Genomic DNA, 138,560 nt, shown 5'->3' on the forward strand with positions numbered 1-138,560 from the left:
ACTGGTATTATTTCTGTTTTGGTATTGCCACATGAAAATGAGCTTCTCTGGTGGCTTAGAGGGTAAAGAGTCTGCAGTGAACAACAAGCAAAGCATTTCTCCAGCTTTGAGATCAATTTGACACGTTTTCATTCTATATCTCACATTGGAAGGAGAGGAAAATTTGATACCTGGGACATGGGGTTACATAAACGTTTAGCATATTTAACTGCTTCCGTTTCAGAGGATCTCAGAGATAAATGGCATGTCTACAATTATCCCTCCACCATCAGTAAGCTTCAAATTACTAGGCGCTCTCAAAGGTAGAGAAAATTTTTAAGTATTTTAAATGAAATTTTAGAAGTTGCATATTCAGTAATTTGGTATCTCATGGAGTTATAGGCAAGGAGATGTCTTAGAGATTCTACTTACCTGAAGGGAGATTTTTCAATCAACCTATCTGACTGGGATATAAGAAGACGACCAAGAAAAGCCTGACCACCAAGTACATGCAAGTCTTTGAGGTCCACAAAAGCATTCCACCAAATGTGTTTAGTTGAACTGTCTGGGTTTTGTAGGCATTTAAACTCTGATTCTTGGCCTTAAAACTGATGGGTTACTTTCCCCAAAGTCAGGAGGATCATAAAAGGAGGAGACACATTCATAAAGCCGTGAAGAACCACCAACTTTTGAAAAACGCGGCATCACTGAGGAAATATAGATCTGGAAGGGGCCTCAGAAATTAGGCAACTGGCTTCGTTATTGCAGGTGAGAGGCAGAGGCCCAGCTGGTCACACTCTAAACAGACCAGAGCTGCATCTCCCGATGCCCAGTGTGGGTCTTACGCCATCCACAGAGTGGTGCACGAACACGTGTTTGCAACAAACATTGCCTCTGGTCAGTGTCACGGCCATTCAGTGACTCTCCCATCCCTAATGTTTTGAAAGCCTTTTTAAAAAAATCTAAATATTAAGAAAATCCAGACTTTCTGGGCTTCCCTGGTGGCTCAGACAATAAAGTATCTGCCTGCAATGCAGGAGACCTGAGTTTGATCCCTGGATTGGGACGATCCCCTGGAGAAGGGAATGGTTACACACTCTAGTATTATTGCCTGGAGAATTCCATGGATAGAGCAGCCTAGTGGGCTACATTCCTTGGGGTCACAAAGAGTCGGACACGACTGAGCGACTAACACTTACTTATGTGCTTTATAGCCTTCCTAACCATTTAAAAGCAACTGAAAAATAAATAAAATAAAACTGTCATGTGGCCAGGACAAGATTTGGAGAACTAAGCTGGTCTAAATCAATGGTGAGGAAAAGACCAGATAGTAAGTATTTTAAGCTTCATGAACCACAGGTTCTTTACAGCAGCAGCTCCCCTCTGCTATTGTATCAGGATCTCAGGTCAGAGGGGATATGTAAATAAATGGGCATTACTGTGTTTCCAATAATACAGGCATTACTATGGACACTGTAAGTCGAATTTCATATAATTTTCATGTGTCATGAAACAACATCTTTCTTTTATTTTTTGGGGGGGAACCACTTAAAATTGCAAAAAGCCTTCTTAGCTCACAGGCCATACAAAATGACAGTCAAGATTTGGCCCATGGGCCAGGATTTGCAGTTCTCTGGTCCTGATGGTGAGAGGAGATGCAAAGAGCAGCTAAACTTCCTTGTTCCGGGATCCCAGGGTGGCTTTCAGATTGAATACGAGAGCTCTGCTCCTAAGTGGGCCAGCCTGGCTTTTTAATGAGTATTCCAATTATCGCTTGTTTGTGTTTCTTTCAGACATTCGTTTTCCCTAGTTTGTTTTTTATATAAATTTATTTAACTATGTATTATTTTTGGCTGTGCTGGGTTTTCCTCGCTGCATAGGGTTTTCTCTAGCTGCAGCGAGTGGGGGCTATTCTCTAGCTGGATCAGCAGGATTCTCTTTGCAGTGGCGTCTCTCGTTGCAGAGCACACGCTCTAGCTCACAGCAGCTTTCAGTGGCTATGGTACGTGGGCTCACTAGTTGCTGTCCCCGGGCTCTGGAACACAGGCTCAATAACTGTGACTCATGGGTTTAGCTGCTCCGAGGCCTGTGGGATCTTCCTGAATCAGGGCTCACATGTGAGTCTCTTGTATTGGCAGGCAAATTCTTTACCACTGAGCCACCAGAGAAGCCTTGAATTTTCTTAACAGTTTATCCAGTTTATTCATATTGTCTTGTTTGATCTTCGCCATGTTCGATGAGTTACACAGAGCAGGTGTGTGTGTGTGTGTGTGTGTGTGTGTGTGTATGTGTATTACATTTCAAATTTGTTCACTTTTCATAGAAGTTATAATCACCCTGGTAGCTCAGATGGAATAATCCATCCTCAGTGTGGGAGACCTGTGTTTGATCCCTGGGTTGGGAAGATCCCCTGGAGAAGGGCATGGCAACACACTCCAGTATTCTTGCTCGGAGAATCCCCATTGACAGAGGAGCCTGGCAGGCTACAGTCCATGGGGTCGCAAAGAGTTGGACAGGACTGAGTGACTAAGCACAGCGCGTGCGTGCTCGCGCGAACACACACACACACACACACACACACACACGATCACCATAACTGAAGAAAATTCACCCAAGAAATCTCGAACCCAGGAAAAAATATTTGGTATTTTTCTTTATATCGCTCTACTCTTTTTTCCTATGTAAAATTTTACTGAATTGGCATCATTATGTTAATAACATAGTAAATTCCAGTTTTTCACATAATGAGTCCAAGCATTACGCCAAATTACTAAGTAGGCTTCATGGTGACTATTTAAGATTCTTTTGTACTCTGGCATTATTTACTTAATCTTTTCTCACTGTCGGACATTGGGGGATTTTCCAGTGATTTACCATGATAAATAATGCTGCAGTGAATGTCATTCTCCTCTTTACCTTTATAGGAGTATTTTCTTATGATATCCCCAGAAGGAGGATTACCAGATCAAAGGATACTAACACTCTTTAATCATTAATATACTTTGGAAATTTCCTTCAGAAAATTATACTGAAGCAGAATTTTTATTAGCATAGGGTTAAAACACTGGGCCATGCAGCAGCCTGGGGCCATCATTGACTCCCGTGTGACCTTGGGAAAGCCCCTTCCACTTTACGCTTCAGTTTCCCCATCTGTCAAAAGAGGAAAATAATCTATGCTTTCAGGGAGGATTAAAACAGATAATGTATGTAAGAGTGACCCATAATAAGCAACTTCCTAATACTAGTGAATATGCTGTGATGATGATGAAGGCAACGATGAAGAGATGGTGATGATGAAGGTGATGGTGGTATGATGAGCTTCAGTTTATTTATAAAGAACTAAAGTTCAAACTTCAGACTAAGATCACGGCATCTGGCCTCATCACTTCATGGCAAACAGATGGCGAAACAGTGGAAACAGTGAGAGACTACCTTTGGGGGCTCCAAAATCACTGCAGATAGTGACGCAGCCATGAAATTAAAAGATGCTTGCTCCTTGGAAGAAAAATTATGACCAACCTAGACAGCATATTAAAAAGCAGAGACATGACTTTGCCAACAAAGGTCCGTCTAGTCAAGGCTATGGTTTTTCCAGTAGTCATGTATGGATGTGGGAGTTGGACTATAAAGAAAGCTGAGTGCCAAAGAATTGATGCTTTTGAACTGAGGTGTTAGAGAAGACTCTTAAGAGTCCCCTAGACTGCAAGGAGATCCAACCAGTCCATCCTAAAGGAAATTAGTCCTGAATATTCATTGGAAGGACTGATGCTGAAGCTGAAGTTCCAATACTTTGGCCACCTGATGCGAAGAACTGACTCATTTGAAAAGACCCTGATGTTGGGAAAGATTGAAGGCAGGAGGAGAATGGGATGACGGAGGATGAGATTGTTGGATGGCATCACTGACTCGATGAGCATGAGTTTGAGTAAGCTCCGGGAGTTGGTGATGGACAGGGAGGCCTGGCGTGCCGCAGTCCATGGGGTCACAAAGAGTCAGGGGAGACTGAACTGAACTGAAAGTTTAGACTTAAGTGTCTCACCGAATGTCACAAAATTAGGGAATAACACCTCAAACTCTAACTCATGCCTTTGGCTGTTTCTTTTTGATGGCACCCAAGGATCTCCTGTGATTTTGAATATATAAATGGTTTTGATTTCTTGTTTGTTCTTTTCATTTGCAGACTGGCTTCTAAGTACCAGGCATCAGCTAATCTCTTCCTTCTGCATCTGAGGACCCTGTGGGTCCATCTCTAACCTGTTACACAAATCCAGAAATGAGGCTTTTTTCCTTTTTATTTTTTAAGTTAAACAAGTAACAAATGAGCATTATGTGGCATAACATTTGTGCCTTCAAGCCCTCACATCAGCCTAGTCACCAAACTTGCCGCACAGCCCTCCCCTCCTGACAGCACTTAGATGGCTATTTAAAGCAGATGTCAACAAGTCCTAAGTCGGAGTTCATTTATATTCATAACCCTTTATCTACATGCTGATATTTCAAGGTTAATGACATCAGTACTTATGAAGATAATATCCAAGAAGAGTTCATATATGAAACATTTATTACTTCATCCTCTTTTCTTCTCCTTTTACATAAATAATATCCTGAAGAAAGGACAAAATTGTAGAGTCAATGAAAACACGAGAATTGTGACAAAACCTATAATCTTTGTCTACATAATATTCTGAATAGGACACAAAAATGGAGCCTAGAAGCTTTCTTGACAGCTTTTCCGTGCTTAATCAGTCCCCGTGAGACGTTTCCTGTAAGTTTACTCACTGACGCAGTTGCGTTTCTCAGTGTTGCTTGCACTTGGTAGCAACTTTGATTTAAAATATTTGAGACAGATCTGGTTCTAGGAATTAATGGCACTTTTGGTTACAGATTGGGGAAAATTAGGAGTTCAGTGAATAAGTGGCCCCTTCTTGGGTCTCCTGGGTGTGCTAAAAATTCTCTCTATTATCATGCTAAGTGAATAAGTCAGAGAAAGACTGATATCACTTACATCTTTTAAAAATTCTTTAAAAATGATCAACATGAACTTATTTACAAAACAGAATAGATTCACAGACACAGAAGACAAATTTATGGTTACCAAAGGAGAATGGGAAGAGTTTGGGTTTAACATAAACATACTACTATATATAAGGCTTCCCTGGCGGCTCAGACGGTAAAGCATCTGTCTACTATGTGGGAGACCCGGGTTCAATCCCTGGGTCAGAAAGATCCCCTGGAGAAGGCAATGGCACTCCACTCCAGTACTCTTGCCTGGAAAATCCCATGGACAGAGGAGGCGGGTAGGCTACAGTCCACGGGGTCGCAAAGAGTCGGACACGACTAAGGACTTCACTTTCACTATATATAAACTAGATAAACAACAAGCACCTGTAGAACAGCACAGGGAACTCTACTCAATAGCCTATATGAGAAAAGAATCTGAAAAAGAGTGGATATACACGTGTGTGCAACTGGATCACTTTGCTGACCACCTGAAACTAACACAACATTGTAAATCAAATATACTCTAATATAAATAAATTTAATTTAAAAAATAATTTAAAAATTTAAACAGTAATTACAGCAAATAAAGTCAAAATTATATCTCTGATATTTACAAATTTCTACACTCCATGCTTTTTATGCAATAAAAACTGGCTATTTAACTTGTGAAAAGTGAAGACTTTGGCCAACAGTTGGTTCCAGCTATCATTAATTCTTATTTGCAATCATTATGACAGCAAATATTAATTTAGTATCTGCTGTGTATAGGGTGGGCTTCCTTGGTAGCTCAGCAGCAAACAGTCCACCTATAATGCAGGAGACGTGGGTATGATCCCTGGTTTGGGAAGATCTCCTAGAGCAGAGAATGGCAACCCACTCCAGTATTCTTGCCTGGGAAATCCTATGGACAGAAGAGCCTGGCAGGCCACAGTCCTTGGAGTCGCAAGAGTCGGACACGACGGAGGAATGAATCCACCACCGCCACGGATAGCATGCAGAACTCCCTCTACATAATCATCTCGAAAGTTGCGCTGAAGTATCTGGATTCAGCCTTATAAACATCTTCCAGTCCCATGGAGAAATTGTTACATTCCCTAAGAAATGGGAATGTTATTATATACAGATTCTACTGGTCTCATTCTTAAATTTAAAAAATATAGAATTGTATCCCTCTTTTGCACAATTCAGACAATGTATTCCTTGTGGGTTAGAAAACTCCAATTTTACGAGTATAAAATCACAAGCACTAAGGCGGGTCTGCCTGTTGACTTAAGAAACTGACTAGAATATAACACATTACTTTGAAAATACAAAAAGAATTACTTATGCTTCATAAATTTGTTTTTCAAAGTAAAATAACAAAGCCACAGTGGCACATTTCTATAGGAGAAGGAATTTGGAAGCCGGTCTGAAAAGCCATACTAACTACCAAGGTTTTGGCACCATCATGTGGCCAGTTAGATTTATCCACTAAAAACTAAAGTAAGTACTGCCCTTACCTACATGGCAACTCCACGCAAATCATAACCGATATCTGGAGATAGAGAAGAGACTCTGCAAAACAATGTTTCAATCCACCCTGTTCTCTGTCTGACAGGAGACAAAAGACTATCATAATTAAATTACTGTCTGATGTATGAAGGTAGCTTGCCAATTTCGAATCCAGTTACTGTCAGGTCCCGTGGACTTTACTGACCGGATGTCACCTGCCTCTTCTCTCTTCCATCCCCGCTGCCACCCACCTTCCCCCAAGGGCAGACCCTTCAGCGGGTCTCTCTGGATCTGTTTCCTGGGCTCCTAAAGCATCACCCCTCTCGAGTCCCTCCCGCCCTTCTCCTCTGCTGCCGCGGGGACGTGTGTTAAAACAAAACCGATCCTGCCACTCCTAAGGCCCACCTAAAACCCTCCGATAAAGTCCCACTTCTCCCAGGAAACATGTCCAGTTCTAACTCAGCCTGCAGGCCACCAGCGCTGTCCAACACGGGAGCCTTCAGACACACAGGGGCCGGGAAGTGACAGGACACCACCCTGAGGGGGACAGGACAGGGGTTGGGAAGTGATGGAACACCCCCCTGAGGGGACAGGACAGGGGTTGGGAAGTGATGGGACACCCCCCTGAGGGGACAGGACAGGGGTTGGGAAGTGATGGGACACCCCCCTGAGGGGACAGGACAGGGGTTGGGAACAGGGGTTGGGAAGTGATGGAACACCCCCCTGAGGGGACAGGACAGGGGTTGGGAAGTGATGGGACACCCCCCTGAGGGGACAGGACAGGGGCCGGGAAGTGACGGGACACCTCCCTGAGGCTCCTAGAGGAGGGAAGAAGGACTTTAGCTGAGGAGGACAGGAAACTCCCAGAGACCTCACACACCACACACAGGCTCTCTGAGGAAGCTGTTTCCAGCTCCAACTCTTTCCCCGACTCCAACCCATATGCTGAAGCGCTCCACTCTGCTTTTCATCTCAAAGCTCTTTCTGATGTGACCAATTCCTGATGTGCCACGCCAAGGACGGCTCCTCACCCAGGAACCCTTGTCCTAACCATACCTACATGCTCCTGCTACTGTTAAGTCGCTTCAGTCATGTCCGCCTCTGTGCGACCCCATAGACGGCAGCCCACCAGGCTCCCCCGTCCCTGGGATGCTCCTACATAGCACTTATATAAAAGGCATTTGCAGTAAAAAGTCTTCTGTCATCAGCTCCAACATGTAAAAAGGTTAGAAGGCATCGCTCTTTTCTTACAAAAAGAAAAACGCAAACAAACTGAAAAATCAACAACTTCTCTTATACCTGTCAGAGAACTGAGGGGACAAAGAGCACCCTGAGGTCTGGAGAGACAGGTGAACCCAGAGGGTCACAGTCAAGGCCAGCGGAAGCCACTGAAGGCAGAAATCGGCAGCCGCAGTCGCCACATGGTAGCTACTATTAGATCGAGAATTTGACTGCCAGGTGCCTGGCAGGTGTCAGTGGCTCTGAAATGAAAACCAAAAGTGAAACAACTACACGAAACTTAAAAATAGGTTTTGATTGTGTATGCAAAAATGAAGAACCTCTATACAACAAAGAGGAAGAAAAGTTTAAAAATGACTAGGACACTGGAGGGTTTATTTGCAGTGTAGGTAACAAAAGATCAATGCCCATAAGACATAAACAGCACCTAAGTATGAGCACGTTCTTGAAGCTTCCCAGGTGGTTCATTGGTAAAGAATCCACCTGCCAGTGCAGGAGATGCAGGCGATGCGGGTTCGATCCCTGGGCTGGGAAGATGCCCTGGAGGAGGAAATGGCAACTCACTCCAGTATTCCTGCCTGGAAGATTCCATGGACAGAGGAGCCTGGAGGGCTACAGTCCATGGGGTGGCAAGGAGTCAGACATGACTGAGCGACTGAGCATGCATGCACACACACACACGCACACACACGCACACACACGCACGCACACACGCACGCGCGCACACACACACACAAGTTCTGGAAACATTGTTTCCAGTACGGAAAACCTGGACTATATTCACCCTAGGCAGGGTCAGTTCAGTTCAGTCACTCAGTCATGTCCGACTCTTTGCGACCCCATGAATCGCAGCACGCCAGGCCTCCCTGTCCATCACCAACTCCCGGAATTCATTCAGACTCACGTCCATCAAGTCTGTGATGCCATCCAGCCATCTCATCCTCGGTCGTCCCCTTCTCCTCCTGCCCCCAATCCCTCCCAGCATCAGAGTCTTTTCCAATGAGTCAACTCTTCACATGAGGTGGCCAAAGTACTAGAGTTTCAGCTTTAGCATCATTCCCTCCAAAGAAATCCCAGGGCTGATCTCCTTCAGAATGGACTGGTTGGATCTGCTTGCAGTCCAAAGGACTCTCAAGAGTCTTCTCCAACACCACAGTTCAAAAGCATCAATTCTTCAGCGCTCAGCCTTCTTCACAGTCCAACTCTCACATCCGTACACGACCACAGGAAAAACCATAGCCTTGACTAGACGGACCTTAGTCAGCAAAGTAATGTCTCTGCTTTTGAATATGCTATCTAGGTTGGTCATAACTTTTCTTCCAAGGAGTAAGTGTTTTTTAATTTCATGGCTGCAGTCACCATCTGCAGTGATTTTGTGTATAGCCAGTCAACAAGGTTCTATGCAACTGATAAAAAATAGACTGTTACCTTCTGTCTTAGCAAAATTTCCATGATTTGTATTTAAATAAGCATGATAAATATTGAAAGTCTTATCTCAAAACAAAATATGTAATTTATTCAAGACATTCTTTTATGGTCCCACAATGGAGTTTTCTTCCAAAAGGTCCTTTGCACTTTTCATTAGGTTTATTTTCTGGATACTTTTTGTTTCATGATGCCCAAATGAATGGAATATATTCTCCCATAAGATTTGCTATACACATTTCTATACAGCTCATATAAAACTTGCTCATGTTTTTATATGAGAAATCTCCTAAATTTCAGATATTAATTTATAATTGGACTCCTGAGTGAATTTTCTTATTGTTTCTAGTGATTTAAGAACTGTGCCTACCCATTCTGTTTCTTACATTTCCTTCTCTATACCCCAAGTGTGTGTGTGTGTTAGTCACTCAGTCGTGTCCGACTCTTTGTGACCCCATGGACTGGAGCCCACCAGGATTCTCCAGGCAATAATACTGCAGTGGGTTGCCATTTCCTTCTCCAAAAAGGCTGATGAAAGTGTGTAAAACCAAGAATGATAACCATACTTAGCAGCACAGTCTCAATAAAGCATCACTGCGATCTGAGGAAGTATTATCTTCTTAGGAGTTCCTACTTTGGACTGAGTTAGCTTGAGACACTGACTCACCCCAGTGTCCTAAGAGGAACTGTTAAATATGACTGCAGTTCAGGGGAATTTCACTGCTGAACACCTGAGAACCATAAAGTTGCTCATATTTGAAAACAGAACAGTTTTGCAATATCGAGTAAGTATGTGGCCCCTAAACTAAGGTTCCTAAAGTCTTTCTCAGTCCGGGCAGTGGTGATCACAGTCTTCAGGCAAGCAGCTCAACCTCCAAATGAAACCTCGAGCAGGAAGGAGCCCAAACCCCAAAACTGAACTTGTGCGATTGACATTGGGCTGCAGCTTTCTAGGTGAAAGGGGAAGCGCGTCTGAACCCTTGCGAGACTTCCCAGAATAATGCCCTGAGCACTGAAAACCCCTACGCGCTCACTTCCTCTTCATCCCTGAGGACTGCGCTCCAAATTCTTTTCTTCCCTAGTCCCCTTCTCTCGAATTTATATTTCTCTTCTGCCATAAAACTTACTCTTTTTCAATGCATGGGGGCCCCAAGATAACTTCTGGACACAAATATAGGGCATTTTCTTACAGCACCATTGAAATGTTCCACGATCGCCCAGAACATTCTGGAATTTGACTTGGCTTCAAGGAACCAGAAGACAAAATACTATGCACGATGACTCTTTGCTTTGAAATGCATGTAACTGTTTCCTGAGAATTCCTGCCTGTTGACCTTAAAAACATGCCAAGTGAGTGATTAAAATTCCATTGTTTAAAAAAAACTCCATTGTTTCTGCTGATTTTATGTTTTTATGATGGTTATTAATTTAATAAAGGTCTGCATGCCCACAGCTGCTTTAAGAGGGAAAACTTCTCCACAAATCAGGAGAATCAAACAAATCAAAACAAAACTGAAAAGGAAGCCAAAAAAAAAAAACCTTTAAAAATATTCTAGACCCCAGATAGGGCTTTGAACAGCAGGGCTTTCACCCAAAACTGTGCCTGGTACAAATCATTCTTCACGTTCCATTTACCTGACTGCCAGACTGAGAGGTCTGCAGTCCAGCAAGCTCTCACGAGCACCCACTGGGGAGTCTGGTTCCTCCAGCCCCGGCTCCAAGGCGCTGACCGCTGTGCTTGGAAGCTCCTCGCCACATCCTGGATGTGCATCCTCGCCTGCATCTGTGTGCATTGGCATAAAATTCCGTCTGTGCTGTAGGGTGATTTTAATGACCCGGCAAGTAGATGAGAGAAGGAAACGAAAGTTCTCCGCATGATGAAACTGCTTCTTCTGGCATTTTACTCTTTGATTAGCTGATGAGGTCAAACTACATTGTTTTTGAGCAAAAGCCTTTCTGCTGAAATCATGTCTTATGGGAGAAGGAGCTGTCAAGAGCTGAGCCATAGCACTGACCGGAAGGCTCTCCCTGAAGTAAACTGCTAGAGGCGCTATAGGAAGGGATTAAATGAAGAGCTCTGATATCTACTCCACCACACGTGATACAAAGAGAACAAACACACAGCTGAGGGAAATCACAGGCAGCCAGACTCAGAGTATTTAATTAGCTTGGCCACAGCTGAGCCACCTATTCCCACTTCTCTTTCTTACAAGTTTCCTGTGTTCATCCCCAGGCTTAGGCTGGATGCTTAGGTTTCTGTCTCAGTTAAAGTCTGGATGTGTAAGCTGCAGGAGACCACACTCTTCTCACGATGTATAAGTGAGTTCTGCTGCTGCTGCTAAGTCACTTCAGTCGTGTCCGACTCTGTGCGACCCCATAGATGGCAGCCCAAAAGGCTCCCTGTCCCTGGGATTCTCCAGGCAAGAACACTGGAGTGGGTTGCCATTTCCTTCTCCAATGCATGAGAGTGAAAAGTGAAAGTGAAGTCGCTCAGTCATGTCCGACCCTCAGAGATCCCATGGACTACAGCCCACCAGGCTCCTCCGTCCATGGGATTCTCCAGGCAAGAGCACTGAAGTGGGTTGCCATTTCCTTCTCCAATGCGTGAAAGTGAAGTCGCTCAGTCGTGTCCGACCCTCAGCGATCCTGTGGACTGCAGCCCCCCAGGCTCCTCCGTCCATGGGATTCTCCAGGCAAGAGCACTGGAGTGGGTGCCATCGCCTTCTGGTGCCCATCTCTTTCTCTCTTTCATTCTCAGTCCACTGCACATTGGTTTTATGCATCAAGTATTGCTGATAAAAAGCCCAATATCATTCTGATTTTCTTTCCTCTGTAGGTAATTTGGTTTTTATCCTTCAGGATTTTCTTATCATCTCAAGTGTTTTGAAGTTTCATGCCAAGGTATTAATTTTTGTGAATGGTGTAAGATCTGTGTCTAAGTTCACTTGTTTTAAAAGAAAAAGACTTAGTTGAATAAATATGACATATAACATTGTATAAATTTAAGGTGTTCACTGTGTTACTCTGATACATTTCAATATTATAATATGCCCATCATTGTAGTGATGCTTATCAGCATGATTTAATTATAGTACAATATTATTGACTATGTTCATTGTACTGTGTATTAGATCTCCAGAGCTTATTCAGTACTGGTTACAAGTTTGTGCCCCTAAACACCATCAGTCTTATCCCCTCAGCCCTCAGCCCCTGATAACCACCCTTTTGCATTCTGGTTTTCACAAGCTTGACTCTTCTCAATTCCACATGTAAGTGATAGAGTAGAATAGGTTCGTTTTGTGCTTCTGGCCTTCCAGTTATTCCAGTGCCATTTGTTGAAAAGGTTATTCTTTCACTATTAAAGTGCCTTGGCTCATTTGTCAAAGACCTGTTAGGGTTTATTTCTTAGCTCCTTAATCTGTGTCATTGATCTGTATCAATCTACATGTCTGTCATCAATATCCCGCTATCAGCCTGCCCTGCAAGAAAGGTTTACCAATATGCCCTCCCAATAACAATGTTACATTTTCTCCTTATACCCATCAATAACAAAGGCAATAGCACCCCACTCCAGTACTCTTGCCTGGAAAATCACATGGATGGAGGAGCCTGGTGGGCTATAGTCCATGGGGTTGCTAGGAGTCGGACATGACTGAGCGACTTCTTTCACTTTTCACTCTTGTGCATTGGAGAAGGAAATGGCAACCCACTCCAGTGTTCTTGCCTTGAGAAACCCAGGGATGGGGGAGCCTGGTAGGTTGCCGTCTATGGGGTCGCACAGAGTCGGACATGACTGAAGTCACTTAGCAATGAATGTTATCTGTCTATTAAAATACCAAAAGAGGTTATCTTTAATTACTATTATCATGGATAATTTTAATTGTCATCTTTAAATTTTTATCTTTTTCTAAAATTTTGATAGCTACTGTGTTCTGTGTTACTGTTACGATCAGGAAAAATAATAAACATTATTAAAATGTGTGAAAAAAATAAGATAAAAAATAAAATATTTTTCCAATCCACTGAACTTCTGCCCCAAATCTTTACTTTTTCAAAATGCCTAATAAATGGTTTTTGTTTAATGATTTGTCGATACTGTTTACATATTATAGATATTGAACTTGTGATATCAATATTGCAAACAGTTCCCTCCAGTTTCCTAATTTTCTTTCAACTTTGTTTCCTTTTACCACACAGAAGTTCTGCATGTCTGTGTAGTCAAACCAGCCGTTTAAGTTTCATGGCTTGGGTAAATGTTTCACTTCTGGGTTTCATTTCTTACTTAGAAAAGCTTTTGACACCTGTCAGGTCCCTAGGAGTCAAATTCTCAATCTAATTGTAGCAATCATATGGTACCCATCATTTACATATTTTCATTCAAAATTTTTGCTTTCTCATATCATCATTCTAATTTTCTTAAAGTTGCCTAACATTCAATGGAGCTAACACATCTAATATTACCTCAAAAAATGTGTGTATCTTACATGAAATACAAATAAAGAGGATAACAATAAAAGTATATTTCACTCTTAGGTATATACCTAGAAAATTGAAACCATGTGTTCAAAGAGAAGCCTGTGCACAGCTGTTCATACAGCACTATTTACAAGAACCAAAAGGAGGAAACAAGCCAAATGTCCATCAGATGATGAACAGACACTAGATGCTATCATGTTAAGTGAAGTAACCCAGACAGAGAAACTCAAATATCATATATCACTCATACGTGGAATCTACAATATGACAGAAATGAACTTACAAAACAGAAACAGGCTCACAGACTGAGAAAACAAGCTGATGGCTACCAAAGGGGAAAGTGGGGGCCGGAAGGGATAAGTTAGGAGGCTGGTATTAACATATACACGCTGCTGCTGCTGCTGCTGCTGCTGCTGTTGCCAAGTCGCGTCAGTCGTGTCCGACTCTGTGCGACCCCATAGACAGAAGCCCACCAGGCTCCTCTGTCCCTGGGATTCTCCAGGCAAGAACACTGGAGTGGGTTGCCATTTCCTTCTCCAGTGCATGAAAGTGAAAAGTGAAAGAAGTCGCTCAGTTGTGTCTGACTCTTAGCGACCCCATGGACTGCAGCCCACCAGGCTCCTCCGCCCACAGGATTCTCCAGGCAAGAGTATACATGCCACTATATATAAAGTAGATAATCAACAAGGACCTACTGTACAGCACAGAGAACTCGACTCAATATTCTATAATAACCTACATGGGGAAAGAATCTAAAAAAGAATGGATATATGGTAACTGAATCACTTCGCTGTACCCTTGAAACTGACACAGCATTACAAATCAACAGTTAGCGTGCGTGCACGCTAAGTTGCTTCAGTCGTGTCCAGCTCTTTGTTAACCTATGGACTGTAGCCCACCAGGCTCTTCTCTCCGTGGGATTCTCCAGGCAAGACTACTGGAGGAGATCGCCATGCCCTCCTCCAGGGGATCTTCCCGACCCAGAGATCTAACACTTGGCTCTTCTGTCTCTTCTGCCTCCTATACTTCAGTATAAAATTAAATTTTAAAAAATGATGACAAAACGTGGTATACCATACACGGGAATAGCCCTAGGAGTGAAACACTGATTCATAATGAGCCTGGAAAACCGTATACTATGGAAAGATGAGTCAGACACAAAAGTTCTCATATTATGTGACTCAATTTACATGAAATATCAAGAATAAGTAAATCCAAACAGACAGAAAACATATTAGTGGTTGCCAGGGACTGGGGAGAAGCAGCAGGGTTAATAGAAATCGACTGTGTAATGAGTGTGGGGTTTCCTTACGGGAAAAGGAAAATGTTTTGAAACTAGAGAGAGGCAATGGTTGTACAGCATTTGTGAATATACTAAATTCCGTTGAGTTGTATGCTTTAAATAGTTACGTCAATATCATGGAGAAGGAAATGGCAACCCACTCTAGTGTTCTGGCCTGGAAACTCCCATGGACAGAGGAGCCTGGTGGGTAGCTACAGTCCATGGGGTCACAAAGAGTCAGACACGGCTTAGTGGCTAAACAAGGCAACAGTATCTTGTATTTTTTACCTCAGTGTTTTGTTAAGGTACAAATATGTCAATAAATGTTTCTTTCTGATGTGAGGATCTTATCTCTACCCACTGCAAATGACTGCTATAATTCTGAGATGAAGGAACTTTTTAGTCACCCCAATATTAGCATAGAACTACATCATGACCAAATATTGGGGTGACTAAAAAGCTCCCTCAGTTTTTAAGTAAAAATAAAAGACACATTTTCCTTTTCACCAAGAACTTTATTGAGCAACATATTCACCATCTTGTTCTACTAGTTTCTACCATGCTCCAGGCAACTACATAATTCCATCTTCCCAAAACCTTCTATCTTTTTGAGCAAAAAACTATTCCAGATGCCTTTTACAGTCTTCCAGGGAATTGGCTTTTTTTTTTTTTTTTCATTAAGAGAATTTTGTAGAGACCAAAATAAATTGACATCTGAAGTTGTAGTGTCTGGTGGATACAGCAGATGAATCAGAGCTTCCCAGCCAAGCTGTAACATTTTTGCCTGGTCATCAAAAAAACATGTGGGCTTGCATTATCCTGATGGAAGATTATGCATTTTCCATTGACTAATTCTGGACACTTTCCATCAAGTGCTGCTTTCAGTTGGTCTAATTGGCAGCAGGACTTGGAATTAATCATTTGGTTTTCTGGAAGAAGCTCGTAATAGAGGACTCCCTTCAATCCCACAGCATTACCTTTTTCAGATGAAGATCTGCCTTTTCTGTAGTGGTGGTGGTTCATTGCACTTGCCCTAGATTGAGGGGTTGTGCCCATCAACCTGGCTGCATCTTCCCTGCCTGGTTTTCCTGTCCTTTGCAATGTAATCTTTTGGCTCTCTCCCATGGTGGGCAGAGTGTGATGTCACCTCTGATCTCCGATGGCTGGCTTTGGCCAGGGGATGTTAAAAATGGGATACAGAAAGGGTCTAGGAAAATGATTGTGCAACTGAGCATGGGCCATTCCTAGCTAGCCTGCTGGTTCCAGAAGGGCAATGAAAACAGAATTGCCCCAGTTAAATTGATTCAATAAAGCTCTGAATAAATCAGTCAGCCATCTGAACCCCAGCGTGGCACAAGCCACCATATCCACTCTTAATTTATCCAAGGAAATGTTTTAACAAGATAAAAATAAAATTATGCACAAGAATGTTCAGCAACATATTGATTACAATATGGGAAAACTAGAAACCTAAATATCCATGAATGGGGGTCTTACAGGGGACAAAGTAGCGGCTACCAGTGGGGAGAGGGGAGGTGAGGAGGGGCAAGATAAGGGTAGGTATGAGCAGGCACAAACTACTGTGCATAAAAGAAGCTACAAGGGTAGATTGTAGAACACAGGGATGCAGCCAGTGACTTATAGTAACTAAATGTAGCTTAACCGTTAAAACTTGGGAATCATCATGTTGTATACCTAAAACCTATATAATGCTGTACACAAGCTACACTTCTAAATTTTAAAAAAAGAGATTAAATATAGGAGAAAATAGACCTTTGTTCTTAACTCCTGATTCATTGTCAAGATTCATACTGGAAGTCCCAGGTTTTTTGCACACACACACAAAAAGAGCAACTACTCATTTTATAACAAGTTTAATTGTTTTATTAAAATTGGGTAGGAGGTACAAAGGCATTTGTTATGTTATGCTCTGTGCTTTTTTGTATGTCTTATTTCATCAATATTTTTGGAGCCATGTAAAACCTGTTTCATTGCTCAATGTATTTTATTAAAAAGCAATTTTTTAAATTCTGAGCCTCTTAATATTCAGATTTAAGACTTTTTAATAATTTGCTCAAAGCCTCTAAGAAATAAGCATCATTTAATAAAGCTATTATTCACTGAGCTCCTATCATATACAGTGCACTGTATCAAGGCCATGGAAGGTTTTTTTCAGTACATGACAAAAAGTCAACTTATAAGAGGCAAAAATTTTATGTTTTGAAGAATATTCTGCTAGTAGGATATGATACAAAGAATTTCTGCCTCTTAAATTATCTGAATGTCAAAGCTAGATTTCACAGAGAAGATGAATCTCACGCACGAGACTCTCAGAATAGAGATCATAGGTGTCCTAGGCCCATGCTTCCACTGGCTTAAAACCTGGCTCCAAAAACTGGACAGTCAATAGCCAACTTTAATTACACCCCATTTACAAGCATCCTGGCCATAGGGTACCAAAAGGAATACATTTTAAAGAAAAAGAAACAAAACAGTGATATTAAACAGCAAGCTTAGATCAGCAACACCAAATTGGCCAGTGTCCCAAGGTGACTGTTCTCCGAGATTACTTGAAGTTGCTGAAGAATGGTTGGTTGTCAAAAAAAGACTCTAGGGCATAGACCTCAGTCTTGGCTTTGTATGGACACACAAATTCAGCTGTGACATTTTCAACTCATCTCCTCTACTTTCTACCAAAAAGGAGGACTCAGCTACTTGTCAGAGCTTTGCATCATTGCCAAGGGACATACTGCAGCCAGACTTCTCAGCAGAGGACTGAATCGGGGATATACTTGTTTTAGTTCTTACACACCAAATACCTGCTAGAGGTAATATTTGTTTCTTTAAGCCCTTGCAGTTGATTCTCCAGTATAATAGCACTTAATGCTGATTTGCTTTTATCACATTTTCTCTTGGGTCCTGCCTTCCTTCACTGTCTGTATATCCCTTAAAGTCAAGAAGAGCACATACTTACCGCTGAAACCCCAGGACACCTACGATCTGTCTAGTAAAGACTGGTCCCTCAGTCACCCAGTCAGTTCAGTCGCTCAGTCGAGTCCGATTCTTTGTGACCCCATGGACTGCAGCACGCCAGGCTTCTCTGTCCATCACCAACTCCTGGAGCTTGCTCAAACTCATGTCCATCAAGTCGGTGATGCCATCCAACCATCTCATCCTCTGTCGCCCCCTTCTCCTCCTGCCTTCGATCTTTCCCAGAATCAGGGTCTTTTCCAATGGGTCAGTTCTTCACATCAGGTGGCCAAAGTATTGGAACTTCAGTTTTAGCATCAGTCCTTCCAATGAACATTCAGGACTGATTTCCTTCAGGATTGACTGATTCGATATCCTTGCATTCCAAGGGACTCTCAAGAGTCTTTTCCAACACGACAGTTCAAAAGCATCAATTCTTTGGCGCTCAGCTTTCTTTATAGTCCAACTCTCACATCCATACATGACTACTGGAAAAAACGATGGCTTTGACTAGACAGACCTTTGTTGGCAAAGTAATGTCTCTGCTTTTTAATATGCTGTCTAGGTTGGTCATAGCTTTTCTTCCAAGGAACAAGTGTCTTTTAATTTCGTGGCTGCAGTCACCATCTGCAGTGATTTTGGAGCCCCCCAAAATAAAGTCTGTAACTGTTTCCATGGTGTCCCTGTCAATTTGCCATGAAGTGATGGGACCATTTGTCATGATCTTAGTTTTCTGAGGACTTCGCTGGTGGCTCAGACAGAAAAGTGTCTTGCTTACAATGCGGGAGAATGTTGAGTTTTAAGCCAACTTTTTCACTCTCCTCTTTCACTTTCATCAAGAGGCTCTTTAGTTCTTCTTTTCTTTCTATCATAAGGGTGGTGTCATGTGCATATCTGAGGTTATTGATATTTCTCCCAGCAATCAGTCCTTCAATAAGCAGTTGTTTTTAAAAACTTTTTTGATAATATTTCTTGGTTTATTTTTGGCTGTGCTGGGTCATCGTTGCTGTGTGTGAGCTCTTTCTAGTTGCAGTAAGCTGGGGCTTCTCTCCAGTTTCGCTACAGGCTTCTCTTTGCTGTGGCTTCTTGCTGCAGAGAGCAGGCTACAGGGCACATAGCTTCAGTAGCTGCAGCTTGTGGGCTCGACAGTTGAGGGTCTCGGGCTCAAGAGCACGGGCTAAATAGCTGTGGTGTCTTGGCCTAACTCCTCTGTGGCATATGGGTGATCTTCTTGGACCAGGGATTGAATCCATGTCTCCTGCATTGGCAAGTGGATTCTTTACCATTGAGCCACCAGGGAAGGCCAAAGATTTTGTTGCTGTTACAATATTGTTTCTGTTTTATGTTTTTGGGTTTCTGGCCATAGGCGGGGGCAAATAGGGGGTGGGGGTGGGGGTCTTAGCTCCCCAACCAGGGGTCAAACCTGCACTCCCTAACTGGAAAGTAAAATGTCTGAACCACTGGACAGCAAGGGAAGTCCCAAACAATGGTTTCTTAATTAACACATTCTAAGCCTGTTTCTAATTCTGACCAATAAAACTCAATCTGATGAGATACACTAAAAAGGACACTGGATCTTAAGTACAGAGATGTAGTAGATACTATTGGTTATCATCTCCACATTCACTTTACAATACTGTCACCCCCTGTGGCAAAATCCGCTTCCCATGACGGAGACTAAAAATACCAGATATTCATTTTCACTGTCCTTTTTGTAATTAGCTATAATAAATGTAACCAAACTCTAGCGATACTGATACATCAGGAAATCTTAGGAGAACTACTTCTTGGAAAGATGTGAAAGTGAAAGCTGCTCAGTCGTGTCCGACTCTTTGTGACCCCCATGGACTATACAGTCCATGGAGTTCTCCAGTCCAGAATACTGGAGTGGGCAGCCTTTCCCTTCTCCAGGGGATCTTCCCAACCCAGGGATGGAACCCAGGTCTCCTGCAATGCAGGCGGATTCTTCACCAGCTGAGCTATCAGGGAAGATGCATCTCCTAATTAAAACAGGGGAAGAAGGAAAGAACGTGAGAGAGAGAAGGCATAAGAGATGGAAAAGGAGAAAGGGAGGGAGAAGTGGATGAAGTCAGGCAAGAAGGAGGGAGGGGCCAAAATGGGCAGGAAAGGAAGGAGAAAGGAAGAGGGAGGAGGAAAGAGAGAGTGGGGGGGATTCCTGTCTGTCTCTTCTGCTTTGGATTGATTCTATAACGTGCAGATGTGACGGCTGGAGCTGTTGCAGTCTTCTTGTGGCCTTAAGGGGCAGGTCAAGAGAATCAAAGAGACACAAGCCCGGCTCCTTGAACTAACCTAGAACAATTTGCTTGCAGTCTTCCGTTTACGTGAGATTGCTAATGGTCTTTTGTGATTAAGCCACGATGACCCAGGTACCTGGTCACATGTAGCCAAAAGCATCCTTATCTGATATAGAAAACATAAGTTTAAGACCCAGCTCTGTCACTTACTATCTGTATGACCTTAGAAAAACTTCTTAATAACTCTGATTCTCTGTTTCTCTATCTATCATGGCCTTCCTCACAAGAATGGTATCATGAATGGTTATGAAAACTATTTTAATTACAGGTTGAAGCTAATGATATCCTCACAATTTGTCAATGATTGTTGACAGACCATGTCCTCAAATCTCAAAATCAACAGGTAAAGAAAAACAAAGCATAGAAACAAGACCACAGTCTGCTGATGAGCAGAAGCAATTAAATTTCTCACATCTCCAGATTATCTTCTTTTCAAAGAGAATTCCCAAGGTTCATTTGAAGCACCCCAAGAATTAGTTGGGTTTTTTTTTAATGCAACACTATACCATGATTTTAAATAATGCAGATTTTAGTCTTCTTAAAATATGTTGAAAGTGGATGGAGAAACAATTTTCTGGAATGTAGTTATTACAAACATGGACTAATTACAGAACCAACCCAAGGGCTGTTTTCCTGTACAGTTTGCATACACTCCCTCGCTGTGGGTGATGGCTCAGGCACTCAGAGCAGCAGATAATTGCTCAACACTTACAGTTGTCTCTTCTAGACTCTTACTAAGTGAAACCATACAAATACTACAAGACTTGGAGGCAAACAAACGGTTCAGGGAAAGCGTAAGTGTTCTCCATGCAGGTCACTTAGTCTCCAATTCAGGATGGTTTGTGCTCTTAGAGGCACACGTTCCTCTGGGTAAACTCCAGCCTGCTGACGCTCGATCAAGCAGAAGTACAACCTGCCCTTGAAATAAAAGGCTTGGGTCTGAAGACTTCTTGCTGATGATAGTAGACCGTAGAACTACTCTTCTGTCCGCCTCACACATACACACTTCTCTCTCCCCCTCCTTCTAGTAACAGACTCTCCCCACCAGTCACAGGCTTCAGCATGTGACCCAATCAAAGTGGGGGTCATCCTCACACTAGGACGACATCCTCCTGTGTGACCCCAGGGATTGGTTCAGGGATGCGCAGGTAGAGCCAGTCTGAATCCTTCCCTGGGTTCCCTATATGGATGCTAGGAAAACCCCATCTCCAATAAGAGGCTCTGCTGGGACCCGGAAAGGACTAGTTTCCTCATTTGAGTCAGGCTTTCAGCTTCTGCATGCTGGCAGGCTGCCAATCCACGGGACTTCTGGCAAAAATTCTCTGATTAATTCAAAGACGTGACTCAACTGCTCCTAGAAATAGTAGCAATTAAAAAGTGGGTGGCAAAGTCAGCCATCATCTGAGCTCCGAAAAGACCGAGCTGTACCACTGGACACAGTGATTAACAGGACGAGCAGAAACAGAGAGTAACTAACAGTAAAGATTAACTGATCCAGAGAAGGACCGTGAGCAGCACCATGCAGCAGAATCATCAAGTGAGCCACCCATGTAATTTTAAATCCTCTAGCAGTATATTAGGAGAAGGCAATGGCACCCACTCCAGTACTCTTGCCTGGAAAATCCCACGGACGGAGGAGCCTGGTAGGCTGCAGTCCATGGGGTCACTAAGAATCGGACACGACTGAGCAACTTCACTTTCACTTTTCACTTTCATGCATTGGAGAAGGAAATGGCAACCCACTCTAGTGTCCTTGCCTGGAGAATCCCAGGGACGGGGGAGCCCGGCGGGCTGCTGTCTCTGGGGTCGCACAGAGTCGGACACGACTGAGGCAACTTACCAGCAGCAGCAGCTATATTTCGGAAAGTAAAATGAAAGCTGAAAATAATTTAAACAATTGGTTTAATCTAATGTAACATAGCCAAATCTTATTATTATTTCAACATGGAATGGATATTTTATAATTATTATAAGACATTCTGCTTTCTTTTAGTTGTAAGTCTTGAAATCCTGTGTGCATTTCTTTTTAATTCACTTCTTTCTTTCTTGGCCGTGCTGGGTCTTCCTTGCTGCGTGTGGGCTTCCTGTGAACTGCGGCGAGTGGGGGCTGCGCTCTAGTTGCGGTGCGCGGGCTTCTCGCTGCAGCAGCTTCCCTCGCTGCTGAGCACGGGCTGCGAGAGCATGGGCTTCCGCGGCTGTGGCTCACAGGCTTCGTTGCCCGGCGGCGTGTGGGATCTTCCCAGACCAGAGATCAAACCTGCGCTGTGCCCTGCATCAGTAGGTGAATTCGTAACCACTGGGCCACTCGGGAAATCCTGTGTGTGTTTCATACTTATAGCTGCCCTCAGCTCAGACTAGCAGTACTCTATGTGCTCGATAACCTCATGTGGCTGGTGGTTACCCTATTAGATGGTGAAGCTCAAAAGAATAAGATAACCTGGTTTTTAACTTTTGCTGACAGTTCCCTAATATCTGTTTGAGCTGGGAATCAGTGATTCCCCTAGGTCCAAAGCCTCATTTACCAGCAAAATACATAGAAACTCCATGTTGGGTATTGTAAACGGCAAATTCAAGATTTCGTGTGGGTGTGGGTACACCCAAGTGTGCGTGTCAAGAATCTGAAACGCCTTGTGTGGACTATGACACCAGCTCAGTGAAAAGACAGCCGTGGATCATCCCTCCTGCACGCACACCCAGGCTGTCGAGCAGCTCTCTTGGAGAAAAGTCATGTCACTTGGAGCACTGGTACCATTACAAATTCAAGGCTTTAAACCTCAACTGGAAACTCAGTTCTGCCTAGAAATTCTGTCCCTGGTCCATCCCGTTCCCCACTGGCCTCAACAGCTCTTTCACACTTTCACGATTTTCCTTAAGCCTGTTACCTCGGCATACCACCTTCCTCTGTCAGCGTCCCATGGACAACTCTAACCTTCCTTCACAGAGAAACGGAAGCTTCATGTAAGAATCCCATTTCCCTAAACCTGTTTCAGATTGCAGATTTCAGACTTCAGCTTTTATCCATCCTCTTCTGCCTCTTGTCTGACTCCTGTCAACTCCCACCTTCTTCAGAGCTTGTTCCAATCTACTGCCCTACTTCTTGCCTTTCTTTGGCCTTTCTTCTCTGCTTCCTGTTTCTTTTTTTAATGTATTTTTATTTTATTTTGAAGTATAGTTTATTAGGGGCTTCCCAGGTGGCTCAGAGGTAAAGAATATGCCTGCCAATACAGGAGACATGGGTTTGATCAATCCCTGGGTCTGGAAGATACCCCTGAGGAGGAAATGGCAACCCAGTCCAGTATTCTTGCCGGGGAAATCCCATAGACAGAGGAGCCTGATGGGCTAACTTAGCAACTAAACAACAACAACCAACAGTTGATTAACAATATTCTCTTAGTTTCAGGTGTATAGCAAAGTGATTCAGTAATACATGTACATGTATCCTTTTTCAAATTCTTTTCCCATTTAGGTTGTTAGGCATAATATATCTGCTTCTTCTTTCTCTTCAGTATATAAACATATTCAAATTTCTACTGTATTGAAAATTATATGCATCCAACAATTGCTATTGCTTCCTTTCTCTTCATCCTTTCAAAGAAATCTGTCCTCCTTACTCCATGAAAATGGCCCTAAGATCACCAGAGATACCTCTTCCTGCAGAATCCGAAAGAGCCTGCTCTTGGTTACTATCTCTCAGCAGTCTTTGAGTTGAACACGCTCTCTGTCTTGAAAATCTCCCCACCATTCGCTCCATGACACTTCCTGATTTCTTCCATTTCTAGCAGCTTTTCACAATCTCTTTGCAGCTTGCTCTCCCTTTACCTATTATTAAAATATCATTGCTCCTTAAGTTTCAATCATCTATGCCCTTGTTTTTCCAAGTGTGGTCTATGAAACAAGAGCATCACCATCCTCTGGACCATGATGGAAATTCAGAATCGTGGGCCTTGTCCCAGGCCTTCTGAATCAGAATCAGCATTTGAACAAGATTCCCAGGGGATTTATGTGCACATTCCAGGCTGAGAAGTGCTGCTTTCCCTGGCCTCTTCTCATCCTACGCATTTCTCCCAAGAGATCTCATCTGCCCTTACAGCTTTCATCAGTACCCATATGCCGGTGATGCAAACGCACATCTCCAGCCCAGCTCTCTCTCCTGAGCTCCTGGCATGTTTATGGGTTCTGTTTGTTTTTTGTTTGGGCAAAGCCATGAGGCATATGGAATCTTAATGCCCTGACCGGGTGTCAAACCACCGGCCACCTGCAGTAGAAGCGCGGCATCTTGACCACAGGACCACCTGAGAAGTCCCCCTTGCACGTTTATAAAATTGCTCTCAGGATATCTGCCCAATTTAAGTAACAGGGATATTAAATGTGTACGATTCCATGGGCAGATCTGATCCCACATGTTCAGATAAGGGAGAGATCATGAGAGAGGAGTAATCAAGGACCTCACCCTGGAGCTGGCATTAAACTTGACCCAAAGCCAGGAAAACGGGGCGGGCAGGGATTCAGATCAAGAGCGAGGGAAAGGAAACCTAAAGCATGCCTGTCTTTATAACTGACGTGTAACACTTTCCCAAGGCAGTCCCCTCTTGCCGGGAAGTCTAAGGAAGAGGCAGCGGTTCAAGACTTCTTCAGCTGGGGTGAGAATTCGCCTAGATCTCCTGGTCTCTCTCCTCTTCCAATTTCTTTTTATTCATTGAACAGATGTCTACTGAGTTCCTATTATGTGTCAGGACTTTTCTAGGTGCTAAAGTAGTGAGCAAAATGCAAACATTATTGCCCTCACATTCTTCATAGAAATATTTCTTTTCTCCTGTTAATGAGTCACTTAAAAAAGAGATGATCGTACAAGTTGAGCTCTTCAGTGACCAAGCTCCAGGACTCAAGAAGAAATCCAAAACATCACCTGACATCTTTAAGGGAAAGGCTTTCCGTTTGTGAAACCTGCCAGTAAGAGTGAATACGCAAAAATGGCCTGAATCCTTCATGTTCCCATTGGCCCTACAAAGAGGCTTGATGGAAGCTGAGCCCCTAGTAAGCCAAAATGACTGATGCATTTATTCAGTGCTTATCTATGCTAGACTCTGAGACCACAAAGAAAAATAACAACTCTGCCCTCCAGGAGGGATCAGAGGTGAACTGTGAATGGAACAGTACAAGTCCACCACATCTGAGAAAACTTTTCCAAGTAGATTAATAGATTTATCAGTGTAAATTGAAACAGTGTGAGACATCCTGCTGTATCTCTTGCTTAGCATAGATTTCACTTGCGACGCAGTCCCCATTCTTTGGACAGGCTAATTAAAACCAGCCTCTAATCCAATAACAATAGTATACCAAAAAATTAACTAATGAAACACACCCACAAAAGTGAAGGGTAGTCTAGTAGCATTCAGCTATGAGCAGAAAAACATTGATAACAAAACACTAAACCACAGAAAATCCACAGTGGAATTGTAGGTTAACTGCAAAGATGGAAAGTTCCCCTGATAGCTTCATAGACTGATAATTTCCTCAAATCCCAAAGATCATGGCCTTAATTATGTTTGATAACTGCAAAAGTCTGCCACACTCACATCTTCACGTTTTTCTCTTTCTATTGTATTTCAGGGCTTGTCAACTACAAATTGGCACTTGCCATCTCCCTCTGATTTGCAAGGATTTACAAGGATTAAATCATGAGCCGCTGCAGTCATGCAGTCAAAGCCACTGACCTTCAACACCCTCTGAAAGGAGCTCAAGGTGGAGAGCAGAAATGAGGCGATCGGTGCTCTGGGGAAAATGGGCGGAACAGGCCTTCAGAGAGTTAGATATTTTCAGAAGATTTTGGGAGCCCAATTCTTGCATCTCCTCTCATCTAGAAAAGCACCAAAGTCCTTCATGGTGACGTCTGCTTCTGAGGGCTAGCAGAGACCTTCCGCAAAAAAAGTATGTGTTTCATTGCATGTACCCCCGCTTCCCCAAACTCACACGTGTACTGCTCTTCCCCCCTGCCTCTGTGGAGCAGTTTCTCAGGCTATCTGAGCTGCTCTCTCCTGGGCCATAGTCTTCTTTTTGCCCCCAGTGAAACTCAACTCACAACTCTTACGTTGTGCATTTCCTTTAAGTCGACATGCTGATATAAAATAGGGAAGAGAAAAGTAGAGCTTTGCTATCAGGCCCCTTACCTATTTGACCTCAATCCCAGTATCGCATATTTCTAGAAATACACAAATAGTGCATAACAGGCTTCTCTGTCTTGGATTGGTGTCGCTGTATGTTAGCTATCGTGGCAAAATTATTGTATCTCCTATATGGAGACTAAAATTCCAGACAACGGTTACTGACAAACTCCTCTACAGTTCACTGATTCCATAAAGAGAATGGATTTTCTACCCAGCTACAATTAATTATCATTGTTACAGAAATCAGAATCCATCGGACAGCTTGAACAGAAAACACTGTAAGCTTTCCTTTCCATTGTATTGTATCAGTAACCACATTCTCCAAAACCTATTTTTATCCTAGAATCTTTCTAAAGAAATAGCTACCCACTATATAAGCTGCTGCTGCTGCTGCTGCTGCTGCTAAGTCGCTTCAGTCGTGTCCGACTCTGTGCGGCCCCAGAGACGGCAGCCCACCAGGCTCCCCCGTCCCTGGGACTCTCCAGACAAGAACACTGGAGTGGGTTGCCATTTCCTTCTCCAATGCATGAAAGTGAAAAGTGAAAGAGAAGTTGCTCAGTCCTGTCCAACTCCTAGCGACCCCATGGAGTGCAGCCTACCAGGCTCCTCTGTCCATGGGATTTTCCAGGCAAAATTACTGGAGTGGTTGCCATTGCCTTCTCCACTATATAAGCTAACTGTGTAAATGTCAGGCACGAAAAAATCTCGTGAACTGTGGGGGTGCAGTTTTGGGCAATGAGAAAAGGCACCAACAAAACAGCAAATGTTTTATCATCTCCTATTCGTCCCAAGAATGTGGAGGACCTGGGAAAGTGATGGTGTGGTATCAGGTAGTCCAAGATGAGACGATCCAGGGTGTTTAAGTTAGTCTTCTGCCTAACATGCCACCCAAAACTTGATGCCCAAAACTTAAAACAGCAGCCGTAACAACAAAGTCCTATTGTAGAGCACAGAGAACTATATTCAGTATCCTATGATAAACCATCATGGAAAAGACGACCCCCCAAAAAAAGAATATATATAGTTTTATATATATATATAACTATATATATAAAGAATATATGTATATCTGAATCACTTTGCTGTACAGCAGAAACTAACACATTGTAAACAACAATTAAAAACCTTCAATTAAAAACCAGCATCCATGTATCATTCCCCCCCGGGTACGGGGCAGTTGCGCAGTCTGTGGATCTGAGCACACTCCTGTCTGCCGCCAGCTGGCAGGCCGGCTGTGCCCTGGCTGACCAGTGTTGGCTTCAGCAGAGACTCTGCTCCCCCTGGTCTCCTCATCTTTCAGCCCGCTAGCCTGGGCTCGTTCTCGTGCTGGTGGCAAGGTGAGAACAGAAGCATGCCAAGCCCATGATGACTGGGATTGGCCGAAGCAAGCCACCAGCCAACCCAGATTCCAGAGACAGGGAAACGGACCCTACCTTCAGAAGAGAAGATCCTCAGAGTCACTGGCAAAGGGCTACAATACAGGGATAGAAAATTATGGAAGTGTCTTGGCCGTAAGTCTAACATCCCTGGGAAACCCCAGCTAGCCTCCTTAGGTATTACATTTTGACCTGGCACATCCTTGGGCGGCTGTCCTTCCTGAGACTTTATCTTACTGTGACCCTGCCTTGCAGTTGCTCAGTTGCTGTTAACGCTCTAAAGGCAAGTCAGAAGAGTTAGGGCAAGAGGGGACGAGGAAGACACTGCCTGTCTGCAGGGCTTTACCACCTCTCCACTCGCACCAGTAACACATCCAAACCCATGCTCTGGCCCCCTGATGGACAGAGCAAGCTTCCCTGCCCCTAAGCTTTGGGATGGCAGGGTGCCTGGCTTTGGCTGATGAGAAGAGCCACCAGCAAAGACTGAATATGTGCTTATGCATTACGCTTATACTATCGTGCTTGAGTCTTTGCCGTGAAAGAAGCATACCCTGGGTAGACACTGCCCCTTTAGCATGGAGCAGACCAGCCCAGATCACCCAGAGTGTAGGAGCCAAAAACAAACGTTTGTAGTTGTGTGAAACTGAAATTGACTGAGTTATTGACAAACTGAACTGAGTAGATGAAGTCGATTTATGATGTTGCGCCAATCTCTGCTGTATAACAAAGTGGCTTGGTTATACACATATAAACATTGTTCTTTTAATATTCTTTTCCGTTTTGGTTTATCCCAAGAGACTGGATATGGGTCCCTGTGTGCTACAGTAGGACCTTGTCCATCCATTCTCAGTGGAAGAGTTTGCATTCACCACCTTCATGAAAAGACTCACCATTATTAAATCTGCCACTTTCCACGGGGCTGCAAAGAGTCGGACATGAGTGAGCGACTTGACTTTCACTTTTCACTTTCACTTTTTTATTTAAAAAAATAATAGAAGAAATGAAGAAGACAAGGAGGAAAACAGGAATTCTGAAGGCAAGAAACTAACAAAGAGGTGATGAAATCACCATCTTTAATCTGGGTTTATCCAACACATGAATTTTCTGGAAAGAAGTCATACAGAGTTGTTTTTGCTCACTGAACATTGCAAGCATTAACGCAACAGCATCTTTTCCATCTCTGTGTGTGTATGTGTGTGTGCGCGCATGTACTTCTTGTTTTAATGGTAAGTGTTGCTTGTGACTAATCATTAAGAGAGAACTTTCTATCGTTTTCATAAGCATAACAGGATACACTGGGGTTTGTTAAAGATCTGTCCCATTTTCCCCCATCTGTGAAACAGAGACTAGTATGTTAAGATGCCTCAAAGGTTTTATTTTCTGGAGATTTTTTTTCCCCTAAAGAATAATGGAAAAGATAATTGAAAAATTTAAGGAAATACAAAGTGTTATAAACACTAAATAATAATTACTTGTAAGAATTGAAATGAGAATTGCTTTCCCAAGAACCTTGAGTAAGATTATAGCTCCATTATTTGCAAGGAACAGCTAAAGAGCATCCTAATTAAAATTTCTTATTTTCTACTGACTGACTCTTATTAGCAAATCCCTATTAAGCATCATGAAACAGAAAGATATTCAGGGCAAGAAGCTTAATTTCCTTTTGGGATACAGTCGACCAGGGTTGTCAGAAGTCACATAGCCATTGCAGAAAGACATAGTACTTCCAGTTAGACAGGAAAAGGATCATTCCCAGCAGATAAGGCTTCACAAAGACACTAGGCTGGGGCTTCTAGTTAGTTAGTTGGAATGCTGATGTGATATCTACCATTCCAGAAGACTCACTGCTGATTCACTCATGTATACCAGTAATTATAATAACAATAATAATTGCTACTATTTATTCAACAGCAAGTATATGCCAGAAACTTTAAACTATCGAATCCTTAATCCTTATCATGTATACTTCTTTATGTATAAAAGATGCCAATAAATGCTCCAAAAATGAATGACTATTTATAAGTACTGTTGGCGCCTTGCTGCTGCTGCTAAGTCGCTTCAGTCGTGTCTGACTCTGTGCGACCCCAGAGACAGCAGCCCTCCAGGCTCCCCTGTCCCTGGGATTCTCCAGGCAAGAACACTGGAGTGGGTGCCTTACCTCCTTCTTATAGACAGGAAACAAATAATTTGGGTGGTAAATGGCAGAGCCACTTTTTTTAATCCAAAGCCTGTTCTCTATTACATCTCACTTCCTCTCCCATGTGGACAGGAAGAACAGAAAGGAAATGAACAGGATCCTTGCTCTTTAGACATTTCCCATCTCAACCAGGTGGAGACATTACCTGCCACATCCTGAGTCAGGCTGAGTCCATCCAGCAGGTGAGGTGGAAGGCTACGGCCCAGCTCAAGTGACTTTCTCCAGCCCCAGCTCCGGTGCCTCTGAGGCTGTGCCCTCCAGAAGTCAGTTTGAGAAAAGATATCCAGATGCTTCCAAACAAAGAGTCCAGCCTGTAGGGCTCCCAACATCACCCTTGCCCTACCTCTTCTCATTGTCCCCCACCCCGCCAAAGGACTGACCTGCCCCTGGTAATCAAACACGGCCCTGTTACCCCAGAGCAGAAAAACATTTGGGCAAGTCTGGGCCTCCAGGATCCCTTCCTTTTCTTGTCCAATTCTCCTCTTATCTACCAGGCAGAACACCCCTCACCCCCATCATCCCCACCCTGTCCCGCTCAGCACACCAGGTGACGCTCTAGTGTTAACTAAGTATCATGAGCATAAAGTCTGAAGCCAGAAATCTTGCCTCTGCCATTTACTAACTGACTTTCAGAATGTCACAAAGTCATCTAAGCCTTGGTTTTCTCATCTGTAAAATGGGGGCCAACCTAAACATTTTTAGGAAAGTACTTAAAGGCCTTTCAAATCTCACCAAAGGTGGCATTAATCCAGGTACTTCAGATGGGCTGTCAAAACAAGTTTGGGTGAAGAAGAATGATATTTTTCAGTTTCACTGAAGTGTAGTTGATTTACAATGTTGCGTCAATTTCTTCTGTACAGCAAGTGTTAGTTGCTCAGTTGCCTCTGACTCTTTGTGACCCCGTGGACTGTAGCCCACCAGGCTTCTCTGTCCATGGGATTTCCCAGGCAAGAATACTAGAGTGGGTTGCCTGTCTCTTCTCCAGGGGATCTTCCTGACCCAGGGATTGAACCCTGGTCTCCTGCGTTGCAGGCAGATTCTTTACCATATGCGCCACCAGGGAAGCCCCTGTAAGCAAAGTGACTCAATTATCATGTGATCATAAACATCCTTTTTCGTATTCTTCTCCATTATGGCTTATCACAGGATATTGGATATAGCTCCCCGTGCTATATACTAAGACCTTGTTTATCCATTTTATGTATAATGGTTTATATCTGCTAAGCCATTCCATCCTTTCCCCTCTTCCCTGCCCCTTGCCCACCATAAGTCTCTTCTCTATGTCTGTGAGTCTGTTTCTGTTCTGTAGATACGTTTACTTGTGCCATATGTTAGATTCCACATATAAAGGAGAGCATATATTTGTCTTTCTCTGTCTGTCTTATTTCATTTAGTATGACAATCTCTAGGTCCATCCATGTTGCTGCATATAACAGTAGTTCATTCCTTTTGATGGCTGAGAAGTATTCCATTGTCTATATACACCACATAAGAAGAATGATTTTATATGAAGGATGTCCTCTATGACCTAAGACCCACAGACCCTAGGACACTGCCTGACTCTCTCCACATTAGCCCTGAATCAGAGCTTTGAAAGAGGTCGATGAAATGAAAGTTCAGAGGGCAAGGATTCTTGTTTGGTCCACTGATGTGTCCTAAGGACCTGACATTGTTGGTGCTGGATAAATGTCTACTCAATGAACAAATGGAGAAATTGCCATAAATGACTGAACTTAGAGCAATTCCACCCACCAGGGAAGGAATGACTTAGTGGTTTAAAGCAGTGACTTAGGTGTCTCTTGGATTTTGTTTCCAGTTCTCATTCTGCATGTTTGGCCAGGAGCTAAGGTTTCCTAAGCTTGATTTTCATCATCTGAAGACGGATGCTATTAGCACCTATTTTCTTAAGGGTTGTTTGAAGGATTAAATGAGACAATACTGGAAAACATTTAATACAGTGCCAGGCACACAGACGAATTGCCAAGAGGAAGAAGAGCAAAAAAAAAAAATGGGGAGCAGATGGTCACTTGAGCCAGAGGTCCTTTGGCTCATGGGATGCACTCACGTTCTCTTTATAGGGATAACTGACAGAAATTCAGCCATCCGTCCAGCAAGTGTCTTTGAGGCACTTTCTCTGTACCAGACATTGACCAAGATGCATGGGATGCTTCAGTGAACAAACAGAAGACCTACCATCAGGAAACTTACCTTTGGGAGGAACAAATATGTAAGCAACGGACAAGTAAATTATAAGTATGTGAGCAGGGAACTAAATACCTTAGAAGATTAAAAAGAGAAGCAGGGTGAGAATGATCAGTAGTGTGGGGGCAGGAGGTAGAGTGCAGTATTTGAGCGGTTAGGCTGCAGGTTCCAGAGAAGGTGGCATTTGAGCAAAGGCTTGAAGAAGGTAAGAGAATTGGTCATGTGGGAGTCTGGGAGAAGAGCGCCACAGGCAAAAAGAACAGCCAGAGCAAAGGCCCTGTGAAGGGAAATGACAGGCACATTCAAAAACCGGCGAAGGAAGCAACCTAAGCGTCTGAAGACATGTGAATAGGTGAAGGAGTGTGGTACATACACACAGTGGAATACTGGGGAAAAAAGGGAAAGTGTTAGTTGCTCAGTTGTGTCTGACTCTTTGCAACCCTATGGACTGCAGCCTGCCAGGCTCCTCTGTCCATGGGATTTCCCGAGCAAGAATGCTAGAGAGGGTAGCCATTCTCCTCCCCAGGGGGTCTTCCCATCCCAGGGATTGAACCCTGCTCTCCTGCATTGCAGGTAGATTCTTTACCATCTGAGCCACCATCAACAGGATAAAGGACCAAGAAGATATGGTACATATATACAATGGAACACTGCTCAACCGTAAGAAAGAAATAATGCCATTTGCAGCAATATGGACGGACCTGGAGGTTATCATACTAAGTGAAGTAAGTCAGAAAGAGAAAAACAAATATCATATAATATGGCTTACATGTGGAATCTAAAAATACGGCACAAATGAACTTATTTACATAACAGAAATGGAGTCACAGATATATAGAAAACAAACTTATGATACCGAGGGGGAAGAGGAAAGGGCATAAATTAGAATTTGGGATTGACATATACACACTGCTATATGTAAAACAGAAAAAAAACAAGGACCTCCTGTATAGCAGAGGGAACTCTACTCAATAATCAGCAATACCCTACACAGGAAAAGAATCTACAGAAGAGTGGATATATGTATACGGATAAGTGTTTCACTTTGTTGTACACCTGAAACTAACACAACAGTGTAAATCAATTATATTCCAATAAAAATTAATTTAAAATAATAATAAAGATCTGCCAAGCACTAAAATAAGGCTGGAGTGTGGACAGAGGAGCCTGGTGGGCTGCAGTCCTTGAGGTCATGAAGAGTCGGACGTGACTGAGTGACTTCACTTTCACTTTTCACTTTCATGCATTGGAGAAGGAAAGGGCAACCCACTCCAGTGTTCTTGCCTGGAGACTCCCAGGGACGGGGCAGCCTGGTGGGCTGCCGTCTATGGGGTCGCACAGAGTCGGACACAGCTGAAGCGGCTTGCAGCAGCAGCAGCAGAGTGAGGTGAAGTGGAGTAGATTATTTAGAAGCTTTTGAATCATTGTAAGGACTTCAATACTTACTCTGAAAGGGTTTGAGCAATGGATTTGTGTAAATGGCTTAGGTTTTATAAGGGTTATTCTGGCTGCTGGATTTGAGAACAGGTGGCAGGGACTCAAGGAGAGAATCAGGGAGACTTACTACAAGGGCCGCTACAGCGACATGGACAGGAGAGGGCAGTGGCGTGGGCCGGGGCGGCAGAACCTGGGAGAGGACAGAACGCAGACAGATCCAGATATATCTCAAGGTTATCAGAATGGGCAGGAGCCTGCAAGGCGGAGCCAGAAATAAAGGAAGAAAGGAGCAAAGCAAAAAGGAACATGATTCCAAAAGGTGTCTTATCTTTAGAGTCTGGGACTGATGAACCTTAATAGGGGAAGAAGAGGGAAGAAAGGGCACTTCTGGGAAAACAAGTGACTTTTAGGAAAGATAAATGACTTTAAGAACAGATGACGGGTACGGTTTTGGGACAATGTCTGTGTAGATGTGGCTCCAGCTTCTCATATGAGTGATGGGTCCATCTTCCCTGGTTATACATTCCTGGAAATTTTAACACCATTGAGTTCTTCCAAGGGTCTCTGCTCTTAGGCAGATAAAAAGAGTTCAGGGGAAAAAGAAGTTTATTCTCAAATGACTTCATTTCAAAATAATATTTATGTCTCAATGACATATTCTGAACTCTGCCACTGTGTGCTGCTACCTTTATTTTAGAGATACATACTGGAATATTTCAAAGTAAAGTGTATGAGTGTAATCTGTTTCAAAATAATCAAGAAGAAGTAAGAGAAGTGAATGGGCATTGGGTAAGACAAGATTGTTCGTAAATGGGTAACTGCTGATGAATACAGGGGTGTTATTATATTTCTCTCTGAATATTTTGAAAACATTTTAATTTTTCCATCATAAAATGTACAGAAGGACTACCGTGATGGTCCAGTGGTTAAGCCTCCACGCTTCCACTGCAGTGGGGCTCAGATCTGATCCCTGGGATAAGATCCCACAAGCCGCATGGTGCAGCAGAAAAGAAAAAAAGGAAAGAAGCAAAACAAAAAGGAAACAAAATAAAGCACAATAGAACATGTGATTTTTAATTAATTGCTATTATTGAACACATATTCCAGGCACCATGCTAACCACTTTACATTTATTACCTCTTTAATCTTCCCAACAACCCTGAGGTTCTATCATTATTCCCATTTTATAGATGAGAAGCACAAGGTACATTGCCAAGAACACAAAGCCCATTAGAGGTCAGAACTACTAGTGTCTGAACCCTCCTACACTGGCTCCAAAGCCTATTCTCCCAAAATTTTAGATAAGTTACTTATTGGATCCATGCAGCTTACCAATCTGGGAACTTTATTCTCAGCTACAAAGCCTCTTTCCTAGTTAATAAGCTGCTCTGGTGACATCTTTCTGGGGGGTCACCTCCTGGGTCTTTTATTCTACATTATTATTCATTCCCTTTTCTCACCCACAATATAAAAATCAAGCTTAGTTAAATCCTTCTGTATCTGAATGCATTTTTTATCAACCTTCTCCTTTCTGCTTTAGCCCAAAATATAACAGTAACAAGAAATCTTTTAGAGGATAAGAAAAAGACCCAGTGGCTTGTATAAAACATGAGTATTTGAGTCCTGTTAATCTCCAGCATACAATTTTAACTAGGCAGGGATAGATTCAGGTCAGGAGCCAGTATTTTTAAGCATCACTGTGTACAAAGGATTTTACATCGGCAGTATTAGCATAATCTTTAAACAGACATCAGAAAACAAAACCAAAAGCTACAAGGAACCTTGAGAGGTCATCTCATCCCCCGCTGCTCTAGGAAGGGGTGGGCCTGAGCCAGCCAAGAGCGGCAGCTTTCTAATCTTTCATCTCTGCAGAAGGAATGTCTTAAGGTTCTTTGTTAATGCTTTATGGTTTACACTGCTTATTTTAGGGGAATTAATATCTGGATATGGTGATTTTTACCTTGACAAAGCGTTTCTCCTATTTAATAACAGGTCACATGGATGACACTATAATAGTAACTGTAATAATAATAGTATTAATAAACCTATATAGATATAGAAATATGAGATAATAAAATCCAAATCAATTGAATTTTCTGAACTTAGCAACCAGGCTCCTAGAGAATTCATTAATATGGAAAAGCCCACATTCATCTCTCAACAAAACAGCCACTCTCTGTATAGAGCAGGCAGTTAATACAATAATAACTTTATTTGAGGCTCAAAACCATTGTTGCATAGATAATATTACTGACTCTGAAACCAAGCAGCACCCTGTGGGACCCTCCTGGGTACAAAAGCTCCTCTGTGTCCCCATTTGTTGTTTATAGAAAAAGGCTTTAGTCTCTTAGACCTTCCCTAAGCTCCAAAGAAAAGGCAGGTGCAGTTACTAATTAGGGAAGTATGAGATTCCAGAAACAAAAGAAAGCAGTTAAAGAAGAAAAAGAATGACAATAGTACAGTGATGAAACAGACCTGCGTTCCTCCTCAAGAAAAATATACAACGATCTGATGCATACTGATGCTTCTGAACTGCGGTGCCAGAGAAGACTGTTGAGTCCCTTGGACTGCAAGGAGATCCAACCAGTCCATCCTAAAGGAGATCAGTCCTGGGTGTTCATTGGAAGGACTGATGCTGAAGCTGAAACTCCAATACTTTGGCCACCTGATGCAAAGAACTGACTCATTGGAAAATATCCTGACACCGGGAAAGACTGAGGGCAGGAGGAGAAGGGGACAACAGAGGATGAGATGGTTGGATGGCATCACCGACTCAATGGACATGAGTTAGTAAGCTCTGGGAGTTGGTGATGGACTGGGAGGCCTGGCGTGCTGCAGTCCATGGGGTTGCAAAGACTGAGCAACTGAACTGATGCATATCTCTGAGTAGTTCTCCAGGAACTAAGACCTCCCCTCAACCCAGGTGGAGGATGGTCACTATAGGCTGAGCACAAGCACAAGAGCCCAGATTGGCTGGAACCAGAATGCTGATGATTAAGATTCCTGAAACATCACCCTGTCACCTTCCACAAACCAATCAGAAGAAAGTCATGCACCCTGCAGCCCTCCCCTCAAAGGCTGCCTTTAAAAGCCTTTGCCTGAAGACCATCAGGAAGTCTGGGCCCTTTGAGCATGAGCTGCCCATACTCCTTGCTAGGTGCCCTGCAATAAACACTGTCTTTTTTCCTTTCACCACAACCCAGTGTCAGTAAATTGGCTTTGCTGTGAGGCAGAAAGTGGACCCAAGTTTGTTCCAGTAACAACTCCAATTTATGGATGAGAAAAAGGAGGGGTTTTTTCTCCTTTTTCTTAAATAACGATTTAAAGCAATCAGAGGGTGGTTGATGAGCAATCAGAGGCTCATCAATCATGAGCTGATTGATCACAAAAACTGCAACTCCCCTCCCACACCTGACTTTTAAAAATGCTTTCCTGAAACCCAATAGGAGGTTTGGGCTTCCAGAGAACTAGCTATCTCTGGGTGCCTTGTCTGATGCCCTGCAACAGAGACTGTACTTTCCTTCCCCAGAGCCTGGTGTCGGCAGATTGGCTTTAACTGGGCACTCAGGCAGGTGGACCCAAGTTCAGTAACATCGTGAGGATGAAACTGCTGCTGCTACTGCTAAGTCACTTCAGTCGTGTCCGACTCTGTGCGACCCCATAGACGGCAGCCCACCAGGCTCCCCTGTCCCTGGGATTCTCCAGGCAAGAACACGGGAGTGGGTTGCCATTTCCTTCTCCAATGCATGAAAGTGAAAAGTGAAAGGTGAAAATGAAGTCGCTCAGTCGTGTCCGACTCTTAGTGACCCCATGGACTGCAGCCCACCAGGCTCCTCCGTCCATTGGATTTCCCAGGCAAGAGTACTGGAGGATGAAACTAGAAGACGTTAAGAAAAGTACTTGAAGTACTGCCCCACGTACTACATAAGCGGTGTCTGTTGTTCAGGCACCAAGTCATGTCCAGCCCCGAGACCCCATGGACTGCAGCACCCCAGGCTTCCCTGTCCCCCACCATCTCCTGGAGTTTGCCCACGTTCATGTTCATTGAATCGGCGATGCCATGCAACCGTCTCATCCTCTGTCGCGTCAGCTATTGCTATTACAATTATTGTTACTCTTCCAGTCCCCAAATCCAGCCTTCTAAATTTATGCTGCAAAGTTTCTGGATCCCCTACTGGCACAGAAAGACTAGCTGGCTAAACATCTCTGAAAATGTACTTCCTTGAAGACTTAGAGCAGGAATTATGCAACTACAGCCCACTGACCAAATCTGCCTCCCGATTTCCAACTCCCGCTCTAGGTCACGCCCTGCCACGGCCACTTGCGTAAGTGTTGTTTATAGCTGCCTTTGCACTAGAAGGGCAGAACTGAGAAGAAGCAACTGAGACCATATGGCCCATAAAGCCAAAAATATTAACTCTCCAGCTCTTTACAGAAAAAAAAAAAAAAAAAAACTGGCTGATTCCCAAGGTAAAGGCATTTTGTTCAAAACAACATAATTAGGCTTTTAAAATTCAAGGTACGCTGCTTTCAAGCAATTCTAAAGAAGCTACCAACATACCCATGACCCTTCCTCCTTGGTCCCAGAGATCAAAGCTGAGCCTCAAATAACGAGAGAGAAAAGCATTACAGCCTCTGCTAACTACAGCCAAGGGTTCCACCCCCTGTACTTACTGGTGACGGTAAAAACAACTCTTGGTTTTTCCAAGGTCATGAACAAACCGCTCTTCATTGCTGTCTTCCTGAAACAGAGATATTTTAAGTCACTATCAGCGCTAACATTTTTCTATTTGTACTGGTGTGTGTGTGTGTGTTGACGTGTGTGTGCCGCATGCTTGGCTGGATTCTGGGAATATGGTTTTTGTTCCCAAGAACAATAAGATTTCTTTTCTCAGAAAGTTTACATTCTAACAGAGGAATTTAAAAGCTCAGAAAAAAATATTTTTAAAAGGAGATCGTTTCTAATAGTGATAAGAGATATGAAGAAAAAAAACTGCTCTGGGATGGAGAGAAATGGGGGGGTCTCCTTACGATTGGGTGCCAGGGAAGACTCCTTCAGGAAGAGGCATTTTGCTGAAACCTGAATGACAGGAGGAAGCCAATTTGCACAAAAATGAAAAAGGACAGAGCAGAGCAAAGATAGAGGCAGAAAGGAGCCTGATATGCTTGAGGAAGAAAACACAGTGCGGCTTGGCTGCAAGCAGTGTGAGGTGAGACAGAGCAGGGCCAATATTTACCGTCACCCACTCTCAGGTGGGCAGCCACAGATTTACATCTGAAAAAGATCAATTCAGTCAACAGTGACTAAAACGGTGGCAGGCCCTTTCAGGGCCCCAGAATGGGCTCCTATCTAACACTCAGAAATGAATTTTCTGAGGAGACACACATGCTGAGAAAGCAAGAGATTTTATTGGGAAGGGGCACCCGGGTAGAGAGGGTAGGGGCGCCCAGGAGAACCCGGGAGAGGGTAGGGGTGCCCAGGAGAACCTGGGAGAGGGTAGGGGCGCCCAGGAGAATGCCCTGCTACGTGGCTCGCAGCTGCAGGTTTGATAGTGATGGCTTAGGTTCTGGGTTGTCTCTGGCCAGTCATCTTGCTTGGCCCATATTAGTTCTGACTCAGGGTCCTTCCTGGTGGCGAGTGCTTCTCTCAGCCAAGATGGACTCCAGCACAAAGGATTCTGGGAGGTTGGCAGGACATATTATGGTTTGGCATCTTCTCCCTGCTTTTGTTCCCTCTGAATCCTCCCAGGAGCAGCACTGTGCTTCTTGTCGGGGCCTTCTGCTGGGAGACAACTCAAGCAAGAGGTCATCATCATGCCTGAGCAAGGCGCTTAGCTTCAATCAACAATTCCCTAACAAAATGAATGGTGCTTGGGAAGCAGTGAAAAGTGGAGGCAGGAAGACCAGAGATTTGCCTCTTGCAGGAACTCAGGGAGACTGTCAGCTGTAGCGGAGGTGAAGGGCAGCGCTGTGCAGGGGATATTTGGAGAATACAGTAAGTTAAGTTTTGGAAGGAGGAGCTGCGGGAAAGCAAACAGGGGAAGAATCATGGGTGCCTCTAACAAGTCTTATGGTTGATGGAGTAATTCTCTGAGATCCACTCATTTGGTTCATTCAACAAATGTTTATTGGTAACACACTTTGTACCAGATACTGTTCTAGACACCAGGGATCATAGCAGCAAGTTCATTTCAGTTCAGTTCAGTCACTCAGTCAGGTCCGACTCTTTGTGACCCCATGAATCACAGCACGCCAGGCCTCCCTGTCCATCACCAACTCCCGGAGTTCACTCAGACTCACGTCCATCGAGTCAGTGATGCCATCCAGCCATCTCATCCTCTGTCGTCCCCTTCTCCTCCTGCCCCCAATCCCTCCCATCATCAGAGTCTTTTCCAATGAGTCAACTCTTCGCGTGAGGTGGCCAAAGTACTGGAGTTTCAGCTTTAGCATTGTTCCTTCCAAAGAAATCCCAGGGCTGAATTAGCAGCAAAAATCCCTACTCTGGGGACTTTCCTGGTGGTCCAGTGGTTAGGAATCTGCACTTCAACTGCCATTGGCCCAGGTTCAATCCCAGGTCAGGTAACTAAGATCACGCATGCCAAGCAGCACAGCCAAAAATAAAAAATAAATCCTACTCTGGTGGAATTTATACTCTAGGAGGGAATAGAAAATTCAGAGGATTAGAAGGGAAGCAAAGACTTTGGGAAGGAAGACAAGGGGAATCATTTACCAAATCCTTCAATTCACCGATTCTCTCTCCTAAACATTCCTTGCAGTAGTTCAAGCTGAAAACAGATGGCAGCTGCATTAAAGCCATATTCAGGGTGTTAATCAAATAGGAGGCTGTTAGACTGATATGGCCCCAATGTCCTGACAGCCTGAGTCAGCAAACCAAAATCTAAGGCTGAAATGCCTCAAGGTTATTAAAGTGAAACTAAGGACAGCCAATCACATTCACCCAGCCGGGCTTTAAGCTGTATCCAACCAGCAAGTCCCTGCCTTGCTTCCTACAAGCCAGTCTCTGAGCTCCAGCCGGTGAAGCTGCCTCAACACAGTTTGGTGCTGGCTGATTTGAATCAAAAAATGTCCAAATAAACTGTTAAAATATTTGAAATGCCTAAGTTTATCTTTCAACACGGAGCATATTCAAAAGACACTGAGGGGGACACTCCCCACTGGGCAGTGCTGCTAACAACGCCTCTGGTCCTTCACTTTGGACAGAAGTGAGACTGTATCAGTATTCCTGGGCAGTAGCCAAAGGTCTGGGCTTTAGTCAGGGGTCTGGAAAGAAAAAACCTGGGAGATCAGAGACTAGATGATCTGGAGTAGAGGTACGCAGAGGCACACACAGACCCTCCATGGAGAGGATGGACTTGCGAGTCACACCTTCACACCCACCAGAAACACCCACATGACACGCGGGTTGTGCATCCACTAAGCAACCCAGGAGACAAAACGACTCAGTCAGCTGACGCTGTCAGCCATCGTCACTGGCCACCCAGGACTTAAATAAGAGGTGCGTGACAGAAGAAGTCACCGTGCGAGAGATGGGGCCAGAGACGGCCCTGCACTGCGGACTCGCACTTTCCGAGGTGGATCAGCTGCCGCTGCCTCTGCGTTTCCCAGCCAGCTGCGAAGGGGGAGCCTGTGGCCCCTCCGCACGGGTGTCAGGACTTCCCCAGTGGTCCAGTGGTTGAAACTCTGTTCCGTCTACACAAGGCACATGGGTTTGATCCTTGATCAGAGAACTAAGATCCCACAGCATGGCCAAAAAAAAAAAGGCAGCCTCACAGGTGAGGATTCCAATTCCAGGCGTGGGTTTGCCTTTCCTGCCAGCTCGGCGGTCTCCGGGTCCACAGGCATGGGACCCCTGACAACGCAGCTTCTGAGTGCTGACTCAAACACTCAGGAGTTCCCCGGGGGAAATCTGAAGCTGGCCCCCAAACACTGAAGGCAAGAAAGAACCAAAGCCAGGCAGGTAGGTGGCAGACTTAATAAGCAAGGAACTTACATAGGAGGACTGGCTTGGGCCAGTCCAGGAGGTGTCTCCACCCTCCCAGCAGATCTTCACGTTCATGCAGAGACCTTAACCGGTTCAGTCGTGTGTTCAGTCCAGGAGGTCCCAACACCTCACTGCTCTCCTTCCAGGCTGCGTCCTTGCAAATGGGACTGTGGGAAAGGAAGGCAGAAGGTACAGTTCAAGGTTGGGGAGGGACTGAGGAGCCTCCGATTGCCTGGGGCCAGCGCAAGGGTCAGTCCAAGGTTGCATCTTCTATAAAACCTCCCTCGACACTGCAGGCCTCCCCAGTGGCTCCTCCAATCCCACTCACACCCTTACTCCCTACAACGGGCTCTGAGAGATCAGCAAGGCACTTCACCAGCATCAAGATGGCTTGTGGCTTGTTCGGCAGCAATAGGCACATGAAGAGAAAACAGAGATCAGAACAATTCCCAAATTAAGTAACACCATTTCCCCATCAAGAGCCACATGACCCAAACCACGGATTTACCAAAGTTCCCTTGGCTGGGGGTAGATCACTCAGGGTGTTCGCTTATGTCTCCATGTGACTTTAATAAAAAAGACACACTCACAGATCCATCAGGTGTGAACATGCAACATCGTGTTTAGACAACAAACACACAGGTGCCTCCTTGTGAAGCACTGAGAACGTCCCAGGCCATTTTAACTCGGAGGATGGCTTTTCTCCCTAGAGGCATTTCGGTGTATAGGGAGGGCTGGCTTTCCCGGCTATCGTTCAAGGCTTGCTGGGTGAACTGGGGGAGGGCTTCTACATGGGCTAAAATAGCATCCAGGCCAATGGAGGGATGAAGGTGGTGGCCAGGTGATGACACCAGTGGAAAAGAGAACAGGCCCGCCTGTCCTCGAGGAGGGGGAGTTGGGCAGCTTTAGGACCTGACCTGGTTGAGCACACCACACACGCTGGCTGGGGGAGGCAGCCCTGTCAGGTGTGAGATGGACTAGGGAGGGGTCCACCAGACCAGGACCCCCTCTCTCTGTGGGTGCACAGTCCACTCCAGGCATACTGCATTTCCACAGCCAGCTGGCAGCACCACTGGGGTCCAGCGGAGACTGAGCAGTTCCCCCGGACACCGGAGTAGGAAGCAACCCTCCTACCTGGGTGGGACGTCCCACTATAGCTTCCCGTGGACACCACCTGTCCCGGGCGTGGGGGCTTGGTGCTCCCAGCAGCACAGCACATTGACTCACAGTGAGAAGCTGGGCACTGCTATCTGCTGACACTTCAATACTTCACAGGGTTGCGATTTTCGGCAGGGCCCCCAGGCTGGCCTAGGGGGTAACAGTCCCTGCGGGTTGATCACTCAAGTACATACAGTCTGGGACAGCGTCTCAGTCCACCCAGGCAGGGTGGTTGGACCTGTTAGTGATTTAATCTGCTGCCTGCAGGTTTGAGGGCAGAGGGAACCTCCTTTGAACACCATGCTCCTTTGCTAGTCTCACAGCCCAGCCTTTGACACATGACCCCCATCACTGTTTGACAAAGGAGGCAGTTCATGGCTCTCTGCTTCTCTGATCACCAGAGGGTGGTGGCCTGGTTCATGCGGTGGCAGAAAAGCTTGAGTTAGGCCAGAAGCAGTGTCCACGCAAATCAAGGCATACTTAGAACCCTCACTTAGTTGATGTAATCCAGCTGCTGACCGATCGCTGGTGGGGAACTCCTGGGCGTGGCCCTGGCCTCCTCTGGCAGCTGCTGTGGGCACTGTTTAGAACAGGAGGTGCTGCTGCTGCATTAACCAACTCACTGTATTTCAAGGGCAATGCAGGATCCTGGCAACACACCACCCCATGCTGGTGCTGCGGCGGACGCCGTTCCTGTGCATCCCACCTACTATGATTCTACTAAAGGCCAGTAACCAGGGCTGGTACCCAGACTGGAGCATCAGCCTCCTGATCGCCAGGGATGTCAGCGCCTCGTGAATGGGGACATGGAAGACAAGTGAGGTGCCCAGTCTCTTGCAGGGGGGATGCAAACATCTCTCCATACATCCTGACCACACCAGGGGTTATTTATGAAAATCCACTTCCGGGTCCTTGTTGTCCAAGCCACCAGGTTACTCCCTTGAGAACAGCCCAGCTCTCAGGACAAAGGGCAAATGGCCAGGGCTCAGGAGGGACCACCAGCTCAATGCTGGCTTCAGCCCTCAGCTGCCACAGTTCAGCCCCTTGACAAGAACAGATTCTTATTGAATTTATGCAAATAACTGTATTGCCATGAAAATAAGAATACTCGTTCTAAAATTTTCTCAGTTCTGGAGAGATCAAGTAGGGAGGAAAAGATAAATGTTTCATCTTTGCTCCCAAGGGTATAAGTCAGCAAATTGCTGATAGTTTAAAAGACAAATGGTTTTCTTAAATCTGGAGAAAACAAAACACTAAAGAATCAACATTTCCAATAAAGAGTCATAAAAATCGTAGTCATCCTCAGCAGTTTTCCATCGGAACTCTGTGACTCTGTATTCAGTTCAGTGGTGTGATCTTAGTTCTCAGAAAGCTATGAAGTGAAGTGAAAGTGAAAGCCGATCAGTGGTGTCCTACTCTTTAGGACCCCATGGACTCTACAGTCCATGGAATTCTCCAGGCCAGAATACCAGAGTGGGTAGCCTTTCCCTTCTCCAGGGGATCTTCCCAATCCAGGGATCGAACCCAGGTCTCGGGCGGGTTCTTTACCAGCTGAGCCACAAAGGAAGCCCAAGAATACTGGAGTGGGTAGCCTATCCCTACTCCAGGGGATCTTCCCGACCCAGGAATTTTACTGGTGTCTCCTGCATTGCAGGCGGATTCTTTACCGACTGAGCTATCAGGGAAGCCCTTTGGAAAGCTATACTTTTCCACAAACCTTGAAGAAACGCTTCAAGATTCTTCTTAGAGGAACACTTTTGCAAAAGCATCAGAGCATGACGAATGCCCGTAAATGACAGAAGGACTTTAAAATGGCCTCGGATGAAGATCCGATGAGAGTTCATTATGGCACAGTTGGCAAGGAAATCTGGTCACCTCTGTGATTCGCATCCTCCTGACGACCTCCTCTGACACTGAACAGCAAAGACAGGCCGTGGGCAGAGGCCAAGGGCACGGGACCCCTGGGTTGTGCAATGTACCCTGGCCTGCGGAAGCAGCCAGCCTCCCAGAAGGCCGAACTGCCTTCCAAAGGACCCTGGATCACCAGCTTAGAGGCAGCTCCTGAAGGGATGTGGCGCCCAGCCTCAGGATGCAGCGTATGCTTAAATCAAAGACTTTTCTTTCTCTCTTTAGTTGCTAACTCATGTCTGACTCTTGGGACCCCATGGACTGTAGCCCACCAGGCTCCTCTGTCCATGGGATTCTCTAGGCAACAATACTGGAGTGGGTTGTTGTTTCCTTCTACAGGGGACCTTCCCGACCTAGGAATCAAACCTGGGTCTCCTGCATTGCAGGCAAATTCTTTATCAACTCAGCTATGAGGAATTCTGTATGGGGCTAAGTCCCCAGTAAGAAGAACCCCTGGGTACAGAAAGGGGCATGGGGAACAGAAGTGACCCACTCACCATCAGTCCCACTGATCTAATCACGATGAGGAAGTGCATGCTTTCCTGAGCTCTGCAGGGTTAAAGCTCTGATCTCCAAAGGGGACACACTCTCTGGCCAGGGCACACACCCAGTGTCTTATTAGAATCAGAACACTCTGGCCTCCCGGTGCCCCAGGGACCAGAAAGGCAGCATACTGGCCGTGGGATTTGACCCCAACCAGCTATGAGAGGCAGTGCTTCTTCGCAGTGGGACGGGGAGATGAGGACACAATCCCAGTGGTCCACTTGAGTGCCTCCTGGTGCCCCCAGGCTTCCTGATGCCAAGGCTCTCTGACCCCGCAGCAACTGCTGTCTGAGAGAAGGGTGTGTGGTGGGACTGCCAAGGGCTGGCTTCCAGGAGTAAAGGTTTGAGCCACCAGGCAAGCCGCCAAGTCCTGCTGAGAGAATGGCTGAGGGCGAGGGGAATTTAGAAGGAACAGTGGCTTAGGGAGAGGGTGGCTCCCGACCAGGGTACACCTGAAAACAGACGCAGGGCCAGGGGCTGCTGCTGATCCCGCTGACTGTCCTCTTCCGAATTTTCCTGCAGAAAGGGAGGCCCGCAGGAACCGGAAGGGGCTGCCCCCTAAACCAGCTGGGAGTAGATGCCTGTGGTACCAGGGGTGCAACATCGCAGCCACGAGACATGCGCAGCTCAGGAACCAAGGAGCATTCATTCTATAGAGGTATATTTGTATAAAATTCTAGAAAAGGCAAATCTTATCTAAAGTGACAGTAAGCTCTTCTGGAGGTAGGGCGACCGACTGCAAAGGGGCATGGGGAGATTTTTGCAGTGATGGAAACGCTCTATGCTCTTTTATCTTCAATCCTCAGGAGTCCCTTTATTGTTTTTGGCTGTGCTGCATGGCTTGCAGAATCTTGTTTCCCCAACCAGGGATGGAACCCGCGCCCTGTGCAGCTGAAGTGTGGAGTCCTAACCACTGGACCACCAGGGAATTCCTGGAAGCGCCCTATATTCTGATTGAGGTGGCAGTTCCACAAGTGGAACTATTTTTATCAAACTTATTTGACTGTATACTTGAAATGGGTACAATTTACTGCATGTAAATTATGCCTCAATTTACAGGCTCAACCGCCGCCTCAGCACAAGGCTGTCGGCCAGCAAAGCCACAACCCACGTGAGCTACAAAATCATTGCTGCTTCCCCTGCACCTTGCGAATCGCCTACAAGAATCTCTCAGGGCCAGCCCTGACCAAACACAGGGGAAAGTGAATTCTGGGAAATGAATTCATGGTTCAGCCTAGCCAACTTGACAGCTTACAGAACCATCACAACACTCCAAACATTCGATGGCTTCCAACTCCTCTCAGTGCTCATAAACTTACAAGGTTCTGGGACTTCCCTGGTGGTTCAGTGGCTAAGACACCATGCTCCCAATACAGGGGGCCGGGGTTCGACACCTGCTCAGGGAACTAGATCCCACATGCTGCGGCTAAGATCTCACACGCTGTAACGAAGACCCACTGCAGCCAAATAAATTAATATATATACATATAAAACATATATGAAAGAATAAAACATATATGATAATATATATAATTTATAATATCTATGAAAGAAGAACAATATTATTTTTAAAAGTTAATTTTGTGACCTGATTTCCAGCAGACCTTCTGGCTTTCCCTCCTGCCCACTTCTCATGTTACATGTATTGACTATTGACATTCAGTGCTGGTGTCTTTCTAAATTTCCCAGTCTTTCCACACTATGCCTCCTGGCTGGAACATTCTTCCTTCTGTCCCTCTATCCTGGCTGAGACCTGTTCACCCTTAAGGCCTCAGCTGCTTTTAGGGAACCACTTCATACTTGGTGGCCAGTATACAAAACCACGTCCACAGCTGGCTCCTAATAAACTTCAACTGAACGAACTGTGTGCCAGTGAGAATTAGAACTGATGGTCAGTGAAAGAATATGGCTGGAGACTCGGGCACATAGGAGATAAAGTGCTACGGCAAAGGTCAGCAGGAAGGTAACACATGCAGCCCGTTAACATCTCAATTCTGTGCCCCCAGCCTCCCAGGAAACTCGTGGCAGTGCCGAGAGACATTTTTGGTTGTCACCGCTGGGGAAGGAAGGGTCACTGGAATCTAGTGAGCGGGGACTTGGAAGCTGTAAAGCATCGTACGATGTACAGGACAGCTCACCTTTCCCCAACAAAGAAGTACCTGTGCAAAACATCCACGGTGCCAAGGCTGAGAAACCCAGACAAGAATAAAGGGTGCCTGGGTATCATTATACAAAAATATGCATTTACATAAATTTATTATTTCTCAATGCAGTTTACAACAGTTAAAAACATCAATATTTAATTACATGTGATTGTCCTACATGCCAGCAATACAAAGTGTTGCATTAGTACCGCCGAAACCGAAGGAATTGGTGAGTGCAATTCGTCTGTTCTCAGCTTTCCAGTCCTGTGCCTTGAGTGGCACGTAATTGAGATCAAACTGCGGCTCTGTGCAGTCCAGGTTTAGAGTAGGCGGCAGTTTCCGATGGTAACAAGCCAGGGCGGTAAAGGCGGCCTCGGCCGCCCCGGCAGCCCCCAGGAGGTGCCCCGTGGCTCCCTTGGTGGAGGAGATGGCAAGGGCGTGTGCGTGGTCTTTGAAAAGCTGTTTGATGGCTTTGTTTTCAGCAGCATCTCCCAAAGGCGTGGAAGTAGCATGTGCATTGATGTAGGATACCTCTTCAGGTTGGATGCCTGCATCTTTCACAGCAGCGGCCATGCACCTAATAAATAAGAAAAAAGCAGCTGAACTCATCAGAACGACACTTCATTTTAACAAGCCCATCATCTGTGGGCTTCTCCAGTGGTTGGTTCAGTGGTAAAGAACCCACCAGCCAACGCAGGAGACATGGGTTCAATCCCTGGGTTGGGAAGATCCCCTGGAGAAGGAAATGGCAACCCACTTCAGTCTTGCCTGGAGAATCCCCATGGACAGAGGAGTTTGGCGGGCTACAGTCCATGGGGTCACAGAGAGTAAGACATGACTGAGCGACTGAACACACACTCATTGTCCGTATGACTACAGATAATGGCTACAGAAATACCCAAGTACACTGGATGAAAAGAACCCTTTACGTTCTCATAACAGAACAGAATCTTGGATTACCATGTGCACTAGAATGCCATCTGCATGGGAATACCCAGGCACCCCCAGTACCCTGGACTGATTCATCACTGTGACATAAACATATAAGCCTATGGATTTTATAATCTCTAATAAAACATGTTTCCATTTTATTTGAACAGTCCTTTTTTCCTGGAGGAAAAAGCCATGTAGACTCAACCTCAGAATAATTTTTCTTTGGGGAATTTCTTATCAGTGGGGTATGCATATAGAGTTCAAATAAGGAGAAAAGATTTATAACTATGTTTTAATTTTTTCTTTCACATTTAAATGTAAAACTTTGCATATTTCCCAATAATCTAAAAAAAAAGTCCACACAAAAACGTGCCATTACCTTAATGCTTCAAATATCTTTCAAAACCTTCTTATTCAGGCCATAAGAATTCTAAGCCAATGAAGAAGTAAAAGGCAAACCTCCAAACAGACAAATTTAAAAATAAAATATTTCAAAAAAAATAAAACATTTCTCTGGGAAAACCTTTGAAAATTTCATGGATGTTAACACCTCCTTTTTCAGTTCTGGGCTGCCTCGATTTCTTAGAAGGAAGTATAAGGGTATAATCTGAAGTGTGATGAAGGGTTTCGACCATCTCCTCATCCAGCTGGCTGCTACGCTTGACATTTCCAGTACCACTAACTACTCAATAAAACTCAAAAGGATGTTCAAACGTTTTCAAATATTTCAAACACGGTAAAACACCAAGGCCAGATACTACCATTTCCCCTAAGTTGAGACTCCAACAGTCTTAGCTGAAGAAATGGGAACACACGAGCAGTCTTTACCTGAAGGCACCCTCTCCTCCAGGGTCGGGGGCGGTTATGTGGCCAGCATCCCCGGAGAGTCCGTAACCCACAATCTCTGCGTAGACCCGGGCCCCTCTGCGGAGCGCATGCCCGTGTTCTTCCAGGACCAGCACGGCCGCGCCTTCTCCCATGACAAACCCGTCCCTCTGGGGGTGAAACGGTCGACAGGCGGACTTTGGATCCGCGTTTGTGCTCAGAGCCCGGGCTCTGGCGAACCCAGCAAGGGACAAGGGGCTGATGCAAGAGTCCGTCCCCCCGGCCACCATCACGTCCGCATCTCCGTGGGCTACGAACCTGAACGCGTCTCCCACCGCGTGAGCCCCGGTGGTGCAGGCCGTGGAGACCGCGTGGTTGGGGCCCTTGAGTTTATGGCGGATGCTGACTTGGCCTGCTGGCATGTTGACCAGAATCTTAGGGACGAAGAATGGGCTGACTTTACTGTAACCTTTGGTCTGAAACGTTAAAGCGGTTTCGGAAATCACTTCGAGAGGAACCATTCCCATGCCGATTGCGACGCCTGTAGCTGCCTGGTCAGCTTCTGATTGAGGGTGCCAGCCCGCATCTTTTAAGGCTAACTCAGCGGCAGCGATGGCCATCACCGTGGGAGGAGACACGGACTTAGTATCTGACTTGGACACAAAGTTTAGCTCGTTGAACTGCCCTTCATCACAACCTCTTGGCACGTAAGCAGCAACGCTGCACGGGATGCTCTGGTACTCGTCTCCAACCAGGGAGACGATTCCACTCTCTCCCCGGACAAGGCGGTCCCACACCAGCTGAGTTCCAACGCCAAGAGGGGTCACTAAACCGATGCCAGTGACCACGACCCGCCGACGCAATCCTCGTGCTGATGCGGTTGCCAAACACCGCCTTTCATTTACTAATCGCTGGCACGATCTTGCGTGTATCAGATGACGTTTGGTAATCCTTAGGAAAATTTGCAAGCCATCGGACAGCATGGTTGAAATTCAGAGGGTCAGCACCTTTCCTGAAACAGACCACAACATGCCCAGCAGGTATATTCACTGTGGTTTAGAACACCTTAAAAGGTCTAAAAAACAACATCCAGGGTGTGGTTTTCAGGCGCTCGGTTGTGAGCTGTTAAGGGAACTCAGGGAAAATAACGTTACTTCATTTTAATTTATACTTATTATCGAACCACCTGTTTGGACGCAGCCCTTTTCAGACTCCAATTACCCTAAAATATTCGAAGACAAAGGGGTGAAAGGACGATTCATTCGAATCACAGAAACAGAACTTGACTATGAAACACATACGGGCACTCCTGGCCTGATACAGGCTGCGGAAAGCACCCTTTTTCAGGATGGCTAAGACCATATTACATTTAATGCTTCTGGTATTAACGGAGTAAAACACATTTCGGGGCGTAGTCTTCGAAGTAGGGGTGAGAGGACTTTTCGGATCCTCAGCACGGAGAGAAACAGCATTTCTGCGACCGCGAAAGTCAAGGGCGAGGGGAGGCCGGGGACAAGGGACAGTGGCCAACTCCCAGCGCCGCCCCAGACACCCGGGGAGGGCGTGGAGAGAGGAACAGACAGCAGGCCCGGGTCCTCCACGCCTCTCTCCGCACCCGCCCCCGACCCGATGGAGCGCTGGAGCGCGAAAGCCAAAGAGGGGCGACCGGCACTACCTGCACCTGGTGCGGCCCGCGCAGCCGCAGTCAACAGCGCCCGGCGGGCGATGCGCACGCGCACACGAACTTCCGGGCTCGCTGGCGCACGCGCACAGGCACGTCCGCGAGGGCGCGCACGCATGAACGCAAGGGCGCGCGCGCCCGCTGGGCCGAGAGCTTTCCTCCGCGTCTCCTTGGCGGAGGTCAGACATTCCTGGGGGCGGATCCCGGCTCCGGGCCTGTGGCCACCTCGGCCGCTCCAAGATAAGCTGGAACGCGCACGAAACGCAAGGAGAGAGCATTTTGCCCGTCAAGAGGGAATTTTTTATTTTTTTCTAATAATGCCCAAATAGTCTCCTGTTGTGGGGAAAAGGGGCACCGTCAGATTCTGCTGGACTCCTAGGGAAGAGTTAAAGACGTTCCTGTGTCCTTCCAGTGATTTCTGGATCGCGCACAGCTGTTTGTAGTAGCAAAGTAGGCCGAAATAAAATGCCCAGCAGCAGGAAGTCGGCTGTGAGTTTTGTTGTTGTTCGGTCGCTACATCCCGTCCGACTCTTTGCGACCCCATGCACCACAAAGCTGTGGTACACCTAAATGCTCTGCGGCCACTTGAAATAATTCTGCGTGTGACTATTAATGTAGGGCTTCCCGGGTGGCTCGGTGGTAAAGAAAGGCTTGCCGGGGCAGGAGACAACGGGGTTCCATCCCTGGAGAAGGAAACGGGGCAACCCACTCCGGTGTTCTTGCCTGGGAGATCCCAGGGACAGAGGAGCCTGGATAGCTACAGTCCACGGAGTCGCTAAACATGGACTTATTTATTTATTAGTGTGGAAAGCATTTATTAACGTGCAAAGCCATTGATACTTTGTTAGAAGATCCAAGGCGTAGCTTGTGTTTTTACTTTTTAAAGGGGATTTGGGTTGGGGGGGGGGGGTTGTCTGCAAAGTATGTACAGTAATAGTGATGTCCCTCCCACACACACCTTTTTTCCCAGTGGTGCAGAGACTTGAGGGATCTTAGTTTCCCCTCCAGGGGTGGAACCCAGGACCACCCGCAGTGGAAGCGCTGAGCCCCACTGAACCTCCAGGGAATTTCCTCCCACCCTTACTTTTGCTTAGTTTTGTTTCCTATCTTGTCTACAGTATACAAATAAGCCTTTCTAATAATAAACATGTTTATTTTTAAATTTTATTTTCAGATCTTGCGTGGTGCTCAAAATATCACACCCAGTGTCTGACAAGAATGGAGACAGGAATAGAACAAAGAAAAACGTAGACATTTATCTCTAAGTCTTTGAAAAATTCAGCAACTTATTTGCTCAGAAGGGGAAAATAACATGAGCGTATTTTTTAAAATGGAAGAAGTCAGCAAGGTAGTATTTAATGGAAGAGCAAACTCATTGGAAAAGACTCCTGATGCTGGGAAAGATTGAAAGCAAAAGGAGAAGGGGGGAGACAGAGGATGAGATGGTTGGACGGAATCATCAACTCAATGGACATGCATTTGCGCAAACTCTGGGAGATAGTGAAGGACAGAGGAGCCTGGTGTGTTGCAGTTCACGGGGTCGCAAAGAGTCAGACCTGACCTAGGGACTGAACAACTACAGCTCATGTGTTGTCCCAGGTGAATTTTGTGTCCTTTTTCCTTTTTTAGTTTTTGGTCCTGCTGGGCAGCTTGCAGGATCTTAGTTCTCCAACTAGGGATTGAATCTGCACCCTCATCCCTTAGCAATGAAAGCATGGGGACCTAACCACTGGACTGCCACTGAATTCCCTGTCCTTTTCTCTCCTTTAGATAAAGGGTTGACTATATACCCTGCATCTGAACCTGTCAGAGTGTTTGTTTCTTTCTGGGCAATGTCTCTTGAAGCATTTTTCTCCCAAGTAGAGTGCTTTGCCATCTTTCCCAGCTTTAGAGGATTTGGGAGGAACTTAGCTTTTCTTGGCTAGTAATGGATTTAAATGTGTCTGGAAATAAACTTTTTCTAAAATTGCTCCCTAATATGACCTTGAGTCATCCTTGATCCAGGGCCTAGTCCATCACTTCTTAGTACAACCTTCTTTCAATGATAGTAAAGTTACTTTAAGAGAAATTAAAACAAACATATGGTTATAAAATACACCTAAAACTTAATGAGTGAGAAGTACCCAAATTTGCTGTCTCCTCTCTTCATTGATACACAGTGTTTTTGAGTCACAGTGTGAAAAGACCTAAAATATATTTTATGAAGCCAAACTCATATGTAACATACAGTTTTAACATGCTGTTCTTTTTTCTTTCGTACACCACAAAATTATCTTGCATAACAAGTGACAAGTTGATTAAAATATTGTAGAAAAGTAAAGCCACTGATGAGTCATTTCATTTTCATTCCTCCCTCTGATCTTCCCTTTGGTCTGGAAAGGGGTGAGAAATTTTATGATATTCTAATAGCTGTATATGATTTAGTACCATGTGTGTACATGTGCTTAGTACATGTGCTTAGACTCAATCGTGTCTGATTCTTTGCGACCCTATGGACTGTAGCCCACCAGGCTCCTCTGTCCATGGGGATTCTCCAGACAGGCATACTGGAGTGGGTTGCCATTCCCTACTCCACAGGGTCTTTCCAACCCAGGGATCAAACCCAGGTGTCTCTGCATTGCAGGTGGATTTTTTACCATTTGAGCCATCAGGGAAGCCCTTTAGTACCATACTCTTTGCCAAAATACATTGGTATTTTATCTAAAATAAAAACCTTCTAAATAGCCCCACTTACCATAGTCTCTTGTTCAGCTATAGGTTTACTTAAATTTTTGTGATTCGGTTCAAAACTGTATTTTGAGGTATAGTTCTCACTCTCTGTTAAAACAGATGTCCACCCAGATGACTGTTCTCTTGCTCTGCTCACCTAGAGTCTGCTTCACCTACATCTGTTCACATGACTGACCTTCCTACATACTTGCCCCAATCCCAGCGAGTGATTGTTCTAATCTTTAGATCAGAACCTCCCTAACGTGACAGTTTATCAAAGGGGCCGTGAGGGGTATGCCCCTCTGCTTTTTTCTCCTGGTAACCTATGAGCTAGCTGGATGCCAACGTGGGCCCCTTCCCACCGGAAGCAAAGACCCCTACCACGTCCTGCCCACCTGCCCACCGTCTGCAGCACACATGTAAGATCCCTCCGTCCATTACACCATCAATGTCTCTGGGCTCTTTTTTCAGTCTTGAAGCAAGTACAGGATTTGCAAGCCTATGGGGTGCAGACCAACACCCAGCAAAACTCAGCTTATCACCTCTGGATGGACTTCAGCTTCTCTTTTTTCATCTCTGTATCTTTGCTTGTACTTTCTTTTCTTCAACATTTCTACCTAACCTGAGCCAGAAACTGGCATATGAAAATGAATAGGGTATGGTTCCTGCTTTCAAGAAATTCATTGTCTAGTAGAAGGAAATAGCTGTGAAGACAAATATGTGCCAAGTACTGAAACAGGTGCTATAATAAAAGAATATAACAGAATTATAATAACATGACAGAGACAACATAATACCATGGGTCAATACTACCTTCCAAAGTCAGGAAAGTCTTCCAAAAGGTTGACCTTTGAACTGCATTTTGAAGATGAGTAAATGTCTAGTAATCTTGGTGGGAAAGGGCATCCTGCCAGGCAGAACAGAACAAACTTCTGAGACCTGGTATCTTCTACAACCTGCTGGTAGTAGTTCAGTGTGGCCAACACTGGATTTGAGATGTGGGACAAAGCAACAGGGAAAGTCTGAGAGTGAAGAGTGGGCTGATGGGAACAAGTCTTGGGTTTTGTGCAAAAGACTTTGGATTACTCCTGTGGGTCAGAGATGGTATGTGGGCAGCCCCAGTCTGCAACCTATGGACTGCAACCTTCTTTTATTGACTCTAAATTCCTCTAGGAAGGAAATGGTACACTCTCTAATTCCCTACCCCAGGCCCTCTGCTTCTCCTTTTTGTCTTGAACAAAGCCACTTACGTTCAAATTTCTTTCCTAATTCCTAACATCACTTGACTGTAGAGAGTGTGCTGAATTGCTGAAGTTTGGTCTTTGTACACTCGTGCTGGATTAAATCTCGGGGACAAGATTCTGAGTAAAACAAAAATAGCTTTATTGCTTGGCCAGGCAAAGAGGGTCATAGCGGGCAAATGCCCTCAAGACTGGGTGTCCTGCCCTAGAAGGGGTAGTGAGGAATCATGGTGTTCAAGGATCAGGGCATGGTCAGCTTGTGGATGTCCTTCTGAGTGGCTGGTGGAGAGATAATCCAGAGTCAGCATCATCAGCCTTCTGGTTCCAACTGGTCTGGGGTCTGCCTGCTTGTGGGCAGCATGCAATTAACTTTTCCACCTGGTGGGGGTTTCAGAATCTGAAAAACAGCTCACAGGCCAAGGCTCAGAGTATTATCTATAGTCCTTGAGAAAGAACTAAAGGTCCTTGACTTTGTTTAATGGCCAAAGTATTGTTTTGTCCTGCTTCACTGTTTCCCTTTGACTAAAGTCTTTCTATAGACAGAAGGCAGGCAGAGGACATGGGTAGGGGGAGTCTGTTCCAGGAAGTCTTTATAAGGGTCTTGCTTAGTTACATGTGGGCAAGGGGTAGCCACAGAAGACTTCTCAGCAAAGAATAATATGATCAGAGGAGTGATTTAGAAAGAGCATCATTGCAGTATGTGCAGGGGGGTTGGAGGGTGTGGGAATGGCCGTGGGGAAGAGAGTGCAGACTGGTGGGGCCTGAACGAGGGCAATGGCAAGGAGGAGAGATTGCTAGGATGCTGTCCTTAAGTGTGTGTGTATTTGGGGGTGGGCGGTGATATCCCACAGCTGGTATGTTTGCCCCTTCCTCACCCCATTAACCTCCAAATTAAGGGTTCTGTTCAAATTCTTCCTCTTCCATGAAATTTCAACGACAGTGGAATTTTCCTTCCTCTAAATGAATACTTCTCAAACTTTACTGGGCACCTGAAAGGCACAGATTGCTGGGTCTCACCTGTAAAGATGGGGCTTGCGAGCTTCCCAGGTGGCTCAGTGGTAAAGAATCCGACTGCCAGTGCAGGAGACAGGGGTTCAATCCCTGGTCCGGGAAGATCGCACGTGCCCCGAGCAACTCAGCCTGTGTGCCGCAACTACTGAGCTTGTGCTCTAGACCCCATGAGCCGCAACTGCGGAGACCCGAGCACCCTCGAGCCGTGCTCTGCAACATGTAAAGCTCCTGCAAGAAGAAGGCTGCACGACACAGTGAGAGAGGAGCCTCCACTTGCCACAGCTAGACAGAAGCCTGCACGGCAGTGAAGACCCAGCACAGCCAAAAATAAATAAAATTATGAAAAAAAAAAAGAGATGGGGCTTGAGAACATCCTGATGAATTCCCTGGTGATGCTGCTGCTGGTCCAACCAGTGAGCGGACTCACAGGGACTCCTGTGAAGCCAGCGGGCCCGTGCTCATCTCCACCACTTCAGTGTGCAGCACGGCACCTTTAGTAGCCACTGCATAACTATTTGGTGAGTGAATGAGTTACAGAATGAATGGATAAACACATACGCATATGCATACGCCGCTTTGTACGTTTCTTACCAAATGGTTTTTTCACAGTGGCTCTTTTTGTTTCATCAACTAAACAGCTATCTGCATATAAGGTATTATTATTCGTTTTGTCCTTCCTACTAGATTAAAGGTTTCTTATGTCCTTCATCTCAGGCTGCTTTGCAGAGTGTGTGCTCAATAAATAGAAACTGGCTATATACGTAGTACGATCATGCAATAGTGAAGCATCACATTCTCCTGAAAGGCTTCAACCCCTCCCCTTGCCAGTAGTCTTCATTTAGGCCGACATTTTCATTTTTTATGATAAAACCTGTCCCAGGGAAATTTTAGTCATATCTTTATTTCATCTAAGAATAGTGCCACCATATGTCATATGTCTTCTAAAGATGGTGTTCTTAATAAAGCTGGAATCCTAAAAGGAAATTCATTACTCTGAAGCAAAAAAAAAAAAAAGTGAAAAAACAGAAAGTTCAAACCTGATTTAATACTAGAATATCATTTTATGTGTTTGAAGCAGTGGTGGGTATAAAGAGATTAAGAGTAGCTTAATATCTTTGATTTTTCTACAGGAAATTGAAAATTCAAAATATTTTCAACTTACTTAAGTAGAAGAAGCAGACAAGGAAAAGAATGAGTCAAGTCCCTTATTATAATAAATTCCTTAATAGCCCCATAAATGGTGTCCTAGAGAGATTTTAGTTACTCAAAGTAAAGAGTAATTGGGAAGGAGTAAAATTTCAGGTGAATTAAAATAAACAGTAACTCAGTGAATTACCCTTGAAATGAGGATTTTTATTACGTTATGGACTGTATGATATTATAATAGCATTAATCTTGTCATTATGATTGCATGTTTCCCACAGAAGCACCCCCAAGACCAACAACTGTCAAGGGAAAAGCTGAGTTGCTAATACTCTATTCCTCCCCACATCCACATATGCATTCCTGCTTCAGTCCTAGAGTGCTTCTACTTTGGTGTTTTATATATACTAGGTTTTCTCTTAAGATTTTATTTGGGGGGAAAAAAAAGAGGTGTTCTAGATCTTTAAAAAAAAAATCCTATTAGATAGTATATGGTAACCTTATATGATTATTATAGAATAAATACGTTGATGGAAAAAGAAACTCCAGGAGAATACAGTCTGTGATGGAGACAGCTAATCACAACCCCAACCCCCACCTTCATCCTCCCTGCTTGAGGGTTGTGGGTGCTTCCTGTCCAGCTAAGGACTACATTTCCCAGCCTCCCAACCTCCCCAACCCTGGCGGACTTTTACCTAGTTGGGGCTTCCTTTTCACCAGTGATACAGTAAAGAAAATGCTGTTTGTCATTTCTGGCATCATGAAACAGATATGCCTTCTTTGTGCCCAGCCACTAAGTAAATGCAGAAGTCTCTGAGGCCATATAGCAGTAGTTAACAAACCACAAGCTAAATCCAGAAGGCTGCTTGTTTTTGTAAATAGTCTCATTGGAACATAGCTATACCCATTCATTCTAAAGTACATTTCACCCTTGAATAACATGGGCTTGAACTGCCTGGGTTCACTTAATATGTAGATTTTTAAAAAATATGAAATGCTACAGTGCTACATGGTCTGCTGTTGGTTAAATCCTCAGATTCAAAACCACTCAATACGATCTACGAGCTACAGTGGAAGCTCACATATATACAGAGGAAGTTACTCACGGAATTTGACTGCCAGGGAGTGTTGGTGACCGTAACACCCCATGCTGTTCACCCTAACACCCCATGTTAGGGGAGTTAAGAGCAAACTACTATTTGCTGCAGAGGCAGAGTAGTTACACAGTTGAAACAGAGACGGTATGGCCATAAAGCCTTAAACATTTACTAAATGGCAACCCATTCCAGTATTCTTGCCTGGAAAATTCCATGGACAGAGGAGCCTGGCACGGTACAGTCCATGGGCATGGGATTGCAAAGAGTCGGACACAACTGAGCAACGGAGCATGCATGCATATGGCCCTTTATAAAAAATGTTTGTTGATCTCTATGCTATGGGATGAAAGGAGCCTGGGGCCCTGAATCATTACACGGAGGAACTGACAAATGAGAACTGCATTGTTAAACTGTTGTGTGAACAAGAAAGGTATTTACGTTAAATCATGGAAATCTTTAGTTACAGCAGCTAACAACAAATTATCAGTTAAACACACTATTCTTGGAACCTGGAATATTATATTTATTAACATATAAATAAATATTTATTAAAATCTTCTCACACATATCTGGCAATTGAACAATAATTGAACCTGGAATATTATATTTATTAACACAAATATTAATATATAAATAAATATATTTATTAAAATCTTCTCTCACATATCTGGCAATTGAACAATAATTCAAGTAGATAGTATAGCTCAGGGCCTTGCTCAGAGATACTGGAAGAAAATTTCGAACTTAAAAAGCAAACTGAAGATAAAGCATCAAGAAAATTTAAAGAAACTAACTTAAACAAAAACTAACCTATTTAAAACCTATCGTCAAGAAATATTTGTTGAGGTTTGGAAAGGAATTTCTGCAAAGAAAGAAAGGCATTGGTAAAGCACATTTTCAAAGGCATGGAGAGGCAGAGCATGGATTAAAGTGGTTAGGGTCCATCTTCTAAGAGGAATAGAGGACTACCTGCACAACAAAGTCACAAACTGATACAGACCCTTACTATATGGGATGCATAACTTGCTGTCTCCCCTTTCCCCTCTATCCTATTGTCATTATCGGGTCTGTGTTTTATTTTGGTCAATAGAGTCCACCACCTGCAACCTGCAGTTTCGAAAAACACTTCTTTACAGAAGCACAATACTATCTGGGCTGGGAATGATGCAAGAGATTTTCAATAATTTATCTAGTTCTAAAAGGAATCCATAGAGGAGAATCCCAGCAGAGTTCATAGCTATGCCTTTGGTTTTGAAAACTGTTTGCTCCTTCCTCCTGGGGTCTTTCGTCCCTATTTATTTAGGAAGGCCTGACAACCTGCGAGGAGGAAGCCGTAAGATATTTTCATTCAGGAAAAAGCTGGCGGTTGGAGTACAAGGAGTTTCCCCACCGTCCTGGCTGGATCTATTGAGGCCAGCCTTGGGACACAGAGGAACCCAGGTTTCTGCAATGTACCAGCCAGCACCCACTAGCCCTGGCCAAAGCCCACAGCCCCCTGTACCAGCCCTTCCACCCCACCCCTGGCCCAGACTACTGAGTCAATTACCAGGCAGGTTGGTAAGAAGCTTTTTCTGTCTCCTTTCATACTTTAATGAGACTCTGTTACACAAAAGTTCTTGAGTGATCAAGCCTGGTCCCTGGTCCCGAAGGTAACTCTTCTTCGGAGATCACGAATTGGATATGTTTACTGGAAGCTATCACCACCAGACTGCTACTGCTGCTGCTAAGTCACTCAGGCCTGTCCGACTCTTTGCAACCCCATAGATTGCAGGACCCCATGGACTGTATCCTTCCAGGCTCCTCTGCTCATGGGTTTCTCCAGGCAAGAATACTGGAGTGGGTTGCCATTCCCTCCTCCAGGGAATCTTCCCAACCCTGGGATCGAACTCCCGTCTCCTGCATGGCAGGCGGATTGTTTACAGCTGAGCCACTAGGGACGCCCAATACTCCTGGGCAAAGCCCCTTGTTGAGGAGGATCAAGACCCCGTCCCGGTCTGGTGGAAGCTCCTTTGGCCCTGACCACCAGGTTTCTCTCTCAGTCCAAAACCTCAAAGCTCCCAAACAGCCCCCAGCAGGCGGGGACAAGGCCCCCGCCCCGCCTAGACGACCCAGTCCCTGGAGACCAGCCCCCGCCCTGGAGACCAGTTCCCCCTCTCCCCGCCCCGCCCCCTGCCCCGCCCCTGCCCCGCCCCCTCTCCTCACCTCCCCCTCCGCCTCCCCCCGCCCTCCGGACCGGCCGCGGGCGCGGCGCGCCGGGGCGCCTGCTCAGAGCGCGCGCGGCGCGGGGCGGGAGCGGACGGCGCGGGGCGGGGCTCGGCCGCGTTCGAGCATGGCGGCGGCAGCGGCGGCGGCGCTGGGCGGCTCTGCCGGCTCCGCGTCCCCGGCCGTGGCCGAGCTCTGCCAGAACACCCCGGAGACGTTCCTGGAGGCCTCCAGGTTGCTGCTCACCTACGCGGACAACATCCTCAGGTGCGGGCCGCGGGGGGACGCGGACGGCAGGCGGGGCGCGGCGCCCGCTCGGCCCGGGCTCGGGGGGCGCCCGGCCGGTGGCGCCGGGGCGGGGGGCGGGGGGCGGGGCGCCGGTCCCGGGCCCTCCAGGACGGAGACCCGGCCCGCCCAGCCCCGCCCGAGGGGAGGCGGCGTCCCGACCTGACCTGGCGTCGCGCGGGGCGGGGACGGGGAGACGCGCCCGGGGCTCCGGCCGTTGAACCGTCTTCCGAGTCCGGACAGAAGCGGCCACGGGCGTCTCACGCCCCCTTGGGCGTTTTCCCCGCCGGGCGCCTTCACCTGCCACGGGCGGCTGAGAAGTTCGTTAGGGGCGCGCCATTCTCCGGCCGGCGTCTTGCGGGCGTCCTCGCGCCGCCGTCGTGTCCGCGAGGGCAACCCTCGCCGGGGGCGCTTTGTTCACCCCCAGAGCTCCGAGGGACCTCGCGGCTTGGGGGCGTCGGGAAGTGGAGTTCGGACGACTTCCCTCGGCTCTTAGCTCCCACGACGTGGTGCCCAGAGGGACCTGAGGAGAGGGGGGCGGAGGGCACCTGAGGGAGGGGGGCAGAGGGGAGCCTGAGGTGAGGGGCAGAGGGCACCTGAGGAGGAGGGTAGAGGGCACCTGAGGGAGGGGGGCAGAGGGCCGCCTGAGGGAGGGGGGCAGAGGGCCCCTGAGGTGAGGGGGCAGAGGGCCCCTGAGGGAGGGGGGCAGAGGGGAGCCTGAGGTGAGGGGCCACAGGGCCCCTGAGGGAGGGGGGCAGAGGGCACCTGAGGTGAGGGGGGCAGAGGGCCCCTGAGGGAGGGGGGCAGAGGGCCCCTGAGGGAGGGGGGCAGAGGGCACCTGAGGTGAGGGGGGCAGAGGGCACCTGAGGGAGGGGGGCAGAGGGGAGCCTGAGGTGAGGGGCAGAGGGGAGCCTGAGGTGGGGGGCAGAGGGGAGCCTGAGGAGGGGGGCAGAGGGGAGCCTGAGGGAGGGGGCAGAGGGGACCTGAGGGAGAGGGGCAGAGGGCCGCCTGAGGAGGGGGGCAGAGGGCACCTGTGAAGGCTCCGCCCGCCGTCCCCCCTCCCCGCTTTTCCCCTCCCCCTTCTCCCCGCTCTCCCCCTCGGATCTTACGACCGAATCGGGGTCTCACCAGCTGAGCCACCAGGGAAGCTCTTCATACAGGTAACCTTCATGACTTTACAAGTGAATCGAAGGAACAACACTTGGAGCCCTTGTCCTGAGCCAGGTGCTCCGAGGGGTGCAGTGTGCACAGCGGCACGATTGTGACCTATGTGGGGGCTGTCTCCCTCTGTGACACCTTCTCTGCCCGCCTTCCCTACCCCAGGAGGTCGAACAGCTCTTCAGCGCTCAAGGCTGGTGCCAGAGGACTCTGCCAGGAGTGAGCCCCGAGGCAGAGTTCTCCAGAACCCATGCGCCACTGGGACCTCCTGCCTGGGGAGCCACCCAGCTGTTCAGACCCTGTTATTGGGAACAGGGAGTTGGCCTTACAATAAGGATTCACTTCTGCTTTCAACCCCGTGAAACCACAGATGGTGAGATCAAGGTGTTGTGAGGAACGAAATCCTTTTGCATCGCAGTCATCAATAGGAATGTTTACCAAACTCATAGAAGAAATTTGGCATGCTGTTCGTGCATGTTACAGTCTTTACCATGGTTTATGTTTTCTATCTTAAAAAATGTAAGTTAGAAGTTGAACTCATATAAGTGGAGATGGTGTGAAAAACTACCTGTTCTAGTTTGTCTTAAGTAGTAATATGAGTTCCCTGCCCTCATATTCTTACAGTTCAAACTCCTTTGGTCTTAGTGGAGGCGACCCATGTTTTCTTCCCCTTCCAAGTCCATTTACTAGCTTGTTTACAGAAAAGCTCCAGACTTCTTGAGCCCTTAGCCTTTCTACACTGCAGGTATGCTAGAGAACAGAGGAGACCACAGTTTTCTGTTTGTTTTGATGCTTTAAGAAATTCTTTAAACTTAGAGATAAGGGAGGGGGGGTTGTCTTGATATCCTTGCAACTACCTCAGGGTAGTTATAGTATTTTATAGGGTGAATGCTGAAATGAGGATTTCATTTGCAGTTTGTTTTTGAATAGCAATATTTGTCACTACACACAGGTGAAAATAATACTTTGGGTTAAATTTTAAATTTCTGCTTCGGATGATGCTTATCCTGTTCCCCAACTAAGAGTCATAAAGCTCGTGAAATTATAGAATGAAGTATATGCTATATTGCATGCACAATATACCATGGGTTAGAACCATTTTTTTTTTTTTTTCAGTTTGTTAACTTCTTGATAAAAATCTGCTGTCCTCAGTATCTACCTTTCAAGAATCTGTAATAGTTTTACTGACATTCCACATGGGCTTCCTGGAAAATTTGCTTCATTCATTCTTTAAAAAAACATTTTATTTCCCACTAATTTCCTTTGCGAACTGCACACAGTTACTGGTTATGAACTGCACTGGGTATGATTGGGAAGGGCTAAGAATGGAAAGTGGTTTCTTTCTTCAGAGAAAATATGTCTAGGAGAAAGACACAGGTACAGAAAATAGCCATAGCATAATACCTGGAGGACAATTCGAGGATGATGTTTAAATGCTTACATATTTATATGAGAGGAGATAGCAGGGACCTGATGTGGAACGGTTTTGAGAAGAAAGGTTTGATAAGATGACATATATTTGACGTGATAGGCAACAGAAAGCACTTGTAGTTTCTAGACTCAGAGCATAATGAGAGATTCGTGTAGAATGATGACGTAAGAAGACATGGGCATGGGTTTCACGTCTGAAGTTGTTGCAGTCAGCATGTGCGTAACTGGATGAATGGAGAGAGAACTGTAGGCAGGGGCTGGCAATCCTTGACTGAGTGCCAGGGGTACAGCTGGTAACAGGAGGAGACAGAACGCCTGAGATAACTTCAGATTTCTCATCTGGGTTACCACTGACACCTGGAGAAACTGAGCTAGGCAGTTAACGGAGAATGGATGAGTTTGTTGGCAACTATATGGTGGAGAGTGTTTGTAATCAAACCAGTGAGTGGGTTTAAGTCCCAGTCAGCCGTTTCCTAGAAATGTGATTATAGCCAATTTATGTAAACTCTGGGTATCAATTTCCTCATGTTTAACAACTTATTGACCAGAGACGTTTTAATACATCTTTTGTTACCCAGATGTTATTGACCAGAGTGTTTCAGTACTCAACTGCATAAATCATTGGCCACCGGTCTTAGTTTCTACAAAAATCCCCTGGTCAATAATGTGTTAACAGAAAAGAACAACACTTAAATTATAAAACTGTCGCAGAAATTAGAAATAAATAAAGGACATGGCACACATGTTTGTTTCTCTCATTCAGATTTTCATGTTAAGCTGGGTTATGTGCATGTTTCCCATGTTGTCAGCTACAGAGAATGGTAAAGTTAGTTAGGGCCAGAGATGGTTCCTAGATGATTCTGAAGGCAGAGAGATGTTTTTGAAATTTTACATGTACGTCAGAATAACAGTTTTTCAGAAGGTCTAAGAAATAGTGTTTCAAATGACCTACAAAATGACTTCTGTGATCAGTGATAAAAATACAAGATTATAGAATTCACTCATGTACTAAGTTTCCGTTTGTGAGAGGTCTTTCTGGGATTGTGCATTCCAAAGAAGAAAAGGACAAGTAAATTGCTCAGATATACTTAATTCCTAGCATTTCAGAAATTCTGAAGTAGAAACATTTATGTTTTCCTTTTCTGAGAAAAGGAAAGTTGTGACTCAGTGGGAGGCTTTTTGCTAGTATGTCTTAAAATCTTAGAAATACAGTTGATTATGACTTTTCGGGTGAAAAGCAGGGGTTTTTCTTACTATTCAGTTGTAAATTGTTGTTCAGTTGCTAAGTCAGCAGGCTCCTCTGTCCTCCATTATCTCCCAGAGTTTGCTCAAATTCATGACCCCTGAGTTGGTGATGCTATCTAACCATCTCATCCTCTGCCGCCCTCTTCTCCTCCTGCCTTCAGTCTTTCCCAGCATCAGGGTCTTTTCCAATGAGTAGGCTCTTTGCATCAGGTGGCCAAAGTATTGGAGCTTCAGCATCAGTCTTTCCAATGAATATTCCTGGTCAGTTTCCTTTAGGATTGACTGGTTTGATCTTCTTGCAGTCCAAGGGACTCTCAAGAGTCTCCTCCAACCCCACAATTTGAAAGCATCGATTCTTTGCCACTCAGCCTTCTTTATGGTCGAGTATCCGTATGTGACTACTGGAAAAACCATAGCTTTGACTGTATGGACCTTTATTGTCAAAGAGATGTCACTGCTTTTTAATACACTGGCTAGGTTTGTCATAGCTTTCCTTCCGAGGAGCAAACATCTTTGAATTTCATGGCAACAGTCACTGTCCACAGTGATTTTGGAGCCCAAGAAAATAAAATCTGTCTCTCTTTCCACTTTTTCTTCTATCTTCCATGAAGTGATGGGACCAGATGCCATGATCTTAGTTTTTTTTTTTTAATGTTGAACTTCAGGACAGCTTTTTCACTTTCCCCTTTCATTCTCATCAAGAGGCTCTTTAGTTTCTCTTTGTTTTCTGCCATTAGTGGTGTCATCTGCAGGCCTGAGGTTATTGATACTTCTCCCAGCAATCTTGATTCCAGCTTGTGAGTCATCCAGCCCGACATCTCGCATGAAGTTATCTGCATATAAGTTAAATAAGCAGGGTGACAATATACGGCCTTGACGAACTCCTTTCCTAATTTGAACTAGTCCATTGTTCCACGTCCAGTACTGTTGCTTCTTGAGCTGTGTACGGCGGACCACGTTTTGTGAGAACTTTTCACTATGACCTGTCTTGGGTGGCCCTGCACAGCATGACTCAACTTCATTGAGTTAAGCAAGATCCTTTGCCATGACAAGGCTGTGTGATACATGAAGGGGTCACTTGTAAATACAAACACTAATTTTTCTATAGATGAAACAATTTGGTAATACCGGTGGGTAAGACAACTCACAAGACACCAAAATGTTTTCAGAGTGATGGTTGAGTGAGATTCAGGAAATTTTGCTGCCCATTGAAGCCCCATCTCTTCAACAGCATCATCTAGCAACCAGAAGAAACCTCAAGCTAAGGTGCAAAGTAACTGCTTAACAAGCAAGATAAATACTGGAAGTCGTAGAAATAATTAATGCTCAGCAGATATAGGAAGAAAAACATCAAAGAGTTATAGCACAAAAAAACTTGAGAAAAATCTGCAGAGAATTAATGGAATATCAGACAAAACTAAAGGTGATCCTTAGGGCTGCTTTAGACACCACAGGGTAAGAAGAGTAGTAATGAGCTCAAGGAGAGTAGCTGCACAAGGCTTAAACTGTGAAGCTAGAGTCTAGGCGTGTGTGTGTGTCTGTGTCTGTGTGGCGCTTTTCCAAAGGCAGGAAATGGGAGCTGATGGGTTTGAGGTCTGAAGGTCCTTAAACCAAGTTCTCTACGCCTTTGAGGACTTAAGAGGTTGACTTTCACATCAGTCTATACACACGATCATGGCTGGTCTGCTCAACACATTTTAAAAGAGGAAGATAGGATTTGGGTAACTGGACGTTATTGCCATTTTTTTTTTGTTGTTTGCAATATGCATTGAATGAGAAAAACAGATGAACAGTATGTGAGGTTCAAAGATAGTGTAGAAAGATAGGAAATTGCCTATTAGATGCTAGAGGAAAATCTAAAATATACAAAGCCCATATCAAAGATGCTGCATCGACAGTTACTTTGAAACACATCAAACTAATAAGCTATAGCAGAACAGCTCGTGTAAGTTCTATAAGAATTTTTAAACACTAGTGGAAAGGGGAAGAAAAATTAGAAAATTAAGTACAGTAAAAGACTGATTATGTAGAAATCTGGGAACTGTTGGGAAAAAGTAGATTAAGAGCTCTGGCACTTTTGCACCAGTAGACTGTACCATCCTGGTGGTACTGCTTTGTTTATCACCCTGTGGGATGTGTTGAGAATCATGAAAAGATGCCTCATTTATGTGTAACCAGCTTTGATAAAGGTAGGGTTATGCTGTCATTTAATGTTTACACTGTAAGAAAGAGTGGCACACTTGTGACATAGTGTAGCAGAGAAGCCAGGGATGCTAAACATTTTCCTGTGCCCAGGTAGCCCCCTGGGCCAAAGGCCAAAGGTCAGTATTGTCAAGATTTAGAAACTCTGATCTAATACACAGAATAGAATAGTAAGGCACCTGTGTCTCCTTGTGTTTCTGTCATTTTATGGCAGTGGCCATTTTATGACCTGCAGTGAAGAACAGTGCTTTTGTTTTTAATTTCCAATCCTTTGTGGACCTATAACTTTGTAAAATACAATGAAAATTTCATGGCAATGTCAAGTTACTGTAATAATTAATAATAATTGAATGCTCTCAATTTCTGTATTCCTAGGCTGCAGTCCATGGAGTCACGAACAGTCAGACACGACTGAGCGACTTCACTTTCACTTTTATGCATTGGAGAAGGAAATGGCAACCCACTCCAGTGTTCTTGCCTGGAGAATCCCAGGGACGAGGGAGCCTGGTGGGCTGCCATCTATGGGGTCACACAGAGTCGGACACGACTGAAGTGACTTAGCAGTAGCATGGATAAATAGCAAAGAATAGATTAGCACCAATCTGGACAGTTTAAAGAACACTATATTAAAACTTTTGTCTCCGAATATTCTGTAACAAACTTGTGTAGTTTTTGAAATTAAGGAAAAGAGGTTTTAAAAAAAAGTTTCATGTAATGTTTATGACAGTTTTTTAGCAACAGGAGCTGCTCGATAGAAAAAAATGTTGAAATGAAAAATGTTGAAATTTGTTGAAACTTCCACAGTTAAAAATCCCTATTTTGGTTTTGTTTTTACATCACAGTATAGAGAACATGTATAAGTTTAGGACTAAGGTGGCTGGTTATCTGCTAGCATTTGTCCACCCTGCCATTCCAGACCCCAGACTGATGGCCTCAGGACTTCTGTGGATACCTGATGCAGCCACAGAAACCGTAGTGTCGTGCTGAGGGAAGCCACTGCCATTGGACTTCCCTGGTGGCTCAAGATGGTTAAGAGTCTGCGTGCAATACAGGGGACCTGGATTTGATCCCTGGGTCAGGAAGATCCCCTGGAGAAGGGGATGGCAACCCACCCCAGTATTCTTGTCTGAAGAATTCCATGAACAGAGGATACAACCCATGCGATCACATAGAGTCGGACATTACTGAGTGACTAACACTTTAAGTTTCACCATTTTTAAGGGTGTCACTGTCAGATATGAAACCTACTTATCCTAAATTATGTTCAGAAGGCCTTTTTGATCTTGAGCTGAAACAAGACTTGTAGTAAAAACAACCATTGGCCTAGGGAAGGAAGAAAAATCAAATGACTGTTAAGTATTAACTAGGTTCGTGTTTGTCAGAAGTAAAGTCTTTGAGGAACTTTGGTTCATTTTTATGTAACTTCTTAGTTTCTTGTATTCATTAATTTCACAAGCATTTATTAATTTTTAATAAGCTATAAATTATTAACACCATCTACATGTCAGGTGTTATCCTTGATGATTTAGATCCATCAGAACAAAACAGGCAAAACTTTCTGCCCGTGTCTGGAACTTGCTTAAGTTTTTTTTTCTTAGCAGTCCCCAAACTCATAAAGGTCTCTAATTTTAACAGCACAGAAATAGAAAGTTGCATGTATTTCCCTCCTGGCAGCATTACTATGATCAGCTGTGAAGGTTAACAATGATATTGTGCTAAATGTGACCTGAGGGAAGAATCACCAGATCAGGGTGTCCTTCCACACCGGCTGTCTGTAAAGTCGGGCTCTCTCCTGCCTTGAGGGAATATAACCAGTATAAAACATAGAAAGAATGTAAAAACACGGTGAAAATTATAAATTGTTATATATAATCAGACTTTTTTTTTTTTTAATCAGAAACCCTAATGATGAAAAATATAGATCTATCCGGATTGGAAACACTACTTTTTCTACTCGACTCTTGCCTGTCAGAGGAGCTGTTGAATGTTTATTTGAAATGGGATTTGAAGAGGTAAGTGTGTTCATGGCTTTCTCTGCAGTTTATGTACAGAGCATTCATTGTAGTGTTGACCAGTGATTTCTAAACAAGATAATATTTTTTAATTGATTCGTTCAGGAAAGCTGGGGAACTAGTTATTTCTTCACTTATTGGACATTGAAAAATCACAGGAAATATACTTTAAAATCACAGTGAAATATAACTGCTCTCCCATGGGGAGAGTTCTTACCATCTCCGTCCTTTAGGGAGGTCAGACGTGCAACCCAAGGACTAAATTGTGGCTCTTTTTAGACTTTTAGCCAAAATCTACTATGTGAGCACAGAAGAGTGGCCTCCAACCCCCTGGAAGAAATGAAAGGGTAAAAACGGAAAGGTCGAGTTAGTGGCCATATGTAAGGGTTCTCTTCTGTGACAGAAGAGAAGACTCAGTGTTTTGTGTTTATTTTTGTTTTTAGGTCAGACAAAAACTTTGGTGTTTCCATCTTGTGGAGTCTGTGGCATAGTTTAATTTTATGACACAGGAAAGTAGCTGTCCAGATGATGAGTTTTCTGTGTGTACGTCTGTGCTTAGCCATTTCTAGTTTATGGAGTACTGAAAGACATCAAACCTGGTTCTAGAGACTGAGTGATCAGTAGCAGTCAGAGCTGGCAAGGCTGTGGCCGTTGTTCAGGAGGTGCTCTCGCTGAGTGGCCCTGGGTGCACTTGCCTCCCCACCTCTCTGCTTCCCTCCCCCCGTCTACTTCAGGCCTTAGGAATCCAGTGGTAAAGAGGTAACAGATCCCATCTCACGTGGAGCTTGAATTCCAATAAGGCAGACAGACAGATGTGAAAACATAGATGAAGTAAGGCTTGAAAAGACATCATAAGCCACTGTAGTTGGGGGCAGCCACATAAGGAAGAGTGGTCGGGGAGGCCCCGGAGATCATGTTTGAGCTGGGACCTGAGCGAGGAGAAGCAGTTCAGGTCCCTGACGCTCTCGGGTGAGCGCTTTCCAGTCATGGAGATTGGCCTGTGCAGAGGACTTCTACCAGGTGTAGTTTTGGCACAGAAAGTAGCCACAGAGGTGGGCAGAGGTATGGACATGGAGTTTGGGAAACTGTGGTAAAGACGACTTGGTGACAAGTGGGATGGGAAGCCGCTGAAAGGTTTTAAGCAGGGAAGAATATTTTTAAACGTTGCCCTAGCCATTGTAGAGAGAATATTCTGAATGTTCTACATGAGGGTGAGGGATAAGCTCCAGGGCCAGGGAGAAAGCTTATTGTTTCCATCTCTCTGAGAAATGGCAGTGGTTTGTGTAAGCTCCATGAGGGCGGGCTTTCTGTCTGTGTTGTTCCCTGTGCTCTGGCTCCTGGGGAAGAACTAGTACACATAGGCACTCAATAAATATTTGTTGGATTAAAGACCGACAGCAACGGGAATGAGGGAGTGGCAGGATCCAGAATTTCTTTTTTGAAGCAGAGTCTGTGGGACTTGCTGATAAATTAGATGTGGAGTATGAGGGAAAGGAAGAAGTCAGGGTAACATCTGGGTTTTGGTTTGAGCAACTGAGTGGATGAGAGTTCCATTCATTGAGACAGAAAAGTCCTGGAGGGTAGCAGGTATCAGAGGAGGAACTCCTCTAGCTGTCTTTTGGATAGTTGTAACTGGTACACTGTTAAATATTCAGGTAGAGGTGTCAGGAGAGCATGAAGGCTATGATGATATCAAAGGAGAGGCCAGGGTAGTCAATTATCGTGTCATCTGCTTGTAGCTGCTCACAAGCATCTGACCATAAAGAATTTAAAACTATAGACAGGGAAAATTGAGAACATTGCTGATTTTGCTCAAGGAAATGCAAATTTTTTAGTCAAATGACAGGAAAATTAAGTAAATGATTCTTGGGTCGGGAAGATCCCCTGGAGAAGGGATATGCTACCCACTCCAGTATGCTTGGGCTTTCCTGGTGGCTCAGTTGATAAAGAATCTGTCTGTGGACAAAGGATTAATTTCCAAAATATACAGGCAACTTATACAACTCAACACCAGAAAAACAAACAACCCAATCAAAAAGTGGGAAAAAGACTCAGACATTTCTCCAAAGAAGACATAAAGATGGCTAACAAACACATGAAAAGATGCTCAACATCACTCATTATTAGAAAAATGCAAATCAAAACTGCAATGAGACATCACCTCACACCAGTCAGAATGGCCATTATCAAAAAGTCTACAAACAATAAATGCTGAAGAGGGTATGGAGGAAAGGGAACCCTCTTGCACTGTTGGTGGGAGTGTGAATTGATACAGCCTCTATGGAAGACGGTATGGAGATTCCTTAAAAACAGGAATAAAACCACCATGTAACCCAGCAATCCCACTCCTAGGCATAAACCCTGAGGAAACCAAAACTGAAAGAGACACATATTCCATTGTTCATTGCAGCACTATTTACAATAGCTAGAACACGGAAGCAGCCTATATGTCCATTGACAGGTGAATGGATAAAGAAGTTGTGGTACATATACACAACGGAATATTACTCAGCCATAAAAAGGAACACATTTGAGTCAGTTCTAATGAAGTGGATGAATCTAGAACCTATTATACAGAGTGAAGTAAGTCAGAGAAAGATAAATGTCGTATATCATATAATCATAAATTATATATATAAATCATAAATATAATGCATATCTATGGAATCTGGAAAAATGGTAAGAATTTATTTACAGGGCAGCAGTGGAGAAATAGAGAATAGACTTATGGACATGGGGAGAGGGGAAGAGAGGGTGGGATGTATGGAAAGAGTAACATGGAAACTTATATTACCATATGTAAAATAGATAGCCAATGGAAATTTGCTGTATGGCTCAGGAAACTCAAACAGGGACTCTCTATTAACCTAGAGGAGTAGAATGGGGAGGAAGGTTCAAAAGGGAGGAGATATATGTATACCTATGGCTGATTCATGTTGAGGTTTGACATAAAACAGCAAAATTCTGTAAAGCATTTATCCTTCAATAAAAGTAATTAAGAAAAAAAGAATCTCCCTGGGATATGGGAGACCTGGGTTCGATCCTTGGGTTGGGAAGATCCCTAGAGAAAGGAAAGGCTACCCGCTCCAGTATTCCTGCCTGGAGAATCTCATGGACTGTATAGTCCATGGGGTTGCAAAGAGTCAGACATGACTGAGTGACTTTCACTTTCAAGTAAATGACAACTGGAGACTACTAGTTTTTTATTAAGTTTGTTGTTAAAGATTCAATGGAATCAGATTTCTTTCAGCAGATATTTGAGTTCCAGGAGAGGTGGCTAGCTGTTGCAGTTGCCTGGGAATGTACTGGTTTCAGCAGTGAAATCCCACACCGCACACAACCCCTCCACCACAGGCGGACTTGCTGTAGGTTGGCTATACCAGTGCCAGGTGACAAGCCAGGTTGAGACTTGGGAGTAGTATTCAACACAAATGGAATCACAATCTCAAAAAAGGTTATCGTGTTTTCAGACTAATTTATATTTAGAGTTACTGGCTGGCTTTGGACTTCACACTTCAGGACCTGTAGAAGTAAATGTTTTATCAGTGTTAGCCAGTAGAACTGAAACTGAACTTTGCCTGCAGAAAGAGACTTGGTGGGCTTTGAGGTGCAGTGGTAATTCAAGACCTGTCCTGAAATTTTCAGACTATTCTTTTTTATGAAAATTCTGAGGAGGAGCTGGAGAAAGACTGGGATTCACAGGATGGGTGACCCATCAGGCTAGCTTAGTGGAGTGGTTCTCACCAGGAGCCGTACCCACCCCCAGGGAGGAATGGGCATCGTAGTTTTGGTTGTCTGGGTGACTGGAAGATGTCACCAGCATTTATTGGGCAGGGACTGGGTTGACTTACACCCAGCAGTGAGAATCGCCTCAGCAAAAATGCGTTGAGAAACATAGATTTTGTCAAATACTGGAATCCTGGTTGGTTTCTTAAAATGTTGTTTGATCTCATGCATTAAGCCTGTAGTTTTGTCTTTTTCTGAAAATGCAGTGCTGTTGATTAAACTTTTTGGTACAGACACTTCGTTCATAATCACACATTCTTTCAGGACTGGTCCTGAGGAGATGGAAGGGAGGGCCTCCCCGCACCGTATTATGGCGGCCTTTCTGAGCTGTTGACCAGGCAGACCGCTGCCTGTGGGGCTCCCCGTTACCTGTCCATGGTGTCGTCTGCTTTCCTCTGTGTTGCCCTGCTCACTGTGCGAGATCAGAGGCCGCCTTGTTTGGTTTGAAAGCAGGCGTCTGGTTTCTCTTCCTAGACCTTGTCATAGATGGAGGTGGTTCCTTTCTCATGTTGGAAAATTCAGTGTGTTCCAGTTTGTGCCAGTCATTGTGTGTGTAATCATGGCACCTGTCGTAATGCTTTGCTCTACCCTTCCACGTGTTTTTACAGGCTTGTGGGATTTGATCTCTGTTCAGTCTCAGATGGAGGTAGTTACAGCGTAGCAATTATGGTTGTGTGAATCCTTTCACTGATGGTTATTCAGAACATCAAGCAGGTTATTTAACTTTTGAGCCTTCATATTTTCATATGAAAAGCAGGGCTAAACCTAATACCTGCCTTTCAAGGTGGCTATAAGAATTCTTTAGGTAATGTGTGCACAGTACCTAGAAACACATAAATGCAATAAATGATAGTGATCTTTTTTAACGGCTATTTTGGGTAATATATGGAGATCGCTGACCTCTCCCAGCTTTTTAAAAAGGATTCGCTTGGAATTAATCTTCATGTCGTTATTGACTAAGGCCTTGGTCAGTTGATTCCTGTAGATCTGCCATCCTCAGGGAATTACAGTCATTCTCAATTGTGGAGTTTAATTTAAATGCTCATGATCTGCAGGTTGGTCTGCTGCACGTTACAACTGTTTTCTCCGATTTGCAGTTGGCAGAATTGCTGTTTTAATACTGTTGGTTCTCAACACCTTAAACCTCGATTGAATAAATTTTCACTTTACTTTTTGTTTTTGTTTTGTAATTTGCCGACTGTTTTACACTGTGAGCTTTGTTGTAATGTTTATTGTACCTTAGGGCACTCTGTATTATGTGAATTCATTAACTGAATCACTTCTTAAAGAATTGGATTTTTTTGTTTGGTTGGTTGGTTTGTATTACCTTTGTATTACTAAATAGCAATCTGTAGTTTTGAAATGACCATCGGTATAATTTTTGTTACCTTAGAAAATTAGTGGACCCCATAGACTTCTAATCATGCAGCTATTCTTAAAGACTTGAGCAAGATTCAAAGGTTGGTATAGAATTTGTTATTGGTTTTATGTGATCATTTTGAGTGGCCATATCGATAGTATCATTGTAGGAAATTTCATGGAGAATAGTTTTATCAAATCCTATTACAGAGAAGATAGGAATGTGCTTTTTTTGCAGTCTTTAGGAGGCTTTCTGACTTATTACAGTATTCCTAAAAGATGGAATGTTTTTAAAGATCTTTTGAACCAATAAGATAGGCTAAACATTTGATGCTAAAAAGGAGACAGATTTTAATTTTCTGGTATACCTTTTCCTGTAATTTTTTTTTAAAAGTGCCTTAATGGTACAAAGAGAATGATTGTTAAAGTATGATGTATTCTATAGTATTGGCTCCATTCATATATATTTTCGTAATTTTTTTAAACTCCAGGGAGAAACACATCTTATCTTCCCTAAAAAAGCTTCAGTGGAGCAGCTGCAAAAAATCCGTGACCTGATTGCCATAGAGAGAAGTAGCAGATTGGGTGGATCAGAGAAGAGCCATAAAACAGAATTATCTCAGCACCTTGCACCCAGCTCCCAGCTTCCTACAGCACCGTCTTTGCACCCTGATGGGGTGACCCAGCCTCCAGGGAACAGTGAAGGGCAGGCATCCAGACCCCCAGTGGCTCCAATGGTATGTTAGAGTTAACCCTTCCTTGACTTGTTCTTTTCAGTGTTGAAATAGCAGAAGCTTTACTTAGATGACTTCATTTAATAGGAAATTATCCTGCTTACAAAAATCCTTTTTAATAGAAGTCTTTAAGCATTTTACTCATAAATTTTCATAAAAATTTTTGTCAGAAAAATTGTCATGATTTTTCTGTAGTACTTTTGTCAGTAGCCAACTTAAACTCATGTCCTGTTTTAATTTTGTAAAACACCTTGTCACTTTCCTCAATACAATAGAACCTTACATATAGAGTCAGTTGTTAAATCTCTTTTTCTCCAGCTGAATAATTCCAGAGCCTTTAACCTAACTTCCCTGGTAGTCAGGTGATGGCAGTCACCCCTTAGTGTGGGCTAGGAGTGTCCTAAGCTTGTCTCTGAAAAATAAAGAATAAAGGTGGTAGGGGCCGACAGAGAAAGAGACAGGGTAGAGACTGTCCTTTTATATAATTCCTGATGAGTGGTTTCCCAACTCTTTTTTTCAAGAAGATGACTCTTCTAAAGCATATTCTTTTATGCCTCAGTTGACTTAGGTTAACCTTTAAGTCTTTATAATATTTTCCCCTCTCATTAGCTTCACAGCTAATATTTATTTATAATAATAAACATAATTTTGTTGATGAGTGCTTCCAAGAAGCAGTTACTGTGTAGTATTGAATTAACTAGTAGTGATATTAAGTGGTTGTGGGAGTCAGGTGATACGGCATGTGTGAAAGCTTAATAAACTGTGAAGGGCTTAAAAATTTGCCCTTGGTAACAAGGCTGCTGCTGCTGCTGTTAAGTCGCTTCAGTCGCATCCGATTCTGTGTGACCCCATAGACAGCAGCCCACCAGGCTCCCTCGTCCCTGGGATTCTCCAGGCAAGAGCACTGGAGTGGGTTGCCATTTTCTTCTCCAATGCATGAAAGTGAAAAGTGAAAGTGAAGTCGCTCAGTCGTGTCCGATTCTTAGTGACCCCACGGACTGCAGCCTACCAGGCTCCTCCATCCGTGGGATTTTTCAGGCAAGAGTACTGGAGTGGGGTGCCATCGCCTTCTCCGTTGGTAACAATAATTCTTTCTATAAAGTATCTCAGCTGCTACGTTTAGCACAGAGTTATCATAAGTAACAGAAAAGAGGGACCACCCATCTCCAGTGTGACAGAATAGTAACCCTAGTTAGTCCAGTCCTTAGAACACTGATTTCCACTCTTTGTTTGCACATCTTACCAGTGACAAAGTGTTGAATACATAACTGGATAAGTGTCTCTTTACTTACGAGTTCTGTACTTCTTTGTGTGTATGTTAATATACGTTAAACAGGAGTCACGTACAGGATTAAAGCATGTCATTCGTTACATTTGGGGTAACTGGGGTCTTCATCAGTTTTGCAGTTAAGGTTGATACAGGTATAGAAGCATGCTTAACTTCTTCCTTGGTTTTTAGCATCTTATGAGTTTTCTAATTAAAGTGTGAAATATATCTTTTAATCTTTTGTTTTGAGTCTCAATATTACAGTTTAAAATGCACTATTGACCATCTTAGAAAAACATAAAATACAGGAAGATATTTTATTTTACAAAATAGCTCTTTGCTGGACTAGTTTGACTTTCTTTTTTACAAGTGTTCTGGCTCAGAAAATCCATTCAAATTTTCTGAACCTTCTTTAACCTCTTTCCTTTTTTTAAAATTCTTAACTTCAAAATTCAGTTATAGTTTGAGGTCTTTAGAACTCTGCTAATTGCCAGAAAACGTATGGATACTACACTGAGAACAAAATGACATTCTATTGTCAAAACCAATGCATAGTTTAGAAGCAGTGAACTTCAAACACATATGCTCTTAGAAAGCTGTTGTATATTTACTCTTATTTCTCTAGTTCCTGGGATATAGTATGTTTTCCTGTGTTTCTTAAGGGAGTTGGGAGAAATCAGAATGAATCTTTTATATATATATATAATTTTATTTATGCATTTTTGGCTGTGCTGGGTCTTTGTTGCTGTGCAGGCCGCTCTCCAGTCATGGTGAGCAGGGGCCGCTCTCTAGTTGTGGAACAGGGGCTGCTCATCACCGTGGTTTCTCACGTGGAGCACTAGCTCTCGGGTGCACGGGCTTCAGTAGTTGTGGCACACGGATCTTCCCAGACCGGGGATCAAACCCATGTCTCTGGCATTAGCAGGCAGATTCTTTACCACTGAGCTACCAGAAAAGCCCTAGAATGAGTCTTGTTTTTTATAGCCAACTCCTAGTTCTATGGATCGCTGAAACACACTGTTTTTAAAAGTATTTTGTTACTTAAGCTCCATCACTGTTAATGGCTATACTACAGAGTTTGAAAACAATGAAAATACGACAACTCCAAACCTACGGGAGGCAGCAAAAGCAGCTGTAAGAGGGAGGTTTATGACAATACAATCCCACCTCAAGAAACAAGAAAAACGTGGAACAGGCAGCCTAACTTCACACCTAAAACAACTGAAAAGAACAAAAACCCCCAAAATTAGAAGAAGGAAAGAAATCACAAAGATCCAAGCAGAAATAAATGAAAAAGAAATGAAACAAGGGAAAGTGAAAGTGAAGTCACCCAGTCGTGTCCAACTCATTGTGACCCCGTGGACTGTAGGCTACCAGGCCCCTCAGGCCATGGGATTTTCAAACAGAGTTTGACAGTTATGTTCTCCTGCCTTTCTCATTTTGAGTGCAGATATTAACTGAATTAAAATGGACCAAGTCAAATAGCAGGAGAGAGATTAACAAAGCATTTAACTGCATATAAACTAGATATGTGCTGGGCACTGATGAGCTTCTTAACTAATAGAATATTTCTCTGATTGAAACTGTATCAAGTAAAAATTTTGAAATAGAAGGTGACGTGATAGTCACTGATGTTGTAAGATGTAAAATACTGGAATATATTGGTGCTCAATGTCAGTAGTTTACTTAGAAACTTATCTTGCTGCTTTTTCTGGATATTTTATGTAAATGGAATTATGCACTGTGTATTCTTCTGCCTCAGGCTTCTTTTAGTTAGTTTCTGAAGCTGATCCATATTGCAGGCTGTATCAGTATTTTCTTCCTGTTCATTGCTGAACAGTATTTTCTGGAGAGCATTTGGGTTTGCCCTATTGGCCTTGTTAGTGGGCAGTATTGCTGCAAATGTCCACAGACCAGGCTTTGTGTGGACATATGTTTTCACTTCTCTTGTGTAGATTCCTAGAAGTGAAGCCACTGAGTTATATCCCAACTTTTATGTTTAATGTTTTAAGAAAGTGCAAACTGTTTTCCAGAGCTGTTACAGCATCCTGCATTCTGACCAGCAGAGTGTGAAGGTTCTAATTGGTCAGTGTTCTCATTGATACTTGTTAATGGCTTTTTTAGTCTCCTCTGGTGGCTCAGTGGTAAAGAATCCACCTGCCAGTGGAGGAGACTTGGGTTTGATCCCTGGGTCAGGAAGATCCCTTGGAGTAGGAAATGGTAACTGGCTCCATTTTTCTTGCCCGGGGAATCTCATGGACAGACGAATGGCATGTTCTTTATCCATTCCTCCATTGACGGGCATTTAGGTTGCTTCCACGTCTCGGCTGTTGTAAATAGTGCTGCAGTGAACACTGGGAGGTTTGTATCTTTTTGAATTATGGTTTTCTTCAGACGTATACCCAAGAGCAAGATTGCTGGATCTTACAGTAGTTCTCTGTGCTGTTCTCCCGGAGGAGGGCATGGCAGCCCACTCCAGTATTCTTGCCTGGAGAATCCCATGGACAGGGGAGCCTGGTGGGCTACAGTCCACGCGGTCGCAAAGAGTCAGACGCGACTGAGAGACCATCACTAACTCACCCATGCTGTTCTCCACAGCATTTGCACCAATTTACATGCCCGCAGACCAGGGTAGGAGGGTTCCCTTTTCTCCACATTTGTTCTTTGTCGACTTTGACGATGGCCATTCTGACCAGTGTGAGATGATACCTCATTTTTAGTTTTGATTTGCATTTCTCTAATAATTAGCATTCTTGAGCATGTTTTCATGTGCTTTCTGGATATCTGTATGTTTTCTTTGGGGAAATGTCTATTTAGGTATTGTGTGTATTTTTTAATTGGGTTGTTTGTGGTGGTGTTGTTTTTTATGATCTACACGAGCTGTTTATGTTTTGAAGATTAATCTTTTATTGGGCTTTTCCTTTACAAATATATTCTCCCATTGTTTATGGTTTATGGTTTCCTTTTCTGTGCAAGAGCTTTTAAGTTTAATTAGGTCTCATTTGTTTATTTTTTAAAATTTTCGTTAGTATGTAGATCCAAAAAGATATTTGCTACAGTTTATGGCAAAGGATGTTCTATGTTTTCCTCCAAGAGTTTTATAGTGTCACTTAAATTGAGGTCTTTAGTCCATTTTGAGTTTATTTTTGTTAATGGTGTTACAAAATGTTCTTGTTTTATTCTTTTATGTGTAGCTCTCCATTTTTCCCAGCACTGCTTATTGAGGAGACTGTCTTTTCTTCTTTGTATGTTATACTGTGGCTTTGTTTCTGAGCTTTCTCTCCTGTTCCCTTGGTCTATATTTCTGTTTTTGTGCCAGGACCATCTGTCTTGATTAGTGTCACTTTGTAGTATAGTCAGAAATCGGGGACCTGATTCTCCAGCTCCATTTTTCTTCCTCAAGATTGCTTTGGCTATTTGGGGTCATTGTGTTTCTACATAAATTAAAAATTTTTTTTTTGTTCTAGTACTATGAAAACTTCCATTGGTAGGTAATTTGATAGGGATTGGGTTGAATCTGTAAATTGCTTTCAGTAGTTATTTTGATAGTATTGATTCTTCCAATCCAAGAACATAGTATATATTTCTGTCTACGTCATCTTCATTTTTTTTTTTTTTTAAGCATCTTATAGTTTTCTGAGTCATAGGACTTTTGCCTCCTTAGGTAGGTTTATTCCTTGGTATTTTATTCTTTTAGATACAATGGTAAATGGGATTATTTCCTTAATTTCTCCTTCTTATCTTTTGTTGTTAGTATATAGAATTGTGTAGATTTCTGTGTATCAATTTTGTATCCTGCAACTTTACCAAATTCATTGATGAAATCTGGTCATTTTCTGGTAGCATCTAGGATTTTCTATGTGTAGTGGTATTTCATCTGCCAACAGTGACTTTTCCTGTCGAAGTTTTCCTCCTACTTTTCAAATTTGGGTTTCTTTTATTTGTTTTTCTTCTCTGATTGCTGTGGCTAGGACTTCCAGAACTTTGTTGAGTAACAGTGGCAAGAGTGGACACCCTTGTCTTGTTCCTGATCTTAGAGGAAGTGCTTTCAGATTTTCACCATTGAGTAAAACGTTAGCTGGAGGTTTGTCATATATGGTCTTTTTTATGTTGAGACATGTTCCCTGTATACTCACTTTCTGGAGATTTTATCTTAAATGTTGAGTCTTTGCAAAAGCTTTTTCTGCATCTCTTGAGATGATCGTATGGTTTTTATTCAGTTTGTTGTTGTGATGTATCATACTGATTAATTTCCAGATAGTGAAAAATCTTTGCATCCCTGGGATAAATCCCACTTGATCATGTTGTATAATCTTTTTAATGTGTTGTTGGGTTCAGATTGCTAGTATGTTGATGATTTTTGCATCTGTGCATTCATAGTGATGTTGGCCTTTAACGTGTGTGTGTAATCTTTGGTTTTGGTAATCAGGGTGATGGTGGCCTTATAGAATGAGTTTGGAAGTATTCCTTCCTCTGCAATTTTTTGGAATAGCTTTAGAAGTATAGGTATTAACTCTTTTCTAAATGTTTGATAGAATTCTCCTTTGAAGCCATCTAGTCCTGAACTCTTGTTGGGAGTTTTTAAATCACGGTTTCAGTTTCAGTACTTGTGATTGGCCTGTTAATATTTTCTGTCTCTTCCTAGTTCAGTCTTGGGAGATTGTACCTTTTAAAGGATCTGTTCATTTATTCCAGGTTGTCCATTTTATTTGCATATAGTAGTCTCTTATGATCCTTTGTTTCAGTGGTATCTGTTGTAACTTCTTTTTCATTTCTGATTTTTTGATTTGAGCCCTCTCCCTTTTTTCCTTGATGAGTCTGGATAAAGGTTTATAAATTTTTATCTTTTCAAAGAACCATTGTTCTTTTCTGTTGTTTGTTTCTATTTCATTTATTTCTGCTCTGATCTTTATGCTTTGTTTCCTTCTAGTGACTTTGGGTTTTGTGTGTTCTTCTAGTTGCTTTAGGTGTAAGCTTATTGAGATTTTTCTTGCTCCCTGAGTAAGATTATATTGCTATAAAGTGCCCTCTTAGAACTGCTTTTGCTGCATCCCATAGGGTTTGGATCATTATGCTTTTGTTTTCATTTGTCTCTAAATATTTTTTAATTTCCTCAGCGACCCACTGGCTGTTTAGTAGCATATTGCTTACTCTCCACATGTTTGTATTATTTACAGTGTTTTTCTTGTTTATTTCTAATCTCATAGCATTGTGATCAGAAAAGACGCTTGATATGATTTCAGTTTTCTTAAATTTACTGAGATTCTCTGTGGCCCAGCCTATGATTTGTCCTGGAGAATGTTTTATGTTCACTTGAAAAGAATGTGTATTCTGCTGCTTTCACATGGACTGCTCTGTAAACATCCAGTAAGTCTGGTTGGATGTGTCATTTAAGACCTGTGTTTCCTTGTTGATTTTCTGTCTGGATGACCTGTTGGCTAATGAAACTGGGGCGTTAAGAGTCTCCCACTGTCACTGTGTTGCTCTGTTTCTCCTTTCATGGCTGTAAGCATTTGCCGTATATAATGAGGTGCTCCTGTATTGGGCGCATATATATTTACAATTGTTCTGTCATCTTTGATCTGTTGATTTTTATATGCTGTCCTGCTTTATCTCTTCTAACAATCTTTATTTTAAAGTCTGTTTTGTCCGATGTGAATATTGCTGCTTCAGTTTTCTTTTGATTTCCATCTGCATGGAATATCGTTTTCCCTCCTCTCACTTTCGGTCTATATGTGTCTCTGCATCTGAGGTGGGTTTCTTGTAAGCAGCATATATGCCAGATCTTGTTTTCGTATCTGTTCACCCAGTCTGTGTCTTTTCATTAGCGCATATAGTCCATTCGCATTTAAGGTAATTATTAATAGTATATTCTTATTGCCATTTTGTTAATTGTTCTGCATTTGTTTTTGTAGGCTTTTTTCCTTTTTTTCCTCTTATGTTCTCTTGTGGTTTGATGACTGGCCTTTAGTGTTGTGTTGGGTTATTTATTCTTGGTTGTGGGTGTCTGTCATGTATTTTCGGTTTTCAGTTACGGTGGGGTTTTAATATAGCCTTCTGTGTATATGAACAAGATTGTTGTAAGTTGCTCAGCTTTGAATTTCAGATGTGTTTGTGCTCTCCTCCTTGTGGTGGGGCCGGGGGGGTGATTTCTGATCTTGACTGTATGGTTGCCTTTACTGGTGAGGTTTTTCACTGATCATTTTCCTGTTTCTAGCTGTGGCCTTCCCTTTTCCGCTTAGAGAAGTTCCTTTAGCATTTGTGGCAAAGGTAGTCCAGTGAGGCGGAATTCTCTTAGCTTTTGCTTGTTTGTAAAACTTTTGATTTCTCCATCAAATCTGAACAAGAGCCTTGCTGAATAGAGTCTTCTTGGCTGTAGGTTCTTCCCTTTATCCCTTTAAATACAGGGTGCCGCTCCCTTCTGGCCTGTGGAGTTCCTCCTGAGAAATCAGCTGATAACCTTATGGGAGTTCTTTTGTATGCTACTTGTTGCTTTTCCCTGGTGGCTTTCTGTAAGTTGCCTGACTGCATCCCAGCATGCTCCTCCTCAGCCTTATCCTGCCCGGGGCCCTGAGCTCCTTGACTGGGCGACTGTTTCCGTTCATGTGTGGGATGTTTCCAACTCTCTTCACACATTTTCTCAGGTCCTTTCTCTCTCCTCCTCCTTGGGTCCCTATAATGAGAATGTTGGTGCGTTTAATGTCCCAGGGGTCTCTCAGACTGTCCTTGCTTTCTTTCATTCCTTTTTCTTTCTTTTCCTTTGTGGCAGTGATTTCCCCCATTCTGTCTTCCAGCTCACTTACTCATTCTTCTGCCTCAGTTATTCTGCTATTCCTTCCAATGTATTTTTCATTTCAGTTAGCATGTTGTTCATCACTGTTATTTGTTCTTTAGTTCTTCTAGGTTATTGTTAAACATGACTTATATCTTCTTGATCTGTGCCTTTATTTTTTTCTGAGATCTTGGATCATTTTAAGTATCATTACCCTGAATTATTTTTGAGGCAGATTGTCTATCTGTGCCTCACTTAGTTCTGGGATTTTATCTTGTTTCTTCTTCTGGAATATATTTCCGTGCCATCTCATTTTGTCTAACTTTGTTTATTTGTGGTCTCTGTTCCTTAAGCTGCAGGATTGTAATTCTTGTTTCTGGTGGGTGAGTTTGGTCCAGGGGCTTGTGCAGCCTTCTTGGTGGGATGGACTGGAGACTGCCCAATGGTGAGTGTTGCTAGGTCTTTGCCTTCTGGTGGACAAAGCTTGTGTCTTGGCCTCTGTGTATTTAGAGGCAGCTGTGGGGTCAGGCAGCCTGCCTCCTGATGGATGGGGCTGTGCTCCTGCCCGGCTGCTTGTTTGGCTTGTGGTGCCCCAGCCCTGGAGCCTGCAGCCTGCTCACTCAGGTCAGGTCTTGGTGTTGTAATGGCTGCCTTCCGGAGAGCTCACGTCAAATGAATATTCCCCAGTACCTCCGTCACCAGTGTCCTCACCTCCACGGTAGGCCAGAGTCGACCCCCACCTCCCTAGGAGACCTTCCTAAACCAGCAGGTAGGTCTGGCCAAAGCTCCTGTAGAGTTGCTGCTTTGCCCCAGGTCCCAGGGCACATGAGACCTTGTGTGCCCTCCAGGAGTGGAGTCTGTGCCCCCCCCCAGTCCTGTCGAGCCTCTACACTCAAGCCCTGCTGACCTTCAAAGCCAGATGCTCTGGGGGCTTCTCCTTCCAAGGCCAAACTCCTAGGCTGAGGAGCATGACATGGGGCTCAGGACTCTCATTCCTGTGGGGGAATCTCTGCAATATTTTCCAGTTTGTGGGTGCCCCCCGCCCAGGGAAGTAGGGGTTTGATTATATTGTGAAAGCGTCCCTCCTGCCATCTCATTTTGGCATTTTCTTTGTTTTTGGAAGTAGAACATCTTTTTTCATAGGTTCCAGTTTGCTTTATTGATGGTTGTTCAGCAGTTGTGATTTTGGTGTTTTCATGAGAAGGGACTAAGCCCATGTCTTTCTCTGCCATCTTTTGTCCTCTCTTCTGTTTATATTTTTTAATTGGCACCAATTCTGTTTATTATATTCAAAACCCTTCTCTAATATCCACATCAGAGTTGGATTTATTGCACCTTGAGGGTGTTAAATAGTTAAGTCAGACTTGCAAAAGCTTGAAGTGCATGCCTAAGATAGTGGGAGCCCACAGAGAGGCACAGCTTCCTGGCTGACCTGCCGGCTTCTTCCCCTGGCTGTGCACCTATGAGTTAATTGATTTTTTTTTTTTAAGACTGTTTCCTTTTTTTAAATTTTATTTATTTTTGGCTGCACTGGGTCTTTGTTGCTGTGCGCAGCCTTTCTCTGCTAATGGCAAGCAGGGGCCGCTCTTCATTGTGGTGTGCGAGCTTTGCGTTGTGGTGGCTTCTCTTGTTGCAGTGCTCAAGCTTAGTCGCCCTGCAGCATGTGGAATCTTCCTGAACCAAGGCCTGAACTGGCTTCCCCCCGCATTGCCGGGTGAACTCGTAACCTCCGGACCACCAAAGGAGTCCCAGTTGACTTTAAACTAATTGAATCTCGTAAGACAACATCTTAGTTGTCTTATATGCAGTCTTTTTAAGAGAAGAAATCTCTGCTCCTATTTCCTATCTGGACAGAGGATTTAAATGTTCAGTTTATTATTAACCATTCTCAAGAGGGAGCTACATCTACATACCTTTCAATAGGCAGTTGTTGAAATTATCACACATCTTTAAATTGACGTTCTTCATGTCCATTAAAAAGGATGATGTGGTATATTTTGACATGAAGATTATTACTATATAGGAAAAAAGGTAAAAAATTCCAAAATTAAACAATATATGTTATATATATGTGAATATTTCTGTTTTTCTTGTTAAAAATGCTCATACATAAATATGTGTATTTTTTAAAGTTCTGGAAAGCTGTACACAGTCTGATATTTTGAGTAGTGAAATTTTAATGATTTCTTATTATTTATATGATTTAGTATTTCCTGGAAAAATTTTTTGCAACATTTATTAATGTTAAATATAGAATAAAGTGGTTTTTGTAAGAAATTTCTCTTTAAGTCACAAATTGATTTTAGATATCATTAAAAATGCATTAAACAGAACTTCCGAATTTAAAAAGCAGGTTCTAAATGTAAAAGCCATGGACGCAGAGGGCTGTAAAAAGGCAGAAAGAGGACTAATGGGCTTGGGAAGCCTGTCCTTTACTAAGAAAGTAAACTTGCTGATCCAGCTTCCTCTGCCTTTATCATGTGGTTTGACAGAAATACACATTGTACTTGTTTTCTTATAGAGTCTTAAAGGTCTTTCATCAGAAACCAAATAATTGAAATCCAAGTGTGATTAGTAAAGGAAAAAATCTTTTTAATCTAAAACAGACAGATTTCACATTTTAAACTCCCATTTGTACCCCAAATAACTTTAACCGTTAAGCAGTTAACTATTGCCTTATGTACATGGTTACCCAGCTGCTATAATTGCTGTGCAATCAGCAAACTACTATTTTTATGACGTTTTTTCTTTGGCATTGTGCCAAAGAAATAAGGCAAGAAAATAACCTTTATTGTTCAAGATCGTTTTCATGCCATTAAATACCACAGTGAAGGGGGTAATTTCCAGAGCAAAAAATACTAAATTGAAAATAAAAATTCTTTGGCTGAGTTCTTACCTTCCCAGCAAACGAAACTCTGCTTGTGAAAAGGAAAAAAAAAAAAAAAAAAAACAACCATAAAGGTCTCATCTTTATAGGAATTCTCTCAAATGGAAATGGAAAGCAGTTATTCTCCAATGAACAATAAATAAAGTAAGAATGGACACGTTCCACTTGCTTCTGGGTCAGTTCTGGTAGGACTTGCTCTTCCTGCTGTGAGTGCCCTGGGTTTCCCGCCCCCAGGTCTGCCCCAGCTCTTCGTTCGTCTGCTGCTGGAGTAAGTGTGTCTGCAGCTGCTGAAGGCCAGCCCCTCCTCTGTACCTGTGTTCCTCTCCTCCACTCTCTGCGGGGTCACAGGTGGGCTGTGCAGTCGTGACCTGCCCCTTTTCTTGGAGATTCTTCTCAGTGGCTTTGAAACATTGCTTTAGGCCAGTTTTCATCTAAGTTTGGACCATTGTTGTTAGAATAGCCTGGGTATGCAGTATTCCTAGGCAAACCCCAGACTGGCTGAACCAGGAGAGAGGGAACTTGGAAACGTGCATTCTTCACAAACAGGTCAGTGGTTACAAGCATTTCCTGTAAGCTCTTAGACACAAGCCAGCACACAAATATCGCTAGATCGTGCCTTCCTGTATTTCTCATTTCCTCTTCACTGCAAGTTTCAGGGGGAGTCCCCAGTAGCCACCCCTGTCTTTACTCCTCATGTTTGTCTAGCAGGTTTCCACACTTTATGTGCCCCTTCAGCAAAATATTGCTGAGCGTGTCCTCTCAATATATATTTAGTTGTTTCTAAATTGTATACTTAGATTAGTGTGCCATTGTACTGGATACATTATAAAGCAGTGTACAGGAGCAGCAGAGGATGAAATGGTTAGATAGCACCACAAACTCGATGGACACAAATCTGAGCAAACTCTTTGAGAGATAGCAGAGGACAGAGGAGCCTGGCGGGCTACAGTCTACGGGGTCTCAGAGCTGGACATGACTTAGCGGTTGAGCAACAACAAAAGAGGAGATAGGAAATAAGTAGTATTTTTAATTTAAAAGAATGATTTAACATTATCATTCAACGAATGTAGACCTAAGTGTATATTTTAAATGCTCTTTTGATAATTTTGAATTTGGGAGGCTCACTTTATCAGATCTGAGGAGACTGTGATCTCTTTTCACATTAAAGTTTGGCTCTTGAAGGGGCTCATACTGAAAAAAAGACACATTAGTCCATTAGTCCTACCGTTTCTTCTTGTACACACTCCACACATTCTTACGTAAGTATTAGCCTTATTGCTTTGAAATCCTTTTTAAGTCTTTAGGTCTTTGAAATCCTTTTTAAGTCAGGTTGAGGGTTAATTTAGTAAAAACTACATAATATAATCTGCAAAGCCACTGAACCAGGCACATTTGAACTGCAGAAGCTTGTAGTATGGTGAGACCAAAAGTAGGAGTGAGTATGCCCCTGGGTACCCTCCACTCTGTGGGACTTTCTTCCCTCGGGACGGCTTCTGTAGCTGGGGAGGGGCCATCACTGATCCACATGCTCAATGTTGTAATAACTTAGCGTAATTTGGGGGCACAAATGATATAAATAGCAGTTGTAATATTTTCTGTCTGTATTCCCGCAGACCACTTTGTATAGCTCCTGGACCATCTTGGGACACCACTTAAACCGCTGAGTCTCCTACGCTTCATTTTCCTTATTAACACTGTTGCAGAATTTATTTATTTATTTGTTTGTTTGTTTATTTACATATTCAGTGTTTTTATTTATTTTTTTTTTTTTAGCAGACAATTTACATACCTCCCCACCCCTTCCTTTAAGTTAGTGTTGACAACGTTCCATAATAAACTACTTAAAGAGAAGCTTTGGTCAAGAATGGAATGAAATTACAAAACGAAACAACCCCCCAAACAAAACCCAAATCACTGCTGCTTTAAAAATAACCAACACTTTCACCAATTATATTCAAACAAAACACACCACGAGGTTTGCGCCATGTGCGTCTTCAGTGTTTCCTGGCGGCGGGCTCCCCTCCCCGTGACATGGCAGTGCTGCCCCAGCACAGCCGGTCCGTCCTCATGCTGGGTCTGGAGGCTCGCTCAGCTTCACATTATCCGAAGACCCTGGATGGAAGACTCTAAGGTCTTGAAATCCTAAATGGTCATGGCCCCGTCGATGCCGGTAGTGCAGAACTTGCGACAATCTTGCTTGTCCACCTTGTAAATAGACACTTGAGTAATGCTGTTCTGGTGCAGCGTCTCCAGGGCCTGTTGCGGTCCTCGGTCATGGCCCGCTTGTCCATGTTGCGGAAGCGCTCCATGGCCGACATGTTGCGCTGGATGCTCTGTTTGGGGATGTCCAGCTTGGAGACGAAGGTCAAGTAGCCGCGGTCGTCGTAGTTAAAGAGCACGGGGCAGCAATCGTGGCCAGCAGCCACGACGCTGTTCTCTGAGACGAACGACACACTCAGGAGGGGCAGGAACTCTGTCTTCAGAGTTGAGACCTGGACGCTTTTTGAGGCGTCGGCAACGGACACGGTGCTGTCATGGCTGACCCAGGCCAGTCGGCTGCTACTGGCCGAGAAGCTGACCCCATGCACCCAGCCGCCGGTGCTGCTGCCCCCAAACTCGGACATCAGCTGACCGAAAGGCATCTTGCTGCCCCAGGGCGTGCTGGCTGGCTTCTCATCCACTTCTTTAATGTAAGCAGAAAACACTCTGCATTTGAAGTCACAGGATCCCGCGGCCAGCAAGACGTTGTTGGGATGCCAATCCAAGCTGAGGACCGTGGAGCGGATGGGTTTTTTAATGTGCTTGCTCACCCACCAGTCATTTTCAGACTCGAAGTAACAGACAGAGATGAGTCGTGCTCCACTGCCCACAGCAAACTTGTTCTCTAGTGGGGACCACTTGACGAAAGTGGCCGCCCGGTTAATTCTCAGGATCACCAGGTTTGGCTTCCAGATACCATCCTTCTGACTCCACATGTAAGCGTTGCGGTCGGCCCCGCAAGTGACGATACAGTCACTCTTGGGAGCCCAGTCGATACCTGTGATGTGTCCATTGTGTTCCTTGAGTTCATGGGCTTTCACCCACTGGCCCCCGTTCTTATAGATGTGGACCTTGTGATTATTGGGGCTAAGGGCGATCTGGGTACAATCCCTGTTCCAGGCATGACAGGTGATTGGCTCCAGTAAAAACTGATGCAGGGACATTATTCTTAGCGTTTTCAAAGGATAGAAAGCTGGGATTGGGGCCGTCCGGACGGGCTCAGAGTGTTGAATCGCGGACTCTGGTCAGTCGATGCGGACAGGCTCCAGCGGGTGCGGGCGGAGGACCGAGGCCTGTTGCAGAATTTATTACTGAGATCATCGCTGGTCTCCGTGCCCCTAAATTTAGTGGACTTTTTTGGGTTCACTTTTACTTGACCATCCATACTTTTCAGCTCAATTGACCATTTCCTGGTTTTTTCCCTCCTCTTTTAAGTGGTTCGACCATTGACCCAGTTGCTCTTACTGAAAATCTGTGGGTCATCCCTTGACTGCATGGTTCAGTCAGTGGGACCTGTTGATTCACTTCCTCTGTGATTCTGAATCCATTCACTTTTCTACCACCTCGGTCCCCTCCTGGTTCAAGCCTCTGCTCCCTCAGAGCTCAGCAGTGGTTCCCCTGTGGGTCTCCTGAGACCTGCTTTCTCACTACCTCAGCTGGAAGCTTGGAGAACATGAAGCTGGCCGTTTTACTCCCTTGCTCCTTAGGTCTCAGACAGCTCTCCGTACAGCGGGAAGAGACAGGGAAGACCTGGCTGCCACCCAGCCCAGCTGCCTGCTTGGTGCGCTGCGCTCCAGACACCCTGACTTTCTGTCTGATCCCCCCCCTTGGCATGCTCCCTAGCTACCTACCTGCACGTTATCCCCTCTTCACAGGAATGGTCTTCTCCCTTCCCTGGTCACCAGCTGCTTCTCATCCTTCGTATTTTATTACAGTATCACTTCTCCAGGGAGGTCTCATTAGAGCCCCTGTCAGGCAGTTACACTGTTCCTGTGTTTGCTTTATAGCTCTTCCCATACATATGAATAAACTAGCCGTTACATCCCCCATATCTAACAGATCATAAAGACTCTTTAAATATTTGAGTAAATTGGCATTGTTGTAGCAATATTTGTTTCTATGTCCATAGACTCATTATCCTGTGAGGATAATGCCCTTGTCTGGCTTGGCCTCTATCATTTTTCTATCATCTAATACATTTACACACAAACACAGAATGTGTTGGCTTAATGTGAAGATTCTGTCGTCATTTGTTCAGTGTCTTTCCCCCTTAGACCATAGAGTGATTGTCTGTTTTGTGCACACATGCCCAGTGCTTCGTATATTGACATTATAGTCAGTATTTGGTATTTTTAAATTAGCCTATTTCTGCCTTTTTCTATACACATTTAATCCATTCCTATTTATGGTAGTTCTAATATCTTTAAACTTATTTCTGACATTTTGTGTTTTGTATGTCCTTGTTTTTTCTTTTTTCTTCTATTTTTGTTTAAATGGATCAAGTTTTATTCCATTATTTTCCCTCCAAAAGTTAGAAAATTAAATATCCTCTTTTAGTCTTCTAATTACTGTCTTAAATTTTTTAATGCAAACATTATTTTCTATTTTTCTAGCATCTGTTCCCATCCCTGCCACCTTTCTTATGTGATTTTGCTTTTTAATTATTTATTTATAGCAAACAGAACTTAAGTTTTACTAGTTTGTTTAGTTTTTATTTAACTCACTTCTGCTGCTTTTATCCTGGGTTCTACTCTATGGTGTTCTATTTATTTACATTGGTTCTATTATGTTTTGGGGAGACAGTAACTTTTATAATAATTTTTTAAAACAGGATTTGGGAGTGATGTATTTTCTGCATTGTTACAGATCAGAAAATGTGTTGTTTTGCTCGTCTTTGTAATTAGTTTACCTGGCTATGCATTGTATGTTCTCATTTTCCCTCAATATTTCAGAGATTTTGCTTCACTGTTTCCAGTGAGATGTCTGATATCATTGAAGGCTTTTAGTATTTTGTTTTTATCTTTACCATTGTTACAAAATGTCAGTATTAGTTTAGTCTTTGTTCCCCCCACACCCCGTTCATACTGGCTCGCTCTTTAACCCTCGGAAATTCCCCATTATTTCTTTGAGAAGTGTTTCTCTTCCATTTTTTTCTACTTTAGTTTCTAGATATTTCCTGTTAGCTGGATTTGGGAAGTTCTGAATTTATCCTTAGTGTCTTTGTCCTTTTGTACCGTATTATCAGAAAACGCCTCTTCTCAGTCTTCTAATTGATTGATCGCACACGGTGTTTGGCTTGCTGCTTGACGCACCACCTGTGCTTTCTTCTTCATTTCAGTGTTGAAGTTTTTAGTTTCCAAGGTCTGTAGGTGCCTTTCTGTGGCTTGAGTGCACCCTTGAGCCTCCAAGGGTGGGCGTCTTCTAGTCTCTTCTGCATTTGCTGCCCTTGCTGCAGCGTTCCTTCTGCTGCTGTTGACCCCAGTGCTCCGTCCCAGCAGTGCTGGGTGTTGGGGGCTCACAGGGATCTGAGAGCTCCTGCTAGCCTGTTGGTGAGCAGTGCGTCTGGTCCTGATGACTGAGGGGGAGGGCAGGACATGCCACCAGGTGGGCTGTGCCAGACCAGCACGGGTTCTGAGCTGGGACACCTCTTTCCTTTATAAACCTGGTCGTCCACCCTCACTGCTCAGAGATACCCCTTTTTTGTGGAGAAGGAGTGACCACAGTGTTGGGCTGTCCCTGCTGCAGAACCTGGCAGCCTGCCTGACATTTACTCCAAGACCCCCTCCAGCTCTGTGAAGCCTCCCACCCATCCCTCCTCGGGATTATTTTCAGAACTTTGTTTAGTTTTATTACCACTTTCTCTAGATGGCATATTGCCATTGTTTGTTCCTTTTGTCCATTTGTACCTGCCTTTCTTCTTTCAGGAATTTCTCAAAATTCCTGATCCCTTGAGATCAGTCCTCCTTAGCTAATACTGTATATAAAGGAAAAAATTATATTTATCGGGACTTGAAGTGGAAAGAGCAGGCAGAAGCACTGCTCAGAGTGCTATCTTGATCCAAGCTGTGGTCAAGAGTTCAACATTTCCCTGTTTAAATACATCCTCAGTAACATCTATTCAAATGAAAATATAGACATATCTTAGACTGTGATACAGATGTGGCTATCTTCTAGTACTAATTTTGTAAAGGTTTTCAGTATAATTATTATATTTCAGTGAATCTGTACATTCCTTTATCTATAAACTCATAGAACCAGTATTTTTTATTATATTATTTTTATAGCATATGAAGAAAAGCTAATTTCATTGTTTTCTTTCTGTTAGGTTGCTGACAATTCAGTCATTCTAAAAGTTCTTCGGTCCAACATTCAGCATGTACTGGTCTATGAGAACCTTGCTCTCCAGGAGAAAGCGCTGGCTTGTATTCCAGTCCAAGAACTGAAAAGGAGATCACAAGAAAAGTTGTCTAGAGCCAGAAAATTGGATAAAGGTAATGGCTTTATATAACCATTCATTGCTAAATATGCATCATTACTAAATCAACAAAAATGCTGAAATGGTGCCCTTTACTGTATACATTGTAAATAGGTAACCCAGTTCTATTTGGATTTTTAAGAAGTACAACAGTAGTATAATTTTTTATTGCATACACCTCATGCACACTGCAGATGGTGACTGCAGCCATGAAATTAAAAGATGCTTACTCCTTGGAAGGAAAGTTATGACCAACCTAGATAGCATATTCAAAAGCAGAGACATTACTTTGCCAACAAAGGTCTGTCTAGTCAAGGCTATGGTTTTCCAGTAGTCATGTATGGATATGAGAGTTGGACTGTGAAGAAAGCTGAGTGCTAAAGAATTGATGCTTTTGAACTGTGGTGTTGGAGAAGACTCTTGAGAGTCCCTTGGACTGCAAGGAGATCCAACCAGTCTATTCTAAAGGAGATCAGTCCTGGGTGTTCTTTGGAAGGACTGATGCTGAAGCTGAAACTCCAGTACTTTGGCCACCTCATGCGAAGAGTTGACTCATTGGAAAAGATTCTGATGCTGGGAGGGATTGGGGGCAGGAGGAGAAGGGGCCGACAGAGGATGAGATGGCTGGATGGCATCACCAATTCAATGCACATGAGTTTGGGTAAACTCCGGGAGTTGGTGATGGACAGGGAGGCCTGGTATGCTGCAATTCATGGGGTCACAAAGAGTCGGACATGACTGAGCAACTGAACTGAACATGCACACATCTGTTAAAATTTTTTAACTCAAATAATGTATTTTTAGTTTAATCATTGGCATGTGATTTTTTTAAAGATATAATATCACTGGAACTTTAGTCCATGAAATATGTAATGGCATTGTTAGTGAATTTTAATGTGAATCTGAGAAAAAGCTTATTCAGAATGAATTCATGTGATTCGACCACTGACTCCCTTTAACTGGCAGTTACTGCTGTAGCGTGTGCATGTAGAAGCCGACTGACTGCCTGGGTATAGCTTGAGCTCCACCTCTCACCTTGCATCATTGAGCAAGGAATTTCATCTCCCTGCTGGTTTCTTCATTCAGTAACAGGAATGACAATTCTCAGAAATAGCTAGACTAGTGCATGTGAATGGTTCAGAGCAGTGCCTGCCACATTCATCAGCCGGTGCTTTGTTGTTTTCATGAATAGTCTTAGGATTTTAGTTGTTAAATTTTTCCAGCTTCAGCATTTTTACTTTGAATTTTTATATAATTTTTTTTCTGTGAACTCATTTCCTAATACTATATTTTCTAGGGGTGTTCTGTAATATTCTTTTGGTGGTTGATCTAGTATGCAATAAACCCCCTTTTTTTTTTTTCCCAGTTTATAAAAAGCTGTTATTTTACATTGAAGTAGAGTTGATTTACAGTGTTGTATTACTTTCAGGTATCCAGCAAGGTGGCTCAGTTATATATGCATATGTCTTACTCTTTTAGATTATTTTCCTATTTATATTATTACAGAGTGTTGAGTAGAGTTCTGTGTGCTGTACATAGGTCTTTGTTTATCTATTTTATATATAGTGGTGTGTATATGTTAATTCTGAGTTTCTAGTTCATCTCTCCCTTAACTCCACAAGCATTATACAGCTTTCCGTATAGTGCAGGTAAGTTTAACAGAATGTCTCAATTCTTCCTTCCCATCCCTTGAGACCCTACCGTCCTTCATTTCACGGAACTAGACTCTGTCGTCACCCAGTAGACTAAGAGTGAGAAATTTTGTGTTGCCTTCGTTCATTCATTCATTTGGACACTCCTCCAGTATGCAGGCCTGAGTTTTCTTCCTTCTGAAGAACAACCTCTTCTACTGTTCCTTTCAGGGCAGGTATTCTGGAGGTGAAGCCCCTCAGTTTTTCTCTGCCTAGGAAAGTCTTTATTTCTCCTTTGCTATTGAAGGATAATATCACTGGGATGTAGAATTCTAGGTTGGTGGGGCTTTTTCCTTTCTGTCAGTGAGACTTGATTCTCTCTGCTGTTGCCTGCTTGTGTATGATGAGAAGTCTGCAGTAATTTCTGTCTCTGTACTCAGAACCTTCACCAACCCCATCCCCAGCTTTGTGCAGGATTCTCTCTCCATTGTTCGTTTTCTTCAGTTTGAGTGTGACATACATGGATGTTATTTTTTGGTATTTATCCTACTGCTGTTTCCTGAGTGTCCCAGATCTGTGTTTTGGTGTCTTATTAATCTTGGAAGATCCTCGGCCATTATTATTTCAAATGTCTCTTCTGCTCCTTTCTGTCTCTCTTTTCCTTCTGATACTCCAAAATAGGGTATCCTGTTATACTCTTATTTATCAACTGTTTCCACTTCTGTTTGATGTGCTTGGCCGTTATGAGAATTCTCCCGCCGTCATTGCATGTTGTGGGTGTTTTGTTCCTTTGTTTTCATTCTCTTTCTCTTTGACGCCCAGATTCTGGCGGCTCGTCTTCAAGGTCAGTGATCTCTCCTTGGCTGTGTCCAGTCTGCCGATGAGCCCATGAAACACATTATTTCTGTAACAGTTTTTGCTTTCTTCTCGTCCTTCTGCTTATACTGTGCATCTGTTCTTACATGTGGTCTCCCTTTCTCATTAGAGCCCTGAGCATGTTAATCATAATTACTTTAAATTCTGTAATTCCAGAATCTGTGCTGTATATAAGTGGTCCTGATGCCTGTTTTATCTCTTCAGACTTTTTTCTTGTGTTTTAGCCTGCTTTGTAATTTTTTGTTGAAAGTTGAGTATAATGTGTTGGGTAATGGGAACTGAAGTGAAGAGGCCTTTTGTGGAAGGCTTATGTGTCCACTCAACTCGTTTAACTACACTGTTTAATGCTTGGTGTGAGTGTCGGGGCCTTCAGGTTCCTCTGGTGTGCTTGGGGCCCTCTGTGGTGTCCAGGCCTCCCTGAGGACTCCTCCTGAGCTCATCTCCCTCCTGCAGATGCCTTCTTGTAATCGTGCCCTGTTGCTGTACTGGGGTCCTGTTGGTGGCGAGGCATGGGGAAGGAGCATCCTACAGCCTTGGGGCTAAGTCTCCGTGTTGTAGGGACCTGTGTTCAGGAGCCTGGGTCACCCCCACAGTGAGACAGGAAGGCCGGAGGGACCTAGAGTCAGGGAAGTCTGGGGCTTTAACGTGAGTAGGGCAGAAGGTATGCAGCGGGTAGTGTGCATTGTAGTGTGAAAATCAGAAGAGACTGGGCTTTTGTGTTTTAAGTTTATGAAAGATACGTTGGATTTACAACCTGAGATGCCAAAGGACACGTGAAGGTAGGGAAGAGGGACTTTGCTGGAGGTGCAGGGAGCAGTGTGCGCGGGACTGCGGCGGCAGGCGTCGGGGGAAGGGTGCACGGTGCGGTCTGCTTGTGTCGGGTTGGGGGAGACACGTGAGGTGGGCCAAGACCATGTTTTGTTTGACATTGAATTTCAGGCAGAGCAGAGCATGCTGAGTTTATATTTCTGATCTTTCAAAAAAGAATTAGAGGTGAAATGAAACAAAGGACTTGTAATGAGGTTTTGAAGTAGAGAATAAGGACCAAGGAAATTTGAAGGATGAACGCATCTTAGAAGGCTAATGCTATGGCGTTAGCATGATTGAACTTAGAGCAGAAGTGCTAAATGACCTGTTCTCTAGGCAGGAAGAAATACGATGACTTCTCAGGAACGTCAGATGTTCTTGATGACTTCAGTCAGAGGGTTAGGCACCGAAGCATTAAGCAAGGGAAAGAGAGGGTGCCCTTCAGGAAAATCAGCCTGGCAGTCACTTGTAAGATAAATAGAATCAAGAGGGTACAGGAGAGAAGAATTCAAGCACAGTAGAAATAGAGTTTCCCTAAGAGGAGTAAGGCATGCAGTGGATGAGAATGCAAGGGAAGCGGTGGGTGTGTGAGTTGTCGGGGTGCTTGCGCGTGATTGGACATGGAGTCGGGGGTGTGGAAGGAAAATGTGCAAGAGGACCGCCTCTCTCTGAATTGTAGTCAGTGTGGACAGGCTTTGAAAGGAGCTGAGGGGTCTGCGTTCAGGCCCCTGCTGGACATCAGCTGGGCCCCCACGTGAAAATGTAGGCCTGGAGCTATTTTGAAAGTCACACCTTGACCTACACTTCACCGTGACAGGTGAAGCCATGCAAGTGAGTGAGATCACCCAGGTTGAGAAGACAAGGCAGCAGGGAGAAGGGGGGGATTGCAAAGGTTCTAGAAAGAAAGGTAGCATTGGAGGGTATTTACATTTAAATTAATTTATATTAAATGACAATTAAAAATTGAGTTCTTCAGTTGGATTCAATACATTTCAAGTACTCAGAAGCCATCATTAGTAGCAACCCTATTGGATAGTGTAGGTATGAATTATTTCCATTATTACCAAAAGTTCTATCAGATGGTTGCTGTTCTGACCTGTCTGAGCTCTTAACCTGAACAGACAGGGCTCCACTTGGAATTCTCTGAGTCATAGTTAAGGATCTTGCATAACCAGGGAACACTGACCCTCTCTCTGTGATGTGCTTGTTCCTAGCATGCACTGTCTCCCAGGAGGACACAGACTCGGAAGCAAAAGTGTGCTGTGTTCCCCTCCTCCCATCCCGACTGTTTGCTGAACAGTGATGACTCTCAGTGATACTATGAAGCTTGTTAGTTCGCTGAGTTTCTGTCATTTATTCCAGTATTTACTGAGCACCTACTGTGTAGCAAGCTCAGCTGCTGAAGAGATGGCAAACAAAGTCCCTGTCATCGTGGGTGAGAAAGCCAGAGACAGCTCCTCAGATCTGGCAGGTGGTGAGTCGTGCTGGGGAGACAGGCCAGGAAGACGGAAGAGAGCGCACGCAGGGTGCTCTTGGGGGAGGGTCGTCAGGAAAGCTTCCCTTGAAGCAGTGATTCCTTTTCTGGTGGAGGCCCTGCCAGCTGCACGGGCTCCCTGTGCAGGCATGAGCGCGCCGTGCTCAGGGGCTGCAGAAGAAGGAACACGACCAAACGCAGTCAGGGAGACAAAGGGGGTCTGTTCGCTCCCTCCTGTGGCTGCTGGCACAAGTTATCACAAACTTTGTTCCTTAAGGCAGAAGTGTACTGTCTCACAGTTGTGAAAGCCAGAAGCCCGCCATCCACATCCCTCGGCAAACATCAGGGTGTTGGTGGGGCCACACTCCCTGGAGGCCCTGGGGAGACTCTTCCCTGCCTCTGCCAGCCTCTGGGGGCCGCCTGCAGTCTTCGGTTTGTGGCTGCATCACTCCCGTCTCAAAGACCAACATCTTCAAATCCTCCTCCTCTGTATAGTCTCCCACTGCTTCCCTCTTGAAGGGATGCATGTGATGCACTGAGGGTCCACATTTAGTAACCTGGGGAATCTCCTTACCTCAGAGTCCTTAACTTCATCATATCTACAGAGGCTTTCTTTTTTTTTCCCCACTTCACGGTGACATTCACAGGCTCAGGGGTTAGAATATATATGTCTTTGGGGGGCCATTTTCAGCCTCCACATGGGCCAGCTGCAAAAATAAAAGAGACTTTGGGTTGCATTCTGAATGAGATAGAAAATCATTGGAAGGTTTCAAATGACATGAGCTGCCTTGTGTTTTTAAAAAGATTACTTTGCTGTAGGGACTCAGTGGAGAAGCAGGATGGCAGTGCTGTTTCTCCAAAAGTTCATCTTTGGAAATGAACATTCACCGATATCTCTTTGTTGAGAAGTTTTCATATTGTACAGGAAAAGCTAAGCTCTTCTTGCCAGTCAGTCTACCCTCTTACTCCACATTTAACAGCTGTTATCATGTGATGTGTTTCTTTTCACATCTTTTTCTGTTTACTTACATCCGTAAGTAGTTAGTTATATATAAAAGTAAACTGTTTGTGTTGCAGAGTTTACACACAGTGTGTCGTCTCTTATGTGTGCAGCTCCACGATGCTTTTCTCACACGTCTTGGAGGCCGCTGCCCTTCTGCCCGTGCCTGCAGTGCGCACATTGCCACTCGTACTGTGTCCCAGTGCTCCACGGATGGACATTGAGAGGGGGACCAGTGTCCTCTATTCTCAAGGCTTCCAGGGGAAATCCTTGGAAAGCATGCCTGCCTACCTGAAGGAATGTTTCCCTGGGATGGATGTAAAAGTATCAAGGGCATGTGATGCTTCTGTACTACAGTGGGTCCCTGGCAAACAGGCTGTCTTCCAACTTGTAACAGAAGTGTCTGAGAGTGTTTGTTTCCACTTAATGAAATTATTGAACTTTCCTTATGGACTTTGCTAATTTTTCTAATGATTTTGTAAATATTCTTCCTGATTTATAGACATTCTTTATATATTCTGGATACTTTTCTTTGTTAGATGCATTACATTTTGTTCTCAGTATTCTTTGATTTCGTTACTGTACCTTTTGAAATTGAAAAATTATCAATTTTAATGTGAGAAAATTATTTTTATAGTTGTGTTTCGTTTTCTCCCCCAAAGTTGTAAACATAAACTTCTGCTTTTATAATATTCTGTGTATGGTGTTTATATATATATATGCGTTAGAAGGAATGGAGGAAGAATCTGATATCTGGACAGCTGCTTGTCCCAATACGATTTGTCGAATAGTCCCTCCTCTTAGAATTGCTTTGAAGGCTAGCTTTATTAAATACTGTGCATCACTTAGAAGTCTATCTTTCAGGACTCTTTCTTTTATTTCATTCGTCTGTCCTTTACCAATATCACAATATTTTATTTAGAATTTTTTAATGTGTCTTGAAGTACTATAGGCAAATTTATCTTAAAAGTTGTGTTGACTATTTTGTGCATTTCCTCTTTCATGAGTTTCTTGCAGTTAGCTTGTCAAATTTTATGAAAAATTATTTTCTAGCGTGTGATGGGATTTCATTAAAGTACAGGTTGATTTGTAGAGAATTAACAACTTGAGAATATTGTTTTCCCACTCAAGAACATAATATATTTTGGCTTTTTAATTAATCTCTGTAGTTTTTTCTTTAAAAATTTTTTATAATTTTGAAATAAATATAAGAATAGAGTATAATAGATTCAGTACCTGTGCCCAGCATCAGATTTTATTAGATCTTAATATTATGCCATATATTTCCTTCATATATGTGTTTTTTAACTATTTAATAATAAAACATTAAAGACAGGAATGAGAGACCCATCTATGTCTCCCAGATTCTTTTCCTCTCTCCTTTCCTTCTTCCCAGAGATAACACTCCCTTGAATGTGGTTAGAGACCCTTTTATTTGATACAGTGAATATAATATGATATGTCATGTTTACTTGAAGGGTCGTTACATATATTATAAACATAGTTGTGCTTTTATGTGTTTTGTGGTATTTTCAGATGAATTAAATTGTACAGTACAGTTGAGGCGCTAATAGTAGAAAAGCTAGTAGGATGGTTTTTAATACACCCAGATTTCTGTGATTGCTGCCTGTATTTTGTGATTGTTTCATATTTACTTGATTTATGTCTGATAACAGGTTTAATGCAGTCATTTAAAAATGTTTTTCAAAATCTGTTCTGGAGGGGTGGTGAAGTAGGAAAGGATAGCTTTATTACTTTGCTTGGCAGCAGGGGGACACAGTGGGCTTCTGGGAAAAGTTGTGTCCACAAAGTCAGACTGACTTTCTTACTTTGCGCATGCGTGACAATCCCTGAGAGCCAGCCGTGCTGAGTGTGGTGTCGGTCAGAGGATGCAATACTCAAGCCCAATGGCTTTGCGTGTGCCTCCCAGTGCAGCGACAGCTCTGTCTGCGTCCTCTCGTGAAGGCCTTTTAGATCGTCTTCTGTTTTCATTTATTTCAGCTTCATATTTGAGAATAAAATGTATGTGGGGTTTTTTTTCTGCTTTAGGTCTTACTCAGTTCTGTTCTAACTTTTCAGGTACTAATGTAAGTGAAGAGGATTTTCTTTTGCTGGAGCTTTTACACTGGTTTAAGGAAGAATTTTTTCACTGGGTAAATGACATTGTGTGCAGCAAGTGTGGTGGCCAGACTAAGTCCAGAGGCGAGTCATTACTCCCCAATGATGAGGAGCTGAAGTGGGGTGCGAACAGAGTGGAAGACCACTACTGTGATGCATGCCAGCTCAGCAATCGGTTCCCACGGTGAGTGTCCACTGACGGGGAAGTCAGAGCAGTCCCTCGCGGAATGGTCAGGAGAGAATTTTACTAAACCAACTTCTGATCTTCACTTTTGTTATTAGAAGTATATTCCTCCAGAACACGGGTCGGCTAGCTGTGGCTGACAAGCTCAGTCTAGCCCACGTCCTATTTTTGTAAATGAGGTGTTAATGGAGCACATCCGTGCTGCTTTGCTAACTCATGGTCTGTAACTGTTCTCGTATTACAGTGGTAGAATTGAATACTGGCCACAGAGGCCATATGGCCTGCACAGTCTAGAATATTTGCTGTCTTGCTTTTTATAGGAAGAGTTTGTTGACTCCTGAATTGAGTATTGTCCTAGCAGTGTAATGCTGTAAATTGTGAGTTTTTCTTCTTTTAATACATAGATTTTAACTTTCTGATAACATTAATAATAATACTGATAGCACATAGAAAATAATGCTAAAAGATTAGAATAATACTAATCCTTGTGATGGTAAATACAGTGCTGCACTTAAATCATCCGATGGTAATATGGAAGGTGAAAATATAGTTAAAGACTGTCATGTTTTATATTATTTTTTAAAATAGTTTCATTTTTTGAAACTAATTTTGTTTTTCCTTTTTAATGTTTACTGTCATGGGGTTATTAATTGAAGCATGCTCGACATATGTTACATTATTTTCAGGTATACAGCATAATGATTTCACATCTGTAGACACTGTGAAATGATCAAAGTAAATCTAGTTACTTTTGGTTGTTATACAGTTAAAATTTTTTCTTTGTTATGAGATCTCTTAAGATTTATTTTTTAGCAATTGATGGGTGAATGTATAAAGAAGATGTGATGTTATATATACACCATGCAGTTCTAGTCAGTCATAAGAAAAGAATAAAATCTTGCCATTTGCAACAGTATGATGGACCTTGAGGGTGTTATACCAAGGAAATAAGTCACACAGAGAAAAACATGTACTACATGATTTCACCTGTGTGTGGAATCTAAGACCAGAGCAAATAAACACACAAAGCAAAACTAATAGACACAGAGAAAAAAGATTGGTGGTTGCCAGAGGGGAGGAGGGTTGACGGGTGGGAAGAGCATGAAGGGAACCAAGTATAACACCCGGAAATAAAATAGAGCGGTCCTGGGGGTGTGATGCACAGTGTGGTGACTGTAGACAGTGCTGTCGCATCGCATCGTATTTTATTTTTAATAAAGAAGTTTGGTGCTTCGCCTGCCAACCTAACCTACCTTCATATCTCTTGGTTTTAAACGAAAAGAATTGAACTTTTCTGTTAATTTTTTCCATCCTTTAATATACAATATACAAGTCTCATTAGATATTCTTAACTGACAATACTTATAAAATTTGGTTGTGTCATTAGGTAAGAAAAGATAGCAAGTTTTTCTTTTTATGCAACTTTTTGAAATACCTGATTTTAGGGGCCTCAGTACTCAGTTCTGTCCTAAGGGAGAATCAGTCCTGTGATATACAGAGTCCAAGATAAAGAGAATCCAGTATCCAATAATTATCTGTAATTTACACCAGTTGTTTCTTAATTTAGCATATATGTGCGCAGGTACTTGCAAAGATCTGAAGATAAAAATATATATCATTATACGTAGATTGCCCTCATAAACTCTAGGCTGTGGGTATGGACTGATAGTGCATGGGGTAGGGGCAGAGGCTAGGGAATACAAAGGTATTGTATTTAGACCTTGTCCTTTTCCCTGTGAATCCTGTACTCGTCTTGGCTGTTCTCTGTGTAGGGTTGGGAGGATGGACACTACTCATTAGAGACTGTGGCCTTTCACATTGACACAAGTGGTGTTAAGGCATGGAGGCACAGGACGCCCTAATTCTGCTGCTGTCACTTCCTCGTGCAAATAGACCACTTGTTTCAGTAACTACATTACCTAAATTATAAATTCATTTAACTTAGCATAAGCCAGAGCATCTGCTTGATTGAAGACAAGCTTGTCACTGCTGAGCCAGTGCATTTGTGAAGCTGTGTCCTTTCTGCATGAGCTCATGGCGAACATTTCTTCTCAGCTGGGCACTTTCCCTGTGTAGCTTTATTAGCTCCAAATTCCTTCTCAAACATAATATGCAAAATTCCATGTTTTTCAGCTTTATGGTCATTTTAGAACTGGAGTAACTGTTTTTGTCTTTGCCCACACTATGCAGTTTGCAGGGTCGTAGTTCCCTGACCAAAAATTAAACTTGGTCCCCAGCAGTGAAAGCACCCAGCTGTGACCGCTGGACCGTCAGGGAAGTCCCTGGAGTAACTTTTTAAAGAATGTGGAAAATATATTTCAAAAAACCACTTCCAAATTAGCAAGCACCTTCAAGTGAATTGGAAGAATAAAAGTGTAATCCAAATGATCATTAGAAAGAAAAATAGTGTTTTAAGTATTAATAAAATTGAGTTCAGCTAAGCTTTCAAATCTTTATTGAGCAGTTTATTAAAGTTGTTTACGTACAGTGAGCTAATTATACCACTTGTTAGGCTAACACTCATGCTTAAAGCAGATTTCGCAGAGAATCTCTGTCTCTCCAAAGCCTGCCTGTCCTGCAAGGCCCAGTTCAGGGGCAGTGTCTCCTCCCTGAACCCTGTCCCATAACACCGATTCTGACCTGTTGTGTGGCTTGTATCATGTCCTGTCGTGTACTGAAATTATCTGTATTCTGTCCTTTTCTCTCTCAGGACTGTAAGCTCCTGAAGGCTGTGTACCAGTGTTTAGTCATTTTTCACCCAGGATGCTAGCACAGTGCCTCTCACATTCTAGACTCTGTAATCGTTCTTTAAGAATATGAAGTTAAGAAATATTACTGTTTAGCACAAAGGTGGCTTCCCTCGTGATTCAGACAATAAAGAATCTGCCAACAGTTCAGGAGACTCCAGTTCAATCCCTGGGTGGGGAAGATCCCCTGGAGGAGAAAATGGCTACCCACTCCAGTGTTCTTGCCTGGAGAATCCCTTGGACAAGGGAGCCTGGCAGGCTACAGTCCATGGGCTCACAGAGGGTCAGACATGACTGAGGGACTAACACTTTCTTTCAGTATAAATTCTTTAGAATTCTTGGTTTTGATAATGAATCGGCACTTTTTGTTGTTGTTACTTTAAACCAGGTATAATAATCCCGAAAAGCTTCTGGAGACGAGAAGTGGACGGTGCGGGGAGTGGGCCAACTGCTTCATGCTGTGCTGCCGAGCCCTGGGCTTCGAAGCCCGCTACGTCTGGGATTACACAGGTGCGCGGCATGGGGGGCGCCCTGAGGCTGGGGCGCACACTCCTGCCTTGTCAGTCTGAGGCTCCGCTTGCTTTCTGTAAGGTAACAGGATTTTTTTATGGGGAGCACAGGATCTTTTTTGTTTTAGTGGCTAGTACTTTGCATCATAAATATTCTTTAACAGTTTGTAGATACCACGCCATTTTTGGTCATGCTGTTTCTCTTTGAATAAGAACATGTGCAATAATGTTCTTCAGAAATTCTTTATTTTTGTAGAGATTACAAGATTTAGTAATTTTAACTCAGTATACAATAAAAAATAATAAAAGCCATGTGAGATTTATATTGTCTTTATTTATTTATAACTTGTGTCACTTACATGTTCTTAGATTTTTTCACTTGTATATTTCTGTTGTTTTCTTAGGGTAAAATGAAAGCTTCACTTAATAGTTACTTGGGTTTTTGTTTTTTTTAAACAATCAAATAGAGACCATGAATAACCAGACATCCACTGTTAGATCTCTGCTGGTCTACAGTTCCAAAGTGGAATTAACTCCTTCACATTAGCAAACTGTGTGTATTAGCCCCATGGTTTTTGTTTTTTGCTTTTTTAATTTTTAAATTTTAATACTCATGGGCATAATTTCCAAGTACCATGGGCTGCTCGATTGCTATGTGTACTTTTTTTTTTAAAGGATGATGCATTGTTGCTTAGTGGAAATTTTATTGATCATTTGTTAATATTTGTTTATTGGCTGTACCGCCAGAATGCCGGATCCTAGTCCCCTGACCAGGGATTGAACCCATGCCCCCTGCAGTGGGAGCATGGAGTCCTAACCACTGAGCCACCAGGAAAGTCTCAGCTCCATGTTTTTGATGCTGTTGTTCAGCTTGTTTGCCCCTTTTAGAGTTTTTGCTCACATGATTTCTAACCAAACCTAACACTGACTCTACTGAAGTAGAGTTTCCAAGACATTTTCCAAAATTTCAGAGAGAAATCAGAACAGCCATTCTAGAGTCTTGTATAGCATAGAATGGTCAGGCTTGCTCATTCAAGTTCCGTGTTGCCTGTTGCTGTGTGGTTTTCCTCTTGGGCGTGTGTACAGTTACCAAAGGTCCTTCTGGTTTTATACACTGAATTTGTGTTTCCTACCCCTGCTGCCTGTCGCCCACCCATCACGTGTGTAGACCACGTCTGGACCGAGGTATACTCTCCATCTCAGCAGCGCTGGCTGCACTGCGACTCATGCGAGGACGTCTGCGACAAGCCCCTGCTCTATGAGGTTGGCTGGGGCAAGAAGCTCTCCTACATCATAGCATTCTCTAAGGACGAGGTAGGACATGGCGGGGGGGGGGTTGGGGGTGGAATGCGTCCTAAGAATAAAATTAGTTTGCTCTTTTGACAGCTTTTGAAGGTATAATTGACATAGACTAAGCAGCATATATTTGAAGTGTACGATTTAATAAGCGTTGCCCTATGTCCACGCCCCTGAGATAACCTTTGCGGTGGAGTCGTGAAGACACTCGTCATCCCTGCAGTCTCCCTGTTGCTTCATCTTCTCTCATCCTTGCCCCTCTCCCTGCAGTCCCCCACAGCTATTTTCTGAGACCAGAGATTAATCTGCATTTCTGGAGTTGTGTGTATAAATGGAATCATATTTATTCCCTTTGATGGGGGGGTGCTTTTATCTCACTCGTTCTAACTGTCTTCAGATTCCTCTGTGTGTTTTCACATATCAATTGTTTATCCTTTTGCTGAGCAGTATTCCACTGTATGAATGTACCATGCTTTGTTTATCCATTTGCCTGTTGATGGACATTTGGGTTTTTTCCAGTTTTTCACTATTTCCAGTGCAGCCACTATTGTCTTTATATGACAGTATAAAGGCACAAGTCTTTGAATGAGCATGGCTTTCTTTTCTGTTTGGTAAATGCCTACAAGTGGAATGACTGAATCACATGGTAGGTGACTTTAACTTTTTGAGAAGTTAGCTCACCTATTTTCCAAAGCCATTTTCTGGTCTCACCAGCACTGTGTGAGGGTTCCCAGTGTCTCCATACTCTTGCTAGCAGTATGGTCTGACTTTTTCTTGTTGGCTCTTTTAATAGATGTGCAGTGATTTCATCTGCATTTCCTCAAGGACGAATACTGAGCAGCTTTTTATGGACTTGTTTGTCATCCATCTCTCCTCTTTGCCCTTTTTTTGTTGTTGTTTAATTGAGTGGTTCATTTTCTTATTCTTGGGTTTGGGGAGTTCTTCATATATTCTGAACATAAGTCCTTTTTCAAATATGTGCTTTGCAAAGATTTTCTCCCTGTCTGGCTTGTCTTTTTAATTCTATTAATGATTTTTAAAGAGACTAAATCGATGAAGTTCAGTTTATCGATTTGTTCTTTTGTGGATCTTGCTTTTTGATGTTACATGTAAGAGATGTTTGCCTATCTCAAGCCACAGGGGTTTTCTCCTAAGTTTTCTTCTAGAAGTTTTATGCTTTTAGTTTTACATTTGTGTCTGTGATCCATTTTGGGTTAACTTTTATGTATAGTCCAAGGTGTGAATTGAAATTCATTATTTTGCATATGGATAATGAATTGTTGTAGCACAATTTGTTGAAAAAAATTATTTTGTCTACTGAATTATCTTTGCACCTTTGCCAAGAAACAGTTCTATAATGTTTATATATATATGTACCATTTAGATATTCAGTACAATAAAATGGAGTTTTTATTTTTTGAATTTTATGAGATCAGCTTTGTAGATAAATTTTGATAGCTAATTGTTGGGAAAATTTTATCTCCTAATCACAGTCTTCCTTGGATGTGTACCAGTTAAAATATGAGTAAAAAGCATATTTGATTTTTTTCTACAGATTTAAAAATTTTAATGAAAAGATTAGCATTTAAAAATTTCTATTTAAGAATTACATGCTTTCTAGGTGTTTAGCAAATTAACATTGATGGTTGTAATCTTGTTAAATATTTGTGTCTTGTAATTTGAGGTGGTTGATGTCACTTGGCGATATTCTTGTAAACATGAAGAGGTAATCTCTAGAAGAACTGAAATTAAAGAGGAATTACTTCGAGAAACTATTAATGGACTTAATAAGCAGGTATGTGATGGGTGTTTGTCATTTTTGAGAGGACATTTGAAATTTTTTATATCATCAAGAATAGCCAATTTTTAACCCATTGCAGTTCTTGAAGTAGTACACAAACAAAAATATTTAAATATATTAAATGTCTTTTTTCATTAAAAGTTTTGAGGACTCATTTTAAATTTTGTGGGTGGGTGTATTTTTTTTTTTTTTTTTTTTGCCTTAAATTGTCACATTTCAAAGTGAAAAAAAATTCAATATATATAATACTTGACATAAATATTTTGCCTTGGACGTCCCTGGAGGTCCAGTGGTTGAAGACTCTGTTAATGCAGAGGGCATGGCCTCAATGCCCATGTTCCCTGGTCAGGGAGCTCAGATCACATGTGCTGCCAGGGGTGACCAAATAAGTAAAAGTCTTTACCAATCCTCCTGTTTAAAAAAAATGCATATGATATATAGCCTTATTTTTCTAAGTGTCACTTGAATATTATTACATGCAAGTATCTACGTGGCAAAATTTCTGAAAGAAGGCACAGGAAATTGTTAACTATGCTTATTTCTGAGGAGAACTAGGGGTCTAAGAGGAAAGTTTCAGCTTTGATTTTTTACTCCTTTTGTGTACTGAAATTTTTTTACTATATATATGTGTATTATTAATATTTTTCATGGTTTAAAAAACAACTAAATTTGCATCTTGCAAGCAGTTAGAACAGGGCGGATCACCTTAACAGTGGCTGAGATCCGAGGTGAGTCTCCTCCTGCCTGGACTTCTGCCATACCCCTAGTGTGCAGCCTTTACGAGTGCCTCAGCTGAAACCCCGGGGTGTTTGCTGGAGCCTGGCCCCCAGCACTGGCGGGCCTGCTGCGTCTGTGCCCGGCGTCCCAGCACACCCGCCTGCTGGGAGTGTGGCTCCCCTTGCCGTTTGGTTGGTAGGTGGCAGGTGCCTGGCAGGGAGTTCAGTTCTCCTCAGTTTGCTTCTTCCCTTGGGCCACCGTGGTAGCTTTCTGTTGCATTCAAACAGGTGTGGTGTGGGTGTGTGGTCCCCTGCTTTCCTCATCTTCTCAGCAGGACAGCTGGTCTTACTCAGAAACAGAACCCTCTGCCTCTGTTTAAAATCTGGGCCAACAGAGGACATGGAAGGGCTCCCCAGGTGGCGCAGTGGTCAAGATTCCACTTGCCAGTGCCAGAGATGGCAAGAGACCAGGGGTTCGATCCTTGGATCAGAAGGATCCCCTGGAGCAGGAATGGCAACCCACTCTAGTGTTTTTGCCTAGGAAATCCCTTCGGTGGAGGATCCTGGTGGGCTACGGTCTGCTGCTGCTAAGTCGCTTCAGTCGTGTCCGACTCTGTGTGACCCCATAGACGGCAGCCCACCAGGCTCCCCCATCCTTGGGATTCTCCAGGCAAGAACACTGGAGTGGGTTGCCATTTCTCTCCAATGCATGAAAGTGAAAAGTGAAAGTGAAGGCGCTCAGTGGTGTCCGACTCTTTGCAACCCCATGGCCTGCAGCCCACCAGGCTCCTCCGTCCATGGGATTTTCCAGGCAAGAGTACTGGAGTGGGATGCCATTGCCTTCTCCAAGGCTATGGTCTATGAGGTCACAAAGAGTCAGACACGACTGAGGACACACACATGCACACATACGCAAAGGGTGTGGGAAATTGGAGATGGGTGCTAAATGATTTCTCAACATGAAAGTTACAGAATCATTTTTAACTTTCCACAGTGTCGTTTTTATTTTCCAAATGAATTGTATGTATGAAGATAAAGTTGGTTCGTTGGACATTATTAAAATACAAATGTGTTAATTATAGTCATGCTTACAGATGGACTCCTGTGTTCTCTTAATCTTTAATGACTTTTTTTCGTTTTTAAACCTGAATTATAGAGGCAAGTATCTTTGTCAGAAAACAGAAGGAAAGAACTTCTTCAGAGGATCATTGTGGAACTTGTTGAATTCATATCTCCCAAAAGCCCTCAGCCTGGAGAGCTTGGAGGAAGGACGTCTGGGTCCTTGGCCTGGAGAGTCGCCCGAGGTGAAGCGGGTCCAGAGGTATTTGCTTCATTGCAGCCCGATAACCTCCTCACTTTCCCACTTCTGTCCTGTACCCTTTTCATGCAGAAAACCCGCTGACCACTACCTTTCAATGAACTTTGCAGAGTAATTATTCCAAAGTGTAAACATTTAAAGAGAGCTAATAATGGATTGACGTAGTATAATTGCACACAGGAGTTAGCAAAGCAGTTAAAATGGGACTTTTCTATTGTTACTTTATGTAAATTTCTAGTGCAGTTACAACTTTTACTGAAGTACATGAAAATGCATGAATTATAAGTGCACAGCTTAACAGATTTCCACAAACTGTTAAACACATAACCACTAACCAGAATGAGAACTAAATGGCCAGTCACCACCTTTCACCCCTAGGAGTGACCTTTATCCCGGTTTCTAACATCAGGGACTAGTTTTGCCTGTTATTCTGCCTTATCTAAATGGAATCACACAGGATGTACTCTTCTGTGGACAGTTTCTTTCTCTCACATTATTTAGTGAGATCCATAGTTGCTGCGTGTTTATCGTGCATTTACTCTCACTGTTGTAGAATATCCAACTCTGGATACTCTGTAATTTATCCACATCACTATAGGGTATTTAGGTTGTTTCTCAATTTTGGTTTAAAATTGTTGTACTGTGCTGTTTACAGTGATACCCAGGATATGGAAGCAGCCTAAGTGTCCATCAACAGATTAATGGATAAAGAAGTTGTGTTGTATTTATACAATGGAATAGTATTCAGCCATTAAAAAATAATGAAATAGTGCCATTTGTAGCAACAATGGATGGATGTACAGATTATTATACTAAGTCAGAGACAGATATTATATGATATCACTTATATGTGGTATCTGGAAAATAATACAAATGAATCTATTCCAAAATAGAAGCATACTTTGCACATACAGAAAACAGCCTTCTGATTGCTCAAATGGGAAAGGGGTGGGGGTGTAAGTTAGGAGTGTGAGACTGAGAGAGGCACACTACTGCATATAAAATAAATAAACGACAGAGCTCTCCTGCATAGCACAGAGAACTCTACTCAGTGTTTTGCAATAATCTGTAATGGAAAATAATCTGAAAGCAGACATCTGTTGGTGTTTGTGTCTGTGTTGTGCTTAGTTGCTTCAGTCATGTCTCTTTGTGACCCCATGGACTGGAGTCCATCAGGCTCCTCTGTGCATGGGATTCTCCAGGCAAGAATACGGGAGTGGGTTGCCATGCCCTCCTCCAGGGGATCTTCCCAACCCAGGGATCAACCCACATCTTCTTCGTCTCCTGCATTGTAGACAGATTGTTTACCCACTGAGCCACCTGGGAAGCCCTATCTATGTATAATTGAACCACTTTGCCTTACAGCTGAAATTAACGCAGTGTTGTCAATCAACTACCCTTCGGTTTTTTAAGTGTTGCTGCTGTGAACACATGCAGACATGTCTTTGGTGAGCGTTGTGTATGCTCAGGTGGGTGCACACCCCGGGGCAGAAGAGCCGGGTCCGAGTGTGAGGACCGGCGGCTTCCAAACCGCTTCACACTCTGCCCAGCAATGTGAGATTTTTGTATGTCTTTACCTGTGGTTCCCTGTCTTTTTCATGTTAGCATTTCTAGTGGTATATAGTATTATACTGTGATTTTTTTCTGTAAGAAGCTAATTTTCTCTGGAAATTGTGGTGGTTTTCTGTTCTTTAGCTTTATCTGTTTCTGACTGTGCTCTCCGTTGCCGTGCCTGGGCTTGCTCTGGTTGTACCGGGTGGGAGCTGCTCTGTAGCTGTGGTGTGCGGGCTTCTTGCTGCGGCGTCTTCTCTTGTGGAGTGCAGGCTCTGTGGCTCACAGGCTTCGGTGGTGGTGGTGGTGGTGGTGGTGGTGGTGGTGGTGGTGGTGTACAGGCTTATTGTCCTGCGGCATATGGGATCTTCCCGGATCAAGGATGGAGCCACTGTCCCTGCATTGCAAGGTGGATTCTTAACCACTGGACCACAAGGGAAACCCTGTAGTCTGATTTTTATAATTTATTTTTTATCGAAGTTTAGTTGATTTACAATGTTGTGTTAGTTTCAGGTTTACAATAGAGGGATTCAGTTTTACATATATATTTTTTTTTTCCCCCTGTTTTAAAATTTACATTTTGGTGCTGAATAATGACATTGAATGTCTGTCTTTAAACTTTCAGATACCATCTTTTGTGAAGTCCTGTTCAGTGCTGTGAAAACTTTTTAAGTACAAGTGGGGAACATAATAGAAATCTGGGTCATTCTGCTAGTGAAAGTGTTCATTTCTTACTACATTGTGGACCACATCTGGTTTTGGCTAGAAATTGTTGTTGGTGTGAGTACTATTACATAGTCAGACTTTTTGTAAATATTATCAGTTAATCTCTCAAAATTAAGTGATGAACAATGGGAATATAATTCCTAGAGTTAGATGCTAGCTGAAAGCATTGTGCTCTGTAATGGACATTAAGAAAGTTCTTTGCCCTAAGGGAGCTTAAAGTTGACTCACTAGAAAGCATTTATTATAAACGCCTAAGAAGATAAGTAATGAAAAATGCTTGAAAGGAAAATTACCAAAGTTTTATATCTACTTTTTCCAAATTTGCCATTATTACACCTCATTTCTCTAATAAAGGAAGAGTGGTGAATTGTCCCTAGTCAACATTGTTTACTTTTAAATTTATCTCATCATATTTAGCAGGCGGTTAGAAGTGGTGGTTCAGCCATAGAATAACGATCTGAATTCAACAGATAACTCCCATCCCTGCTGATGCAGTGCTCATTACAAGTAGAGATCTAAATGAAGCCAATTTGAAAAGAGCCAGTGTCACTTACAGCTGTGTTCAGTTTAAAATATGGGTATTTAGGTCTTCATTTCTTTTTCTTTTCATGGATGAGTGTGCTTCCTCTTGCATGGCATATAAGTTAATTAAACTTTGAAAATAGGAGTTGGGCTATATGCCCAGATTGTTTTCCCTTTTGAAAAAATTTTAAATTTCTCAATTATGGAGATCATTTTAGAGCTGTGAATTTTAAAAGTCATTTTTCTCTTTAGAAATAGATGTTTATTTTAGAAATCAGTCCTAAAAAATTAGGGAACTATATGTCTTGAAATCAGCTGGACAAAGAAGGAAACATTAGTGATGTTTTCAGAAAGAGTTTTGTCTTAACCTTAAATTTTAAAGCATTTATGAAATATTAATGTTATAAATGGTATAGTCAGTAACATACATATTTTTCTTTTCCCTTTTTAATTAATTATCCTTTAGTAAAGTAGTAGATAATGCTACTTAAAAATTTTAATTCTGTCTGGTTTATGGCAGTACTCTGAAATATCTTTGATAATGAAATATCTTTGATAAAGAATGGGGAAGTATTGTTATCTGCTAGTATACTAATTGATATTTAGAAAATCACCTTCTAAAAATAATAAACTGATTTTATTTTTTACCTTATCTTTGTGGCAATAAGAATCACAGGTTCTAGGGAATTATCTTCTTATTTATACATTTGTAAATACTTTCTAAGATATTTTATATTCTACTTACTAATCTTTGTACATTTGTTTGTTTGTTTTCTTTTTAATTTTCCAGTTATTTTACTTACAATGTCTACTTTCTTTTTTTTTCTTAACTTTTATTTATTTATTTTTTTAATTTATTTTTTACTTTATTGTATTGGTTTTGCCGTACATCAACATGAATCCGCCACAGGTGTACACGTGTTCCCCATCCTGAACCCCTCTTCCCACCTCCCTCCCCATACCATCCCTCTGGGTCATCCCAGTGCACCAGCCCCAAGCATCCTGTATCATGCATTGAACCTGGACTGGCAATTCGTTTCTTATATGATATTATACATGTTTCAGTGCCATTCTCCCAAATCACTTCATCCTCGCCCTCTCCCAGAGTCCAAAAGACTGTTCTATACATCTGTGTCTCTTTTGCTGTCTCGCATACAGCGTTATTGTTACCATCTTTCTAAATTCCATATATATGTGTTAGTATACTGTATTGGTGTTTTTCTTTCTGGGTTATTTCACTCTGTATAATCGGCTCCAGTCCATCCACCTCATTAGAACTGATTCAAATGTATTATTTTTAATGGCTGAGTAATACTCCATTGTGTATATGTACCACAACTTTCTTATCCATGCGTCTGCTGATGGACATCGAGGTTGCTTCCATGTCCTGGCTATTATAAACAGTGCTGCAGTGAACATTGGGGTACATGTGTCTCTTTCAATTCTGGTTTCCTCGGTGTGTATGCCTAGCAGTGGGATTGTGGGGTCAAAAGGCAGTTCTATTTCTAGTTTTTTAAAGAATCTCCACACTGTTCTCTATAGTGGCTGTACTAGTTTGCCTTGTACATTTGAAGTTTTCACATTGGTTAATACCTGGTACCCAGTGTTTAACCCCCCCCCAAAAAAAGCATTGCCTAGTATCTTGATTGATTAGTCAATGATTAGTTAAAAAGCAAGACATTGATACAGACTAGAGCAGTGGTTCTCAGCAGTGGGTGATGTTACCTTCCAGGAGATATTTGGCGCGGTGTCTGGGACATTTCTGGTGTCAGAACTGAGAGGGGTGGTCCCACTGGCCTCTCATGGGTGAAACCAGGGAGGCTGCCACAGGGCACCTCCCCATCCCCCCTACCAAGGAGGACTGACCTGACCCGCAGGCGTCTGTGCTCATGTGTAAGGGAGAAGGGGGCATGGTGTCGGTGCCATGCAGACGCAGGGTAAACGCAGCATCTTTCTCAAGCTGTAGATTCACTCAGTGACTACAGGAATTTAGGGGACTATTTTGCATTAAAAGAAACTATTTATTTTGTAAGAGAATGCAAAATTGCCTTCAATTTTAAGGTATAAGTTTTTGTAGCAATTTCACCCCATGCAGAAGATCGTTTCCAGCTATCCTGTCCTCACTTCTAGCATCAGGAAAGGACGCTGATGAAATGACTTTTGGCTGCAGCCTGGAGGGGAAGAAAGAGTCACGTAGCTGGAGAGTAGCAAGCACCATCTTCCAAATGCACGTGTCAGGGCCCCGAGGCAGGAAGGAGCTGGCTTTGTAAGGAGCTAAAGGAGGAGGGACACAGTGGGGGCATGGAGGCAGCAGGGAGGAGGAGTGTGGGGTCAGGTGGGGGAGGTCACGGAGGACAAGCCGTGTGCGGCCACCTTCGCAGGGGCCTAGGGTCTCAGTGCAGCAGGAGGTCAGTGCAGCGAGGTAGGCAAGTGAGTGATGTGCCCCACTTACGTCCTTAGCAGTCGTTTAGACCTGTGTGGAGAGGTTGAGTCGAAAGCTAGGAACAGCTGTAGGAGACGACTGCTGTGTCCAGTTAAGCGGTGGTGGTGGGAGTGAATTCATGTTGACGCACAGTCCCCAAAATGTAAGTCACAGCTGCAGTTTATGTTTCTTGTTTTCTGCTTAGTAATGTCTGTTGCTATGTCAGCGCCACACTGATGATGTTTAACCTGTAAGAGAATTTCCAAATTCCCCAGCGGCACCACCACACTTGCCCGTTGAAGGATCGCTTCACCCTTCTCCATAACGGTACCTCTTTGTGCGCCTGTTTTCTATTATGTTGAAAAACTAATTCTTCTTTTTTTTTCCAAGAGTAAAGAAACCCTGTTCATCCCCTCTGAAAATGAGAAGATTTCCAAACAGCTCCACCTTTGCTATAATATTGTAAAAAATTATTATGTCCGAGTTTCAAATAATAACCAAACCATTTCTGGATGGGAGAATGGTGTGTGGAGAATGGAATCCATATTCAGAAAAGTTGAAACAGACTGGAACATGGTAACGTAATGCATGAAACTCTTTAAAATCTCAGTCATTCTTTAAACAAATAGAGATAGGCTTCATTTGTCACTTGGTCTTAATGTAAAAACTGATACGAGAATTATGTTTAGTTATCCTTAAACTTGTAAAAGAATATCCTGCTCCCAATGTTTAATGAAAAGTCCATTAGAAATTTGTGTGTGTGTATCAAAAAAGTACCTGTTTTCATCAGAGGCTGAATTTAATTCTTTCGTGGGGGAAAAAAAATTCATGTGTATGAGCAACTCATGTAACTAGTTTTTGCATGAATATATGGAGTATATTATTACCCATTTCCTTTGTGGATGTGTATTAATTGCCTGCTACAAAGCAAGCTACTAGCTACCATAACATTTAGTTTAGAATCCCAAGAGCTAACCATTTGACATGCTTCCATTTCAAGGGATTATGGCTGGTTGAGCAGCAAGATTGGTTTATTTCTTCTGTTTACTCTAAAATAACGGAAGAAACGGATGCTGGGACTGTGGTGGTTCATTATACCAACGTGTACATTGTTGTCACATGTTCTCTGTAATAAGAAAGAGACTTTGCTTTTAAACTACCCCCTCGCTTAGAAAAACTCACCAAAAATAAGTGCAGAGCTACTCCCATGCCCTCGCTAGGTCTGACCCTATACTGATAGATTTCATGGGAGTGAACGAGCTTATGGGCCTCTTTAACTTGCCAAGTGAGAGGTGCGAAGTCGTTCACTTGGGAGACACTCAAGTGGATGTAACACGAGAGTCACGGAGGAGCAGCTGCTGGTGTTTCTGAGCATCTGCTCCATGCTTATCCTTGTGCTAGGCGTTCCCCAGCGTGCAAAGGGTGCACACCGATAAGGTCCCTGCTTGCTTCTCTTTTTCCCCACAAGTTTGTCTCCTGAACTTAAATTGGTGCGCATTTTGACCATGTTTTTGTAATGTGCGAAAAATGATTTATAGGCTTATTGAGATTGTAGATGTAGGAATTTAATTCTTTAGTTAGAGAAGGACATAGATAAAACAAGACTTAAAGTTTCCAGATGGGTGTATCTGTAATTGACTTGTTGATGAGCAAGGATGGACTCCTAAAAGACTGTCCTCAGTTGCAGGGTTGCTCTGAACAGAAAGCAGGAAGGGACAGATGTGGCTCTTACCAAGGGCTTGTCTGCTGGCTCCCGCACGGAGCCCAGCGTGCTGGAGGAACCGCTGGGCGGGGAGCAGAGGCGGTCTGTGGCAGGCTCTCGGTCCTGACCTGCAACCGTCCACCTGCACGTGAGGGCCAAGCGCCTGCTGTGCCCGCAAGGACGCGAGCGCACTGGCCTGGAAACTCCCGGAGGGAGACACGCCCTGGGTGCGGGAGCCGGCAGAGAGAGCTCCATGGAGTGGGCGGCACTGGAGCCCAGCGCTGGAAGGAGAGAGGTGTGGTCAGACAGGAGTGGCAGGTGCTTCTAGAGCTCTGAGTAGATCTCACAGCCGGGGCAGGAGTATTGTGTGAGAAAGCTTCTGAGTAAGGTAAATGAGATGTGAGGGCCATTGCATGCAGACACGCCTACTTCAGTGTGTGCCTTCATATACTTTTATAAGGGGCCCTGTTTTGTTTGTTTTTTTTTTAAAAGCTGAATGAATACATTTCCAGTTCTAAATGAAAAATGCTAGAATTATAACTGTACGTGTAGAAACTGGTAATTCAGAAGTAATATGTTGCCATTAAAATCGTGGGTTTTCCATTTGCACCTGTATTTTCGCTCTTTCCTAGTTCCCCACTAGGGACTCTGACTGCACCAGAAGCAGGACCTGTCTCCCCTCACTCTTCCTCGTGGGGGCCACGGCAGGGCACGTGCAGCCGGTCGGTGGGTGTTGAGAAAAGACCTTTCCCTCTCCCAGGAGTACAGAGACTTGCTGAATTTTACTGCTTACAAATATACCATTCAACGATGTCTGGATTTGAAAGGAACATAAAAAGCTAAAGAGTTTACTGAAGAGTTCACTTTTTAAGGGCACTTTTAAAATGTTCTTAGATGCTCTATTTTTGAACAGTGTTATTCTCTTTGCAACTAGAGTTAGTGCTTTTTGATGCATGACGTGATGTCAGGAATTGATGCAGTCATGCAGAATCAGGTGCTGTGCTCAGCTTTTAGGATCTAGTGGTGAATTTCGAGACAGACTTGAAGCAAGGGTCCGCTTGTGCCAGAGGAAGACACGTGGACCGGCTGCAGAGACAAGCGAGGGAAGCGCCGTGTGAGACAGAGGAGCCGCCAGGTCCCGGAAGGCCTGGCAGGGGAAGGGAGTTCTGCGCTGCCAAGGCTGGCAGCAGAGGAGCCTCTCAGAGTGCAGTGTGAGAAACACTATATGCAAACACACCAACCTGAGAAACAGCTGGCAGGTTCAGAGAAGAGGCGGTCGTGGGGAATATGGGGAAGTAAGGTTGGAGGGGTGGATGGGTCAGGCCCCAGGGGCTTGGGTGACCTTGCAGTTATGCAGTAGGAAACCACGCAGGCGTTCAGGTGAGGGAAGCCCATCGAAACACTGGCCATTCGTAGGCTGCGAATGGAAGCACGGGAGGCGTGGACCAGACAGTGGGAACTGATGGTGTTTGATGGACCTCAGCGAGGAAATGGAATAACCAGAAATAAGATTCCTGAGCAAGGGCAGTGAACTCGCATTGGAGGAAGACTTGAAATACAGCTGCTCTGCTGGAGATGCAGGCATGACTGACTGCACGGTGAACTTAATTAGAGCTCATTCAGCAGCCTCAGCAGAATGCTGATTTTTAAGAGCATGCTAGAGAACCACTTCAGACAAGAGCAGTACACACCAGACCTCCAGGAAACCGGAGCAGTGGGCTGACCAGCCTGGCGTGTAGTCATCAGATCGTTCCGTGGAGGTCTTCACAAGAACGGGAGATATGGGAGGAAGCTGACGTGCATGTTGTTCTCAGTCTTGAGAGCAGTGGTCATGGCCACAGCCTGCAGGACCGGTTCCGTCAGGGTACCTTGTGAGCAGCACGGCTTGACCCCACTCCGGCAGTCTCGCCCCTCTTCGCAGGCGGTCTTGTGCCTTCTGTCCTCACAGATGCCAGAGTGGGACCAGGGCGCCTCACCTGTGAGCTTAAAAGGCAACACACAGACGGGAGTTTGCAATAGGCAGCAGTTACAGAAGTGCTTTTTTTCACCTTTAGAGCAAATAGTTGACTAAGAGGTTATAAAGTATTTTTTTCTTCTAAATAAATTATAATTATTAGTTCTGTTGGTTTTACACATAGACAGGACCACAATTGGAGGTTTATGTAAATCCTGTTGTTTTGATTTCAAGTTACCAAACTTGAGTATACTGTATATAGTAGCATCCTACTGGCTCTAAAAATGCTGAGTTAAATAAGTTGGCTAAAATGCCACAGATAGAATACATTGTGCAAAAAAGATGACATGAATTTTCAACAGAAATAAGACCTGTTTTATCTCCATGTGCTCTTCCTTTAACCTAAGGGAACTTTTATTTGCTCACAGTGTGTTTAAAGGTTTATTTAAGCATTTAAGAATTCAGTGATGAATTCCGTCTTTTAGCTTTTTAGAGTCATTAAAAACTGTGCCTTTAGAACTGAAAAATGTGAGTCTTAGAAAAAGCAATTCTTAGGTTCAATAGCTATCAGAAACCTTTTGTGATAGTTAAAACAATTCTGGCCCAGACCCACCTGATACAATGAAGGCAGGTCTTAGGGGCAGCTCGAAATTTGAAGTTAACCTGACTTTAGCCTATCCTGTTTTACATGCCTACACTTTTATGGGGGGCATTTGAAGCTACTGAGCTCTGAAAACACACAGGACGTAGAAGACACACAGAAGTAAGATCACTTTCCCCCAGTCTTTTCATTTCTTTCTACCACCTTTCTTCTAGTAACCCCTCTGTTTGGCTCATTGTTTTCAGATGACCTCCTTTACTAACCTCTGCTTTGGAGGAGTAGTTAAGTCATGGATAACCCATAGAGGCCCTGTTGTTCAGCAGAGGTGAACCCTCTGGCCCCCAGGAGCACAGGTGCAGCCCTGAGCCCAGGTCCCCTTGCAGACAGCTGCAGGGAGGCTGCGGTGGCCAACCATGGGCCGAGGTCCTGGAGTCGGGCAGGCGGCAGCGCCCATGCCTGGGTCTGCTCTGCAGAACAGCAGTAGGTGGGTGTGTATTTCTGGTCTCAGGAGGTTAAGTCGTTTTCCTTGGAGACTGATTGTTTAATGATTTTATTATCGCCCCCTTGCTAATTCTGAGAACTCAAATTAGCTGACACATTTAACCTGGAAGAAAACTAACTATCGGTCGCCAAATAGAATGAAATATCAATAGCATGCTGGCAGTGATTGACTTCTTACTTGACTGAAAGCTGGAATAGTACGGAATTGGATGGCAGGTGTGTTTCTTGTGGTACTTCCAGCTGTTTGCCCCAGATAAGTAGATTAGATGTTTCTGAGTGTGTGTGTGTGTGTGTGTGTGTGCGCGCGCGCGTGCGTGTGCAGGTTTCTGGTACAAATAAATACTGTTTATTAAACCCTGTAAATCTAGAACCTATGCCCTAGAGAGTAGTTTATGATTTGGTTAAGTTACATAATACACGTACATCTGAAATGAAATAGTTATACTTGGGTTACAGAGTATTGGCAGTTCAAGGTGGGATGAAATTCTGGAGGACCATGAAAGCCAGGAGTTTGGATGTAATGTGAGAGGCAGGCACTTGCTGTGAGTTCTAGACCAGGCAAGTGATAGGAAGGAAGTGGGGTTTAAAAGCGTTAATTAGGCAGGTGCAGAAAAATGAGAGTAAAGTTGTGGCCATATTGACCAGGAAAGAGGTTTTTGGTTTTGTTTTTTTTTTCCTCCCAAGACTTACAATGCCCAGATTGTTGTGTGGGGAGTTTGGACACTGAGCATAAATGATTAGAGAGTCAGATTCTCAGGGGGTTGAGCCAGGGTGAGTGGACATCCGTTTTCATATCAGCATTTGCAGAGTGTAGATGAACCTGTGAGAGCAGATGGACTGGAGGCTTTGGTGAACCTGGACGCCTCCTCTAGCATGTTGATCAGGGCGCTAATGGCGGAGGCCTGGGGAGCGTCCTGTTCAGAGAGGCACGAGAGGAGCGTGGACATGACCTTTTTAACCAGCACCATTACTTTAGCAGTAACTGAGGTATCTCTTGGTTTATAGTGTGTGGCCCATCTCATTCTAGGAAAGCTTATCTGAAAACCCAGGCTTAGAAAAGAAGATAAATTAAGGAATAATTGCATTTAAGAGGACTCTTCATTTTCACCCATATTCATCATAAAGTTCATTTTAAATAGCTGGACTTAATCACTTAAAAGAGAATATAATTCACCAAAATTTGGTTAGTGGGCATCCTTACGGCTATACTAATTGATGCACGTATCATTCAACTATTACCTTCCGTCCCTAGCAAGAGATGCTAGTAACATGAAAAATTGTTAGCAGTAAAAATCTTTGCTAAGCTGCTAAGTCGCTTCAGTCGTGTCCAACTCTGTGCGACCCCATAGACGGCAGCCCACCAGGCTCCCCAGTCCCTGGGATTCTCCAGGCAAGAACACTGGAGTGGGTTGTCATTTCCTTCTCCAGTGCATAAAAGTGAAAGTGAACTCGCTCAGTTGTGTCTGACTCTTCGCAACCCCATGGACTGAAGCCTACCAGGCTCCTCCGCCCATGGGATTTCCCAGGCAGGAGTACTGGAGTGGGGTGCCATTGCCTTCTCCAAAAATCTTTGCAGTGGAGAAAAACGAGGTTTTTAATAACCAGTTGTTCATAGTACATGTGACAGACTCTGACGATCTGTGCTCTTACACTGTTTGATTATTTCTGACAGTCTGTTTTTCCCCTCCCTCTTTACAGGTGTATTTAGCCCGCAAGGAAGGATCATCTTACGCTTACATTTCCTGGAAGTTTGAATGTGGGTCAGTTGGCCTAAAAGTAGATAGTATTTCCATTCGGACAAGTAGTCAGACCTTTGAGACGGGAACGGTACAGTGGAAACTGAGATCTGATGCCGCACAAGTAGAACTGACAGGCGGTAAGCATCTGACTGGAGAACTAATCATGAAGGGTGTGTTTAATGCTCTCAAGAGCAATTGTACTTATTTGAAGTGTAGTTAAGGGTTTTTCTTACCCTGGAGTTATTCATACTACTACAGTTAAAAAAAAAAAATGTTTCAGTTAAAACCTGTACTTTAACCTCATTATAATAAAAGGCCTTGTTTCTTATTGTAAAGCACAAATGGAAAGAGAAAAATCATTCCTTTTTTTAGAGGACACATTTCTTCCATAAAGAAAAATTTGTATTTAATTTTTTAAGGGTTGATTTTTACCTATAAGGTAGTTATGTAAAATGCATTCAAAGCTATCTCTGTGTTCTTATCAAAAGCAAGGTATTAATTTTTTTTTCCTCCAATAGATAAAACGCTTCGCTCCTATCACGACTTTTCTGGGGCCACTGAAGTTATTCTGGAAGCAGAATTAAGCAGAGGAGACGGTGCTGTTGCTTGGCAACACACCCAGCTGTTTCGACAAAGCTTAAACGACCATGAAGAAAATTGTTTGGAGATAATTATAAAATTCAGTGACCTTTGAGAACCTGAACATTACAGAGAAGCTGGCAGTAATCAAGGACACAGCTTGTTCTAAAGTAGTCTGTTGGTGCCATGCATGCTTAGTTGGCAGTCTGCTCCCCTCTGGTAGCACATTTCCCTGTTGGCTATCCATCATGTAACCCTCATGAAAATATATCTTTATACCATGGACCATAATGAAACCTCGAATTAAAAGCTCCCTTCCATATATGACTCTGATTTGGAGTGAAATCTTACTGCCCTACTATGAGAATTTAACTTAAAAGTTGTAATTGTTGGCTTTAAAAGTAAAGGGAAGGTATTCATGACTAAATGCTATTCAGGATTATGATAAAATCTTCAGCTAATAATAGTAATTTGACAGTTTCTGATCAGCCTTTACTTTTTCCATAAGTAGCTGAAATAGATCTCCTAAGATTTTAAATTTATAATAAATGTGAACATGTATCTCATGTTATAATGCATGAAAATTTTTATGATTGTAAATATGTAGGCATTTAAATAAATTATTTTGCATTACATCTTTTTAGTGGTTACTTTGGCTAAATAAAAATCTTAAGTATGCTAAATATTGAAAACCACTTGAATAGCCAAGAATTATGAAAACAACATTGCGTAAATTCAAAGATACATTGTAAATCCATGGTATGTGGACACTTCTGAAAATGCTTTACTGTTGAGTTTATTTTTGAGTATTTTTATCTACCTCATTGAATAAAATGTTTTTTCCTGACTTTGAAACTATGTAACTGTATTATTCAGTATCCATACAATGTATCAAGAGTTTTCGTGCTATGTTGGGTGTAACTTCTCCAGTTAAACTTCCTGAACGTGTGAAGTGTGTGTGTGCAAGAGCGCTGTGGGGGCGATGAGAAAGATGACCCCTGCATTCCCGACCTGCAGAGGCCTGTGTTGACAGTCTACAGAGGGCCTTCCCAGCTCTCCAGGCCAGAAAAGTACCTTCTCAGACTTTCTCACCCTGTGTCTGCCCAGTAACGCATTTACAAGCATTATAAAATGCCTACCGAAATTCTGAAACAGTGGCATTCTATTTTGTTTTTAATTGTAGTCAAACTCTTGAGGATCACTTTCTTGCTGAAAACTTAGATTTAAAAGAAAGGTAGCTTGTACCTCTAAATTTATTAATATGTCTTGAATATTAGAAATTTTTCTGGAACTCTCAAACGCTGAAGTTAATCACAGATCATGGAGTGGCCAAATAGGTAAACTTGGGGGACTTGACTCCCACCTATCTTGTGAAGTGTCTGGTTTCGGCACAGTAAACATTTGGATGGTAAATGGACCAACACTCCTTGTGAGAAAAACTGGAGCGGGACAAGCAGTCTCATAAAGACCCTTGCTCCTTGAAAGAAAAGCTATGACAAACCTAGACAATACATTAAAAAGCAGAGACATCACTTTGCCAACAAAGGTCCATCTAGTCAAAGCTATGGTTTTCCCAGTAGGCGTGTGTGGATGTGAGAGTTGGACCATAAGGAAAGCTGAGTGCCGAAGAATTGATGCTTTTGAACTGTGGTGTTGGAGAATACTCTTCAGGGTCCCTTGGACTGCAAGGAGATCCAACCAGTCCATCCTAAAGGAAATCAGTCCTGAATATTCACTGAAAGGACTCGTGCTGAAGCTGAAACTCCAGTCATTTGGCCACCTGATGCACAGAACTGACTCCTTGGAAAAGACCCTGATGCTGGGAGGGATTGGGGGCAGGAGGAGAACGGGAAATTGGTCATCGGTGGTCTGACCAGCATTATCTTGATTGTTTTAGGTACAGTTAGTTTTCACTTCCTGGGTTGACTTGTTCCCATTTCATTGAAACCAGTTCTCAGAACTGACAGCTTCTGTCATGGACTAAAGCCTGGCATGCTACAGTCCGTGGGATCACAAAGAGTCAGACACGACTGAGTGACTGAACAGCAACAATGTCGTGGCTACAGTCTGGTCATCATGCAGTTAACTTCTTCCATCTGATGGAAGTTTCAGTATAAGACAGCTCACAGGAAACGGCCTAGAAAATGATCTGTCGCCCTTCGTGTTGGTATGTTAGTCGCTCAGTTGTGTCTGACTCTTTGGGAACATATGGACTGTAGCCTGCCAGGCTCTTGTGTCCATGGGATTCTCCAGGCAAGTATACTGCAGTGGGTTGCCATCTCCTCCAGGGGTTCTCCCCTCCCCAGGGATTGAACCCCGGTCTCCCGAATTGCAGGCAGATTCTTTACCATCTGAGCCACCAGAAAAGACCCTTGGACTGCTTGTTCTGGAGGAAGATCATTGCTGTGCTAGGAGGCCTCTCAAGCAGGTGTGGAGAGGAACCAAGGACTCCCTCCAGCCCCCTCCAGACTTCAGGGACGCCTCAGGAGAAGGCGTCACACAGTTGGACCTGCCCAGCTGAGCCACTGCTGAATTCTTAATACACAGAAACCAGATCTCGGAAGTGGTTTTTTTAAAACGTGTGTTTATAAAGCTTGAGGTTGCTGTCATGGACTGAATGTGTACCCTCCCCCAAACTCATGCATTGAAATCCTAACCCCCAAGTGTGATGGTGTTTGGAGGTGGGGCCTTTGGGAGAGAATTAGGACATGAAGGTGGGACCTTCTTGAATGGGTTTCTTGCCCTTAGGAAAAGAGAGGAGAGAACCTCAAGAGAGGCCATCCGGAAACCAGGAAGAGGGGAGGGCGTGCAGCAGGGACTCGGCCCAATCTCAGAGCTCCCAGCGCTGTGAGAGACGCGTGCTTGCTGTTGAAGCCCCCAGTCTATGTGATTTGTTACTGCAGCCCAAAATAGACCAGTTAATTAAAACAGCATTGCTCTTTTTGCCAATCCAATGGGTGAAAAATACCTAGTTTTAACTTCCATTTCCTTGATTACTGTGAGATTTCAATTTACCCTGTTCATGAGCCAGTTTGGCTCCTTCTTTAAATGTTACCTATGTACAGTTGTCCCTCAGTATCCACAGGGGTTCGTCTAGGACTGTCTACAGGTACCAAACGCAAGGATACTCCTCAGTTCCCTTAGATAATATGCCATGGTATTTGTACACAACTTACACACATCCTCCTGTATACTTTTAAGTCATCTCTAGATTGCTTATACTGCCTAATACAATATAAACATGCTATGCAAATAGTTTCTGGTATGAGACAGAGTCAAGCTTTGTTTTTTGGCACTTCCTGGAATTTTCAGAATTTGAAGAGGTTTTTTTTGTTTTGTTTTGTTTTGTTTTTTTACTATTTTTATTGAATGAAAGATTCTTTACATTTAAGGTACTTTAAAATTTTCCAAAGTTTCACACAATGTTTTCATAGAATGCCATAGTAACCCTTCTTTCATTCCCTACCTCTGTATTGCCCCTACCTGCTTCTCTCCCTGCTGGTAGCCACTAGTTTGTCCGCTGTATCCGTGAGTCTGTTTCTTTTTTTGTTTTATTCACTAGTTTGTTGTATTTTTTATATTCTACTTAGAGGTGATATGTGATACATCTGTCTTCCTCTTTCTGACTTGCTTCACTTGGTATGATCATCTCTGGCCGCGTCTGTGTCGCTGCAGATGACACTATTTCATTGCTTTTTGTGGCTAACACGCCACTGTGTGTAGGTACTGCATCTTCTCCGTCCATCCCTCTGCTGGTGGGCGTTTAGGTTGCTTCCCTGCCCTGGCTGTTGTGCACAATGTTGCTGTGGACACTGGGGTGCCTGTATCTTTTTGAATTATCCTTTTGTCTGAATATATGCTGGCGAATGAGACTGGTAGTTCCATTTTTCATTTTTTAAGAGACCTCCATGTTGTCCTGCATGATGACTGCACCGGCCTCCATTCCCACCAACTAAACTTTGTGATTTTTGCCGTTACGGCCTGTGTGAGACAGTACTCTGCCGCTTCACTTTGTGTTTTTCTGCTGACTGGTGGCTGGAGCGCCTTTTTACGTTTATTGATCGTTTGAGCTCCCTGCTCTGCGGTTGCCTGTTTGGATAGCTTGCCCCCTTTCCTATTGGATTCTTTGTCCTTTTCTTACTGATGCTTAGTTCTTTACATATTGGGACAAGAGTCTTCTGCTTGCTTTACATCTGTCTCCATCCGTGATCCATCTTTTAAATAAATATGTTGATGATCCTTGTCCAGACGGAAACAACAGAGGGCCCTCTTCTCTGCAGGATAACAACCTTTGACTGTGTACCCTTTTATAAGCCCTCAAGCCAGTCATACTAGAAAAAGGGCTTTGTGGGAAGAACAGGAACAAAAGCTATATCTGGTGACAATAAAGAATGGTGTGTTGAATTCCTGATGTTCTTGAAACATAACACTGAATGAAATTCCATGTGTGATGGCAGTATGCTTACAATCGGAGAACATTTAGAGAGCTTAGAGAAAAATGCTTGAAGGCATTCTCATGCTAAATTCTTTGGTGGAAAGAAAAACTGTCATCTGAAATGTAACGGTATCCCTTGCAGATGTGTAAAAACTAAAAAGGAAGCAAAGAAGACCTTTGATCTTCACTTAATAAATATGGAACCATCAAACCTTTGTAGTCCTCATAAGCTTAAATTTGAAACAGATTAAATGCCAAGGGAGAAGGATGGCAGGGAAACGTTGTAAAATGAATCACAAAGTAGTTGAATTAAAAAAGAGGCCAGCTGAGGAAATGTATACTGTAATTTCAACTGGATTCAAATCATTTCTCAGGATAAGGAGTGTCCGCACCAAATGGTCACACAATCAAGTCACGCATCTTTGCCACTAAAGGGAAATTAAGGCAATTTTTCATTAATAAAATACTATCATCCTGAAAATGCTGGGTGGCAGAGGAGTTGCCCAAAGAGGGTGGTGCAGACCTGAGTACCATTTTTCCTTGTCCAGGCCTGGTGGGAAGGGGCGGCTCCACTGAGGTGTCATGAGGTAGCTGTGCTCTCCAGCCCACCAGCCAGCAGCAGCAGGCACTGCCCCTCCCGCCCTCCTCCCCCTGGTCCGTAGGGCACTCCCACCCAGCCCTACACCCCCAGGAGCCGCAGGACTGGCTTGCTAACCAACAGGCAATCAACTTGCTAACCAGCCTGCTTGCTAACCAACAGGAAACCATCACTAATTATAATACACATGCTCAGTAAGAGAATGGAATAGCCTACATTAGATTTCTCATTCCCCACATCATAATTCATAAATCAATATTTGAGGGAAACTTTTCATTTTGCTTTGAGAATACAAGTTAATTATTTTTCTTAGTGGGAATGCAGTGTTGCCTTTCAGCCTCGTCTTCTGAAAATATAATTTTGATTTCACTGAAGAAGGAATTACATACAGATTAAATTATACTGTTTATGAAATAATTCCTGTTTTAAACTGTTTGTGATGTATTACAATGGGAACATATAAATGGAAGCAGGGAGAAAAGAAATGGCAAGTTACATATTTAATACTTCTGCTATTTCCCTTTTGTACGGTGATACTTGGCACACAGGATCTTTCAGGCAGTGTTTCCCAGAGTGAGGGATATCTTCCACCATCTGAGGGCCCCCCTTAAATGCAGATTCCTGGGCCTTGTGCAGGAGATATTAAGTCAAAAGCCTGGGGTTAAGCCTAGAGAATCTGGTTTATTAACAAGTCCCTGATTTTATTTTTAATTAAACTTATTTGAACTGGAGGATAATTACAATATTGTGATGGTTTTTGCCACACATCAACATGAATCGGCCACCACACACATGTGTTCCCCCATCCTGAACCCCCTTCCTGCCTTCCTCCCCACCCCACCCCTCTGGGTTGTCCCAGAGCACCGGCTTTGGGTGCCCTGCCTCATGCATTGAACTTGCACTGGTCGTGTATTTCACAGATGGTAATGGTTTCTCTAAGTCATCCCACCCTCGTCTTCTCCCACTGAGTCCGAAATTCTGTTCTTTACATCTGTGTCTCCTTCATGTAGGATCATCAGTACCATCTTTCTAAATTCCATATATATGCATTAATGCACAGTATTTGTCTCTCTTTCTGACTTACTTCACTCTGTATAATAGGCTCCAGTTTCATCTACCTCATTTGAACTGACTCAAATGTGTTTCTTTTTATAGTTGAGTAATATTCCATTGTGTATATATACCACACTTTCCTTATCCATTCGTCTGCCAATGGACAGCTAGGTTGCTTCCATGTCCTGGCTATTGTAAACAGTGCTGCAATGAACATTGGGGTACATGTGCCTCTTTCAATTCTGGTTTCCTTGGGATGTATGCCCAGCAGTGGGATTGCTGGGTCATTTGGGAGTTCTATTCCCAGTTTTTTAAGGAATCTCCACACTGTTCTCCAAAATGGCTGTAATGGTTTGCATTCCCACCAACAGTGTAAGAGTGTTCCCTTTTCTCCACACCCTCTCCAGCATTTATTGTTTGTAGACTTTTTGATGATGGCCATTCTGACTGGCGTGAGATGATAGATACCTCATAGTGGTTTGGATTTGCATTTCTCTAATAATGAGTGATGTTGAGCATCTTTTCATGTGTTTATTAGCCATCTGTATGTCTTTGAAGAAATGTCTGTTTAGGTCTTTTGTCCACTTTTTGATTGGGTTGTTCATTATTCTGGTATTGAGTTACATGAGCTGCTTGTATATTTTTGGAGAATAATTCTTTGTCAGTTGCTTCATTTGCTATTATTTTCTCCCATTCTGAAAGCTGTCTTTTCACCTTGCTTATAGTTTCCTTCATTGTGCAAAAGATTTTGTTTAATTATGTCCCATTTGTTTATTTTTGCTTTTAAAAATAAGACAAGAGTGTTCACTCTCAACTAATATTCAATATAGTTTTGGAAGTCCTAGCCACAGCAATCAGAGAAGAAAAAGAAATAAAAGGAATCCAGATTGGAAAGGAAGAAGTAAAACTCTCACTGTTTGCAGATTACATAATCTTCTACATAAAAAACCCTAAAAATGTCACCAGAAAATTACTAGAGCTAATCAACGAATATAGTAAAGTTGCAGGATATAAAATCAATACACAGAAATCCCTTGCATTCCTATAGACTAACAATGAAAAATCAGAAAGAGAAATTAAGGAAACAATCCCATTCACCATTGCAGTGAAAAGAATAAAATAACTTAGGAATAAATTTACATAAAGAAACAAAAGACCTGTATATAGGAAACTATAAAACACCGATGAAAGACATAAAAGATGGCACGAATAGATGGAGAAATATACCATGTTCTTGGATTGGAAGGATCAATATAGTGAAAATGAGTGTACTATCCAAAGCGCTCTATAGATTCAATGCAACCCCTAGCAAACTACCAATGGTATTTTTCACAGAACTAGAACAAATAATTGCACGATTTGTATGGAAACACAAAAGACCTCGAATAGCCAAAGCAATCTTGAGAAAGATTGGAGGAATCAGCCTTCCTAACTTCAGACTATACTACTAAGCTACAGTCATCAAAATAGTATGGTACTGACACAAAGACAAATATAGGTCAATGGAACAAAACAGAAAATCCAGAGATAAATCCATGCACCTATGGATGCCTTATCTTTGACAAAGGAGGCAAAAAAGTCCATGATTGTTAAATGGACAAACATTTGATATCTTCTGTGCTAGCCTAATTCTCTCATTTTTATGAGGAAATTGAAGATCAGGGAGGTTGAAACATTAGTCCAGGACCACATAGTGAGTTAGCAATTCCTTACCCAGTGCCTAGTGTTTGGAAGCTTCAGCTATTGCTAACCTGTCTCATTCTCATTTTTACCAAGATTTTACCGTTGTGAGATTCTTTTGTTCTTTCCCTTGCATTATTATGTACTAGCATCATTATCATTTGCATTGTTATGTTCATTTTTAAAAATTTAATAGAAAAGGAATTTTTTTGCTGGTTCTCTCAGTTCTTAGAGCAGACCAAGGTTACCTCCAACAGGAGAGAGGAAAAGAGAGAGAAAGAAAAAAACTGGTGTTCTAGATTAACTGAGGCTACTTCTTTGCATCCTGTTTCACTTTGGACTCACTGAAGTTTGTCCTCTACCTCTCTGCTGTTCGGCAAGCCCCTTAATTCCAGGAACAGTGTGCTATTCTTTTTTGTTACTCCAGCACCCAGAAGGGGTGGAGTCAGGCTGCAAAGGATAAGCAGATAAACTCCAGAGTGAAAGGAACCCCAAGTGGGTTGTTCCGGCCTCTCCAGGGAACTGCTACTCTTAGGATATATTCAGCAGTTTTGCCCCAGGACACTCACGTGTTGCACCCACTGTGCTGTGCACTCACTGAAGCTCTGCTCCTCTGCTTTTCTGGATCTTTACTAGCCTCCACATGGGTATCTTCCCATCCTCCCTTCGTCACCAGGGACTCGCTCTCAACCCTCATTCTGGTTCTTTTTCTGTTTGGATCTATCAGCATAATCCACATTGGTTTTCTGTTACCCTAATCATTTCAACCAGTGCTGGTATTATTATTTAAATTAAAATCTGTGGTTGAAATAATCACTGGGGCGGTTTGGGAGCTAGTGGCACATACCGCATCCTAAAACTTTTTTTTTTTTTTGTGGTGGTCAATCCTTATCCATCTTTCAGTCCTCTTTTACCAATAAGATCCTTTACCCAAGCTCCATCTCGAGCCCTCTTTCTAATCCCGCTATTCCCCTCTTATTTATTTACTTTTGTCTGTGCTGGGTCTTTGCTTTTGTGTGGGCTTTCTCTAGTTGCGGCTACTAGTGTGACGGCTATTCTATTTGCCATGCGTGGGCTTCTCATTGTGGTGGCCTCTCTTGTTGTGGAGCCACGGGCCCCAGGGCTTGAGGACTTCAAGAGCTGCAGTACATGGGCTCAGTAGGTGCAGTTCCCAGGCCCTAGAGCACAGCCTCAGTAGTCGTGGGGACCGGGCTTAGTTACCCGGCAGCCTGTGGGATCTTCCCAGATCAGGGATCAAACTGATATCCCCTGCCTTGCAAGGTGGACTCTCTGCCACTGGACTTCCAGGGAAGCTCTGTTATAGAACGGTGCATATCTCGTGGTCTCACTGATCAGCCTGGACATAGCTGACTCCCATGGTTGGACTTCATGCTGACACCTAGGGAATGTCTGAGCTCCCCACCTCCAGCCACAGAGGTTCCTTTCTGTGCAGCCACACCATTTGCCCTCCTCAGACCCAGCCTAATCTGTACCAGGAATTATTTCAGGTATGGGAAACACAGCAACAAGACAGCACTCTCGGACCTCGTGGCATTTGTATTTTGGAGAAGGAGGTCGCTTTTAAGCAAGATACACACACCTTTAGATAGGGATATGCAGACAAACAGATTTTTAAGTAGTGATAAATTCCAACGAAAAATGATTATGTTACCAATACACAAAGTGAGTCTGATGCACCAAGAGTGACTTGGCTGTAATGAACCGAGCTGCCTCCCCAGCCGCTGAACAGAATGACCGACAGTTGGGTCTGTCTGTCCTGCCTCCCCTCACCTGCATCTGACGGGTGATGGTTACAGAGAGGGTACACTTCCGTCCGTGACCATCTCTCACTGTAAGCAGTGAGCAACTGATTTTGCACAATTCCTTGAGCTGGCCACAAACATCCCCTGCATCTCTGTGTCCTTGGGATAAGCCCGACACACTTTGTCTTCATACAAAAAACTTCACTCCCCCGTGTATCCTGTGAGTGGTGTTAACCGCGGCCCCCACGTGTGGATGGACTGGCAGTTGGCTGAGTGGTACAGGAGTAAATGTTGATGAGGAAACTGCAGCAAAACAGCACTTGTCAGCATCTCTCCATCTTTACTTGGACCAAATCTGCACCTTCGCTTTGGTCATACTGTTTTCCAGTCGTCATGTATGGATGTGAGAGTTGGACCATAAAGAAAGCTGAGCACTGAAAAATTGATACTTACAAACTGTGGTGTTGGAGAGACTCTTGAGAGTCCCCTGGACTGCAAGGAGATCCTATCAGTCCATCCTAAAGGAGACCAGTCCTGAATGTTCATTGGAAGGGCTGATGCTGAAGCTGAAGCTCCAATACTTTGGCCACCTGATGTGAAGAACTGACTCACTGGAAAAGACCCTGATGCTGGGAAAGATTGAAGGCAGGAGGCGAAGGGGACGACAGAGGATGAGATGGCTGGATGGCATCACCGATGTGATGGACATGAGTTTGAGTGAACTCCGGGAGCTGGTGATGGACAGGGAGGCCTGGTGTGCTGCTATCGATGGGATCGCAAAGAGTCAGACACGACTGAGGGACTGAACTGAACTGAACCCAGTGCAGCCACTCGATCACATAGTCATATGGGTTTAAGTAAGTTCCTCCTGAGTCTGTTTTATTGTGTGCCACATAGAGACAATTCCAGCATCTCAAGAATGTGGTGAGAGCTGGAGATATTTCCTGTAAGGTATTGGCATAGCACTTGGGTATACTAGGACCCAGGGCATGCTAGTGGTGAGTGTCATTGGTCTGCCCTCTCCCTAGAGAGCCAGGCCTGGCCAAGCTGTATCTTCTTCCTGAATTTTGGCCTTGGCCCCTCCCGCTTACATACCTGTCTCCTCTCCCTCATAATCTGGCTTCATGTTTGTCATCTTTTGTAAATTTTCAGTTCCTGTTTTCAAAACTGTAGGGAGAAAATGAGCAGTATTGAAGATACGTAGTAGAATGCAGTATTATGTAATAGAAAGCAATTAAAATTGGGGATTTTTTCTTAAAAGTTTTTCTTATATGTTCACTATAGGAAAAAAACCTAAAATACAGATAAGCAAAAATCACCCGTAACCCCATTGCTCAGAGATGATCACTTTTTAGATTTTGATACTTGTCTTTTCATACATAGGGATACATATTTTAAAGTTCATGTTATCTTTTTTTTCCAAAAATAGAATTTCACTATACATCCTGTTTTGTAATGTAAATGTTTGTGAATCATAATGCGCTTTTCAATTTACAACCGTTTTATCACAGGCTTTTCTCTGGTTGTGGCAAGAGGGGGCTACTGTCTAGTTGCAGTGCACGGGCTTCTCATCGTGGCGGCTTCTCTTGTTGCAGATGTTGCCAAGTGCAGGCTCAGTAGCTGTGGCACAGGGGCTTAGCTGCTCCACAGCACGTGGGATCTTCCCCGACCAAAGGCTGAACCCATGTCTCCTGCATCGGCAGGCAGGGTCTTTACCGCTGAGCCACCAAAAAAGCCCTTTTCACTATGTTTTATGATTGCATAGTAATCAAATATACAAAGTCTTTGTCGTTAGATTTTTAATGGTTTGACTAGTTTGTTGTTTGGTTTTGATTCTTGTCAGGGTTTTTTTAAGAGAAAGAGATACATAAAAAAGAAAATATGGCTCTTAGCTAATATTCCCCCCCAAAGATCAAGATACCTGGAACATGTCCTGAAATGATGCAGATTCAGTCTAGTTTTCCATACTTTTAGTAACATCTTAGTGATGGAACTGGTGCATCGTGACCAACACAAAGCACTGAATTCCCCCCTCCCTCCTATACATGGAGCGTGATAGTGGGAACTGAGGTGGCAGGACAGCGTTCAAGAACCTGCTCGGCTCCTCAGCACAGAACTAATAGTTTTGGAGGAGAAAATACTTAAGCCTGGGTTTTATAAAGACCTTTTTGATTTACTCTAATATAAATTAAATCAGCCAGATTTTGTGGTTTGTGTCATTGCTACAGAGATGCTCTTTAAATTCAAATCTCAAATTTATCAATAGCTAAACACATGGGACATCAAGCATACCATTTCCCGAACTTCTGGTTTCCGACTTCCTTATCCTGTGCTTAAAAAGAAAATTCAATTTCCTTGCTTATTCTCTTGTAATGTAAAGATGAACTGAATGTGCTCACAACTGGAAAGGACTTCCATGCTCTGTGGCTGATACAGTTGGCATCACAGGACACCAGCCATTCTGAAGAGGACGTGAGACTGAAACAGAGGATGAGGGACTCCCTGGTGGCCCAGTGGTTAGGGATCAACTCTCCCACTGCCAAGGGCATGAGTTCAGTCCCTCGTCAGGAACCCAAGATCCCACGAGACATGTGGCAGAGCCAGAATAGTTAATGATAGTTAATTTAAAATGGAAAACATTTCTTCAAGTCAGTTCAGTTCAGCCGCTCAGTCGTGTCCAGCTCTTTGCGACCCCATGAATCGCAGCACACCAGGCCTCCCTGTTCATCACCAACTCCCGGACTTCACTCAGACTCATGTCCATCAAGTCCGTGATGCCATCCAGCCATCTCATCCTCGGTCGTCCCCTTCTCCTCCTGCCCCCAATCCTTCCCAGCATCAGAGTCTTTTCCAATGAGTCAACTCTTCGCATGAGGTGGCCAAAGTACTGGAGTTTCAGCTTTAGCATCATTCCTTCCAAAGAAATCCCAGGGTTGATCTCCTTCAGAATGGACTGGTTGGATCTCCTTGCAGTCCAAGGGACTCTCAAGAGTCTTCTCCAACACCACAGTTCAAAAGCATCAATCCTTCGGCACTCAGCCTTCTTTACAGTCCAACTCTCACATCCATACATGACTACAGGAAAAACCATAGCCTTGACTAGATGGACCTTAGTTGGCAAAGTAATGTCTCTGCTTTTGAATATATTATCTAAGTTGGTCATAACTTTTCTTCCAAGGAGTAAGTGTCTTTTAATTTCATGGCTGCAGTCACCATCTGCAGGGATTTTGGAGCCCCAAAAAATAAAGTCTGACACTGTTTTCACTGTTTCCCCATCTATTTCCCATGAAGTGATGGGACTGGATGCCATGATCTTCGTTTTCTGAAGGTTGAGCTTTAAGCCAACTTTTTTACTCTCCTCTTTCACTTTCATCAAGAGGCTTTTTAGTTCCTCTTCACTTTCTGCCATAAGGGTGGTGTCATCTGCATATCTGAGGTTACTGATATTTCTCCCGGCAATCTTGATTCCAGCTTGTGTTTCTTCCAGTCCAGCATTTCTCATGATGTACTCTGCATATAAGTTAAATAAGCAGGGTGACGGTATACAGCCTTGACGTACTCCTTTTCCTATTTGGAACCATCTGTTCCATGTCCAGTTCTAACTGTTGCTTCCTGACCTGCATACAAACTTAAAAGACCATAAAAACTTAAAAAATAAAAATAAAAAAACACCATAACATAAAATGGAGGCTGATGGTTGAGTACAGGCCAGGTGGTCCTGGAGCTGTGGACAATAAAGCATAGACATGGATGTTCCCATTCTTAGAATTCCAAGGTCCACAGTGAGCTAAACACACTGGCTTCTGTGATCTACTTTAAAGAGAACAGCAGACTAACTCAGCAGTAGGCAAGAGAGGCGTAGCCCCAGTCTCCTGACAAGCTGCCCACAGGGGCAAAGTTTGACTCTGCCGCTACTGCTGCTGCTAAGTCGCTTCAGTTGTGTCTGACTCTGTGCGACCCCACAGACAGCAGCCCACCAGGCTCCCTCATCCCTGGGATCCTCAAGGCAAGAACACTAGAGTGGGTTGCCATTTCCTTCTCCAATGCATGAAAGTGAAGAGCGAAAGTGGAGTCACTCAGAAGTTTGAGTCTATTGACTGTCAATTGGTAAGACGTAGACAGTATTTTGGAGAAGGTAATGGCACCCCACTCCAGTACTCTTGCCTGGAAAATCCCATGGACGGAGGAGCCTGGCAGGCTGCAGACCATGGGGTCGCTGAGAGTCGAGCACGACTGAATGACTTCACTTTTGCTTTTCATTTTCATGCATTGGAGAAGGAAATGGCAACCCGCTTCAGTGTTCTTGCCTGGAGAATCTCAGAGACGGATGAGCCTGGTGGGCTGCTGTCTGTGGGGTCGCATGGAGTCGGACATGACTGGAGCGACTTAGCAGCAGCAGCAGCAGCAGACAGTATTTGCCAACAAAGGTCTGTCTAGTCAAGGCTATGGTTTTTTCAATAGTCATGTATGGATGTGAGAGTTGGACTATAAAGAAAGCTGAGCACCAGAGAATTGATGCTTTTGAACTGTGGTGTTGGAGAGATTCTTGAGAGTCCCTTGGACAGCTAGGAGATCCAACTAGTCCATTCTAAAGGAAATCAGTGCTGAATATTCATTGGAAGGACTGATGCTAAAGCTGAAACTCCAATACTTGGCCACCTGATGTGAAGAACTGACTCACTGGCAAAGATCCTGATGCTGGGAAAGATTGAGGGCCAGAGGAGAAGGGGACGACAGAGGATGAGATATGGCATCCCCGACTCGATGGACATGAGTTTGAACAAGCTCTGGGAGTTGGTGATGGACAGGGAAGCCTGGCGTGTTGCAGTCCATGGGGTTGCAAACAGTCAGACATAACTGAGCAACTGAACTGAGCCAGTATTCATTGTGAAAGAAAGTAAGGTTTCAAAGATACCTCTCAGCTTTCTGTAATAGGTGTTCTCCCTGACCTGCATTCATTCAGTTCAGTTCAGTCGCTCAGTCGTGTCTGACTGTTTGCGACCGCAGGCCTCCCTGTCCATCACTAGCTCCGAGAGTCCACCCAAACCCATGTCCATCGAGTCGGTGATGCCATCCAACCATCTCATCCTCTGTCGTCCCCTTCTCCTCCCGCCTTCAATCTTTCCCAGCATCAGGGTCTTTTCAAATGAGTCAGCTCTTCGCACCAGGTGGCCAAAGTACTGGAGTTTCAGCTTCAGCATCAGTCCCTCCTGCATTCATTAATGGGAGGGAAATGTGGGAAAGTGTGCCTCATAGATTGCTTCTTTCAAAACTAATGAACGTGTAAATTATGGAAGGCAAAAATTGGGAGGCAATTCCACGTACTCCAGATTCTCAGTTAATCAAGTCAGTCCAGCAATCGTTTAGAGCAGCAGTCCCCAGCTTTTTAGGCACCATGGACCAGTTTCACGGAAGAAAAGCTTTCTGCAGACTGGGGTAGGGGGATGGTTTCAGGATGATTCAAACACGTTACTTTTATTGTGCACCTTATTATTATTGCATGGTGGTATATAATAAAATAAGTATATAACTCGTCATAATGTGCAGTTCACAGTGGGTTCCTACTCCTATGAGAATCTAATGCCGCCCCTGTTCTGACAGGAGGCAGGGCTCAGGCAGGAATGCCCGCGATGAGGAGCAGCTGTAAGTGCAGATGAAGATTTGCTGGTCTGCCCATTGCATGCCTCCTGCTGTGCGGCCCACAGACCAGTACCTGTCCATGACCCAGGGGCTGGGGACCCCTGATTTAGAGCCACTGTCATCTCAAACTGAAGGTACTCTGTCCAACCAAAATCCAACTCCTCATCTCTGGGTGGTTCCCTTTCCACTTTTTCCATTTTCTACCAATAATGCCACTTTATCACGAAACTTTATCAGGTCCTCCTTGTTGATTATTCCTTTAACATGTCTCCCTCCCACTCATTTCTTTGTCTTCCCACAACAGGACCCAGGCACTCATCCCTTCCTCATTGGTTTTTGTGCCTCTGGTTTCCCTTTTTTAAGATATTCTGTATATCACTGCCTGCTAACACGCTATGTGATCTTTCTAAATTATTCATTTCATCGGGTCAGCTCTTGATGTCCCACAGATTTAGTTCCTGGCACACAGTAAGTTGTTAAGAATTGTTGAGGGAACTCGATGGTTGGTGAATGTGAGGTTTCAGTTTTGTTTTAGCTTAAACATGTGATTCACTAAACTTGAACTCGTAACTGTAGAACTGTACTTCTTTTAGGTTTATTTTACTTACAACTATTAAGTGGGGCATTGTGAAACAACTGCTGATAGTGAAATAAACTAAGGAGATGAAAGCTTTAAGGACATGTCTACCTTGTGGAGTAATCTGAAGTCACAATCTGACCTTCAGCAAAAACTTGGATCATTCACAATGTGTGTCTTAAGTTGAAAACACTGATTTTCATAATCCTCACTTGCAAATCAGCTTCATTATTTTCTCCATCTCTACGTGTGCACAACCCTTCTTCCCATTCTTTTATTTTTAGATCCAGCCAACCTGCCAATTTTCTGTGAGCTGCTCATGAACAAGACCATCCCTAAACAGAATTACAGCATTAGGGGTTTTGGCTTCTGCACAAGTGTTTGTAAATTACCTAAATTCATTGAACAAGTGGAGTTGAATGATTTTACATCAAAAAGAAGTTTTACATGAAGTGTTCGGTGTTTACATTTGGGTTGCAAGTGCTTTCTCTTCTTCTGCATTCCCCCATCTTGGATTTGCAAAAGTTGTGACAATGTAACTTTCAATAAGGTTTCTAAGAACTTCAGATAAATCACAGAGCCCAAAATGATACATGTAATCCAAATTCACAGATTGAACAAAACCAATGAGTTGGTTAAAACAGTTCCTGGGGTGATTCTGGTGTATCATCTCTTCTCATTTATCCCAGTTCTTTAGGAGAATTATGTCTTAGAGCCCGAAGTATCAGCTGATAGGAGAGTTTCCTTTTCTCTCTCAGCTTAATTTTTATAAGTACTCCTGAAACTCCACAACTTGCTGATAAGTGACTGAAAATGAGGCAAATGAGGTAGATTCGCTAGGTCTCCTCTGGCGGCTTTGGATGAATGTGGATAATTAGCTCCTGAATGACTGGCTACAATCTGCATGTTTCTTTGGGTCATAGCTGGAAGGTCTTTTAGCTCCCCTGACTGCACTCTGCACTTTCTAATTGTGCGCTGGGGGTCAAATTGCCCGTGTTCCAAGCAGACTGAGAAGAAATGTGGGAAGTTCTCTTCTGTTTCAGAGTTATTTAAAACCTGTATGGCTCTTCAGCTGTGGTAGGCTATTCTTGCCAATAAGCTAAATTTAACATTTCTCTCAATGTGCTGCAATGAGGTTGCTACTATAAATTGCTGTTGTGTAGACTGCAACTTCAGAGAGTGATTCTATGTGCCAAGGGCTCCAAGCCGACTTCTTGACAATCTTGCCTGCAGCCAGTGTGATAATACTAGAAATTACTTACTCTTCAGCACAAGACAACACCTGTAGCAGAGTCTGAAAAGAGCCAACAACGACCTACGAGTCAGTCCCAGCTGAAGCGGAAATAAGCAGGCATGTATGACATAAAAGGTGGAAAATGCAGGCACTTCCTTTGTATGCCTGATGGTGGGCGTTATTTTAAAAACTGAAGGATTATTTTATGCGGGAGCACTGTTTCCTTCTGAGGGCTTTTTGAACATTCAATTTAGTATTATGAAGGTTTTGTTATTTGAATTAGGAAATGTCAAATGAGTATATATTGTAGATTTGATTCAATCTGTACCATATAATGATGAGTCTTAAGTGTGGAAAATTGAGGCACATTTTATAGAGATTTTTTGGGAAAATGCAAGGTTTTTTTTTCTTTTATAAAATGAGTTAATGCTTCTGATATTCATAAGCACAGATTTTAGTTTACTGTTGGCTTGTGTTCCATAAGTCTGATTTGAGCAATTAGTTATAGTGAAAATGCCAAGGACTTGTAAAAAAAAAGCCAAACCTGGTTAAAATTTGGTCTATTATTTCTTAGCTGGATAAAGTCCCTTAACCTTTCAGAGACTCGTTTTACATGTGTGGGGGATGAACAATATCTCCCTGAGTTGATATAAAGCTTAAAGGGAATATATGTAAAATGCAAAGCATAGCACTTGAGACATAGTAAGTATTCAATTAAGTTCAGTAATAGATTAGCACTATCAGTTGTCAGAACTTAGAATTAATAGCAGAAAGGTAGGTTACTTCTGCTATGCATTAAAATGAGATTTTGTGGATCAGCCTAAAAATCCCATCTAATTTTAAAACCAAGGTGAACAAGATTTTCTTCTTAAATTAAGGTTCAATTCCAAGATACAAAGCTGTTTCAGACCAACTTTTAAAAAAATCTCATGAGGGAATTAGCCTTTGGGGGAAGAAGTTTGTAGTTTTACAAGCTAAAGAAACTTGTGGTTTAAAAGAAAGC

At 43.4% G+C, this 138,560-nt stretch overlaps 2 protein-coding genes, 3 long non-coding RNA genes and 1 pseudogene across 11 annotated transcripts; 2 read left to right on the forward strand and 4 right to left on the reverse strand.

Moving 5' to 3' along the window:
• Positions 1–28,671: 28,671 nt before the first annotated feature.
• Positions 28,672–42,000, reverse strand: LOC106991954 (uncharacterized). Of its 3 annotated transcripts, none has more exons than XR_001436791.3 (4): positions 41,933–42,000; positions 41,566–41,723; positions 38,229–38,296; positions 28,672–30,983 (listed from the first exon to the last, which is right to left on the reverse strand). It is a non-coding gene; the product is annotated as an uncharacterized LOC106991954 (long non-coding RNA). The 3 variants fall into 3 exon arrangements; XR_001436792.3 differs by having other exon boundaries at positions 41,893–41,999; XR_003587160.2 differs by having other exon boundaries at positions 41,885–41,957.
• Positions 42,001–47,404: 5,404 nt separating this feature from the next.
• On the reverse strand, positions 47,405–50,794 carry OXSM (3-oxoacyl-ACP synthase, mitochondrial). The gene is made up of 3 exons (XM_004021816.4): positions 50,743–50,794; positions 49,071–50,079; positions 47,405–47,886 (listed from the first exon to the last, which is right to left on the reverse strand). The coding sequence occupies exons 2-3, from the start codon at positions 50,048–50,050 to the stop codon at positions 47,484–47,486; spliced, it is 1,383 nt and encodes a 460-aa protein (XP_004021865.1). The 5' UTR covers positions 50,051–50,079; positions 50,743–50,794; the 3' UTR covers positions 47,405–47,483.
• A 102-nt stretch (positions 50,795–50,896) lies between these two features.
• Positions 50,897–53,072, forward strand: LOC132658704 (uncharacterized). The gene is made up of 2 exons (XR_009598650.1): positions 50,897–51,237; positions 51,923–53,072. It is a non-coding gene; the product is annotated as an uncharacterized LOC132658704 (long non-coding RNA).
• A 1,744-nt stretch (positions 53,073–54,816) lies between these two features.
• Positions 54,817–60,073, reverse strand: LOC132658705 (uncharacterized). The gene is made up of 2 exons (XR_009598651.1): positions 55,716–60,073; positions 54,817–55,076 (listed from the first exon to the last, which is right to left on the reverse strand). It is a non-coding gene; the product is annotated as an uncharacterized LOC132658705 (long non-coding RNA).
• A 143-nt stretch (positions 60,074–60,216) lies between these two features.
• Positions 60,217–121,432, forward strand: NGLY1 (N-glycanase 1). Of its 5 annotated transcripts, none has more exons than XM_042241490.1 (13): positions 60,217–60,418; positions 61,760–61,967; positions 68,370–68,484; positions 74,121–74,366; positions 91,654–91,819; positions 99,671–99,893; positions 103,029–103,150; positions 104,318–104,463; positions 106,130–106,240; positions 108,119–108,283; positions 113,892–114,077; positions 119,958–120,135; positions 120,517–121,432. In XM_042241490.1, exons 3-13 carry the CDS (start codon positions 68,470–68,472, stop codon positions 120,690–120,692), a joined length of 1,734 nt encoding a protein of 577 aa, XP_042097424.1. In that variant the 5' UTR covers positions 60,217–60,418; positions 61,760–61,967; positions 68,370–68,469; the 3' UTR covers positions 120,693–121,432. The 5 variants fall into 5 exon arrangements, with proteins under 5 accessions (XP_042097424.1, XP_027818470.1, XP_042097425.1 ...); XM_060407100.1 differs by lacking the exon at positions 60,217–60,418 and adding an exon at positions 60,630–61,596; XM_027962669.2 differs by lacking the exon at positions 61,760–61,967.
• Positions 87,031–88,452, reverse strand: LOC105605269 (actin-related protein 2/3 complex subunit 1A-like; annotated as a pseudogene).
• Positions 121,433–138,560: the final 17,128 nt, after the last annotated feature.

Source organism: Ovis aries, chromosome 26, assembly GCF_016772045.2.
Source record: "Ovis aries strain OAR_USU_Benz2616 breed Rambouillet chromosome 26, ARS-UI_Ramb_v3.0, whole genome shotgun sequence".
In the NCBI taxonomy this organism is placed as follows: Eukaryota; Metazoa; Chordata; class Mammalia; order Artiodactyla; family Bovidae; genus Ovis; species Ovis aries.

What these genes read in the sequence shown, in the direction of transcription:
- OXSM (XM_004021816.4), bottom strand. Translation starts at nt 50,050, where the DNA reads ATGCTGTCCGATGGCTTGCAAATTTTCCTAAGGATTACCAAACGTCAT. An exon ending in GGAGGAGAGGGTGCCTTCAG is followed by an intron (nt 47,887 to 49,070) that starts GTAAAGACTGCT and finishes CTTATTTATTAG; the next exon opens with GTGCATGGCCGCTGCTGTGA.
- NGLY1 (XM_027962669.2), top strand. Translation starts at nt 60,279, where the DNA reads ATGGCGGCGGCAGCGGCGGCGGCGCTGGGCGGCTCTGCCGGCTCCGCG. An exon ending in CTACGTCTGGGATTACACAG is followed by an intron (nt 103,151 to 104,317) that starts GTGCGCGGCATG and finishes TCACGTGTGTAG; the next exon opens with ACCACGTCTGGACCGAGGTA. An exon ending in GAGGTGAAGCGGGTCCAGAG is followed by an intron (nt 108,284 to 113,891) that starts GTATTTGCTTCA and finishes TTTTTTTCCAAG; the next exon opens with AGTAAAGAAACCCTGTTCAT.